The sequence below is a fragment of the Fusarium phalaenopsidis genome (assembly GCF_050370095.1).
Source record: "Fusarium phalaenopsidis strain FUZ10S chromosome Unknown contig_32270, whole genome shotgun sequence".
NCBI lineage: Eukaryota > Fungi > Ascomycota > Sordariomycetes > Hypocreales > Nectriaceae > Fusarium > Fusarium phalaenopsidis.
Window position 1 is genome coordinate 17247 of NW_028145421.1, and position 124548 is coordinate 141794.

At 49.2% G+C, this 124548-nt stretch overlaps 34 protein-coding genes across 34 annotated transcripts; 20 read left to right on the top strand and 14 right to left on the bottom strand.

Moving 5' to 3' along the window:
• Nucleotides 1-5792: 5792 nt before the first annotated feature.
• On the top strand, nucleotides 5793-6164 carry LRP88_00017 (uncharacterized protein; the record flags this gene model as incomplete). The annotated part of the gene is made up of 1 exon (XM_083236737.1): nucleotides 5793-6164. One exon carries the CDS (start codon nucleotides 5793-5795, stop codon nucleotides 6162-6164), a length of 372 nt encoding a protein of 123 aa, XP_083107451.1.
• A 286-nt stretch (nucleotides 6165-6450) lies between these two features.
• On the top strand, nucleotides 6451-7173 carry LRP88_00018 (uncharacterized protein; the record flags this gene model as incomplete). Its single annotated transcript, XM_083236738.1, has 1 exon — nucleotides 6451-7173. The coding sequence occupies one exon, from the start codon at nucleotides 6451-6453 to the stop codon at nucleotides 7171-7173; it is 723 nt and encodes a 240-aa protein (XP_083107452.1).
• Nucleotides 7174-7204: 31 nt separating this feature from the next.
• Nucleotides 7205-7801, top strand: LRP88_00019 (uncharacterized protein; the record flags this gene model as incomplete). Its single annotated transcript, XM_083236739.1, has 1 exon — nucleotides 7205-7801. One exon carries the CDS (start codon nucleotides 7205-7207, stop codon nucleotides 7799-7801), a length of 597 nt encoding a protein of 198 aa, XP_083107453.1.
• Nucleotides 7802-11936: 4135 nt separating this feature from the next.
• On the top strand, nucleotides 11937-12908 carry LRP88_00020 (uncharacterized protein; the record flags this gene model as incomplete). The annotated part of the gene is made up of 1 exon (XM_083236740.1): nucleotides 11937-12908. The coding sequence occupies one exon, from the start codon at nucleotides 11937-11939 to the stop codon at nucleotides 12906-12908; it is 972 nt and encodes a 323-aa protein (XP_083107454.1).
• Nucleotides 12909-13436: 528 nt separating this feature from the next.
• LRP88_00021 (uncharacterized protein) lies at nucleotides 13437-14039 on the bottom strand (the record flags this gene model as incomplete). Its single annotated transcript, XM_083236741.1, has 3 exons — nucleotides 13437-13580; nucleotides 13633-13739; nucleotides 13799-14039. The coding sequence occupies 3 exons, from the start codon at nucleotides 14037-14039 to the stop codon at nucleotides 13437-13439; spliced, it is 492 nt and encodes a 163-aa protein (XP_083107455.1).
• Nucleotides 14040-15984: 1945 nt separating this feature from the next.
• Nucleotides 15985-18020, top strand: LRP88_00022 (uncharacterized protein; the record flags this gene model as incomplete). Its single annotated transcript, XM_083236742.1, has 3 exons — nucleotides 15985-16237; nucleotides 16292-16675; nucleotides 16732-18020. The coding sequence occupies 3 exons, from the start codon at nucleotides 15985-15987 to the stop codon at nucleotides 18018-18020; spliced, it is 1926 nt and encodes a 641-aa protein (XP_083107456.1).
• A 6260-nt stretch (nucleotides 18021-24280) lies between these two features.
• LRP88_00023 (uncharacterized protein) lies at nucleotides 24281-24934 on the top strand (the record flags this gene model as incomplete). Its single annotated transcript, XM_083236743.1, has 1 exon — nucleotides 24281-24934. One exon carries the CDS (start codon nucleotides 24281-24283, stop codon nucleotides 24932-24934), a length of 654 nt encoding a protein of 217 aa, XP_083107457.1.
• A 972-nt stretch (nucleotides 24935-25906) lies between these two features.
• LRP88_00024 (fungal specific transcription factor domain-containing protein) lies at nucleotides 25907-27559 on the top strand (the record flags this gene model as incomplete). The annotated part of the gene is made up of 4 exons (XM_083236744.1): nucleotides 25907-26546; nucleotides 26601-26817; nucleotides 26865-27179; nucleotides 27235-27559. 4 exons carry the CDS (start codon nucleotides 25907-25909, stop codon nucleotides 27557-27559), a joined length of 1497 nt encoding a protein of 498 aa, XP_083107458.1.
• Nucleotides 27560-27790: 231 nt separating this feature from the next.
• LRP88_00025 (uncharacterized protein) lies at nucleotides 27791-29065 on the bottom strand (the record flags this gene model as incomplete). Its single annotated transcript, XM_083236745.1, has 1 exon — nucleotides 27791-29065. The coding sequence occupies one exon, from the start codon at nucleotides 29063-29065 to the stop codon at nucleotides 27791-27793; it is 1275 nt and encodes a 424-aa protein (XP_083107459.1).
• A 982-nt stretch (nucleotides 29066-30047) lies between these two features.
• On the top strand, nucleotides 30048-31925 carry LRP88_00026 (uncharacterized protein; the record flags this gene model as incomplete). Its single annotated transcript, XM_083236746.1, has 5 exons — nucleotides 30048-30418; nucleotides 30478-30628; nucleotides 30677-30920; nucleotides 30976-31629; nucleotides 31684-31925. The coding sequence occupies 5 exons, from the start codon at nucleotides 30048-30050 to the stop codon at nucleotides 31923-31925; spliced, it is 1662 nt and encodes a 553-aa protein (XP_083107460.1).
• A 116-nt stretch (nucleotides 31926-32041) lies between these two features.
• On the bottom strand, nucleotides 32042-33805 carry LRP88_00027 (cytochrome P450; the record flags this gene model as incomplete). Its single annotated transcript, XM_083236747.1, has 5 exons — nucleotides 32042-32210; nucleotides 32265-32431; nucleotides 32489-32599; nucleotides 32671-33518; nucleotides 33571-33805. 5 exons carry the CDS (start codon nucleotides 33803-33805, stop codon nucleotides 32042-32044), a joined length of 1530 nt encoding a protein of 509 aa, XP_083107461.1.
• A 1210-nt stretch (nucleotides 33806-35015) lies between these two features.
• Nucleotides 35016-36287, top strand: LRP88_00028 (isoprenoid synthase domain-containing protein; the record flags this gene model as incomplete). Its single annotated transcript, XM_083236748.1, has 4 exons — nucleotides 35016-35298; nucleotides 35350-35375; nucleotides 35436-35683; nucleotides 35750-36287. The coding sequence occupies 4 exons, from the start codon at nucleotides 35016-35018 to the stop codon at nucleotides 36285-36287; spliced, it is 1095 nt and encodes a 364-aa protein (XP_083107462.1).
• Nucleotides 36288-36692: 405 nt separating this feature from the next.
• On the top strand, nucleotides 36693-38252 carry LRP88_00029 (cytochrome P450; the record flags this gene model as incomplete). The annotated part of the gene is made up of 5 exons (XM_083236749.1): nucleotides 36693-36945; nucleotides 36999-37027; nucleotides 37080-37289; nucleotides 37351-38147; nucleotides 38201-38252. 5 exons carry the CDS (start codon nucleotides 36693-36695, stop codon nucleotides 38250-38252), a joined length of 1341 nt encoding a protein of 446 aa, XP_083107463.1.
• Nucleotides 38253-38682: 430 nt separating this feature from the next.
• Nucleotides 38683-39327, bottom strand: LRP88_00030 (class I SAM-dependent DNA methyltransferase; the record flags this gene model as incomplete). The annotated part of the gene is made up of 1 exon (XM_083236750.1): nucleotides 38683-39327. One exon carries the CDS (start codon nucleotides 39325-39327, stop codon nucleotides 38683-38685), a length of 645 nt encoding a protein of 214 aa, XP_083107464.1.
• Nucleotides 39328-40124: 797 nt separating this feature from the next.
• Nucleotides 40125-41333, bottom strand: LRP88_00031 (uncharacterized protein; the record flags this gene model as incomplete). The annotated part of the gene is made up of 1 exon (XM_083236751.1): nucleotides 40125-41333. One exon carries the CDS (start codon nucleotides 41331-41333, stop codon nucleotides 40125-40127), a length of 1209 nt encoding a protein of 402 aa, XP_083107465.1.
• Nucleotides 41334-42423: 1090 nt separating this feature from the next.
• LRP88_00032 (uncharacterized protein) lies at nucleotides 42424-43794 on the top strand (the record flags this gene model as incomplete). The annotated part of the gene is made up of 5 exons (XM_083236752.1): nucleotides 42424-42806; nucleotides 42857-43057; nucleotides 43111-43415; nucleotides 43479-43702; nucleotides 43756-43794. The coding sequence occupies 5 exons, from the start codon at nucleotides 42424-42426 to the stop codon at nucleotides 43792-43794; spliced, it is 1152 nt and encodes a 383-aa protein (XP_083107466.1).
• A 1463-nt stretch (nucleotides 43795-45257) lies between these two features.
• On the top strand, nucleotides 45258-47687 carry LRP88_00033 (uncharacterized protein; the record flags this gene model as incomplete). The annotated part of the gene is made up of 1 exon (XM_083236753.1): nucleotides 45258-47687. One exon carries the CDS (start codon nucleotides 45258-45260, stop codon nucleotides 47685-47687), a length of 2430 nt encoding a protein of 809 aa, XP_083107467.1.
• A 1474-nt stretch (nucleotides 47688-49161) lies between these two features.
• On the top strand, nucleotides 49162-52990 carry LRP88_00034 (uncharacterized protein; the record flags this gene model as incomplete). Its single annotated transcript, XM_083236754.1, has 4 exons — nucleotides 49162-51006; nucleotides 51056-51710; nucleotides 51901-52100; nucleotides 52391-52990. 4 exons carry the CDS (start codon nucleotides 49162-49164, stop codon nucleotides 52988-52990), a joined length of 3300 nt encoding a protein of 1099 aa, XP_083107468.1.
• Nucleotides 52991-61192: 8202 nt separating this feature from the next.
• LRP88_00035 (SMP-30/gluconolactonase/LRE family protein) lies at nucleotides 61193-61894 on the bottom strand (the record flags this gene model as incomplete). The annotated part of the gene is made up of 1 exon (XM_083236755.1): nucleotides 61193-61894. The coding sequence occupies one exon, from the start codon at nucleotides 61892-61894 to the stop codon at nucleotides 61193-61195; it is 702 nt and encodes a 233-aa protein (XP_083107469.1).
• An 829-nt stretch (nucleotides 61895-62723) lies between these two features.
• On the bottom strand, nucleotides 62724-63896 carry LRP88_00036 (general substrate transporter; the record flags this gene model as incomplete). The annotated part of the gene is made up of 5 exons (XM_083236756.1): nucleotides 62724-62963; nucleotides 63037-63112; nucleotides 63173-63348; nucleotides 63403-63545; nucleotides 63605-63896. The coding sequence occupies 5 exons, from the start codon at nucleotides 63894-63896 to the stop codon at nucleotides 62724-62726; spliced, it is 927 nt and encodes a 308-aa protein (XP_083107470.1).
• A 2129-nt stretch (nucleotides 63897-66025) lies between these two features.
• Nucleotides 66026-67264, top strand: LRP88_00037 (SDR family NAD(P)-dependent oxidoreductase; the record flags this gene model as incomplete). Its single annotated transcript, XM_083236757.1, has 7 exons — nucleotides 66026-66096; nucleotides 66160-66238; nucleotides 66310-66704; nucleotides 66804-66861; nucleotides 66919-66971; nucleotides 67023-67145; nucleotides 67204-67264. 7 exons carry the CDS (start codon nucleotides 66026-66028, stop codon nucleotides 67262-67264), a joined length of 840 nt encoding a protein of 279 aa, XP_083107471.1.
• Nucleotides 67265-74514: 7250 nt separating this feature from the next.
• Nucleotides 74515-76211, bottom strand: LRP88_00038 (Cupredoxin; the record flags this gene model as incomplete). The annotated part of the gene is made up of 2 exons (XM_083236758.1): nucleotides 74515-75897; nucleotides 75954-76211. The coding sequence occupies 2 exons, from the start codon at nucleotides 76209-76211 to the stop codon at nucleotides 74515-74517; spliced, it is 1641 nt and encodes a 546-aa protein (XP_083107472.1).
• Nucleotides 76212-77644: 1433 nt separating this feature from the next.
• LRP88_00039 (FAD-binding oxidoreductase) lies at nucleotides 77645-79172 on the top strand (the record flags this gene model as incomplete). Its single annotated transcript, XM_083236759.1, has 2 exons — nucleotides 77645-77957; nucleotides 78007-79172. 2 exons carry the CDS (start codon nucleotides 77645-77647, stop codon nucleotides 79170-79172), a joined length of 1479 nt encoding a protein of 492 aa, XP_083107473.1.
• Nucleotides 79173-79553: 381 nt separating this feature from the next.
• LRP88_00040 (NPP1 family protein) lies at nucleotides 79554-80334 on the bottom strand (the record flags this gene model as incomplete). Its single annotated transcript, XM_083236760.1, has 2 exons — nucleotides 79554-80101; nucleotides 80175-80334. 2 exons carry the CDS (start codon nucleotides 80332-80334, stop codon nucleotides 79554-79556), a joined length of 708 nt encoding a protein of 235 aa, XP_083107474.1.
• A 1227-nt stretch (nucleotides 80335-81561) lies between these two features.
• On the bottom strand, nucleotides 81562-83359 carry LRP88_00041 (uncharacterized protein; the record flags this gene model as incomplete). Its single annotated transcript, XM_083236761.1, has 4 exons — nucleotides 81562-81586; nucleotides 81634-82691; nucleotides 82743-82938; nucleotides 83043-83359. 4 exons carry the CDS (start codon nucleotides 83357-83359, stop codon nucleotides 81562-81564), a joined length of 1596 nt encoding a protein of 531 aa, XP_083107475.1.
• A 3737-nt stretch (nucleotides 83360-87096) lies between these two features.
• LRP88_00042 (GNAT family N-acetyltransferase) lies at nucleotides 87097-87732 on the top strand (the record flags this gene model as incomplete). Its single annotated transcript, XM_083236762.1, has 1 exon — nucleotides 87097-87732. The coding sequence occupies one exon, from the start codon at nucleotides 87097-87099 to the stop codon at nucleotides 87730-87732; it is 636 nt and encodes a 211-aa protein (XP_083107476.1).
• Nucleotides 87733-91896: 4164 nt separating this feature from the next.
• Nucleotides 91897-92805, top strand: LRP88_00043 (arabinan endo-1,5-alpha-L-arabinosidase; the record flags this gene model as incomplete). The annotated part of the gene is made up of 1 exon (XM_083236763.1): nucleotides 91897-92805. The coding sequence occupies one exon, from the start codon at nucleotides 91897-91899 to the stop codon at nucleotides 92803-92805; it is 909 nt and encodes a 302-aa protein (XP_083107477.1).
• Nucleotides 92806-95131: 2326 nt separating this feature from the next.
• On the bottom strand, nucleotides 95132-97977 carry LRP88_00044 (OPT oligopeptide transporter protein-domain-containing protein; the record flags this gene model as incomplete). Its single annotated transcript, XM_083236764.1, has 9 exons — nucleotides 95132-95149; nucleotides 95324-95908; nucleotides 95971-96153; nucleotides 96206-96541; nucleotides 96623-96879; nucleotides 96936-97126; nucleotides 97190-97461; nucleotides 97541-97833; nucleotides 97896-97977. The coding sequence occupies 9 exons, from the start codon at nucleotides 97975-97977 to the stop codon at nucleotides 95132-95134; spliced, it is 2217 nt and encodes a 738-aa protein (XP_083107478.1).
• Nucleotides 97978-99999: 2022 nt separating this feature from the next.
• On the bottom strand, nucleotides 100000-101394 carry LRP88_00045 (major facilitator superfamily domain-containing protein; the record flags this gene model as incomplete). Its single annotated transcript, XM_083236765.1, has 1 exon — nucleotides 100000-101394. One exon carries the CDS (start codon nucleotides 101392-101394, stop codon nucleotides 100000-100002), a length of 1395 nt encoding a protein of 464 aa, XP_083107479.1.
• Nucleotides 101395-105701: 4307 nt separating this feature from the next.
• On the bottom strand, nucleotides 105702-106365 carry LRP88_00046 (uncharacterized protein; the record flags this gene model as incomplete). The annotated part of the gene is made up of 3 exons (XM_083236766.1): nucleotides 105702-106051; nucleotides 106117-106176; nucleotides 106224-106365. 3 exons carry the CDS (start codon nucleotides 106363-106365, stop codon nucleotides 105702-105704), a joined length of 552 nt encoding a protein of 183 aa, XP_083107480.1.
• Nucleotides 106366-107541: 1176 nt separating this feature from the next.
• LRP88_00047 (uncharacterized protein) lies at nucleotides 107542-109312 on the top strand (the record flags this gene model as incomplete). Its single annotated transcript, XM_083236767.1, has 2 exons — nucleotides 107542-108448; nucleotides 108510-109312. The coding sequence occupies 2 exons, from the start codon at nucleotides 107542-107544 to the stop codon at nucleotides 109310-109312; spliced, it is 1710 nt and encodes a 569-aa protein (XP_083107481.1).
• A 3785-nt stretch (nucleotides 109313-113097) lies between these two features.
• On the top strand, nucleotides 113098-113409 carry LRP88_00048 (uncharacterized protein; the record flags this gene model as incomplete). Its single annotated transcript, XM_083236768.1, has 1 exon — nucleotides 113098-113409. The coding sequence occupies one exon, from the start codon at nucleotides 113098-113100 to the stop codon at nucleotides 113407-113409; it is 312 nt and encodes a 103-aa protein (XP_083107482.1).
• A 3550-nt stretch (nucleotides 113410-116959) lies between these two features.
• Nucleotides 116960-118120, top strand: LRP88_00049 (uncharacterized protein; the record flags this gene model as incomplete). Its single annotated transcript, XM_083236769.1, has 5 exons — nucleotides 116960-117035; nucleotides 117114-117319; nucleotides 117379-117445; nucleotides 117499-117881; nucleotides 117956-118120. 5 exons carry the CDS (start codon nucleotides 116960-116962, stop codon nucleotides 118118-118120), a joined length of 897 nt encoding a protein of 298 aa, XP_083107483.1.
• Nucleotides 118121-120765: 2645 nt separating this feature from the next.
• LRP88_00050 (permease family-domain-containing protein) lies at nucleotides 120766-122685 on the bottom strand (the record flags this gene model as incomplete). Its single annotated transcript, XM_083236770.1, has 5 exons — nucleotides 120766-120825; nucleotides 120883-122124; nucleotides 122176-122227; nucleotides 122286-122554; nucleotides 122605-122685. The coding sequence occupies 5 exons, from the start codon at nucleotides 122683-122685 to the stop codon at nucleotides 120766-120768; spliced, it is 1704 nt and encodes a 567-aa protein (XP_083107484.1).
• Nucleotides 122686-124548: the final 1863 nt, after the last annotated feature.

Consider the following 124548-nt stretch of genomic DNA (forward strand, 5'->3'; position numbering starts at 1 on the left):
TAAAGGTATTAATAATTATAAGGAATTCTTTATTATAAATAAGGTAATTAAGCTCTACTCTATATAGTTTATAGGAGTAGAATATAATTAGGTATAAGAGTCTTTTATTATCTTATTATCTAATTTAAGCGCCTAAGGCAAAATCTAAGGCATTTATTTTAAGTTTAATTAATCGAGATAGGTTAAATATCTTAAGTATTAGTTTGCTTAGAATAAGTTTTTTAATCTTATTAAAGATATCCTTAGCCCTATTCCTAAATATAAAAGTTTTATCTTTTTTTATTAATTTTATTAATAGTGCGGCTATCTATCTAAAAGCTTTAAGGAACTTATAGTAGTAATTAGTAAATCTAAGGAAGGCTTATACTTCCTTAATATTAGTTAATTCCTTCTATTCTTTTACCGCTAAGATCTTCTTAGGATCTATTTATATCTTATTATAAGAGATAATATATCTAAGGAATTCCACTTTTAAAGCATAGAATTTACTTTTCTTAAGCTCTATTAGCAACTTAGTATCTTATAATATTTGCAGTACCTTATAGATATATTCTATATATTCTTCTTTTATTTTAGAGAAGATAAGAATATTATCTAAGTAATATATAATAAATATATCTAAGTATTCTCATAGCATATTATTAATTATTTGCTAAAATATAATAGGTATATTAATAAGTCTAAAAGGCATAATAAGGTACTTAAATAGTTTATATTTAATATAAAAAGTGGTTTTCTATTTATATCCTTCCTTAATTTAAATAAGGTTATAGGCTCCTTTAAGGTTAAGTACTATAAAGTACTTTATTCTAAAAAGTCAATCCTTTAGCTCGCTAATAAGAGGCAGCGGTATATAATCTTTAATTATAATAGTATTAAGTATTTTAAAGTTAACGCAAAGCCAGAGCTTTTTATTCTTCTTTAAAATAAATATAATAAGGTATCTAATAAATAACTTACTTTTCCTAATATATCCTTTCTATATTATATCTTTAATATATTCCTTTAATACTAGTAGTTATACTTCGTTAAGCGGATAGAGTTTACTAAAGCCGGGTTACTTCCTATTAATAAACTTAATCTCTAGGTCATAGTATATATATTTAAGTAGACCTATCTTAAGTTCCTTCGCGAAGAGTTTCTTATAGATATAGTATTACTATAATATATTCTTAAGTTATTCTTTATGCTCTTTAGAGTTATTTAATAATTTCTTTTATAATTTAAGGTCTTTCTTAAGTTTATAAAATTATTATATAATTTATATAATTATTCTTTACTATTATTTTTTTTATCCTTTTCTATATTTATATCTTATCCCTATAGGTAGAGAGGTATCTCATATTTACCTCTACCTAACTTCTCTAGTTTCTTTAATAGAAGTTTAAGATCTTATATTATATCCTAAGTTATTATTTATTATAAGGGGTGCCTTATTATTAAAAGAGAGCACTTAGCTAGTCTTCTAGTTAAAATATAAGTTAAATTATTATAACTATAGGTACCTAAGCATAAGATTATATTACTTATTTAGTATAATATTAAATAATATCTCTTAGTTCTTTCCTTTAATAAAAACCTTAAGGTAATTAATCTCATAGTTAATAACTCTATTATTATAATTAAAAGGGGTTTCTTTTAGGTTAATAATTAAATAAGGCATTTATTTATGCCTCTATGGTAGCTTAAGCCTATTTGCTATTATTAGGTTAAAGTAGTTTTACTTAGCTCTGCTATTTACTAAAGCGTTTAATTATTCTCCCTAGACTTATACTTTTATTTCTAGGTATTATCGCCTATATACTCTACTAGTGGAGTATAAAGCCTTCTAGGGTAGTATATTCCCGTATTTATCTACTTATTGCCCTATATCAGATGGGGTATCTAGTTTTTTAATATTATTAGGGCGTAGCTAAGATAATTAAATTTATACTTGCTATCTGCGTAGGCGTCGTAGTCGTGGTTATCCTCTATGCTGTCTTGCTATCGCTGGTAGCCTTTTTCTATAGCTCTATCCTCTGCGTATTAGGCGTCGTTTAGTTCTTTGTGTTCTTCCTTATTATAGGTATATCTTTATTTCTATAATTCGGGGTAGTCTTTATTAAGGTCTCCTCTCTTAATATAGTCTATGTATTCCTATAGGACTTTATCGGTGGGTCTATAGTCCCTCCTAAGATATAGCTAGATTCCTTTGTATTATTCCTTATTGGCTTTATTACCCTAGTGGGTAAGGAAGTTAAATCCTTTTATAGCTATATATTTAATATATTTATACGTAGCTAGGACTTATTATCTATGTCATAGGTATATTTCTTTATAATATAGGGTTACTTCTGCGTTAGGGCAGCTTCCTTCTAGTTCTTCTTATTATTTCGTCATAGTCCTCTATATAGCGATAATAACCTATTATTCTAGGCTAATAGCTCTTTCTTTTATGGGGTAAAAGCATAGCGTAGCGATACCTATTTTATTAAACTATTAATTAACTTTATACTAATAGGTTTTATAGGCTAGGTAGGGTCTATTATTTAATTGCCGTAGTGGGACTAGAAAATAGTTGTTTTGCCGTTTATCTATAATATATATACTATAGCGGTGGTCCTTATATAAGACCTATGAGATCTCTTTATATTAAGGGTATATTAATATAGTGCGGGGGTTATCTTATATATTAATTCGCAATTCTAGTTATTAGGGGTTTATAATAGTTTCTTTGTGATATGCCCTAATATAGATATCTTCCGCGTCGTCTATGTTTTATCATTCTCTAGCGAGGTAGATATATTATGCGTCTAGGTTGGTTTAGTATTATAGGCCCATAGCTTCTTTAACTTAGATTTTATAGTTATCTTCTTAGAGTGATATATATTTATCCCGTCTATGCTATTGAATTTGGCTAAGGTTAAATTCTAGTTATGCTCTTATTCCTAAGGAGTATTAGTCCCGATTAATAGGTTCATAGTGCCTATTGGGTCAGGTTATAGCGATAGTTTTTTAGCCCTTCATAGGGGTCTTTGCCTTGCCGTTAAGTTCTAGCAGTGGGCTCTATGCGTCGGAATTAGTTAAGTTTAATTATTAAGCCTTTAGGATCTTTAGTGGCTCATATAGTTATTCTTTTATTATATTATTAATCACATAGTTGCTTTTTACTTCTTTCTCTATTAGGTAAGCGGCTAAGTGGGGCATTATAACTTCTCCTAGCTAGAGTCTGGTTTTATTATATCCTTTCCGTGCTATTCCTAGGGTTCTAATAACGGTGCGAATAGCCATTTATGGGCTCCTATCTTAGTTAGTTATATTTAGTTACTTCCTACCTTCTAGAAGTCACTAGGGGTTCTTTAGCTTATAGCGTCCTTCCTAGATGTCCTTTTGCTTCTTCTTGCATTTATTAGCCTTATAGCCTTTCTTATAGTAGTAATAGCATTTAATATTCTTCGCGCTTTATTAGGTGGCTCTTAGTTTTATTAGTCCTAGATTAATACTATATAAAGTTCTTCCTCGCGGTTATCGCTAGTTCCCGCGGAGGTTTCCTTATTGATGATATTAGTTAGGAAAATAGGGGTTAAAATTAGCCCCTCTTAGTTTATTTCTTTCTATCGTCTTTTTCTTACGTCTTTTATATTATTATTCGTTGATCTTAATAGCTATTATAATATACTCATTGAGGTTATCAGGTCGGTCCGCCTTATATAGCTCGTCCTTGACTTCTGACTTTAATCCTCTATAAAACACTTCTATGAGGGATTTATTATTAAACTCCGTTTTCGAGGCTAGTTATCTAAATAAAGCTATGTATGTGGCGTATAACTTAGTCTAGGTGAGGGTAAATAGTTATGCGGCCGCTTATCGCTCTTTATTTATGAGTCTAAACGCATCCTTTAGGGCGGCTTCAAAATTATCCTAATCTACGTAGATATTAATGGTATCTTAGTCTTAGTCGGCTTCTTTATATAAGAGGAAGTCCCTAAGGATAGGTTCTATCCAGGCGGCTGCGGTGCCTTCCATAAGTTATCCCGCGAATAAGGCCCTGGCCTTAGAGCTCGCAAGCTTGGTTAGGAATAGTTTAAAGTATCCCTTACAGCGGGTCAGGAATAGAATAATATCCCTCGCGTCTCCATTAAAGGGTACTAGCTTTAGTGGTTTAATTACTTCTCTAATGTCCCGTGTAGGCATAGGGTTAACCACCGGTGGTGGCGGTGGTAATGGCGTAGCCTATTATTACTGCATCTATCCCCTGAGTTGATTAATCATGGCGCAGAGCTAATAGATCTCAGTGACCATTTCCGCGGTGCTAGGGGGCGTATTATATATAGGTAGCTGGCCTTAGCTATTGCCTAGGGTGCTAGGGGTATTATTATTAGATATATTTGCGATAGTATAGTATTGCTTAGGGTGACGCTAGTAATCCACTAAATAAGAGCTATTAATATATAATAATTATATAAGTCCTAAGGGAATAAACCGGTTATGCTGGTTTATATTAGCAGTAAATTAGGTCGCGTACTCTAAGGGTAAGTATATAAGTTACGTCTAGTAATATACTTAAGGGTATTAAGTATAACTAAGTTATATTAATAGCTGAGGTAGCTAGTATATAAGAAAGTGCAATAAGCGTATTTTATATACTTAGGTCGTTCCCTATGTGATTACTATATCTAATACTAAAGTCATAGTAATCGCGAGAGTGATCACTGGTGACTACGGGGTGATTACTATGATCGCTTATGGTATTGTAAGTGATTATATTCTGATTAGTGGTTCCCTAGTGGGGTCCCTCTTGTTTACGTAATGAATGTTTTGTCAGGTCATGATAGAAATTAAAAAGGCTATTAAAATTTAAGATATAATTTAAAATAAATAAAATTTTAATATTAAGTTTATTATATAAGCTATTATTTTATATATTTTTTAAAAAAAATCTTATAAGACTTCTTATAAGGTAGTATATAAAAAAGCATATTTATATTATATATTTAGCTATTTCTCTACAAAAGGCTTTTTTTAAAAAAATAAAAAAATTATATTAAGATTCTTTAAGAAATTAGGTTTATATAAATGCTCTTTTTAAGTATACAGCTATTTTATAAAAAAAGTTAATCTATCTAGGGTAAGTGGAATTTTAGTAATACAGTATGCTGTCACGCATGCTTGTTTGTCACGCAAGCTATATATATATGTTACTTATTAAATAAAGTGCAAATACTAAGAAATTTCAAAGTGGCTAACTTGCTTGACTGGCCAACTTGCTATGCATATACGTTAGTTATTTCTTTTATACTATAAAGCTAGGGGGGAAATCCTCGTGAATCTAGATTAAGAATAAAGTAAATAAGGATCTCTTTCTCTAGATCTGATAGCTTGCGTGAATTCGTGGTGGTATCACGTCGAGATTAAATGCCATTTCATCGCCGACGTAGCCTTAGCTCAGAGACCTAGTAGGTCTTTATAGCCTTTCGGACGCTTAGATTTGGATTATTTTAAAGGGCCTAAAGGGCAAGAAGGGTTCTAGCCTCAATATTCGACTGTGATGTATTTTATGGTTGGGAATCAATTGATCAAATGAAAAGTTAGATATAAGAGGGAAAAGTGCGTCGCTCGCTTGACTGCGTCGCTCGCTTATCATATACGTTAGTAGTAATAAGAATTTATGATAAATTAGTATAATACTGGTAATAAGTGATGAAGAATCGAATTTTATATAACACTCGGCAGACCCCGGCCAAGGACATGCTTGTAGGCCAAGTACGGAACATAGCAAGTCCATATTCCTCGATGAAGATGGTGCTATCTCCATGCCTGAAGCATTAGTCCCTTGTGTTTTTGGCTGCCGCCGGCCTGGTGATCTTGATAGCGCGAAGACCCCGACCCGTCTCAAGAAAGTCAAGGCCGTTGACTCCTGGTCCAAAGGAGAGAAGAGCTCTATCTATGAGATGGTCCACCTCGTCTTCCCAAAGCAAGAAGCCACATCGGTTCCCAGACTTGCGACAATTGACCGAGCGTTCAACTTGGTCTCCATTGCCAACACCGCCATCACCAAGGCCGAACCCGCTGTCTTTGGTTCGAGTTTGCCTGGAGCCGAGGTCAAACTCCTTCACCAAGCCTCCGCCTCCATGGCAGAGCCCGCTAGAACTTCCAAGATTGGAGCGAGCCTCACCAAGGAGTAGCTGTTGAAGCTCTAGCAGTCAACGCCAAACGTGCCTTGCAACGAGACGTGTCTCAAGGGCAATCTCTGGCTTCTCTCGCGACGGATGCCTTCACACCCATTCGACGCATCAGCTTCCTTGGCCGACACTGTGAGAGTTTGCAAAGGGCAATCCTCGACCGGGTTCACGACAAAGACAGGGCAGTCTTCATGGATGTTCTCAGCAAGGTTCCCCTTGGCATCCTGCCGATCGTTGTTTTGCTGGTTCCGGTAAAACTGGCTTGATGGCTACAGCGATCCTGCTTGCGATGAGTGTAGGGCCTGTCATTGTCTGCACACCGACCCACGCTGCTGTCAGCAATATTGCCGCGCATGTGAACAAGCTTGCTTCCCTCGCCTATGGGAAAGTCAAAGAGCCAATGCCGGTTGTAGTCCGTGGATTCTCGTGGAAGGTCGATGAGCTACATGGCAAGGCCTACACCCTCGAGGGAGGACCGGTTGATGCAGCTCATGACAACTGGGAACATCCACTGTCTATGGTAGACCGGATGCAGAGAGTCTTGCGCCCGGAGAATCTCAAGTCGGGCATTGTCAAGCCGGCGTTGTACAAGCTGGCCAAGGACGTGGAGAAGGATACCAAGATCATGAATCTCAAGGACACCCCCCACAACCGAAAGGGGTGGAATGTTGCCCACAGCCAGGCCTTCAGAGACCTTGCGACCCTGATTTTGGAGGTTGCCGGTGTCGTGTGTTGCACTACGCACGCATCTGCCAAGGACATTCTTGAAGACTGGGCACGGGACAAGGCACAGCCCACGTTCCTTGATGAAGCCGGTGCCATCTCGATGCCTGAAGCGTTGGTCCCTTGGTTCGACAGGATACCTCTTGTTCTTGCTAGGGATGTTCGACAACTGCCGCCTTGCGTGATGACCCTTGAACAGAAGAGCTGGACAATCGGCCCCCTCAACTTCTTCGACAAACATCAAGAGATCTCGGTTCTGGAGCGCATAATGCGCATGCAATGGCCGTGATAGAGCTCGCAGCGCCAGAACCGCATCGTCAATGGGGGGGTTCGATCTGGCAAGGGAGATCTTCTACCTGGAGCTTGGCGACAAGTTTGAATACGGCGACCAATGCGCCGCTAGCAAACGACCTGGTGCTTCTCAACTCGAAAGCTGGGTACGTCGGCGGTTCCATGAGACCAAGCCCTCTCCAACGGGAAATATCTGGTCCGTCTTCATCAACTGCCTTCACACGGCAGCGAAGGCCATCGACACTTCGCGTGTCAACTGCGGGCAGGCCGAGATAGCGTTGACGCTGATGGAAACGCTGATCAAAGCCCATGGGACCAAGTTTGTGGTGGTTTCGCCCTACAGGGCTACCAAGGCCTACCTCGAGGGGCTTATCCGGCAGCGACTGGATAAGAGCACCAAGGACTCTGCCCTCTATAAGGGCCTTTCCGATGTCCAGGGTAGCACCGCCGACTCCTTCCAGGGCAAGGAAGGAGGTGTGGCAATCTTCTTGACTACGGTCACCCAGGAGTCCGGCCCGGGATTCGCCAAAGATGCTCAGCGATTCAATGTTGGTGTAACCCGCCATGTTGACTTTCTGTCTGTGGTTGGTGATATCACTACGATGGGCCCCGTCGAAGAGAACTAGGAAGAGCTCATGGTGTCTGAGCAGGGAGGACGGGTGCTGGAAAGTTGCAAGAAGATGAAAGGTTAAGATATGCACTGCTGATAATTACACTTCTTCATCGTAAGTATAGAAAGGGAGTGATACTGATGTTGAGACGAGAGACGCCAACGGTCAGACGCCTCTGTGGTGGGTCACGACAAAAGGTACAGTAATGAGGAGATTGCCGGCTTGTTGGTTGAGAGTACGAACTCTAAACGGACATCGCCAACAACCAGGGACCCACGCATGTGGAACACATTAGGAGGACGAATTGCCTTTTCGAGATGCGAGACGCGGCTTTTCAGGATGCCTTGCACTCTTGCAATGGGCCGAAAGGAACAGGTTCCTGATCTCATGTCGATACATGCCGACAACCAAGTCTAGACTCTCTGGCTGACCAATTGGTTATTCGGCGACTTTTTTCCCTTCACGTCATGTTCGCCAAGGATGCTGTTCTGAGTGTCCCCAGTTTCAGCCGGCGCATGGACCGCTTCCTCGAGAGCTACCAAACGCTATTCAAAGACCCTTGGTGTCAAGATGTCCCGGAGACGATGCTTCAGGCATGGGGACAGCTAGACGCGTCGGGAGTTTCACCCGATTTGATCCAAGCCCACCAGTTACGTCTGAGTTCCCAATAAAGATCCCTGAGTCTCGGGGTCCAAGCACAGGTTGACTTTATCCTGTTTGTGGCTTCTCTAAGCGAGAGACTTGCCTACCACGATCATGAACTTGAAAAGTTGGTCGCGCCAAAGGGGCGCTAGCAAAGCCACACAGTCAAAGCAGAGCAGGGGTGAGCGAGTCAGGCAAGAAGGGACCCTGGGGACCTCTGGCTGTGGGCACTCAGTGGTGGGGAATTACTCGACGTTTACGGGGTAAACCCCGCATCAACAAAAGCTGAACTGACGAACCCTGGCGGAGGAGCCAATATCGGACTCGGACCCCTTCTATACTAGCTAGTTCCAGTGCTTGAGACTGGCAAGGCCGAGACTGCCGGCAATTCAGGATGAACTCCGGATTATGTGTCACCTCCCACTCAGGGGCACCCTTATGTGCATATGGTCTGGCTTGATGGCGCCATGTCCACGTGGATGCAGCTGAAGTGACAGACGCCAACGGTTCTTCAATCGGCAACAGGATCCGCACTGACTCTCTCCCCTGACAGATGGCGTTTTCTGTGACAAACCATCCTCCGGAACCGCAACCCTAGCCTAAGCGACCCTGACCTAACGGGCTTTACCAAACCGTCTTTGGGTCGGCCGAGGTGGTTAGGAACGGTTTATCAGCAGCCAATTTCCAGGTGACATGTTCAGGCCACGTGTGGGAGGGGGATATAATTGCAGCACAAGCCTTCTCTGTTGGCCTGGGTGGTGACACCCGTATCTTGAACCACCACCTCACGATGGCGTTGACGTCCGATCTCGCCTTTGATATCACCGTTACAACGATCTGCGGATCGCTGATCCTACTCCGATGCGCATACCGAGCTTTTCGTCGATGCAAAGTCCACCAAACTTGCCACAGGACATGGCACGAAGATGATGTCTGGATGGCCTTCTCGCTTCTCCCCCTCATTGCCAGAACGACCTGTATCTGCGTATCCTTTACCCTCAACCCGACTCACAGTCGGGACTTTCCGACTAAGGCCGAGGCTGCTTCGCAAGGAACGAGTGTCGAGGACATGCAAAATGCTCGGGCCACGTCGCTTCAGTTACTAATTCCCTCGCGTCTCTGCTACGCCCTCTTGTATGGTCTCGTTGGAACATGGTCCTTTGGTTGATGCTAACAGTCGTAGTTTGTGGTGCCTGAAGCTTAGTCTCCTCTCCTTCTACTCCCGATTCGTCAGCAGCAAGGCTGTGATCAGAGCTTTCTGGTGGTGCATCGTCCTTAGCTACATTGCAGTGCTTATCACCACCCTACTCGAGTGTCGGCCCATGTCTTTGTAGGATACATGACGGATGCTCATTGAGTACACTGCTAATATTGCTAGGATGTGGGAGCTTGGCCCCAAGAGTTCACGTATGTCCCATGCCAGCACCCTTCATCTACCGCTCTTGCGACGTGGCAAAGTTAACAATATGCAGAACCTGCTTGCTCTAGAGCCTTTGCTAACTTGATCACGATGGGCGTCTTCAACATCGTCTCTGATATCGCACTTATCATCCTGCCTTTTCCAACGTTGCGAACTGTGCAACTGGATCTGAAAACGTTATTTCGCTCCAAAGTCTCACGCTTCCTCTGCTAACGACATCTTAGTAAACTCCAACTTGGATTCCTGTTCAGTCTTGGTGGCGTAGTAATTGTGATCACGACACTGCGTCTGCCTCTCATCTTGAACCAATCGTTATCGCAGAAGTCTCGATCAATTGTGCGACAACCTCCCCGTCTCCTGAAAGGCTTGGCTGTTAATTTGACTACAGTGGGCTGCTGTTGAAATTCTTTGCGCTTGCATAGTTGCCAACACATCCTTTTTCTACGCCCTTCTTCGAGATCTCCAGCGGCGACACGATACTCAAACTTCGGCAACAAGAAGTCAAATAGGCCACTTCTACCTCCAGAGCCTAGATTCAAGCAAGAGACCCTATGAGAACACCGCATCCAAGGCTACTGGCAGTGATGGCGAGCTGATAGAGGGTCGGCAGGGGATGGCATGTTGATGATGAAGCGAGACTGCTGACCAGAAAGAGTAAAAGCTCTATAGGGTGTCTACTCTGTCGATAATACACTAAATAATAATTCGTGGTTAATGATAACTTATTCAAGCCGAACAGGACTTATTATATCGGTAATGCTGTTTAAACTTAGCACTTCTATGTAACAACTTTGCTCGCTGCAAGCTCTTCTACACTGTAGCTAGTTGTCGCTGTGCTTCTGTTTCCACCCAGACACCATCCAACGGCCTTAGCATAGTCAAACCCAACCTTCACCAGGATCTAACCCTGCCAGTATTGCGCATGAGATCAAAAACATCAGACTCCTTCGCATCAATGCGCTGGGGTCATTCCCTTCGGCACGGCTGCTCCTCCAACACCTCATACCTTCTAGTTCAAACTGACGTGGAACTGTGTTGAATAGCAGCTCGATCTAATTGGTCAGAGTAACCCCACTTTAGGGGCGACGCGCTTTTCAACTGACGCGTTTGGTGATGCCCTCCTTCATAACATCCAGGCTCTTTCAACTACGGGCTTTCATGGTTCAAGGCTACATAAGGCGCCCTGCATAGTATCAAAACTATCTGTTACTCATTTTCTCCCCCCTCAATTCTTAACAGACCAGAGAAAAAGCCATGGACTCTAATCAAGTCTCGTTCTTACATCTTCCACAAGAGCTCGCTGAACACATTCTTGACCATTTACCACTCGAGTCCATTCAAAGCCTCAGGCTAGTAAACAGGAATGTGCGTGCATTGGCCTCTGGACCACGATTCCATGGCTTCTTCACGCGTCAGACGACAAATCTTACGCCCTCGAGCCTATCTTCTATCGAAGCTCTCTGCAGGCATAAGTTACTAGGCCGTCATGTCCGCCATGTGCGAGTCATGGTCGAGACGCTTGCGATTGCCTCAAACGAGCACGCGCAGGCTACTGGGTTATATTACCCACCTGAGTCTACCCTTAGGAACCGACATGGTGATTGCGTGGTCACGCAGTTGGATGGTCCAATGCAGTGCACTGAGCTGCAGCTAAAGAAACTAGAATGCAACCTTGAGTGGATGAAATCTCACGGCAACTCATATGACATTCCAGTGTCAGCGGAGGACGAGATTGTCAATCGACTTGCGTCGGTCTTCAAATGGCAGCAAGACTCCTCACTGGAGACCATAGAGCTGGATGCCCGCTTCGTGGACGGGCCGGGTCTATTCTCGGGACCTGCTGCCCGCCACATTGAACACTCAGACCGGCTGCGGCTTTGGGCTTGGGCCTCGCGGGTTTACCGCTTGACAATGGCAGCCTTGTGCCAAAGCGGCGTCAAAACTCGCAATTTGCACATATTCAGCAACACGACAGGTTGCAGTGTTCCGTCTTACGATATAACGGTCGGACTACCAGAGCTGCTCAGTGTCGGTCTTGCTGGATCACTAGGTTTGCTCAAATGCGTATCTTTGAGTTTCTCCACCCGGATGGACCACGGCTGGGAGCAGTTAGAAAAGGTCTATGGCCAGAAGGCTGGCAGTCGAGAGAGACGCCGGCAGCGACTGCAATGGCAACAGATCTGGGACGAGCTTGAATGGCAGGAGATGCACGGTGTTGCAACAGACGATGAAGAAGACACTGATGACAGTGATTGGGGCTCAGATCCGGAGTACGATTCTGGTATTCCTGTCGAGAAAGGGTCGGAGATACGAGGCCGCTATGGGGACACTATGCCTCAAGTCCTCTGCCGAGACAACTTTCCCGGAATCGCCCTTATTCTACGACACATGCCCAACATTGAAACCTTGGACCTGCACATGTACCAGACTCTCGAGTATGAGTCCTACGATGGAGGTTGCAGACTGAACAAATACAGCGCAGTCTTCAAGCACATCGCCGAACTAGGTTTCCATTTCCCTCTACTGAAGACTCTGGTCCTTCGTGGTCTTTGCATCGATCCCAGTAACTTGCTCGTTTTCATGGAGCGTCACCCCAAACTCGAGAACCTCGAATTGCGCAGTGTTACACTTAGCGCCTCAACAAGGCAGACATCATGGATGACATGGAATAGTGTCTTGAGCAGCCTATGCTGCGACGCGGTCCGTCAGGGTAGTGCGCTTTCCAGGGTCTTCTGCTCGAACCTCTACGCTACACCGTTCTGGCTAAGGGATCCTTTGCACTATCAGGTGAACTTGCTGCGGCGAAATGAGATGCCAAAAGAAGAATGGATTGAGAGATGGTGGGTAAGGAGACGAAAGCTGGCACAGGGAAGACGATTTGGATCACTCATGCTCTCCACTAGAGAGGTCCTCAGGGATGAGTTTGAGCTTGACAACGTGTTCGGGGAGGTTGCAGAGGTGCCAGAAAGCGATGCCCAGAAGAACGTCAATACTGGCAACTTCCCCTCCAAGCAGATGACAGCGTGGCAGGAAAACTACTATGGAAAAACGTATGGTTAATAGTGGGTGGTTTGGCTGAGGAGTCACTGTTCCTAAGTCGTCCAAAGAACAGCGAAAGCTCAAGTAGACTTGGTAGCTTTGACTGACCCTCCAGACATAGGAACAACACAGTTGTTGATTGCAGAGGTGCAATTGGCAATGCCAGATCTCGCCACAAGAAGACTACGTGACCACATGCCTACTCGTTGGTTGAGATAATTACGTGTTGTCATGAGCTATGAAGGCGGAAAAACTCTATCCAAGCAACCAAGCTTCCCCCCTCCAATGGATCGTGAGTTGCCTTGGAATTGTATACATATCAAATTTTGCTTGCGCCACTACTGGATTATACAATCACATCACTGCCTATCGAGACTTTACTGCAACATCTTCGTGGCTACGATTGTTATAAGAGAAACTGTCCAAGTACTGGCACACTACTTGAGTTAACTAGAGTGCCGAGTGGGCAAGCAGCGAAACGAAATTGCTCCTTGACATAACCTTCACCAGCAAGAGAACTGTCTCACACAGCTCAATGGGACACGGAATTTAGAAAGTGTGAAGGTAGTCGCCGATGAAGTTATTGCCCAGCTTGCTGACGGCATCCGCAATCTCTCCAGCACCGAACTGCCTCGCAAGGATCTTAGCCCACTCGGCAGCTTGACCCTGGATAGTTGTAATCATGAAGCGGTGCTATCAGTGTTAGTAAGGTTTCCGGGTTATGATGCACAGAAGAGCTGCTTACCTGGTATGGTTTGTTATCCTTGTCATGGAGGGCTACCCAGCGGCCGTCGCCATTCTTGTTCTTCTGACCGTACTGGAAACGGTCACTGATGCTGACAATCCAGGAGTCTGGGTAGTGCATCAGCCAACGTGCCTTCACCAAGGGATTTACCAAGCTGTGCACTTACTGCCCTCCCTCCTAGCGATCTTGCCAATGTAGTCATTGCTACCTTCTTCCTTGTAGAAACGGTCCTGGACGAAAAGAAGGACGTCGGCGTTGCCCTTGGACTGGTTCTGGGCTCGGACGACATAGTAGCGGGCAGTGCGGGTGCGGAAAGACTGAGACCACTGAATGTCCAGGGTCGCGAGCTCAGATTCTGCACTATAGGCAGGGATGATGAGAACATCGCCTTTAGTGGGGTAAGACATTGTGAAGACTTGGATGATGAGAGAAGTGTTGAAGTAAGATGAGCTTGACAGTGGGTTAAGGACTAGATGGGTTTGTTGTTGGGAAAGATTTATGCTGAAGATGGGGAGGTTTATATACACTGATTTTCCAAGTGCTTCACTTTTACTGAGCAATAAAAACGCATATCTTTCAATCAGCTCTGCAGTTGATGAACGCAAACACGCATGCTACCAATACTGGAAGTCCTTTGGCTGAACAACTCCACCACCACATTGCGCAAGATCATGATGAGCCCCTCATGCTTGGAATGGGATTGCCCAGCTCGCCACCTCTATACGAGGTATCCACCGATCATGGTCTAGACTTCACAAGTTTCAAGCCCTCTCATCTGCCGAGAAACGGCCTGTGATGTGGCTTGGCGCCTCGAAATGCCATGCCCGCCGTGTGGCTAGCTGGCGTGCTGGCCCGTCACAGCACGGGTGTCTCTGGAATGCAGGCGCTTACCCCACGCACGACTCAAGCTTGTTTTGGGTTGGGCACCTGGTAACGGGTAACCGCTGTGGCTGGCTGATGATTTTCATGGCGGGCTCCCTCAAACTAAATCTGGTTAGAAGGGATAGTTCCATGTGGATGAATTGGATGTCTTGACTAGCATTAAAATAGACAAATAGACCAGGACTCCTTCTGAGGCGGCAGCCTGGTCGTCATTGTTGCAAGCCGTCGATATGTGACTATGCATGATATCGGACATTGGCAGGGTTCATTGCGAGTCTAACTATTGACATCTCAACGCCATGCATCAAGTATACACAACTTGAAGGGCACGCGTTGATATGGCGTGCTGAACATCCCTGATGACATGTTCTGACTCAATTAAACATCTGACTACCACATACTTTACTAGACTGCTTCTATTCGTTTATTTGGATCATGGTCATGGAACATGTCCCTTCACGAGTATGCTGATAACAAGCCATGAATGGAGGTCCCTATTCTGTTTGTGAGAAAGTGGCCACACTATCGAAGGAGAGGTCGGTGTGCCGTTCTTGCTAGTCGCCTCGAGAGGAGACCATGATACCTGAGAATAACAATGGTGTGTTTGAGAGGCCGAGCCCATGGCATGAATATCCAATGCGGTAGCTAAATCTAATAGAGTTGCATGTCTCCCATCTCGCAGGTGACATGGCTGAGAGCGCACAGATCTCTTCGTGCCGCCGCTATCCTCTTTTACTACGGCTGAGGTCTATTTCGAGAGACAGAAGCTTCATAGTATCCTATAGGAGAGACTTTGGAACAGAGAGTAGTGTGTGGCTTGCTGATCTAGACCACAAACCGTCCCGCCCGCCCCATTTAGCCATCGCGTATATTGGTGTAGGCCACCCTTGCAGATGATGGTTTCGATCGGTTGAAACACTCTGTAGGATTTGATGAATCTCGTACGATCATCGAAAATCATTCACATACCAGTCTACCATGTAGCGGGCACAGATCAGAGCGCAGACCAAAGGACGGATGGGCATGTAAAGGCTACGCTGCTAAGCCCAGAACCCGTCTCCAAGCCCAGAACTTCATGAGAAAATCTTCGATAATTGCGACAAGACAGGTCAAAGTTACTTTTATTGGCATCAACCTGACGTCTCGGGGATGATTGAGGCGGCTCGAGCCCGGAGGAGATCACCCGAGAAGGAAACATCGCAGAGCTCCCCCTTCTCAAAGCATGGCGAACCAACCTACGAGGCGTCTAGAGGCAAATAGTGGCTACCTGACTCTATCTGGACAGTTAGGGGGTAATCAATTGATCGGTTGGGACGAGATAGAGAGAGGGTCGTTTTCCAAGTATAAGAGATCTGGCGTTTGCTGGTTTGGCTGATCATCCCAACCCGACAACATCATCTCTCATCTTCTTCACTACAGCTTAAAAAATAGAATATTTACAATCTTTGAAACATCTTAAAGCCTGGAGATATGGCTTCTGCAACGTTTGCAAACGTCTCCAGCCGACCAGCTGCCTGGACCCTTGGCCAGCCGAGCTCGGCTCTGCCAGTCGAGGCTGTCGTTGATTCGACTACATTCACCTCAACTGAGTCCAACTCTACTGGATTTACCTCGAGTGGATTCACCTCAGCTGGGTTCCAGAAACTGTCCAGCTCTTTCACCGACAAAGATGGACTCTCCAGCGTCGACTCAACTCTTCTCCAAGACGCTGGCATGATTCGCTGTAAGTGGCAGCTACATAGAGGCAAAGGACCTGGACTGATGTAATGTTTCTTAGCTATCGTCAAGATCGAATCGCGCTTCGAAAATACACAGACCGGTCACTCCATCTGGAAGATCGGCACAGGCTGGCTCATCCGTCCCGACCTCATCGTCACCGGCGGTGATGTTGTGTACGATGCCGAGTACCAGCTGGGCGCCGCCACGCAGGTCAAGTGTTTCATCGGCTACCATGCCAGTAGCTCCTCGGAGATCCAGCCACGCTATGGCCAACGCGTCGTGACCTCCTCCGAGTGGATTGATGGCTCGGAGAAGCGATCGCGAGACATTGCCTTTATCCAAGTCGCCGAGCCCTTTGCGATCAAGGGCTGCAATTGCAAGGCGCTTGAACAAGTCAGACTTCCAGAGCCTGAGGTTGTCCCAAAGGCTCCTTCTATTCAAGGTTTGTGATGTCAGAGCCTGAAAAGCCAATTGATTCTGACGATATCTTTCTACCAGAAGAGCCTGTCGTATCCGAGTCCAAAGAGAATGCTACCACAACCACGGAATACTACTCGGGCTCCAGTGGTGCTTGCGGCGAGACTGATGTCCCTGTCCCCCAAGTCGAGCAGCCCAAGCCACAGCCCGAGGTCACCCAACCTGAGGTCACCCAACCCGAGGTCATCCAACCCCAGGAACCAGAGCTCAAGATCCCGTCTGTGTCGGTCCATGGGAAGACAGATGTCGATGGATTCGTCAACGTGCCCTCCCCGGCCGCTGACACCACCTCGGATCCATTCTACGAGGTTCTCAAGACGGTAGCTCAGATCGATGCGAAGACTCTTGATATTGAGTCTCCTATTGTCGACGAAATTGGCCAGTTCCTCAGCGTCAGTGCCGGATCTTTGCTCCGCTACGTGGTGGGTGCCGAGCCAATCTCTACCGGCGAGAAAACAAGGCTTCCCGGTGTCTCAGAGAGGGCCCTGCTTGCCGAGGCGTCTCTGCAGGCTGTCCTGGCAATCGAGCAGTCCTCGGAGTTGAATGAGATTGTCGATCACATGCGACAGACCTGGTCTGCCAATGCGCCTGAGGTTGACCAAGCTGCCACCCTCATCGTGCCATATCTCAAGGAGCGTGCCCAGCACATTACCGAATACCACTTGGAGGATGCCAATGAGCAAGCTGTGGGGTCCAAGAAACTCAAGCGTCGGCCCTTGGCCATTAGGCTCTCGGCAGGAAGCGAGGGGTCCAAGGACTTTGCGAAGGGTCTCTTTTCGCCAACCATCCCCCTTGCTGGCCGAGAGCAAGTCTTTTCCTCCCTGGGCCCGGTTCTGAGAGATGCGATCCTCGCTGTTGAAACACTGGTCTCTGAGACCGGCAAGGCCGCCATCAACGAACGTGTTCCGAAGCTGTTGGAGAAGTCGCGTGCCGTCAACTCAACTCAATCCGATCTGGAGGCCACCCGTATTCTGATTCAACGCGCCATCATGGCCGATGCCGCCTACCAAGCCATTGCAAGCCTTTCCGAGCAGAAGCTGCAGGCTCTCCAGCTGCTTCCACTCGGTTCTACTGCTATTGAACACGAGTCCATCTTTGACTTTATCAAGAGAGTCATCCAGAAGACTGGACCCGTGGCCTTGCATCCCACCAAGCAGGCTGTCAAGAAATTCATCCCACTGCTTATCGACGCCCCATCCAAGCAGCCGGAGCCTGCTTCCAGCGTTACTACCAAGACTACTGTGCATCGGCTTGCCCTTCGAGATGTCCTCCGCGAGGATAAAGCTTCTTCCAATGTGGGAGTCTCTTAAAGAAACGTCGTACTTCTTCGGTTTGGGGACACAATTGATGACAGGCTTACTCTTGTTGAGGGACGTGCTTGCTATGACGGCTTGATTGAACGATGCAGTGCTTATTGTCGGGTGAAGAAAACAGATAACAGAAAAAAAGTGTAAAAAGAAATCTCACAAAAAGTTGGAAGTGGGTAATTGGGAGGCAAATAGGGGGCCCTTGACGATCGATCAACTTTGGTTCCGGCCACATCCGGAAATTTTCCTTTGTAAATGAAGAATCTCGTGTCTTTTGTTTATGTAATGCTAGGTTGAGTTCTGCCATTTATCAATAATAAAAAAACCAGAGTTGCAACTGAACCATTGTCGGATTTTGGACATGAGGCTTGGCTTCCTATCACAAGTGCACTATACTGCCGTTAGGTGCTTAAATTGCCCATGACTATTCAAGAAAAATGTACACCATTTACATTGCCTATATATGCCTGAATATGCGAATCTCAAGTAGACGAAAGTCGGGCACTAAGTATGTCTTCCTTCATCCCATTCTCTAGTTCATTGATCAGCTCGGATGCTACCTTTGCCTCCGGGCCCGTTCTTCCAGTGTCAACCTCCTCAGCGAAACTGACTCTCCCCTTCCACCATTCAAGCCAGCTCTCAGCTCTCGCTCCATCTGGAGCTTGAAAGAGCCCGACACTGATGTCAACGACATCATCGGCAGACTTCTCATGCCAGAAAATGGTGGCGCCGCATGTTCCACAAAACTCGCGCCTCACGTTCGGTGATGACGAATAGCCCGTCAGGATGCCAGAGGGCAGAGTCGCAAAATCCAACGGGACGATGGATTCTGCCCCGTCCATGTCGGGAACATGAAAAAAGATATTAATCCTGGGAACAAAGGCCCATGTTTGAATCTCAAACCCAGAGATGAGGCGACATGATCGACAGGCACACGTTCCGGCGAGATATTTGCTGCCGTTATCTTGAATCCACCACTTCTCATCATTAGGGTTCTGCTTTACTTGTTCATCCGTAGTTTTGTACGGGAACATGAGGTCGGTAAAGTCGCGGCGTGGCACACGGCTGTCACCGTCGGGACGAGTGATGTAAAACCTGACGTTGCCACAAGAGCACGAAGCTTCGAGGGAGTCGCTATCAGGCTTGATCGGCTGAGGATTGGGTATTTTGGCCTCTATCCCCTCGAAATGACCATCTAAACTCTTCATCCAAACGGAAAGTCCGCCATCCTTGGTGTCGGACACATATTGGTGTGATGTAAATCGCCCTAGACTTGAACTTTGCCCCGAAAGACAAGTGACGGCGCCTGTCACGGCTCCCCAATCAAGGCCCTCTTCCTCGATTTGGACAGCTCGAAAAAGATGGCAGCCGCATGTCGCGCAAAAGTAGCGTGTAGATGTTCCAGTGGGATGATAGGCCTTCAAGGAAGGAGAAAGATCAGGGGCGAAGATGGGATAGTACGAGGTGCATAACACCCCCGAAGTGTGTCGGCATGTATCGCAATGGCAAAGAGATAGTGGAATGTCCAAGCCATCTTCAGCCTTTAGATCGACTTGTTGCGAAACAGCACCGCAAAGGCAGCTCACTTGTAAGATTGTGGCATGCATCGAATCATAAAGTGCAGCCTGCAGGCTCTTACAAGTACGTATGCGATGGGGATTTGCAGAGTATGCTGGGATCTGTAAGAAACGTAGGATAGCCACATAAGAGAACTTGGTAGACTTAAATCGGGTTTAAAATGCTTAATATCGGCATTCATTAACCCGTAGCGATTTTGAGATTCGTTTCTCCTCCCACAGGCGATACCTCGGGTAACGTCACCCTTGGAATTTCGGGGAATATCGCTTGAGTCGTTTCGTACCCTTGTTGTGGCAGGCGATGATTGGAAGGGCTCCGAAATGCCCCGAAGCTTCACACCTCCAGGCAACGTTCGATCCCCAATGATCAACTTCCGGACTTAGCAGTTACCTAACTCCGGACCACTTTTATGATTGGGTGATAGAGAAGCTCAGGTAGTGACAGAGAAGCCTCTCAGTGGACGACACACCCATCGTAGTTAGCTCTGTAGAAATTGATCCTTGTCTGGTGGTTAAGTGACATTCTCCGACAAGCGTGTTCATCCTCAGTCCGTCCAATCCTATCTTCAAACCAGCTTGGCATCATAACCATATGACCGAATATCCTCCCACACAATGGAGGTATTATTGGGCTTTGATGCTGTCATATATTGATAGTTGTATCTTTGCTGTTACGGCTGGCGGTGTCTTGTAGACTCGTCATTGGAGACAACAAAATAATGGGGTTACCATACGTGATATCAAAAGCTCTGCCACTCATATTCTCACTCCCAGCTGCCAACATGTCACCAATGCGAGCTTCAACGTCCCAGATGCAAGCCCCGGGTTGGCCTGATCTCGAAAAAGGAACCCTCCTTTTACTCTTAGGGCCGATAATACACCAGTCATCAGACTTAATGTATGTGTCCGAAATTGGTTGACGGGTGACAGACACGACCTCATTCGTCACACTAGTTGTCAGGCCAGTGGTGCGCCCATACTTGGCAACTATGATCGCCGGCTCGCCCAGTGATTTAGACTCGTATTCAGGAGGGAGTTTCTTCATCTCGGTTTCTGAAATGGTACCTCTGAGCTGCAGATTGTTTCTGGTTGAGTGAACCCAGAGCTTCACGCGAGACTCGAATCTGTCCGCCTTCGCAGCAGCTGTTATTGCCTCGACATCTCCTGGGGGACGGCGACACGATTTTCAAGCGTATGTAGTGGAACATGGTACTTATTGGCATGGAGCTCAATTAGTGCCCAGCCACGCAGTCGCTCGACACCTACTGCATAGGTGCCATTGACTTCATTGCTCAGCTTGGGAGAGAAAAGGACATGACAAAAGATGCGACTAGTGTGATCTTCAACGGACGCCAAGGTCTGCTTGGCTTGGTCAAGGGGGGCAACCTTGCCATCTAAGACGCTCATCTCCTTTCTTTTCTCGTCATCGGGGATGGCCATGTTTACCAGGAGCGTTTTTGAGCACTCTAGATTGCTCTTCTGGCTGGTGATCAATGCCATCATATTCCTATGGGTACCATCGCCATGTTGAATCATTGTTAATCGAGAGGCAGGGTCCGATTCGTCATAGAGGTAGTCCTCGTTTGGTTGATGCTTATCCAATGCCACTTGCCAACAGGTCAAAGCCAAAATCTTGCCGGTGCCTCTCTCACAAAGGTAAAGGCACTTGGTGCCTTCGTGGCTGGGCTGATCTGGGCGCGCGATAGGGACCTCAAGACCAGTAGAGAAAAGGTGATTGATCTCGACCGGGTAAATGACGCCTCCCGAGTGTAGCCGCTGGGCGCGCAGGGAGGCAGCTGGTGGAGAGGCCAGGCGAACAAGAGCTGCTTCCTTCATCTCAACTGGGACATCTCTAATCCCGTGCCGCTGTAGGATCCGGTGGCATCGTGCCACTCCAGCATAGGCCCGGTCCCAGGACGTGGAATCTTCTCTCACCGAAGTAAGGAGCGTGGCAGGATGATCGAAGTGCTGTCCGGTTCTCTGGTTGCTCCTTTCGTAACCGACGCGCAAGATATCGATAACAGTCCAGTCAGTACTGCTGAGAGCTCCCATGATGTCCCTCCATCCACTTTGCTGTGATTATATGACAACTCACGGGATCCAAGGTCTTGCCAATTGGCCACCCATTAAACTGAATCTTCCATAGATCCAAACTCGATCGAGTAGGTAGTTTGCTGACGCGTAGTCTAAGCCCTCTCAAATATGGTGACTTTAAATGACTTAAATATGTAAAAAAATAATGCTGAGATTATATAACAGCATATCATAAAGATGTAAAACATTCTACAGATCTTTTATAACTAAGTAAATAATTTAATTTAATTTTATGACTATTCTTACCTAGCAAAGGACGTGTGTCTGTTTTTGTTTTTGCCTTTGGTAAGGTCAGCTTCCTCTAGCCACTCTACCGCCGAGGTTATTTCAAATAGGACCTGAAGGTAAGCCACTTTATAGTGTTTTTCGGCATTGGGCTTTGATGCCCTTCTGAATTGATAACTGTGTCTTAAGCTGTTGTGGCTGGTGGACTCTTGCCATCATTGCAGATAATAACAATAAAGAGAGGCCAATAGATCTCACGAAGGCGTGTCGTTCAGCCATTGGCATTTCCTGTTCATTAGCCACCAGAGACGAGGCATTGTGTTTCCCAATCACCGTTAAAGGCGTAAGAGGTTAGCGGTATGTGCGTGGCCAAAACTGACAAGCTTAGTGTGTCATAGTGAGTGTGGTCTGGTAGGTAGGTAATTCAAAGTATCATGGCAAGCAAGTGACATGGTAGGGATTAGAGATGGAGAAGCTTACTGCGCCGCGCCCCACACGGCCGATGGCCCGGAAGCATCGGCAGACTGACGGTATGGTGATTACTGTATTAGGTTGTGGTTGACGGAGATGATATTCTTCACGACTAATCGACCGGCATCTTGACGCTGGGGATAGAGACGGGTGAGATCACCGTGCTGACCAGCAAAGGAATCATGGATGAGGGATTGTTCCGGTTGCCTGAAGATTGACTTGAGCTATGGAGGCGGGTTGGTTCGCTACCTACGGAGGCTTCTTGAAAACACATACAAGACAAGAACATATGCTGTCGAGACGTGGCAAGCGAGAGCTAGATCATCACGAAGCCATCCAACATAATTCGGTTACCAATCGAGAAGAATTGCAAATGTACTTGCGCGCCACCCTAGACGACAATATTCCTAATCAGCGTAGATCCAGTCGAACCTGCCTGGACATAAAACAGAGAGGATGGGGGTGGGAGCAATCTGGGAATTTGATGTCCGACGATTGTCATGGTACGTCATTTACCACTCACGACGTCGTTACATGTTCAAGGCCAAAATCATTGTAGCCCGCCTTCTTGGCGAAGCGGGCACCGTTAAATATTGAATTCGCTATCTAGCCAATAGTTGCCTTTGATTCAAGGAGGAAACAAAGCAGTTGACTTTACTGTCGGATCTAGGGTAGGCAAGGCCAGGAGGCCTTAACGTGTGAGAACAAGGAGAGTGTTACCAAGAGAGATTTTCCCCAACATTTACAAGAGGCAATATTGGGGCAACTCATTTTGGTGCTTTTGCTGGCTGGGTAGCGAGATATTGTGGGAATCAGTCATTTCACCGCGAAGAGGAGTTGCCAGTGCGGCGTAGCACAGGTAGCCCTGGTCACATTTCTATTACTAGATAGATGGAGTGGTACTTTTGGCCAGTGAGAGCCCCATTGTCTCCATCACCTGATAGGTGCGGAGAAAATACTACGATTGAATCCTTCCACGTGAATACAAAGCGAACTTTGTTGGGTCCTGCAGGACGAACGATACAGGGCTGCTGTTGACGGGTAGACGGGTCCAGCCGAGGGCGAAAACGGACACGGAAGCTCGGAAGGCAGGCCATTGACCAACCAGACACAGCTTCATCCTTGCATGATCCTTTGCCAAGCCCCAGCCATGCGGCTAAATGCTCTCACACAGACCTGGTCTGCATTTCCTGCCTTAAATGTTACATTTCCGTGCCGCCGACTTACATGGAAAACATGATTCAGTCCGGAAGGAGGAGGTCAACCATATGTGCCTTGTCTATACGATATCTATGCGGCTTAGCGCTAATCCTCCTTCGTTAATGAGCTTCCAAATGTTGGAGGCTAAGTTCAAGAGAGTGGAGGCGATGCATTTAGGGGGGGCTGCCCACTTAGGAGTGGCCTGTTTGGCTGGGGCCTACTCTGTAGGTGACTGAGAAATAGAGCAATTGATGTCACACGTTATCGTCGCACAGTTGATGAATGGAGCATGAACTCTCACACCGCATCTAAGCGCCTTTGCTCTTCAGTCACTGTGGGCCAGCTAGAAATCACAAAGCCCCTGTATTGGATAGCGAGAGCGTGCTTAAAAGTTCGCCTACAAGTTCGCCAACAGCCTCCGTAATCACGCCGGGTAGGTAGCATCGAAACCCTACTGCTAGGATACTGTTGACTATCGTCCGCGAGAAGAACTCTTTTGTGCGACGTGGAAGACTTATTCCACATGTCGATTGTCTGTGCCTGCTAGAGATATAAAACCTCTTGCCACCTGCCTCTATTTTTTCATATTCCAAGGCCAACAAGAGTCATCAGCCCTCAAGTTCAACTGATCGGCCTTGCCTTGTACATCTCTCATACTTCATTATTGCCCACTCCTCTGCTCGTCAAGCCTTTACCATGGTTTCCATCAAGAATACTGTTCTCCTGGCCATGGCTGCCTCCGTTCAGGCCTCTCCCCTCGCTGCCACCTCCTCTACCTCTACCGCCGCCGTTCCTACGGTGACTTACATTCCCGATGAAGCCGATATTTGGACCCCTCCTACCCTCCCTGAAGGTGCTATCGACATCAGCAACAACAGGACTTGGGTCAACGAGATCAAGAAACAACATGGATTGGACACAGGCGATGACAGAATCTCTACTCCCGACGAAGCGACCATCATGTCCGGCCCCTGTAATCAGGGCACATGCCCCGACTACGACAAGGCTTTCGACATGATGTATACCTGGAGCCAGCAGGAGACGGTGTCCCCTGGAGGCGCTCCTCCCAACGTCATTGTCTGGCAGGACTTTCAAATCCGCGTTAACGACTGCGGCCAGTGCTACATACACAGAACTGGTGGTACTGGTGGCGGATGTTATGACTTCACTGCCTGTAATCGCGCACAATCCATCTGTGTTGACCCTGGCAGGCACCGGGCCCACCGTATCTGGAAGGATAACGGACATAAGACGTGCTACCAAATGGACCAGGTTTCTTTGGGAGACTGCGGTATCATTAAGGAGCGGTCAATTCATCGCCCTGTCTATGAGGTCGCATGTAACTGGTGAGATAGAAGACAGGATAGCAGTTGGCTTGGAGAGTGAGAGAAATAGGCCCTGAGCGGTGCAGGGGGACTTTTTTTTTGTACATAGAGAACAGCTAGAGGCTTGAGAGAGTCTCAAAGCTACCATCACCTTCATTGGACCTCAGCGAAGGAAAGTAGACTCCTTGGAGCTGCTTCTTTGCGATGGTCCCCTTATTGAGAATGATTGGTTGCCCTGATTATTTTCGGTTGTTGCCTAGTGAGTGAGAACTACTGAACCCGTTTAACAACCCCCCAGAGTCATTTATAAGACGACGCACTCTCGAATCCAAGCTCTATGTGTGCGAGCGTGTTTGATTATTAAAGAAGGGGGGGGGGGAGACTTCTGTAAGTAGGTAGCTGTAACGCCAAGGTTTTCTGCTTTAAACGGTTGCCATATTCTATTCTCATGAAAAGAAAAATAAGCGTTATATTTCAAGACTCGCTCCCCTTATTACACCAAAGATCTATAACAACCGTATTTTCATTTCTCTTTTATATGCACTGTCGCTGATAAGAAAGCCTCTTCGAGCTTAGTCCTGCACGTGCTTCTCACACGTGACTAAAGTGATCCCGATTACTTTTCTTCAGTGGTTCTAAACTCCTACACCAATTTCCCCTCAACCAAAGAACACTATCATTCGTGCCAAGTGATGGAGTTCGGACAAGGCAAACGTATATCGTAAGATTACCTCATCTTGACACGACGCCCAAGCTAAGTGATACCAAGCTGCAAGAGATGCCAGTTCCGCAAGGCAAGATCATCAACTTGCAACCTCAAGTTCTCAAGAGACTGACCAGCTTCTAGCTTCGCTGCTCACGCACGGAACCGTGTGATAAATGCCTGCAGGCACATCAAGTATGCGAATATCGCGATGATGATCGCAAACGCAAACCAGCTTCCCGCCAGTATGTCAGCAGCTTGGAAAACCGCATTGCCTCCCTCGAGAGCCTGCTGATGCGTATAAAGCAAGCCTCGGCAGATGAGAGGGAGAGACTGCTTGAGAATGTGTCATTTGACCAATGGCTCGATGCGCATTCTACTGAGGCCCAAAGACCCGAGGCCTCAAGCGCGACCCTGGCGAAATCAGTTCAACCATTTGGACTTCAGGCCGGCCCTCAGGGCCTCCTCATTTACCATGGTCCCACCAGTATCTATCGCATCCGCACTGGAGGCCCTGCCTTGTCGCCTAGTGACATGACTTCACCTGACGGCCAGTTCGACCATGTCGCTCAGCACTTTGGCATTGGCCTCGAAGATGAAGTCATCATGGCTGCCCTTCACCAATTCTTCCGCTGGCAATATCCACACTTCATGTTCATATACCGTGAAGCCTTTCTAAGAGATCATTTTGGGCAGCGAACCAAGTCAAAGTATTGGTCTCTCCCACTATTGATGGCTATTTGTGCTTTGGGGGCTGTAATGTTGCCAGACCGTACACAATCACAGATGAGCGAGCAGTTTTATGCAGCAGCCGAGAGCATCATCATTGTCTCAGGCCTGACGCACCCTTCCATCACCGCTGTTCAAGTCTTCCTATGCCTTGCCTTCTACCAGATTGGGAAAGGCGAACTTTCCAAGGGCTGGGAGCTTTCAGGTACATCGCTATCGAACATATCTAATACTTTAGCTAGTGTTGACCTCTTACCAGGAATCGCGTTCCGCATGGCACAAGACCTTGGCTTTCAGAAAGACCCTCAGCAATGGATTGCCAGCGACGCCTCTCTGGCCACCTCTGAAGATGTCGAGATTCGCCGCAGGATATACTGGGGATGCTACACATCCGACAAGATAATCAGTCTCATTTTGGGCCGACCGGTGCAGCTATACGATGAGGCTGGCGAAGTCGAACACACTGAGAGCTTGCCGTAAGTCTGATATTATTCAAAGTCTTGTAGGATACTTACGGTAGCAGGGACTTCCCAGACATGGCGCCGTGGCTACCTGCTGGTGTTGATATCTCCCGGATGCTCGAGCCAGGCTCTTTTGGTAGCCGTGAGCGATTGATCACAAGCTTCAGTGAGCACATCTTGCTTTCCAAATCAATCGAAAAGATACTCTGTACCCTGTTTTCTCGAAAGTCTGCCGGCAATGGCATAGCCGGTCTCACTCTTACCGACGACCTGGATTTGGAACTTTGCCGTTGGCAGGAGTCGCTGCCGGACTGCATCAAGTGGAACAGATGGGAGCCCCCAACAACTTCGCTTTTGCCAAGTGTTGCAGCTTTATAGTACGTTCATTACATGGTATCCTCGGCCCGAATGCCAAAGCTGATTGGAACACAGCATCCTGTTCAACAGCACAAGAATCGTGCTCCACCTCGACCGAGCCAGTACCAATGCATCTGCCCAGTCCCAGAGTGTCTCGCGCACAGTCTGCACCTCTGCCGCGCAGGATGTAGTATGCCTCGTCAGGCAGTATCGAGCACAGCATGGCCTCGAGCATGCTCCACTCATCTTCATATACGGTATTGTTCAAGCTCACCGCGCAATGAGGGCACTTGACATGACGCCACATGAGGCAACCTATCTTGTGCAGTCGTTAGATGAGTGCTGTGTGGCATGGGGTCTCGCGGTACAGGCTCGGGCACATTTGTACGAGTTGTTCTGAGCTCTTGGACCTGATGGTCGGCATATTGTCACCAGCTACGGCGAGGTTAGGTAGAGATGGCTTGTGTTATCCAGCATCGGAGTTCATGTCGGTTTGTGTTTAAACTATTTTCTTTGCTACTGTATTTGGCACGACCTCCATATCTATTAGAAATGAAGGGGAAGACCAATAACAAATTAAGACTGAAGGGTCTCTTGGATTCCCCACTTCAGATACAGATGCATCTTCTGTCTACATTTTTCCAATGGGAAGCCCCAACTCCAAACCTGTTTTGAGCGCGGCAGCAAGCTTTTTAATGTCTTCAACATTGTTGTAGAAACCAAAGGATACTCTTATGCCTAGCCTGTAAGGCGTGACGAGAATTTGGTTTGTGCGAAGGTGCTCTGCCCAGCGAGGGTCATGCACATCTAGGATGTATAGATGAGGAGCATGATCCTTTCGTGAAGTTGGTCCAACAATGCTAATGCCTAGGTCTCGGCATTCCCTTCTCAGGGCGTCTCCGAGGCTGAATAGGTGTTCCTCAACACTTCCTGGGCCCATCTCATCGAGATAAAACTTGAGGAACGCCTTGGCAGCCGTGGTGGCAACGAGACTGACATTGAGATGTTCATAGCGACGAGCGTTGGGATGATAGATGATATCATCCGACGGCACAAGAAGATCTGCCCGCGTGTTATGGACAGCCCCGTAGCCGACAATTGGAGGATGAGGATTTGTCTCCGCAATGGCCTCTGGGTCGACGTACAATGCTGCAAGGCCAGTCGGGCAGTTCAAGCCCTTGTGAAGACCAAAGGCAGCGGCAGATAGACCCAAGGCCTGGACATCAACAGCCGCGAAGCCGACTTGCTGGGTCATGTCTACAAGCACATGGATGCCCTTAGGTCGGTACCTAGCAGAGATGCCAGCGATGTCGTTCCGTTGGCCGCTATGAAACATGACCGAGCTGATACCAATGGCACGAGTACGGCCATCGACATAAGGGGCAAACGTGTCTGCGTTTGCGGCAGAGACGATGCCTGTCTTTTCAGCAATGGGAATCGTGGGAACTTGGCGGACCTCCAGGCCAGAAGCTCTCATGGCCATCCAGCCATAGGCATGGTTTGGATGCTCCGAATCCAGGATGACGACGTTGTCACCCGGGGTAAACTTCATGCCCCGAATGAAACAGTTGAGACCCTCAGTTGTGTCACGAGTCAATGCCACAGACTCGGGAGAAGGGGCGTTGATGTACGTTGCAATCAACTGTCGCGTCTCGATTGCCGTCTTCTGCCATTCTGGCTTGGGAGCTGGAGAATGGAGAGCATCGTTGGCGTAACGAGTGAGGGCATCGTGAACGATGAGATTTGACGGAGGGGAAAAAGAGGCGTTGAGATAAGTGTAGCCGTCTGCATCCACCAGCGGGACAAGACGGCGATAAGCAGACCATTTGGCATCGGGCTGTTTATCTTTAGGAAAGGTGATAGCCGTTGAAGAGTCAACGACAGCGTCAACTCGAGACGGTGCCATGGTGACTGGGATGGATCAAACGAATAAGAAGAGGATGTATAATGAGTGTCTGATGATGAGAGCCTAGAGTGAGTTGTCCCCTGCATCTCGAGCAACTACCAGGCCTTTATAGATTCACAACTTCGATGCTGTTCCTTTCATGTCAACACTGGATCTGCAAGTCCCATAGATTCCCCGAGCGGATGTGCAACTCTGCAGCGTGTTTGAGCACATCAACTCCTCAGGTGCTGCCATGATTACCACAAACGTTGGCAATGGCTTCATCGATTGGCTGGTTTGGATGGAGTTCCACGTCCGTGAGTGGGTATCTTCCCAAGATAAAAAGAGGTCTCCATAACTTCGACTTTCCATCCGATGCCAGGCAGAAAGATCATGACTCCGACTTGATTTATCGTATTATGCCCCTGACTGGAATTTGCCGACGATAACAATGCCATGCATGCCCCCCGCATTGGAGGCTCGTCTCCGTTGAATCACGAGTCAGTACTTGAGCGAGATTGGCAAGAACCGCTTGCCCGTCCTAGCGCGTGGAGTTTACCCTCCATCAGTGGATACTCGCCCCCTGTCGGCCATACCCTCATCTACGGACTCGCCAACTTCGGCGATAGCATGCCTTGTCTTTCAGCATGGCTGAAAGGATCTCGCAGGAGCTCCCAGGCTGTTCCGGACCTTGTTTGACGGCAGAAACGCTCTTCCTAGGTAGATAAGATGGTGGGTACGTGACTCGAGAATCCGGGGTTGAAGGCTGGGGAACCCCATGATTGATTACGTCGGTTCCAAATCTTTCCCCTTAGATACACGAACTGGTGGTCCACTTGGCTGATAAGGGACTTGTTTGGCTGATATGGTTCTTTTGATCTACTGCGTGGTAGGAGATATAAAGTCGAGCCGGACTCTTCACGCTTGACTCTTCATCATCGCCGTCCATCTACACCACCTCCGGTCTTTACAAGTCATTTATCCCACAATCAGTTTTGCCAGCATGGCGAGTATTCAAGACTCGTCCAACCCCGAGCATGACTGCAAGAAGGCAGATCTCGAGGGCCCCGAGATGGACAACACCTGCACCGCCGAAGGCCAGACGGTCGAGTACAATCACACCCATCTGCGTCGCGACTTTAAAGAGCGCCACGTGTCCATGATTGCCATTGGCGGTGCCCTGGGTACTGGCCTTGTCATTGGGACTGGAGTTGCCCTTGTTCGCGGTGGACCAGGCAGTCTTCTCATAGCGTACATGATTATAGGGGCCTGCATCTTCTTTGTCATGACGGCGGTTGCTGAGATGTCGACAATGTTCCCCATGGATAAAGGCTTCTCCGGATATGCTACTCGGTTTGTCGATCCTGCACTTGGGTCCGTTAGCAGAGAGAACGCCTACTTTTGCCTTGTTAATTCTAGTAACTCAACTACAGGTTCGCTACTGGCTGGAATTATTTCCTTAAATATGCCATCGTCCTTCCGAACAACCTCACAGCAGCCGGAATTATCATCCAATATTGGCGGCCAGATCTGAACGTTGGCATCTTTGTCGCCTCCTTCACCGTTGCTATTGTCCTCGTCAACGTCAGTCTTGCCCCCATGCTTTCGATTCGCAACTAACGTGAGCCCTAGCTTCTTCATGTATCCTTCTTCGGAGAGGCCGAATTCTGGATGTCTCTTATCAAATTGCTCATCATGATCATGCTTATCCTAGTCTGTCTCATCATATCACTTGGAGGACAATCATCTGGCGAACGCATTGGCTTCAAGTTCTGGTCTGACCCCGGCGCATTTGGTACCTATCTCGTTGACGGCCCCACTGGAAAGTTGCTTGGTTTCTGGGCGTGTATGGTCCAGGCTTGCTTCGCTTACACAGGTTCGTCTGTTGTCGCTCATGGATTTCCAGAGCCGTTACGTTAACACAGGGACAGGTACTGAAGTCGTCGGAATCGCCTTTGGAGAGGCCCCCAACCCTCGAAAGACGATTCGCAAGGCAGTCAGACAAACCATGTGGCGCATCATCTTCTTCTACATCCTGGGAGCCCTTGCCCTGGGTATAGCTGTCCCTTATACCAACGACAGGCTAATCGGTGGTACGAAGCAGAGGGCCGGTGCGGGAGCTAGTCCCTTTGTGATTGCCAGCCAGCTTGCCAACATTCCTGTTCTTCCAGACGTTGCCAACGGGGGCCTTCTCATGTTTGTGATTAGTGCTGCCAACGCTGACATCTATATCGGATCAAGGACTCTGTTTGGTCTTGCGCACGATAACCAGGCTCCTGCCATCTTCAAAAAAACTACTGGAAAGGGTGTGCCTCTGGCAGGTGTTCTTCTTGTGGCTATCTTTACCAGTCTGGCGTACATGAACGTCTCGCAGAACTCGGCAACCGTCTTTAGCTACCTGGTGAGTCTGGTGACCGTGTTTGGCACGCTCAACTGGGTCAGCATTCTTGTGAGCTACGTCTTCTTTTCGCAAGGAATGAAGTCACAGGGAATCCCAAGAAGTGTGATGCCTTACCGTGGGTTTCTGCAGCCCTACGGCTCATACGTTAGCCTTGTGGTCGTTGTCATTGTCATCTTCTTCAACGGTAAGCAGAATCTATCGATACAAACTACGTCCGATGCTAATGGAATTCACAAAGGATACGCTGCTTTCATTCCAAAATTTGATGTTTCCAAGTTTATGACCTCATACATCGGCATCATCCTTTACATACTCAACATTTGTTGGTGGAAGCTGTGGAACGGTATTGGAAGGGTCGGACTCAAGGAGATGGATCTTTCCACAGGGAGGCTTGAGTTTGATGGACAGGAATATCCTTCAGCTCTTACCAAGGTATTCCGCTGGACTCTCGGTCGTCTCACAAAGTCTAGAAAGTATTGAAGCGGAAGTTAGACTTGCCCATCCGATACAGCTTTCAATAATATTGTATCAAGGCCGTTTGTACTAGGTTTATAGTTGCTTTACCATTGTACAATTCATCACAAGACCCGATCCCTTTAGGCCTTTGACGTAACAGTTGCCTTGATCTCACCCGTGCCTCTCTTCGGGTACCCTGTTAGACGAATATGATGGACTTGGACGTCTTCGAGGCTCGTGTTGTAGAGTTCCATTTCGAATGACGTCGCGACTTTTGCGATGGCTATGTACAGCTCGGCGTAGGCTAGGCTATGTAGGGTTGGTTAACAATCTCGAATGCAAGAGCTGTGGTGGTTAGCTTACTTGATGCCAAGACACTGCCTCGTCCCCTTGGTGAAGCTGCATATGTATTTGCTGAGGTGTACACCCTCTCTAGCGGCTCTCACCCAGCGGTCAGGGTTAAATGTATTGGGGCTCGGGAAGATCGAGGGATCAAGGTGGACGAGAAGAGTAGACTCGCTAACTGGAGTCTGATGCTCCCATGTTAGCGCTGGGTACTGTAACTGAATCTTGACACGCCTACTCACACCGGCCGGGATAAGCCAATCGCCATATTGTAGGGCTTCATTTGGAGAGACTCTTGGAAGCCTGACGACAGGTCCATGGGCAAGTCGCAAACCTTCTTGAACACACCCAGTCTGAGATGAATTACACCAACCGTCAGCGTCACCATCTGATAACAGTCGCGTTCCATGAGGTGGGGCCTTACAAGGTACGGTAGAGTCTCGAGCTGGTTGTACGCCCACTGCCCATCGGGCCCCTTATCCACAGTGCTCAACTCATCCCGAAGCTTCTGCAAAAGAGACTTGTTACGTAGCAAGTGGAACATGGCTACGCTGATAGACCTAGCGGTTGTCTCTGTGCCTGCAAAGATCACAGTCACTCCCTCATCGACCAAGCGGTCTAACGTTTTTTCTTCAGCCGGGATGTCGGGGTCCCCCAGGGCTCCAACGATGACTGACTTTGACTTGACATTGTCTTTTTCATTTAGTGACTGTTGGATCTCGGCCTTGATTTCTTGTTGCGACTCCAGGAGAGCCGCAGCTCCGGGTTGAATCATGCGGACAACGGGGATTGGCAGGCTGTTGATGAAGTTGGCCACCGCGGGAACAAAGCGAGAGAAATGGTAGAATCCGATGAGACCAAGAATTGCATCTCTGACAACAAACTTGAAGTCCTTTCCACCGAGGTAGTCAAAGTCTTTGCCATAAAAGTAGATGCTCACAATATCAGCCGTCAAGGCTGCCATGGCTGCGTCCAGGTCTACTGCTGTCCCCTGACCGATCCACTCCTCAAGACGACGGCAAAGCCGATCAACCTTATCATTGATGAGGGGCTCAAGCATTGTTACGGCACGCTTGGAGAAGTAGGGGTTGAGGATACTGCGTCGCAGGCGGTGAACATCGTGGTCGATCGTGGCCAAGGTTGCCCTGGGTACTGTGAAGGCGGCGACCGCGGGGCCATACTTGTTGACTCGCTTGGACCCTGCGTAGATCTTTGAGTAGAAGTCTGGATCATGGATATGTAGCTCGTCGGCATTGATTCGGACAACTGGTCCTTGAATAACACGTTAGATGCACCAAAATGCTGGGTAGAGGATGCCCATTACCGTATTTGCGATGCATCTCTTCGATCCTCCACAGGTATGTGCCATCCCTGATTACATCGTGATAGAACTCGTAGTATGTCCCAATGGCAGCAATCTTGGGACCAGGGAACTTGCTCAGTGGATGGAAGAAAAGGTTATAGATGACTTTGCACACAAGGTAAGAAACCCAGAACAACCCAGCCGCCCCAGCAGCGGCAACAACAGGCTTCTCTGTCCAGAATACGTTCTCAGTCATGGTTGGTCTTGAGTTGATGACGATGAAATGGAATAGAGTGAAGCCTTAGATAGCAGCAAGGTCAAGAGTGACAAAAAAAAGCTGTTCGTCAAACTAGCTTCGCAAATAAGGAGACACGGAGTCAAGTTGTTGGGAGCCGACGCCCGCATGATCTCTTTGCGTCTGATCAGTTTGACTCGGAGCGCGTGTACGATAAGAAAGAGAAACATCCGGGTGGCAATATGCCGATGCGCTTGAACACTTCTCCTCCCTGCATGGAAAGTGAGACCTCACACAGCTTCTGATGGTTGGTCAATAAACGGGTTGGTACGCGCGTCGTTTTCAGTGCACATCGACGCACAAGCAGGAACCCTTGCGTTTACTCCTCATACGAAGGTCTCTACGATAACCTCAGTCCACGTTTTCGTGGGCAACACGGTGGCTGCATCGGGTGGCTGTATGTTGTAACATGCTCCACCACTCACCTGCTCAGAGCATATGTCTGAGATAAGAGCTTTCACCCGCCGTTGTACCAAGGTACTTCATATCTGCACCCAGTGCCGTTTGTCTCGGATCGAACCTGAGCCACACAGCCCTTGCTTCCCCACCCGGCTTTGACGCTGCCGTTGCCTTTTGGTGATCTCAACGAAGGATTCCGAGACAAAGCCAAGCTTTAAGCATAATTCACTCCGCGGATCTTCGATGTCTTGTAAAGTACTCCACATCACTCTTATCGGACCACACTCTGATCTTCCTAATTTCAACGAGACGCCAGGGCGCTCAACTATGTGACACGGAAGTTACAAGACAAACAAGAAACTGGACGTAAGACACGAAGTCCTCGTGTCCTTAGGAAGGGTACCTGCGGGCCAATCGGAAAGGGCCTAGTCAGTATTACTATCGGATTGGGATGAGGCGCAGCTGGCCCTATGGCGTTCCCTACCGAGGATAGACAGTTCGCCCAGCAGCAAGTTGTTCCATAGCCACAGCAGTCTATTGAGCGATAAATTCAGTGAAGGCAGTCAGGAATGGAGCTCGCACCTGTGAAACGAGACCTATCGCTTGTCGTGAAACCATAGACTAAACGTAGAGTGTCCAACCACTTCCTTTGAACTGCGAGCGAGAGGTATAGATACAAGGCCCTCGACACCGCAAACAAGTTGGTCCTAGGCGACCCTGCATCACATCTACCATTCCCCACATCTTGCTCTGTCACCCAGTTCGTGTCACAATGAATTCCCAAAGCACTTCTGTCATTCTTGACCGCAAGTACTGGGAGGGTAACCCTAAATACTTTTTCAGAACAATTTCTCCCCGAGTTAGTACACATGCCCAGCGTGCCGATGACGCTTGCATTCAGACCCAAATCGATGTTTTCGGTAGGGACAATGTGGGCATCATCCAGGGTAGCTTGGCCAGCGCTGCCAACTTTGCGGCCACTATCTATGCCGAGAGCCTACCAGATAGATTGCCCATTCTTGCGTACCTCAACGAGGTTCTCAGCTTCTACGAAGGTGGGTACTATGATCGGTAACAATGAATCTGCAGTAGCTAACATCGTTCAGCGTTTGAAGAGGAAATGGCCGAGATGGTAAGTCTTCTCTTTTGTCGTTGGGAATCTTGGATCTCTAACAGACAACGGTACCTTTAGATGGGGGCAACCATCGACTTCCCGGTTCCCAAAGACCCCAAGTTCGATAATCCAGAGTGGCAGGCAAACTTCAAACATGTGCTTCCCAAGATCGCAAAGACGATTAGCATGGCGGATCAGAATCTCGGGCCCAAGACCATCCAGGCCATGAAAGAACTCACTGAGACACCAAATCTTTCGCCTCGCATGCCGCACTACAAGACAATGGATGACTACCTGGCGGAGCGCATAGATGATATTGCATGGCCGTTAGTTATCTCCCGTTTTTAGACAAGGAGTACACTGGCTAACAAGGATTCTTTGTTGATGTCCAGATCGGTTTTCGCTTGTGCAGAGTTCGGGGCCAACCTCAACCTGACGGCCGAGCAAAAGGAATCGGTTGATGCTGTATTCCGGCCCTTATGGATCCATTCTTGCTGCGTCTACGACTACTATACTTGGGAGAAGGAGTCGGGTATTGCTGCGAGTCATGGCGAGGGCCGTAACATCATCAACGGGATCGCGCTCCTTGGTCGCCTGGGAGGGTTATCGGTCAATGACGCAAAGGAGTGGCTGAGCCGAAAGTGCTTCGAGTGCGAGGAAGAGTACCTCACTCTCAAGAAGGGTTACTTCGCTAAGAACCCATCCGAAAGCCTCCCCGAGGACATGCGCAAGTGGTTCGACTGCCAGGAGGCCATCGCGACAGGGTTCGCAATCTGGTGTGCCACCACGTACCGTCATCACCCACCGCACCAAAAGGGTTACTTGGACTACTACGAGAAGAGACTTGGAGAAGGTGCAATGTGGTTCGATACTGCTGAGGATTCAGAAGATCTTATGCCCGGTGGCTTCGAAGCAGGGAATGCACGCTAGACAATACTAGGAGCCACAAGCCTGGATTATCCGATGTGTCTTTTTTCATTGTTAGGTAGTCAAGTTCAGTGGAACTAGAAGGAATGGCCATGTCTCAGTCCTCAAGCACGTTCCCGTGAAACGTAATCCTGGGTGCTTACGCCCACGTACCCTGGTTGCCCCCGTGTAACCGATAACAAATGACGGTACAGGGTTCCCACCTCTACTTGAGTGGTTCTAGAAACCGGCCTGTGTCCCTATTCTTGGCTATTAAAGGGTTGTGTGAGGTGCACTTGTCCGACACAGGAAAGCAGTCGAACCACAGGACCCTCAAGCCCAGAGTCTCCCAGAAGAAAAAGGCAGGCCCCTTCCAGAGTAGTAATCTGGGCCATCTTTACCGATTTCTTTTCATTCACGCTAGATAAAATGGGCTTTCACCACGTCCTAAGCGTTGTCGCAGCAGGAGCATGTGCGCATTACAAATCTCTGGCAGTGAGTGTTGCGAGCATCTTGGTAGTATACTGCCTAGGCACATTTCTTTTCAACCTTTTCTTGCATCCCTTGGCCAAGTTTCCGGGGCCTAAACTGGCAGCATGGTCACAGTGGTGGCTCTCGTACCAGGAAGCGGTCAAGGGCGAGTCTTTGACAGACATTCTTAGCAGTCTTCATGCGACTTATGGTGAGTTTGAATATGCCTCCCTAATTCATTTCTCACTTGCTAACCTTGAGAAGGACCCGTTGTGAGATATGGTCCCAATCTCGTAAGTTGAGTGACTAGCAGAGAGTTAGGAAATAACCTAACAGGATACAAAGCTACACTTCTCAACCTTTCAAGCCCACTGTGACATCTACAATCAGAACTCTAGATGGGACAAGGACAAAATGGTGTACGCAGCTGTCATGGAAGAAAACTCTTCTTTTGGTATGACGTCACATAGAGCTGCAAAGCAGAGACGAGAGGTTGTTCAGCCGTTCTACTCGCGCAGAAACATTCTGAAGATGCAAGATGCAATAGACAGACAAGTATGGAGCCTCCCAAGTTCACCTGTTTCGCGAACGAGAACGCTGACCGGTAGCAACGCAGATGAAAGTTCTTGTGGCCAGACTGGCTGAAGATGGGAAAGGAGACCGTCTCTCTGATCTGTCATTGGCATTTCGGTGTTTGGCACAAGACGTCATGACGGAGATTTGCTTGGGCATATCTTCCAAGACACTGGACGCTCCTGGCTACAAGTCGCCACTGATCCTTGCCATGGATGAGAACCTGCGGTTCTTTGTCCCGATGAAGACTTTTCCGACCTTCCGACGTTTCATGTACTCACTTCCCCCGAGCCTAACGCCTGGAGAAGAGGTCTTGACCGAATACGAAACCATGGTTGAGAAGCACGTCAACACAGCCATCGAGGACCCTTGCAGCTTTGATGGTATTTCGCCCGTCACTATGTTACCGTACCTTGTCAGTCGCTCTGATAAGAACAAATTGGACACCGAAAGCCTGATTGGCGAGCTGCAGGCGTTTATCGTGGGTGGAGGTGAGACAGTGGCCAGCGCCATGGTCCTCGGAATCCATGGTATCCTCCGCCACCCGGACCTGTATCCCCGCCTCCAAGCCGAGCTCACCAAGGCTTGGCCAAGCGTGTCCGATTCGGCCCCCGGTCTGGAGGCACTAGAGAAGCTGCCACTGCTTACTGCGACTATCAAGGAGTCACTTCGACTTACGCACGGAGTTGTCAGCCCTCTGCCCCGCATCGTGCCTGAAGAGGGGGCTCAAGTGGATGGTCACTTCGTCCCAGGCGGGGCAAGCGTGGGAGTGTCTCACATCTTTGTCCACCTATCGTCCAGCCTCTTCCAGGACCCCCACAAGTTTGAGCCGCAGCGCTGGTTGGATACCTTATCGGAAAAAGGCAGCTCGAGTCTCGACAAGTACCTGGTAGCTTTTTCCAGGGGGCAAAGGAGTTGCACCGGGATCAACTTGGCCTGGTGTGAGCTATACATTTCGTTCGCCACCTTGTTGCGTCAGTTAGACATGGAGTACTTGGAAGAGGAAAACGATTCAGTGTTGATGTGGAGGGATTGTTTTCAGGCACTGTACTACGGAAGACATCTTCGGGTTCGCTGCGTGCGACGTACAAGCTGATGCAAGGGAGCAGATCTAGATGGGTCGTCGGGAAGATTTGTCCGAGACACCCACGACAGGAGGAATCAGATTAGGAGGCACACGAATGTGTTACTGCGGTATGACGAGATATGGATATGTACCACACCCAATTGTTGGACAACTTAATACTGCAGTACAGGTATACACCGTTTCTTGGCACAACCTCCACCAGGACCCCCTGCATACGTGAGATGCGGTATGCCGAGTTTGGAACACATTTTGTTCTGCCAAGAACGCCAAGTGAGCACGATGCAGAAGCTAGTCTCCCGCCTTTTCCAGCCGAACCATCGTGTCGCTGATATCACAGCCCGTCTCATGGTTATCGTGATACTGCAGTCCATATTCGTCATAGACGACTCTCCAACTAGCTGGCAGCTTGGATCCCTTCCACGCCTTCCAAGCCTTGGTGTGGTTATAGCATGGCAGGATCGTGTTGTCTTCTGCCATCTTTTTTCGGTACTCCTCCGACACGTCCTCCATGTCAAACGTGATGGATCTCTGTGCCACATCCAGCGCCCGCTCCAAGAAGGTCAAAAATTCGTTGTCGTTCAGGTAAGTCAGGGTCCCGAAACAAGCAACGTGGTTGACTTTAAGTGGCTGGGTAATGGTATCTTGAATTGTCCCAATGGTAATGGGTGTTTCGTAGTACTTGCTGATGGACGGGCTTGCAGTCATGGCGGGCGAGAGATCGACTCCCATGATGGTGAACGGCTCGCCTTTCTCGTAGAGCAGCTTCCCGAGGAGGCCGGTCCCACAACCAAGGTCCAGCACGGAGCCGGCCCAATTAAAGGTGAAGACGAGATTCTTCAGCGTCTGGTAATACGGGAACTGGGTGACCTCCTCATCATACGTGGGGGCACATTCAGCGTAAGTGACGACAATTCGCTGGATGAGAGTATCCATCTTGTGGAGGATCAATACCGCTTGTGTTCTGTTGGGGTTTGAGTGGTGGAATGATGCTGATCTTGGAGAGAAGCGTGGGAAGTGGAATCCGGGCCAGGTCTTTGGTAGTAAGTATAGATCTGGGCTTGAAACCTAAAGAGTCCCACCAGAGGTGCATCTGAAGCTGCAGGTATTTATAGATACTTATCCTCCAAATGCGAGCTTATCGCGTCCAAGAAAGGCAAGGACTCCAGCTCTGCAAGGGCAGCGTGTCTTGAAATATCAGTTGCCGATGATCATCCCGCATTGTCACACTAAGTGGAGAGATATGCTTCCCGATCGTGTATCTCAAGTTGAACAGTCCGGCTCACGCCATCTCACTGATTTGCCGCCCTAGGTTCTCAGCCAAGGAATGTAGAGATGGCCCTGCTGCTAGGCACTGGGATTTAGCCCTCTCCAAAATGAGATGATCTCAGGAGACTTGGCTAATCGCCTAAGATAAATCTTTTCGATAACAGGGGCCACAAGATCAAATGCGGAACTCTTCTTAGCTCAACCATGCTGCCATAGATCGGAAGTACAAGCTACGCTAGAAACACCTCATTGCGGAGGAAGTGACCAGGGTCTCAAGCTTATACGAGCTCATTAATTTTACGAGCATCCCTATGATACACATATTATCTAATCCATGAATAAATCTCTCCCACCATTCCTCTGTACGTCAGTATTTTACGGGTGCTTATAATGAAACTTGGTCAAATTCAGGGTCGGCAGGTCGGCAGCCGACAAGATGCATGTGGAAAGTCCAGCCTATCTGTTTACTTAGCCACCATGGGCGTGGCATACAGGTTCAGAAGTTCTCCATTGCCTAGCCCGTGCGAAATACCGTTCTTCAAACCTTCCACCTCCCCATCATGAATACCATTAGTAACTTCATCAGGGATTCCATTCATCTCCGCCATCTTCTCAGCACCGTTGACAGGGGGCCAGACAGCCCATTCCTTGAAGTCAATGGTTCCAATAGCCATGGCTTTCTCGTAGTACTTGCGGAACTTGAGCTCCTCGGGGCTGTCACCGCATCGCTCATACGCTTCCTTGAAACGGAATCTTTCATCGCAGAAGTGCCAGGTGACGTAGCCATGGATGAAGGCATGAATAGTCTCGGAAATCTTGGGATCCTTATCATTAAGACCGTTCAACACGTCCATTACGCGCTTGGAGCCGCGACAGGTTTCGTTGGTGAGTCTTTCGAAGGATTCGGAGATGGAGAGCCCCTCAGTGGTGCACCAGTTCGAGACCAGGTTCACCTCATCTCTTGGGTTGCCGTATTCCTTGTAGAAAGACATCAGGTCATTGATGAAGGCGACAGGAATCTCCAGTTCGGCGATAGCAGTTGCAATTTGGGGGAATAGGGCATCCTCGTCAAAGTCGTCGCGAGGGAACAGGCTTCCACCACAGATGCCCCCAAGCCCATTTAGGCGACGCAAGAAGCCCGGGAAGTACTCAGAACCAGGATAGCCGTGAAAGTTGTGCTGCTCCACCCAGCACCCCTGAAAGTAATCAAAGGTGCTCCTGAGGATGGCGAGGGAGCAAAATCCCCCATAGTAGCTGAGAAACTTGCTCAGGTGAGCGTTCATCAGGGACCAAAATGGGTGCTTCTGCGGCTCGCCCTTGATGAGATCGTTGCCAAATGTCAACATCAAGGGGCTTGGGTTGTTGGTGCTGTCGTCGAGGAGGACAATGTGAACAAAGTAGACGCTGACAGCAACCATGACGTCCAGCGAGCACTTGGGCCAGCAGTACACCACGACCTGAGAGCTGGTGCGCATGATAGCCTTGAATCTTGCAGGCTGGGCTTCGATCGCCGCCTTCTGCTCAGGCTGATCAAAGTACTTAGCAGTCTCTGCGTAGACATGGCGAAGGGTTGCTACACGCGTCTCATGATCATAGATGTCGTCGTTGTACTGAATGGTATCGAAGTATCTGTTCAGGGCACTGACGAATACGAGGAAGGTCGAGTCATCCATGTTGATAAATAGTGTGGTAAGACTGCTGAAGCAGAAAGAAGCTTGTATGAAAGGCGAGTTGCTTGGGTGAGCTCAAAGGGCTTATTGCTCCGTTGCTCTTCGAGGCCGGGGGCTTAAAGTACTCAAGTTGTTCCTACGCTTCATGAAAACTTTACCTTTGAATAAACAGGGTAGATCCACTGTGATTTGCATTCTCTTTACCAAAAGGAGTCGCATTCCCGTGCGAGCTTTATTCCATCGACCACGTATGATACCAACCTCGCCTACTCGTCAAAGGTATACTCTGGATAGTGGAGGAGGTATCATGGGTGGCAAGCAACGCTTTGCCAAGACTTCCGGTTGTCCCAGTTCAGTCAAGATAGCGAGGGCCAAACTCGCAAGGGGCGAACCGAGTAAGGTTGATCCCGTGCCGGAGCAACAGCCACGTCTTGATAACGATGTCTCGGGGAGTTCGGGACCCGTCACTTAAGTTCCTCTTCTTCATTTTCGTCAAGTCCGCTTCCCCAGGTCCACATCTGAACCGGCAACTATCGGTAAGCAGCAGCAAGCTGCAGGGACCACGCAAGTTGTGCGATATTGGGGCATGCAGCTTATCTCTTACAATTCCAACCTCGTCAACATACGATCTGCGACAATTTTGTGTGGCTCAAACACGTTGGCGGGGAGGGAGGGAGAGACAAAAAGACAGATAAGAAAAGAAATGCTGTGAGACAATGTTGCAAAGCCATTTGAGACATCCTCACCACTTACTCCCCTTGTTTCGTCATATTAGAATCGCTAATACGTATGGTTTTCAATCTGCCAATTACGTCATTTGTAGGGATATTGCGAATACGTTACGTGTCCTATTGTTGCGTTGATAACGTACCCATGTCTCAGGCAAATTCGGCCTGCAGTGCTCCTTCGCAGCTCCGACGATCATAGCCGTGGCTCCGTTAACCTCATGCACCGTCTTACGAGTCTAGAACAACTGTAATCTAGCAGCTTCGTTCAACGCCATATCTATTCTTTCGCTTGTTATGACTCTCATCCCCTTCATCGTCTCCCAGTTTTCCCAATCACAGTCATTCCAAATACCTATCTGACTACAATGACGGTCGCTTCTTCACAGCAAGAGCAAGCTGAGTCTTTCAGTGATGCTGAGAAGAAGTATGAAATTTTCCTCGAGTGGGCACGACATAATGGCGCATACTTTCACCCTTCTCTGAGATTCGTCGTCACACCGAACCGGGGTGCCGAAGTGCTGGTCACCGGCCAGCCTATCCAACCTTTCGAAACACTTTTCAAGGTCCCCTATGGCATCAGTCTATCCTATTTCAATGCTGTTTCTGCCGGCATTCCCGGGTCACCCTACCTCCCTCACTCAGAGCCGTTGCCAGAAGAGTATTTGCAGAGTACGTCTGATCACGACACCATCAACGCTATCTTCTTGGTCCAACAGTACTTGTTGGGTGAGCAGAGTTTCTGGTACCCGTGAGTAAGTTCTTCCCAGGATGGCTGTGTAGACTGACAAATAACTTCAGGTATATCCAAATCCTTCCTCAGCCCGACGATGCTAAGGACAGTGCCATCCCTCTACTATGGCCAGAAAAGGACCTTTTGTGGCTCCGAGGCACGCATCTAGAGGAGGCTGTAGCCAAGCAGAAAGCAGACCACGTCAAGCGGTGGGCTGACGCTATGGTGACTCTCCAGAAATACGGCTGGGATGCGTCCCAATTCACCTTGTGAGTGGAGGTTTTCGAGTCATAGAAACTTAGGCAGCTGATATGTAGTGCAGGGAACTTGGCCTCTGGGCATACTACTGCTTCTACTCCCGATATTTCTGGTCCATCATTCTCGAACCGGACGTTGCCAACATCAAGCCCGAGTTCCAACATCTGGTCAAAGCTGGTGTGAACTTGGATGACACAGCGAAGATTCTACTTCCCATTCTTGAAACCTTGAACCATGCCCAAGAGACAAACACCGAGTATGACTTGGATGACAAAGGCTTGTCTGTAAGCAAGAACATAGAACTGAAACCAGGCGATCCGTTTTACATTGCATATGACAAGCAGACACAGAGATTCAATAACACGGTTTGTCAGTACATGCCCTCGTATCTGTCCCATCGCTCATGATCCGCGATACTAACCAAAAATCCAGTGCTGAAAGACTTTGGCTTTGTTCTTCCAGACAATGAGGCCGCGGAACTCGTGCTGTTCTCTCCTTTCGATATCACCAGACCAATGCACCAGGACCATTGTGTGTTCAGCTCCGCTGCCACAGTTGACGACCCGTACTGGACATCCGAGGATAAATACCTCTCACTTCTCACTGTGAGGTCTCCATCGCTTGACCGTCGCGGCCCTATTAACCCAGACCACCCTGTGAGGTGGTTGAGGCATTTTGACCCAACCTTCGTGTCGATGGTGTCTCTTAGAGAAGCCAACCTAACCGAAAGAGCCACCATGAGACTTAAGCCACAGAGGATTCCTTCAGCCAGAAATGTGCGAGCCACGGTCCAGTTCATATCCCGGTGTTTGCGTGCTATGATAAAGGAGATTGATCGCTACGGAAGAACGCTGGGAGAACCCCAAAATGAAAGGCAACAGCGAGCTTATGCGTATAGACTGGAGCAAAGAGCGATCCTTGAGGAGGTTCTTCAGGACCTTTAAGGTGGCGGACCGGAGCAAGACAAAAGTAGATCAAACGGGCGTACTAGATCCACGAATAATATCATAGTTTCGCGATCAGAGTCAATGAAATACCACTGTGTTGGCATTGGGATATGATGCTATGATGTGTTGACAGTGTGTTCTTTATTAGAGTTGAAGCCCGGCCCTTGATGGGTTAACTGAGCCAGATGATCCTCAATAGCATACATAGTCTATTAGTTGATCAATTGCCCTTACTATTTTCTATTATGTTGGTATTACCGAGAAGTGTGCGGAATCCATCTTGCGAAAGTCACAGAAGGAAGGCTGGCTTGGGAGTGGAACAGGAAACAGAATAGCTGCCATACCCCTGGGTTGGGCCCGGGATTGGTTGGTTCGCCAGTGCCACATCGTGGTGATTTCAAGCCTTGATGACCTAGAAGAGGCCTGGCTCTTAGCTAAAGGCAACTTCTCTAGCCATAAGGTTATAGGGCTTTATAAGGGGGTAAAAGAAAAGACCTTGGCGCTTTTTATCTCGATCCTAGATCATCAGACTAAGGATAGTGAATTTAATAGCGTCATAGTCTCCTTTCTTACTGTGCTTAGTATATCCCCTGATGGCTCTTGGCTAGGCTTTGAGACCTTTACCCCTTTTCTCTCTGCCTTAGTATCTATTTCTAGGCTGCTTATCCTGCGGGAAGTAGCTAGAAAAAGAGATAAGGCTATCCAGCAGCATGCCGAGCTTGGAAGCTCTCTTCTAGAAGCTCGAGAGGCAAGCCCTGGTTATTTTGAGCTGGTGCAACAGCTTGTAACTAGGTGCATGCTAAATAGCCCGGCTGGGGCTGATACGACCCCTATGCAGTTTATCCTTCGGCTGCGTAGCTATGGAATAGCTGCCAAGGCCAATACGGCCCAGCCCGGCTATATCAGCTGGGAAGGGGAGACTATCCTCTATAGAGGCAACCGGCTTAGCCTTCCTAGCCTGCAGCATATACTGCAAGCTGCCCTAGACGAAGCCCGGCTTCTTCTCTTCCAGGGGCTTCTTATGCAAGAGAGCTATACCTTGGAGGATAGCCAGCCAGCCCTAGTGCCTTCTATCCCCTGGGATTCTATCCAGGATAACCCTACTGATAATTCAGTAGGTTATTCCTTTTTAGATAGCCTCTATGAGGTAGCTAGGGGAGGCACTAAGAGCTGGCTTTTTTCTTTTCTCTGGGAAGACCCTATTCTCAAGGCCCGCTGGTTTGGAAGCTCTAGTAGCTCTTCTATAACCCCAGAAGCTAGGGCTATGTCTTCTTATAGCCAAAGCATTGAGAAGCTGCTTGAGCTACTAGCCTTCTTGATCCACTTGAGCAGCGGTCTTCCGGCTAGGTCAAATGAGCTCTTGACTCTTCGGCACCGCAATACCGCCGCAGGGGGCATCCGCAATATCTTCCTAGACCAAGGGCTAGTTATGCTAGTTACTGGTATTCACAAGGGCTTTTCTAGGTCAGAGAGACTCAAGGTTATTCACCGCTTTCTTCCTCAGGAGGTTAGCACCCTTTTAGTCTATTATCTCTGGCTTATCTTGCCCTTCTGGGAAGCTATGCAGGCCAACTTTGACCGTAGCTCTCAGGGCTCCTTTTCCCCCTTTCTCTGGAAGACCTCTGGCCTAGATGGCGATGAGGGTTCTAGCAAGAAGGTAGAGGCCCTAGGGGATAACCCCCAGCTGCAGCAGCTGCAGGCCGAGCTAGGGTTCTATAGCCCTAGAAACTCTCCCTTTGGGGCCCTGAGAGGCAGCCAGGCTGATAGCCCTAGGCTGCATATAGGGCTTGCAGCAGGCTCTTGGAATTCGGCTAGGCTTAGCCGGGTCCTTAAGCGCTGGGGCAAGCTAGCCGGCATCGAGTCTCTTACTATCAGTAGCTGGCGGCATATAGCTATCGCCCTAGGCCGCCGCTATATCCGCGATGCAGCTATTACTAGCCAGGGGCTATATAGCGAAGTCGACCACGGAGATAGCGAAAGCAGCTCTGATGAAGAGGGCCCTGGAGAAAGAGATACTATTCTCCATAGGCAGACCGGCCATGGCAGCATGACTTCCAACCTAGTCTACGGCCGGCAGCTTACAGAAGCCCACTTTGAGACCTATCAGCGCAGGCAAAGCTTCCGGCTTCTTAGTGAAGAGTGGCACTTCTTGCTTGGTTTCCCCTCTGCCCCTGGCTTCTCAAGGGCAACTATCCCCTCGGGCTCAAAGAGAGGCCTAGCCGCCGTTGACCTTGAGCATTTCCAGCAGCTTCAAGCAGCCCGCTGGAAGCAGCTGCGCAAGGTTGACCTTGACCTCGAGCTGCAGAGGCTGCTCGGCCCCAACGCGACCTTCCGGCAGGGCCAGAAGCCGATTCTAGAGGCCATTATGGGTAATAGGAATCCAATCCTAGCCATCATGCCCACTAGCGGCGGCAAGAGCCTTTTATTTCAGTTGCCGGCTGCTAGCTGCCCAGATGGCATAACTATGGTAGTTGTGCCGCTGGTCTCGCTGCTAGGCAACCTCCTAGACCGCTGCCAAGCTATGGATATCCCCGCTGCTCAGTGGCAGGCTGATAGGGCACCGAGGGGGGCTTCTATTATCTTTGTGACGCCCGAGTCAGCTATGACAAAGCGGTTCCAGGCCTATCTAGATGGCCTTCAAGCCCTAGCCCGCCTTGACCGCATAGTTATAGATGAGTGTCACACGATTCTAGAAGGCAGCCCCCGGTTCAGGCCTAAGCTAAGGCAGCTAGGCCTATTGGCCTTGCGAGGCGTGCAGATAGTATACCTGACTGCAACGTTGCCTATAGCTGAAGAGCGTGAATTCCTAGGCCTGGTTTATACCAAGGCCAAGGATGCCACTATCTTCCGGGCTCCCACAACCCGGCCTAACATCAGCTACAGGGTAGTTGAGTTCCCTCTGCTTCCCAAAGCGGGCTATTTGCAGTCTGCTGAGAATGCCCTGAGGCAGCTGCTTGATAGCAAGCTTGCCTTTTACCCTCGCCCAGCCAAAGCTATAGTCTATTGCAAGACTATAGCTATAACCGAAGCCCTAGCCCAGGCCCTGGGGTGTGATGCCTACTATAACGAGGTTGATACTCGCGATGGCAAGGCAGAACGCCTGCAGGCCTGGATGGAAGGCTCCCGGGAGACCCTCTATGGCAACGGCAGGGTTATAGTTGCAACTAATGCTCTTGGCCTCGGTATTGATATCCCTAATATCAGGGTTATTATACACCTTGAGATGCCAAAGAGGCTTGCAGACTATGGGCAGCAGAGCGGCCGTGCCGGTCGAGATGGGCTTCCTAGCGAGGCTATCACCCTCAGGCCCTTGCAAAGCTCGACCCAAGAAGCCCATTCTTCTAGGCTCCTCAGCATAGGCAGCAGAGAATTCCTCTCTACTAGCCAATGCCGCAGGATAGCCTTAGACAGGGCTCTAGATGGCCGAGCTAGCCGGCAAGCGTGCGAGGCAGGGGAGGAAAAGTGTGACTTTTGCCTGGAGAACCTACCTCTAACCGCGGAAGAAGGCTATGCCTTGGAGAGCTCTGAAGAGAGGGATCTTAGGCTTAGAGCTATGCAAGTACAGCAGATGCGTACCGCAGCAGCTACCCGGGCCGAGAGGGAAAGGGCAGACTTTGAGACTTATACTGAGGTGTTAGGGTTGGGTTTGTCTATTAGATATGATGAGACTGAGTCCCCACTATCGCATATGTGATCGAGGCCCTACTTTCATATTATATAATCTATCTAAACTCATTAGCGATATAGACCCTAGTCCCTATTATATATATAATTAAGTCTTACTCTTACTTAATAATTAAAATAATATTCTATCTTAAACTCTTATATATTAATATAGGCCTTAGGGTTAGGGAACTGACGGCTATGTTCGGGGTATACTTTTCTCAAAATACAACACCAGTTCAGGCTCAGCATTTAAAGTGAATTATTTAATGACGATGAGATGTTTCCCGGGTTAGCTAGCTATTTTATAGAATTAGTTATGGAATTTTAAAGAAAATAGAGAGGAAAATAGGTTAGATAGGAGGATAGCCCATATTCAAGTCTTAGCTTATATTTAATTTAAAGCGGTTTAGCGCGGGATATACCGAAAGTCTTAGCTTATATTTAATTTAATCAGGTATAGCGCGATAGCTACCCTAGAGCGAAGGCAGCGTATAAGAAAAATAATAAGTCTATATATAGCTAATCGCTTAATAAAAGATCACTTTTATTAATTATTTTCTTTATATCTTCGCTTTAAGTCTTACTTACTATCTTATATCTTTATCGCTAATAGGCGAGCGAGGGGGGTAATAGTATAAGATATAGATAGGTTTAGCTTAAGTATAGACGAAAAGTTTTAATATATGTGATATAACTATATAATCTTAGGTATTATATCCTTAAAAGAAAAGAAAATTAAAATTAAAGCTAAAAAACTATATATAATAGATAAGAGAGCTTTAATATATAAGGATATTACTATTATTATATATATTATAGCGCAATAATAATGCTTTATCTAGTTAATATAAGGTGCTCTATTAAGTCGTAATCTTATTAATCGTGGCTATTAAAAAAGCAATGTTTTTTTAAAGGTTATATAAGCTATAACTTAGTCCTCTAATGCGTAGTAAGGGAAATATAGGTATCTCGCGTAGCTAACTGTCACGGCCATGACATGGGCCAGGCGGGGAAGCATGGCAGAAAACACCCCCAACAAAGAGGGAGGAGGAACCCGCCCCCCCCCCCCCGCCGGCCCCGGACAGAACGAAAAGCGGCCGCCCCCCACAACACAACACCCACAAAAAGACGGCCGGAGGAGAAGATACCACAAAAAAAAAACACCCCCCCCTCTATTTTCTTTTTCCACCCCCCCCAACCAAAAAAAAAAAATCTCCACCCAAAAACAACAAAAAAAACACACAACCACACCCAACCTAACCTATTGCTCAGACTACGCCCAGCACTCTCTGCCAACATAAACCCTGCACGACCGGTTTATCCCTTGGGAAACACACGATCGTCACACGTTGATAGCTCTTGTTCAGTAGTGTACTGCATACTCTGAGCAATACTGTTACCATGGCACCCAACACTGGATCTCCTTCTACCCCTCGCAGCAAGCTGCCTGTCACCCCCAACAGGGACAGCCCGCGACCAAACCAGAGGAACCTAACATCCCGATGGACACTGATGACGATGGCGAAGAACACATCGTCCCGGCCTCACACGAAGATGAAGTCCGCAAACTCAGAAATAAGTACAACCACCTGAGCATCCAGCATAACAACCTCCTGGACGGCGCACGCAACAACGCCAGGATCACTCAGGAACGATTGGCCAGCATGGAGGCATCCATGAACGACATGCAGGAACGCTTCCGCCAAGCCATGGAACAGCAACAGCAGCAATACCAGCAAACAATCAACGAACAACAGAACCGGATCGACCGACTCACCACGCTCCAAGCCCAGCAAAATGACCTGGCACAACAGCAGGTTCACGATCTCGGCAACCTGACGTTCGAGCACACCGCCGCTGGTACTACCCACAAAGACATCGGCGAGATCATCAAACCCAAGGACCCAGAACCATTCAACGGACAGGCCACCCACGTCAGGACGTTTCTTACGTCCCTCAGAGCATACCAACGGTACTTTCCCACCAGGATGGCCAGTGCCGAAAGCAAGGTCCTACACGCCAGCAGATGCCTCACGGGTAACGCACTCACTTGGTTTGAACCCAAGCTGCGCGACTTTCTCGGGAATGAACCCACCGAGGAAACACAACTCCTTTTCGCCGAATACGAAAACTTTGAAGAAGCGATCAGACGCAACTTCGGAACCATCGATGAAGAACAACAGGCCACGCAGAAACTCAAGAACCTGCGACAGACAAAGGCCGCCTCGACCTACGCAGCCGAGTTCACACAAATCACCTCATTTCTCAATTGGGGAACAAGTGCCCTTCAGATTGCTTTCTACGAAGGACTCAAGGATGAGGTGAAGGACGAACTCTGCAAAACGGAAAAACCCGACAATCTCCAGGACTACATCGACATGACTATCAAGATCGACAACCGACAGTTTGAACGACGCATGGAAAAATCCAACAAAGGACGAATTTGGGGCAATAAGAACAACGCCAACCAATCTCGAAGGCGAGAACAGACCAGGGGCAACACCTCCTACGGGACCCACGCAGGACCTATGGAACTTGGAGCAGCCCAGAAGGACAGCAAGGACATTGAATGTTACTACTGCCACAAGAAGGGACACAAGGCAAATGAATGCCGAAAGAAGCAGCGGGATACGGAGGAGGGACGCTATCAACCAAGGCCACGACAACCCCTCCCAGAAGGTAAGAAACAGGTAAGATCCACCTGGGCAGATACCGAACCCCAGACGGCCATCCGCACCGTTAGAACACTCGGAATGGCTCGACAAGGATACGACAAAACCGGCATCCAACCAGATGAGCTGGACATGCCACACAGCCAAGTATACCTCTCAGAAAAACAGGCGGAAGGCAACTATATGATCAACAACATTACGAAGGAACGACTCCACGAACCAGTCAAACCTCAAAAGAACAACCGCTCGCACATTACAGAACACGTGGGATGGAAACCACTCCCAGAGCCCAACAAGGGAAGACAGCAACCAGGCAACTTGATGTCACAACGTACCATCGCCGTGACCAGACGCGCCGAACCCAAAATCGAAGAACCCACGACACCCCCTTCAGCACAACAACCATCGAACGAACAAGCCGACTTCCAAGAAGCCGCCGCAGAAGGATTTGACCACAAGAAATGGATTGTGGGATACGAAGAGAAGGAACAACTTTTGGTGCCCGCCACAGTCCACCGAAGGGACTGCCGACAAGATGACCCCACACGGTGCAACCATACCCTATGCCCTCGACACCAGATTGAGGCATCACGGGAATACGATGAAATCTGCGAACGACAAAAACAGACCAACACAGCAGACTGCCACGCAATGATTGGATTGCCAAGACAAGCAGTAGCAACATCAATCGAACAAGTTCGAGCACAAGGCTCGACAACTACAGAGAGAACTACGCCAGGAGCGCTCTAGGAAGCCCCGGAAAAGCGACAAAGAACTATGGGAGGAGGAAGACTACCCCCAACTGTACGACGAAAACAATAACAGGTACTGGAACAGCCTAAGGGAAAGGTACATCCAGACCGCACGAGAACATGTGGAAACGTCAGATGAGCAAGAAATTTGCATTCGAGCCTACCATCGGGAATTGGCCGAAAACCCTCGACATCCGGAAGCACCTTTCAATCCACGAGACGACGTAAGGACATACCCGACACACCAGGAGCATGCTAGCATCTCTTGGATGTCGTGCCAACACCATTGGTGCGAAACCCACCGAGAGGAGAAGCAAGAGCAAGATTGCTTCCCCGTCCCACTACCACATCAACCAAACCATAAACCCTACCTATGGTACGAAACGGAAGGGTACAAAGTGGTACACTGGTATGAATCCATCGGCGTCGCGAACGCGCGATATTCTTCAAAACTCTACCACGCCACTCAGGAGAAGAAACGGATCACTCACAAGATCGAGGACTGGCAAAAGACGATCAGCCAGGAAAACGAAGAAGACCCCGGAGCCGAACAAGAACGGCAGTACCAGGACTGGCTGCACAAAAAGGACGACACGCACGACTACGACGCCTGCGCAAACAGCGAGTGTGAATTTGATCACACAAACTACGCTCTGGCAATGTCAAAAACTAGACACCCCATCCGACACAGGGCGACGGGTGGATGAACAAGGGAATACATTACCCCAGAAGGCCCTCTACTCCACCACCGGAGTACACAGGCGACGATGCCTAGAACTGAAAGTACGAGTCAGAGGAGAATGGTTGAACGCTTTAGTGGACAGCGGAGCTGAGCAGAACTACTTCGACCCGACAACGGCGAATAGGCTCAGGCTACCATGGAGGTACAAACAGACGCCTTACTCGGTTGTCAACCTAGAAGGAACCCCTTTCGACTACAACAACGGTATCATCGACAGCGAGATTGATCACCTCAAAGTTTTCGTTGAAGGAAAGAACCAGGGCATTTCATTCGACGTTGTACCGAACAAGCAACATGATCTTGTACTCGGGTACCCATGGTTACAACGATTCAACCCACATTTTGACTGGAAGACTGGCCAAGTGCTCTCTTTCAACGATGAGACACCTTCCACAGCAAATGACGACTCAGAATACGACACGAGATCTCAAACTTCTACCGAAGGAACTGGAGAAGCCAGGCAGAGGCCAACACGAGACACCTCTCCACCCACAGGACAAGACACAAACATCAAAAAGGACGAAAACGACAGCGACAAAGGATGATCGCACGAGTCATGCAACAGTTTCATGAACTCGAAAAGGACCTAGCTCCACAAAAGAAACCACAGGATAACCCGGAAGAAGAAGAGCGACTCAAGAACATTCCATGGCAGTATCGCATCTACAAGAAACTCTTCGCGGAAGAACTCGAAACAGGCCTACCTGAGCATACACACTACGACCTAGAAATTGAGTTCATCGATGGGAAGCAACCCGGCTTCAGCAAACTCTACCCACTCAACGAAGCACAACTACCAGTGTTGAAGGAATACATCGAAGACATGATACGGAAAGGATATATCAGGGAAAGCAAGTCATCTGTCGGATACCCCGTCATGTTCGTTCCGAAGAAAAACGGAAAGCTCCGGCTTTGTGTCGACTTCCAGGATGCTCAACGCCATTACGGTCAAGGATCGCACACCGCTACCTCTCATCAGCGAATTGAAGGATCGGCTTTTGGCATGAAGTATTTCACAGCACTCGACCTCAAAGGAGCCTACAACCTTATTCGGATCAAAGAAGGACACGAATGGAAAACCGCTTTTCGTACTAAGTACGGACTATTCGAGTACCTCGTTATGCCCTTTGACTCACCAATGCACCTGCTGCATTCCAACGAATGATCAACAACGTGCTACGAGAACATCTGGACATATTCGTTGTATGTTACCTGGATGACATCCTCATCTTCTCCAAAACGGAGGAAGAACACACGGAACACGTCCACAAGGTACTGCAAACACTACAAGACGCCAAGTTGTTAGTGGAACCCGAGAAAAGCAAATTCCACGCCCCGGAAGTGGAATTCCTCGGACACATCATCTCTCACAACGAGATACGAATGGACCCCAAGAAGGTCTCAGCGGTCAAGGAATGGGAAGAACCAACGAACGTCAAGGAAGTACAAGCCTTCCTTGATTCGCCAATTACTACCGCAAGTTCCTCAAAGCCTTCGGACGGATAGCTGCACCATTGACGGAACTTACGAAGAAGGACAAGACCTTCGTATTTGGGAACAAAGCCAAGGACGCCTTCGACAAAATCAAGGAACTCATCCTGAGCGAACCAGTGCTCAAGATGTTCGACCCATCTCAACCAATCGAACTCGAAACCGACGCCTCGGACTTCGCCCTAGGCGCACAGATTGGACAACGAGACGACAAAGGACTCCTACACCCAATCGCATTCTACTCCCACAAGCTACATGGAGCGGAACTAAACTACCCCATCTACGACAAAGAATTCCTCGCAATCGTCAACGCCTTCAAAGAATTCAGGCACTATCTCCTAGGAAGCCAACACCAGATCAAGGTATATACGGACCACAAGAACATCACCCACTTCGCGAAAACACAAGAACTCAGCGGACGCCAACCCGGTACGCCGAATACCTCTCAGAATTCGACTACGTCATCATCCACGTCAAAGGAACGGAGAACGGCAGAGCCGATGCCATCAGCCGACGCCCTGACCTAGACACGGGAAGAACCAAGACAAAGGAACAACTCTTGCAGTTCACGCAGGAAGGACACCTCACACAACGAATCATTGCAACAACCTACACAGTGGAACAGGGCAATCCACTACTCACGAGAATCCTAGAATACAACCAACACCTCCCAGACAATGAGAAAACAGACAAACAACAAGTACCACAGGAACTACAACACGACCTCGTACGCGAAATACACAAACACCTGCTACACGGACACCAAGGAATCAATAAAACCCTAGAACGAGTCAAAACGACGTTTACTTTTCCTAATATGAAGAAAATTGTTTCAACCATCGCCAACCAATGCGACCTCTGCGCGAAAACCAAGGCACGACGCCACAAACCATACGGAAAACTACAACCACTCCCAGTTGCACAACAACCATGGGACTCAATCACTATGGATTTCATCACCAAACTACCCCTATCAGAAGAACCAGCCACTGGAAACTTCTACGATAGCATTCTCGTCATCGTGGACAGACTCACGAAATTCTCCTATTTCATACCTTATAGAGAAGCAACAACGGCCGAAGAATTCGCCTATCTCTTCTATTTCCACATTGCCAAAACACATGGACTACCACTCGAGATCATCACAGATCGAGGACCACCATTTGCATCAAAATTCTGGCAGAGCCTCACAGGATACTTGGGAATCAATCACAAACTCTCCACTGCATACCACAAGGAGACAGACGGACAAACGGAACGCATGAATCAAACACTGGAACAATACCTCCGATGCTATATCAACTACGAGCAAAACAACTGGGTTGAAAAGCTACCAGCTGCCCAGCTAGCCTACAACACAGCAACCAACGAAAGCACCAAGGTCACACCAGCATACGCCAATTTCGGGTTCACACCAGACATTTACCGACAATCCCGAGACGCCATCATCAACCCCAAGGCGATCCTCACCAGCGACCAATTACGAAACCTACATGAAGAAATGAAAACAGAACTCGAATTCGTCAGAAACAAAATGACGGCATACGCCAATAAGAAAAGAATCGAGGGACCGATCCTCTCGGAGGGAGACATGGTCTACCTCGCAACAAAAACATCGAAACAAAACGACAAAACAAAAACTCGACTACAAATACATCGGACCATACAAGATTAAGCAGAAAATTTCGAAACATAACTACGAACTGGACTTACCACCCAAGGTCAAGCTCCATCCAATCTTTCACATTTCATTACTCGAGCCAGCACAAGACACCATCCAGGTGAAAACAAATAAAGAACCAGACACAGAAATCGACGGACCAGAAGAATACATCGTAGAAGCCATCCTCGACATGAACAAAATCAATGGCAAAACAATGTATTTCATCAAATGGAAGGACTACCCTGACTCAGAAAACACATGGGAACCCCCAGAACACCTCACTGGTGCACAACGCCTTCTGAAGGACTTCCACCAACAACGCCAAGCACAGGCTCGTCAAGACCAACAGCGTTCCAATCAATCAAGTCAATGGCCCCAAAAGAATGCGCCTCCACAACAGCGGACGACTCCTCACGGAGCTCGCCCGATTCCTCCAAGGCACGTAAGCCGCGCTCAAAAGCCTCGTCACCACGCGCTTTGAGCAACCTCTTCTGCTTCCGAATGCGGGCAAGCTTAGCCATCGCCTCCTCCAAAGCAGCCTCTGCTTCAGCCTCCTCACCTTCCAGGCGTTTGCGCTCCCGGATATTTTTCGCAACTACAAGAAATCAGCCAAACCGCCGTGAAAAAGCACTGACACCCACTCACGGAAGGAAGCCACGCCGGCCCCATCGCACACAACCTTCGCATCAACACAATTGGAGCAACGGTTGGAACGATCGGAAACCACCTTACAGGACAGACCCTGGCGGAAACAACGAGTACAAGGCATGATTTCGGAACCAAAAGCCTCAATATAAGCAGAAAGACCCTGCGCTTCGGAAAGCTTTCGCAAAGAAGTACGCTTGAAACCCGGCCTGACATCACGTCAGCAAAAGGAAATTTTTACAAGTCAGAGTTACCCACCGACAACACTTGGCTGCTGAAACTGGTCTTGAGGACAAGACCAACGGGGAGGGAACCTCGTGTCACGGCCATGACATGGGCCAGGCGGGGAAGCATGGCAGAAAACACTCTGACTAAGCAGGACCGAGGAAACCGAACGTCGCTCCCATGGGTCCCAGGACCGAACGTTGAAAACGTCGGCCCTACCAATGGACCGAACCCAGAGAACGTCGGTCCAAGGATTGATCCCAAGTATATAGAACACGCTCATTGTACTTTCTTATGTACTAGCTACCTCAGCTATCAATACAACTTGGTTACACTCAATACCATTGAGCATATTACCAGACGTGACTTACAACCTATTGCTCAGACTACGCCCAGCACTCTCTGCCAACATAAACCCTGCACGACCGGTTTATCCCTTGGGAAACACACGATCGTCACACTCGTAATATCTCTTAAATTTAATAGAGTAGTAACTTTTATAGCTATTAAGGATTAAAAGATGATAGCGACTATTTAATCGCTTAGCTATGCACCGATTAAAGTGCTTTAGCCACTCGAGCCCGGTCTCGTTATTAGTCTAGCCATTTTAGGTCGTCGCAATAGTCCAATCGCCCGGGAGGTTGCTTTCTTGGTACTAGTTAGCGAGGTGATATTAGCCTGCACCGATGATAAACGGCGGGATCGCTTGGCCATCCGCATTAATCGCCTAAATAACTATAATTCATTCTCGGTTTCTAGGCTACACCGATTTTAGCTTTCTATGCTTATCTATGCCTATGATAACTATTCCACTGTTACATGCCCCAGTCACATAGGTCCCCCACGTGACGAATCTAGCTCTATAATGGCCAGATCCAGCAGCCATTAGATAGAGAATCAACTCAGATTAGATTACCTCTTATGTGCCTTCTTTGCATTGTGACTTATGTTTATTTTGACCTTATAGCTGCCAGAGTCAGCTATTCCCCCTTTGTTTTCAGCGATACAAAGGTCTCTTGCCAGAGCCAAGGGACCTATAACACGTGTATTTCCTAAGTGATAAACCGGCCGTACTGGGTTTATATTGGCAGAGAGTGCTAGGCGTAGTCTGAGCAAGGGGGTGTAGTCACGTCTAGTCATTTGCTTAAGGTATTGAGTGTAACCAAGTTGTATTGATAGCTAGGGTAGCCGGTATATGGGAAAGTGTAATGAGGGTGTTCTATATACTTGTGGTGCCTCGTCGCAGCGTGAGGTTCTTGGAGCGCGTCGCTCGAGGACCGTCGCCGCTCTAGGAGCGCTCTGCTCCCTTTTATGCGTCGCTCCTGTTGAACCGAAGCGGTCCTATTCATACGAGAATGTGCAGGGGATCCCGCAATGGGTTTTGACCAGACGAGCCTCGGAACCAGTTGAAGCAAAGTCACGTGACAAGACACATCTCAAATAGGAATAGCGCATAGCATCAGCCCAAAAGAGGGGCAAGAGTCAGTCAGAGACAATCAATCAAGCAATTCACTCAAGATCGGGTTCAACAGCTCCTAGCCCTGAGTGGTCTGAATAGTGTGGGTCCCTTATGGTCCTTTTTGGGGTTCTGCCTCATGATACCGCTTTTGTTAAACATGGGTCGTGACAGTGATAGAGCTGGCTTAAGCCGATAGCCGATAGGCATTTGCCGAATGCGCTTCGTAGTCTATTTTGTCGGCAATTGGGAGGATGGCCCAGAATGTTGCTGGCGCCGCGACCGGTAGCCGACGACGAATATCTGGAGTATTCAAAGTAGAGATCTCCCTGTTGCTAACAGACGGTATGTCGCCTGCTAGGGTCATCTTACGCGGCTGAGAACAACAGTAGCACTAGCAATCTTGCGACACCCACGACTGTTTCACACCACTATGGCCAAGCGGACTTGGGCTGATACGAAATTGGGAGACGCTGGGACAGGAGCAAGTGGCGGAGCGGTGATGCTACCAACGCCTGCAGTACGAAACCCCCTTTTGCAAGTGAATGAAGGGAACGTAAGGAGAGCTGAGAATTGATTGTAGCCCCTGACTCCTTCGAAGTCTGAGGACCAGAGCGAAGCATCGAATCACCAGAACCCCAACGACCTGAGTAGCTTTCGAAACGATGGCGCCCCATTTCCGTCGATATCAAGGAAGATCAAGGCCTGCGCCACATGCCGAAAACTCAAGGTATGCTGGGATTAATGACACAGGTTCATTATAGTTGACATTGAGGCTAGATTAGATGTCTGATGGATAGGAATGGCCCGCCCTGTCGCAGATGTGCAGCGCGCAACTTGGCCTGCGTCTTAAATAAGAGCTTGCAAACTATTATCGATGAGAAGTCACAGTACGTGTTACCGCAACTTTTCATCTCACCACTGCTTCTCCAAATGCTCACATTTTAGATAGGTTCTCTAAAGCCATAGTGCAGGACCTAGAGCAAGTCCACGGCGCTCTCAAAAGGGTACTGCAAGGGCTCGGCCTCAGAGAACTTCCTTCATTGCAATGTTTAGCAGCAGCCCGCAAGACAGAAGGCTCACTTCCGAGGGATAACCCGAGCAATGCCAGTAGCCACCAACCGCCGTCTCTCCCAGAAGACCATTATGGTCCGTCATGCGATAATTCTCCGATGACGACACCTGAGGATGAGGGCCTTCCCTATGTCCCTATCCACTCACTATACACTTTGACCAAGCTGAGCGCGCTGCGGTCGCCTGAAGACAACGAGGCTGGGCAGCGAGCTCGAACCATAGATGACTTCATCACTCGTGGGTCAATCGCTCTGGTGGATGCAGAAAGTCTCTTCACTCTGTACCGAGATCGTCTGGACCGCTATATATATAGCATTGGCTGTCGCTATCAGACACTTGAGGAGTTGAGGCGGAAGTCTCCTATTCTATCTGCGGCCATTCTTACGGTTGCAGCGCTTCATGATCCGAAGGCTGATCGCGCATATGGGGTATGCAGCTCTGAGTTTCGTCGCCTCATGGAGAAGTCTATGTTCGAGCGGTCAATTAATCGAGACTATCTTCGAGCCATGTGCGTAGCTTCGTACTGGCTAAGCGATATCTCTTGGATGCTCTCAGGATATGCTATTCGTCGAGCTGCTGAGTTACGCAATAGCTATCGCCAGGCTATCATGGCCTGCCGCCAGGAAGCAGCTGACTATGCGAGGCTCTGGTATGTCCTCTATATCTGCGACCAGCATCTCGCCACTCTATACGGACGGCCATCAATTATCCAGGAGGACTCATCAGATCAAGGATGGGGTTATTTTCTCGGGCCAGGTGTTGCGACTGATGAAGATAAGCGACTAATAGGTCAGGTGGCGCTAATGGGTATCTTAAGGAGCATCCAAGAGCTATTTGGTCATAATAAGGACGAGACGATTCCTCAGGAACATATTAACTATATTTCACATTTTCGCCGACAGCTTGATCAATGGTATGATCAATGGACCAAGGAATTGCCAGGTTTGTTTCGCCTTGATATACTAGCAAAGTCGATCTCTAACTGCCACCTTTACTAACCCTTAATAGAACACTGGCCGCAGTTAGGGTCATTTCCTCTCAAAGGAACAATACTACACTACAACTTTGCGCAGATTTACCTTTACTCTCATATCTTCCGTGGCCTATCCGGCGACGACCCTATCCCGGCGTACTTCTTCGACTTCGCGTTAAAAGCTGTCGCCGCAGCTGCAGCTGTCGTCGAGCTTACCATCGCAGACCCAGACATTGCGAAGGGTATCGCGGGCATGCCGTCGTATATGCATTCTATGACGGCATTCGCCAGTATGCTTCTTATCAAAGCGGCCATCAAACATGGAGGCAAACTTGTTGAGACGGAGCGAGTCTGTGACTTAATCACGAGTCTTATACGGCAGTTCCGATCTCAACCGGTTGGGAGATGGCACCTAGCGAACCTAATGGCTGGTGGTCTAGAACGAATGTTAGAGATGCTAAACACAGCGGACCCAAGGCAGGGCCACCCCTTGCCAAATGGACTTGTCGTTGGGGCGGGTACCAGTGATGAGATCAATGTGCGGGGGCAGATACTGGGTGCAGATGGCCTGTTCCCTGATTTACATGGAGGCCTTTTCTTCGACTATGACATGAGCGTTGGGTTGTCACACGTGTTCCAGCTCGATCCCGGGATGCTAAACATTGAGGGATCTGCTCTGCCGCTCTAAAGGTATGTGAATCTAGATTTTAGGACATGACAGCCTCCTTGAAAATAACGGTTTAGAGGTGTATAGAATGGCATCATTTATAAGGACATGAAGGCATTAATGGTAGCAGTCTTGTAGTATCAGGGGAGAGGAAACAGCAAACAATACTTGATTGTTGTACTGGACACCTTCTTGTCTAGAATTTCAGGCTCATCGATATCAGTATTGTCAACGGGCTCACAGCTTCGTTAACTCCGCACTGTAGACGCTAATCTATCTCGTGCCAGATGTTTGTTACTAGGCTAACTTAACTGAAAGAAATAGACATTTAACAAGCAAACGCTTAAGATTCCTAACAGCACTAACCGACTAATTCTGATCAAAGTTTGTAAATAATGCTATAGGAATAGGGGACAGACTGACAAATGTAGGGAGTTACAGGTAACAGATATCTTTAGGTTACACATTTAAAAAATGTATTCTCATATAGAGGTACAATCTATGCGAGCATATCTAGAGCAAAATCAGATAGTGGAAATTGCTTTTAAGTAGTGTTATAGCTATGATAAATAAGGGGAGCTTGAAGAAATCGGGTTATGTGTGGCGAGTTAATAATATGCGAGCTATATGAATTATATTAATAAGAGGTCGAGCTCCTAGTATCTACCTTATTACACGCATGCTACTTTCATAATAAGCTTATCCATTCTTCATCTTTAAAACTATGTTGTGCAGTGACAGCCCTGCTACTTTATAGTATAACTGTCAGACACGCAAATAATACGACAGTCAGGCACATGACAATTCAGGCCTAGATTCGGACCAGCGCTCCCTTCGTTTCAGTCGCCAGTTGAGCCCGCCACAGTTTGTTCTCGTTGAGTAAATAGAGGTCGCCAGGCCGCCCAAAACAAAAATTTGCGATCCCTCCTTCAACTAGTATTTTACCGAGCAAAACGCCACCTGGCGACCAGATGTTGATACCATCTCCGCAGCCGCTATACACGTTGCCTGAAGTATCACATTTAATCCCGTCAGGGATGCCCGAATCGGCCATGGCGAAAAGCCGTCGGTTGATGAGAAACGGCTGATTCGAGTAGTATGCTACATCAAAGGCGTATCTGTCGTGGTGTTAACACATGTTCAGGCATATGAACTTTACCGCATGGATTGAACTCACATATGCGACACTCGACAATCGTCTGTGGTCCCGTCACCATGAATCCAGTCGGTATCCGTGATGTAAACAATTTTCTCGTCTGGGCTGAAGCAAATTCCATTTGGCCGACCAAATCCATCTGCGACAGCACGCAGAGATCCACGCTCGGGATCATATCGGTAGGCTTGATTAGGAAGCTTCGGCTTGGGCCGAATCCCTTGTTCAAAGCCATATATAGGATCCGTGAACCAGATTGATCCGTCAGAGTGAACGACCACGTCGTTGACAGAGTTGAACTCGCGGCCGTGGAACCCGCTGATCAATTTTCGACAGCGATAAGGAGGTTTTGGTTCCATAAAAACGATGCCGCCCGGTGTGTCCAATGTTCCTTGGGCACAGAATAGAAGGCCGTTTTCGTAGTTCACGCCGCCATTTGCCATCGGTATATCCGGACAGTCAATCTCCTCGCACTGCGTGGTACCCCCCGCTGAAGGTAAGGAAACCTTGGAGACTTGTATCTTGCGGCCGCCCTCGCAATCATTGTATTGATTGCTGGTGATGAACAGTGTATTGTCCTCCGGGATGAAGACACCAGCTTCATGTGCGAACGGGTACTGATAGTTCTCGTAAAGGAGCTCAAGCTTCGGCCCGTCCCCGAATATAGTCTTTGCTGAGTCGTCGTACACCTTGAACGTGGGTGCATAGTTGATGTCGGACATGGCTTATGTGGTCGAATCGCTCAACGGCAACTTAGCGACTCCAGAAAAAGGGCTGTGCAGATTGTAAGTCTTGGGTGCCGCAATCAATTGCCAACAACCTGGTAATGACTGTTTCAAGTTTGCGGTTCTCATAGGTCGTGAGAGCTGACTGCATGGCCAGTATTAAGCCCTTATCAATAGAAACCGGTAATGAAATCAATTGCCGCGTAAACCATGAGTCAGCATGATGCGGGGCCGAGTCTCATGTACCGCAAAATCTCTTGATCACAGTTGCCGATGGGTGAAAGAAGAACCGCTCTGTGGGGCAACCGGCAATGCCCATTTGCCGTCTTTTGAATGAAATAGATTAATAAGTTACCGGCGGATTATGTCGGCTATTGTCACCGATTGGCAACTTCCAAAGAGGTAGGTTTATGGGTGGATGAGGAAGCGGGTTAGTTGGAAACTCCGTTAAGGCCCGTTTTAATTAGCCAAAGCTCAGACGGCAATGCCTCGGTCCGCTGTTTGTTGTTCACCATTGACAGCATTAGGGAGCTATCATGCTCAAGCAACTTTGAGTCAGTTTGCGGTAGAGCCAAATCTACAGTTCGAATAGGACCACCGGGAAGCCGGATTTCATTCTCTCTACGTTGAGATGCAAGGCAAGTTGTATGTACAGGAAATGGACCTGTATCTCCTCCATCAGCAACCCCACGTTACCACAGTCACTCGCTAGCTCATATTCGCCTCCGTACACAAAACCCAAGGACCCAGACGATAGATTTAATTTAAGCGGCTCATGTCATAGTCCCAGTCTGGACGCGAGGGTCCCGTGCATCACGCCAATCTATCACTCCTTCAGTTTAGAATCACAGTTCTCGACCATGGTAACGACGCTCGGCTTGTCATCCAGAATATCGCGTGCGTGCTCCACCGCAAAGAGACGATCGACGTCTTCCAGTTCGAGACCCTTAGTTTCGGGGAAAAAGAGATAGATGAGGGGTACCCAGAGAGTGTTGAGAACGGCAAAAATGATATATGTCCTCCAGCCAATGTTGTCAATCGAGATAGGTGTAATTTGTACAATCATCTGATTTCAATAGTCAGTACTGCCCCATCACCTTGGCTTATACTCCCTTTGAAACAGTCTGGAGCCCGCTTACATAGTTGAATATCCAGTTGGCTGCCGTAGAGATAGATGAACCGCGCTGGCGCAAACGAAGTGGTAACACTTCAGACCTGTGAAACTGTTGGCAATGGCCTCATTCCAAGCCTGGGGAGGTTGCTTCTTGAACATACGGATACACCCAGACAGTGGCCTGGAAACCGATGGTGAAGGCGCCTTGAAATACGAAAAGCATGGCGGCCGCGCCGATACCTGCACCTTGTGCAGTAGCCCCATCATTTTCAACCTGATAAATTAAAGCAGCCTGAACTGCCATAGCGGCAGCCATGAGACTGATCATGGAGAGCGGCTGGAAGGCTGTAAGCAACACATATAGCATTGGCAAGGATGTAGAAATTCCTACCAACGGCCTTCTTCCGACGCGATCAATCAGGAACCAGGGAATAAATGAAGCAACAAAGAACCAAGTCTGCAGAAACCCAGACATGAGTGCCGACATACGAGTAGAGAAACCAATACTCCGCTCAAAAAGGGTGCTCGCGTAGTCTATGATACAGTCAACACACTGGACGATTTGCGTGAAAGGCTGATCTCATAAGACTCACAGATAACAGCGTTGATGCCTCCTAATTGCTGGAAACTCTGGATAGCGCAGGCTAAGATGAGGCGCCTCTGGGACTTGATGCTATCGTTTTTAAGGAGGTCCTTCCAAGACCCAGAGCCAATTGAAGCTTCGTAGGCGACTGTGTGGGTAATATTAGCGTGCAGGCGGCGAACTTCGGGGTCGTCGATCGAAACAGCGTTGATACGCGCCAGAGTTGCAAGGCAGTCATCAGGCCGATCATGAGCAGCAAGCCATCTCGGAGTCTCCGGAATGATAGTCAAGATAGCCATCATAATGAAAATTGGTACGCATTGCAGGATAACCGGGACCCTCCAGGCATAGCTCCCATGGTGAGAGGAGAAAGCATAGTCGATCCAGTAGACAAGGCAGATACCTAGATTGAGGGTCGACAGCTGGGCGCACACGACTGTGACTCTTGTGAGTGAAACTGATCGTTTAAAGCCCTGGCAACGAACTCGGACTTACAAATGCCTCGGCTTGCTTTGGGGCTGAATTCTGCTTGAAGCACGGGGACCGTAGAGTTGACTACACCTAGGCCGAGGCCAGACACGATTCGCCCAGCGATGAGTTGGGCACGTCCATAAGAGGCTGATTGGAGTACCGCGCCGGCAGTCATCACGATGCAACCAAGGAAGATGGTCCGACGCCGACCGAGTCTCTCGCCCCAGACAGCTGCGCAAATGGCCCCGAAAAAGCAACCAACTACGAGTTGGGAACGCGAAGTGAGCAAGATACTTGGCAACATACTGGCATTAAAGGTATTCACCTACTTTCAAAGATTGCAACAATCACTCCAACCATGTCTGGGCTTGGACTATCAAAACTATTGTTGAAAGAGGGCGTGTTGACTGGATGCAGAGTCAGCGGAATTGGCTTGCGGTCTCAAGGACCGGGGGGTATTCCCACCAAGACCTCCCATCAATCCATTGTCGTAACCAATCAACATGAAGCCCAACGATGTCAGAACACTGACAGTCAGGATCAAGGCCCGGCCCTGCAACTCGATGGGAGCCATGGTTTAGAGGATCAACGGAATCTTTAGTGAAGAATGATGATGAGGAGCTTGGGTAAGCCGCAAGCGCGCGGTACTATTTGATGATGACTAGACAGCGGAATGAAGATTGGACAGGTGGGTTACGGGAAAGAAGAAAGGGATGGAAAAAGGATTGTGAGTTAAATGGTTGCGTGCGGCTATGATAATATAGAAGAGCACGGAATGTTTGGAGAATGGAAACTACCGGTATCACTCCCCTGAAGAAGCGGGGTCCCCATGGGGGTGGAAATGTGCCATTCAAGGAGCGCCAGGCCTTACTCAAGGATTCAATTGCCGCCTATCGCCGGCGGCAATGACTAACCATTGCCCGTCGGCGAACTCGCGATTGTGAATGCCGCCAACAAGTTGAAGACCCGGGCAACGGTTACGAGTATTTGATGTTGCGGCGGCAGGTCAAGATCAATACCAGCGCAAGATGTCAGGATAACTTGACCCTGCTGCTTTCAAAATCCTCTACGGTCGCTCACACCCTAGTTACTTCTGTTGAGATGACGAAAGCTACGCGAGCACACGTCGTGGGGATATGGGGGCCCTAGCAGCCTCGCTAGCAGTAGACCTGGGCTTCGACTATGTTGAAGGAGACGATGTATGTGCAATCCAATGCTACTTACCCAAGGTTCTGTGCGCTGCATCAAAAGCAAGTCAGCGGCTGATCCTCGCCCTTCGTTCAAGTACCATCTCGAAGATTCTGTCGAAAAGTTGAGCGACGATACCCCTCATACAGACACCAACAGCTGGGACTAGCTTATCCGCCTGCGCCAGCAAGCTTGGTCCCTCGTGGACGGTGGATCCTGCGGCGTGGTGCTTTCGTGCAGCGCCCTGAAACCAAAGTACCGGGATATACTCCGCCCACTAAAGCCCAAACGCCAAGACATCATCGTAAGATTCTTTATTACCCGAGGGTCGACTATGATGTACTATTATCCAGGGCGAGGGCCAGGAAATGACACTATGAGAGATACCATGGTTGTTAGCCAATTGCCCGCTTTGGAAAAACCCAGCTCCTCGGAGACGGATGTGACGGCATTCAATGCCAATGACAAGTTGTCTGCGGTGTATGGATAATGTGGGGGTGGGGCACCGCCAGAGTGATCCTCCCCACCACATGAAAGCGGCAATAGACATTCGGCTAATGACAGCAATGGAACTGGATTTTCGGAGACAAGGTTGGGACGGCGATCGAATAACTCATTAGCCGAGTCGGCGAAGTATGCAAGCGAGGGTGATGAGGGAAGTCGAAAGGCAGGGTATCTCTCGAGTCTTCACATGCGCATGGGGTATAGGTTGTGGCTGCGCTCTTCAACGTATCTGTTGTTTCTTCGTCTTTGTCTGGCCACTTTATTGACAATGACAACTCTTCACCTCCAACCCGCTGACAACCGTATCCAGGGTCGCTTGGCTCTCGTAACTGGTGCAAGGTACCCAATCACCAGCGCATGTGACAATTTTTTGCTGACATCCTGTCTTTCCGTTTCGTTCAGTGGCGGCATTGGTTCAGCTTCTGCTAGTGCCTTGGCTGCCGAGGGGTGTGATGTCGCTCTGCATTACTCTTCTAACAAGGTATAGAACTTCAGCTCGCCTGAGTCACGATGAGGGTCCTGAAGCGAGAAAGTAGGCTAACGCTATAGCAGGACAAGGTTGAGACACTCGCCCAGGAGCTTCGAAGGAAATATCCATCACAGCTCTTTGTGACAGTGGCAGCTGACCTGAAATCACGTGACTCAACGCGTAACCTCGTCTACAATGCCTTAAAAAATGAAGAAGTTACTTCCAAGCACAAGGCAATTTCAATTTTGGTTGTCAACGCCGGACTGGGGCGCCGCATCCGAGATGTCAAGGACATTCAGGAGGGCGACTGGGATGAGATGATGGAAGTTAACACTCGCAGCCCCTTCGTCATCACCAAGTCGTGCATTCCTGGAATGAGGGCCCAGTCGTGGGGCCGTGTTATCTTAATTGGAAGTATAGCAAGTCGTGGTGGCGGCCTCAATGGCTGCCATTATGCCGCTTCGAAGGGTGCACTTTGGTGAGTCGATCTCTGCACTGCCAACCGTAATGACGTCCCAAACCCTTATCGTTTGAGGAAGCTACGAAATGGAAGCAAGCTTCACTAACATTTTTCAAGTTCTATGGGCTTAAATCTTGCCAGCCTTCTAGCTCCTGAAGGTATCACGGTTAATACGGTAAGAGGAGCTGAGAAGGCTTCATTGTTCGGCACATGGGCTCATCCTAGTTTTTAGATCTTACCCGCCATGATTGGATCAACTGGAATGATTCCTCCACCAAAGTCTGAGTGCGTACCCAGAATCTAATCGCATGAGATGTCGTAGCTCACAGAGCCTAGGAGCTGGGCCAAGGGCTGCGATCTAGAGGCGCTCAAGGCGATTGACCCCGGCCTGGCGATCGCGGCAGGCATCCCGGTTCATCGTTTAGGAACTCCAGGAGAAGTAGCTGGCATTGTCACTATGTTAGTTGTACATTTTACCTAGTGCAAGTCTTGACAAGATAGCTGATGCTGCATATAGGATGTCTAATACTGGATATCTAACCGGCCAGGAGGTTATTCTGAGCGGAGGACTGAAATAGAGGAGCCGTGGTAAAATCTTGAGACCGGTATAGCGCAAACAATAATTTGTCGCAAAACACACAGCAATGTTGATCGGCTGGTTGCTGATGGCTGTCTTGTCGTACGCATATTCCTGAAAGTCTCGGAATGTTCATAACATAGCCACAAAACCTCCCCTTTGTTGCATAGCACATTCGTTCTTATTTTAACACATGTTTCTTCTATTGTTTTGGTACTAGATGCCCCGTAAGCCTCGGTCAATGGAGTGATGTGTGATTGTCCACAGATATTGACTTGGCCTAAAACTTTTGGCTCAATTTGCTACAGTAAATTCTTAGGCATTGGAGAAGTTCTGATCCTTTCTTCTTGTCTTCTTAAAACATATTCTGCTACCTTGTCCTACCGTTTCAAGGCAAGGAAATGTTGTTGAGTTGACCATTGCCCCTGATCGATGCACATTGACTGCAGGTGTTAAGGCTCAGATTCCATTTTAACTAAGACTTTGAGTGGCATTTTCTCATCGTCACCCTTCTTCCTACAGGCCATAATGAATGCATCTTGTACATCCTGTCGTTGAAGGTTTGTGAAATTAGGCTGGGGAAGTAATGAAAGCCTGGTCCCTTAATAGCCGAGACTTGGATGGCCCTTGAGTGCTCGTTAGCGCAACGGAATTGAGACCTGCAGTGGATATGGGCAGATATTGAATCAGAGAGCCCATACCACCCATCATAACCTTACCACCTGGTCTAGCTGGCTAGACATCGTAAGCCCCGTGATGCGAAAGCCTCACATAGATAGAAGCTTCCAGACAAGAGCCACCAGGTCATTCAAAACCGACATCGAAAAGGCCAGGCCGGTCATCGACGGCCTGGAGTGACTCCGGTACTTGATAGCACTCTCTTGTGCAGTTTTAAAGTTTACTTTAATATCCGGATTGATGGTTGTAGACCTTGCAATTCCATGATCGTCTAAATTACGGACCAAAGCAAAATCAACTCCCGCTCCGTCCATATCTGATACTGTTACCCTGCACGCGTCACTGATTTACACATTGCCGCAGCCAAAATTCGGGCTGCAGCAGCGCCGACGGCCAGCATGGTGGCCCCAGATTGAAATCCTGCTCGATTTATGGAGTAGATGGCCAAGCTGAGTCGCTCAACCAGTGCTAAGATCAGGGAAAGATCCGACTTCAAGGGGTGGCACCCCATTGCAGGGTGATTGATGGGCTCTTGAAAGGCGCCTTGAGCTTGAAGAAATACCTTGGCCGAGCCGTGAAACCGCATATTGCTGCAAATATGGTATCTTGCCTCAGAGGAGCGCGAGCACGACTCGCACGGCAATCCAACTAAAAGACCAGACGAATTGATAGCATTGGACCAAGTACACTCTACTATACTTTGGAGCAAGGCTAACAGATTTCGCAGGCGCAAGAGTTATAATAACGCTGCCATGCCCGAGGAGAAGTAGATCGAAGGCATCGGTTGTCGGTGCTCGGCCTTCGAGGCAGACCTGTCAAGAGAAGAGTCTGTTCAGAAGCTATTCCTGCTGTCCTCAGTCAAGGGCACCAGACAGACATTCACGTTGACTGTGCTGGAATCCAGCGACGGCACCCGGCGCATCAGTTCCCCAACTCAGACTGGTCCGAAGTTGTACAAGTCAATCTCAATGCCGTCTTCACTATTTGCCGCCATGTCGGCGCCCATATGCTACAGCAACAACCAGATGCCGCCGGCCGCCGCAGCTCCACCATCATCCTGGCAAGCCTGTTGACCTTCCAGGGTGGCTTTACCGTATCGGCTTGCGCGGCCAGCAAAGGTGGCATTTCCCAATTGACCAAGACGCTGAGCAACGAATGAGCCGCCAATGGTTATTACGGTCAACGTCGTTGCGCCGGGCTACATTGCGACCGAGATGAATGCTGCGTTGATGGGGGACGAGAACCGAGCGGAAAGCATCCTAGCACGCATTTCCGCGGGGAGATGGAGCCGACCAGACGACTTCAAAGGCCCCGGTCGTGTTTCCGGGATGCCAGGCAAGTGGGTATGTCAGTAATGAAGTGCTCACAGTTTGGCGGGGTCTGGATGGTTGATAGCCAACTGCAGAGAGTACGAAATGAATCAAATTCTTGGACGTAAATTAGTACGGTTTGCCAAGTCCATCGGTCTGTGGCCGAACCAAGCCACATGCCGAGGGGTGGTTTGCATGTGACCTCCAAGAGCCTACCGTCATCGGCAGCAGCAAGGGTTCTAGATTTAGCTTCCTACTATGGAGTAGTACGCCACTAGCCACCATCAACGCCTGCCCTGTGCTCCAGCCCCGTGCGATATAAGAGCGGGGTAAGTAGCTGGAGGTACCTCAGGTCAGCACTTAGCGAAGGGTTTAACACATCCATACATGACTCTGAGCTTTAGCCACCAACAGTAAATGTGGGGGCTGTCTCGGGCCTTCCGGGCCACAGCTAGGGCTGATCTCCGGGGTAGAGCGATTTAATAGAAGAGGGACTTGAATTCCCGACGGCGTTTGAACAGGCGACAGTCGCCACAGCACAATTCCCTAGACCCAGACGTATGCCAAGGAATCGCTCATGGCGTCTCCACGGCCGACACTGCCAGACAACGGCATGAGCTTGGGTAAAGATAGACGCATCTCCCGCGCGTGTATCTTTTGCCGCTCGAGAAAGACCAAATGCGATCTGTGGGTCATAAGCGTTCCCTGAGCTTTTTGTGTTTTTTCGGCTATTGCTGCAATTACTAACATGGAGAAAAAGGGAGTCTCGTGGGGTACCAGGACAGCCGCCATGTCGTAGATGTATTGAGCTGAACCAAGAGTGTGTACTCGCAACTTCTAGGCGCGGCGGCCGTCGTGTCCGAGGATTAAGGACCTCTCAACTTCCTGTCAACGATCAACAACCAGCTGACCCGGGGTCAAGTTCCCGGCAGGGCAACACTAATCGCATGGGCGACCAGACGCCCGAACGCGGCGAGAGGGAGCAGCCACGTTCCGACGACGAAGCAAACGGTGAAATTGACGCTTGGCCACCTCCACAAGCACCATCAGAATGGCACCGGCAAGGCCCTCACGCTGGCGAGGTGCAGGCAGAGTCGAGACAGACAACCGATGGATTGGAGAGACGCATTACATCCTCGGATCTACTGAACCCTTCAGATGCCTTGGACCTACTGGCCCAAGTAGCAGATGACGAACCTGATGGACAACGTGGCTCCTCGTCGTGGCCGGCAGAAAGCGGCGTCGTTGCCCCAGCAGCTGAAGCAGATACAAGGCAATGTTATCCTCCCCTATCGAACAGCATATTGGCGTTGTCAGACGCTGCATACCTGCTTCAACTGTGAGTATATATTTTTGCCATAATATCGAAGGTTCATGCTAATTTGTCATATATAGGTACCATGAGCGCTACCACCCCTTCTTCCCGATTGCCCACGCCGCCATTTTCGACGACACTAACATCTTGGAATGGATTGAGAAAGAAGAGCACCTCCTAACGGCCATTTTGACGGTTGCCTCTAAAGATGACCAAGCCTGGTCCCGCACATACGAGGCCTGCTCTCGACACATGGAGAGCCTAATCTCCAAGCTCATTTATTCCGGTTCGACCACAGTAGGTGCCGTTGAGGCATTACTGATTCTCGCCGAATGGGCTCCTCAGCCACCACAGCATGACCATATCATTGGATGTGGTAAAGAAGACCACGGGGCTTGGATGTTGGTAGGCATGGCAATCCGACTCGGTTACCTGCAGAGACTAGAACAGACTGGCCTACGTCAAGCTCAAGGGACGTTGTCGGGACACGCGTGTAGGCAGCGTATTGCCTGGGCAGGTATGAAGTCCACAAATATTCCCCATATCAGGGCATGGGGGTCTGACGACTTGTGCTCGTTGCGCAGCGTGTTATATGAGCGACCGACAGGTATCTATTCGTCTGGGCAAAGGGTTCTGGTCTCGCGGACCAAGCCCCTCGACCCATTTACGAGCGGCGGACTTCCCCTCTCTACAAGCGCAAGTCCTTGGCGGTGACAATCTTGCGCTATTCTTCCAAGCCCACCTTGAGCTCACTCAACAATTTAGCAATGCCCATGATATCCTCTACTCTTCGACGAGCCATAGGGAACAACTCTACTTGGGCGGAGAATACGTGCGATACATCGTTAGTAGCTCACGTGAAACTGCTGAGCTACTACTAAGCTTGTTAGGATGATTTTGCCGCCGTTCTTCGAACATGGAAACTCTCATGGGGCAGCCTGACATGTAAGGTTACATGCCCACAATATACGGGGAAAGCCAGAACTTGCTGACTTCATCATACAGTCACTCCCCTCGTCAAAACTTCTTTGATCTTATCCTATGATTTTCTTCGCCTGTATATCAATGCGTTTGCGTTTCAAGCGAATTTAAACCGAGCTGTTCGGCGGGCGTTCCGAGAGCCGACAAACTCCCAATCGAACGGGGCCCTGTTTTCCGACATTGCTGGAGAGCCGGATGCCAGATTCATCTACGAATCTATAGATGCAGCTAATTCACTTCTCGGAATGCTAAATGGTTTCATCGACCCCGAGGCTGGGTTGAGATATATGCCCCTCAAATACTACCTCTACGCTATCTATGCGGCGGTATTCCTATTCAAGGTACGAAACGCGATTCTATGCTCGTAGCCACCCCTACGCCGTCACTCAGTATTGTATACAAGCTGATCAAGCTTTGATCCACTCCTAGGCGATGCTCGCGGGGGCGATCAAGTCCGCAGATGCCGGCGGGGTACGCCGCACAGTCCATGGAACCATTCTTAGGCTGCAAAAGACATCTACTAACCCCCATAGTCTGGGGCACCGTTATGCCCGATCACTTCGTCTTTTATGGCGTAAATCCTTTGGCAGCAAGCAAAAGAAAGCGACTTATGCTGACAACTTGACGCTGCGAGACCCACTCGCACAAGCCCAGGATTCAGGCACCAATTCAGCGCCAGGGGGAGAGGGAGTTGCAAAACCAATGTTCTGGGACCCTTTGAACGGGTTTTCTTGGAAAGACCTGGATTCTATAGGCCATTTCATTACAAATGATGCTTCCGCAAGCGTGACGGACGGAGTCTTGACAACTCCCGAGCTCGTGTCAGAACAGGGCGCCGCCGGGACGACAGACTTGGCTGCAGATTTTTGGGATAACGTATGGGATGAGAACGACCTTATATTTTGAAAGTAAATTGCCGTAACAAGTGGAGTCAAATTCCGAACGCAGTAATAGCATTGTTTTGGCTCGATCCTCAGGAGGCGATAAGGTTAGCTACTGTTACAGATTTAATCGTACCCTGAGCAATTCAATCCCCGTTCCACCACGCTAGGCTAATAGCAGCCGAGTCAATACCTTGTTAACTATCTTGCACTGCCACTTCCGTTACAGGTGTAGGATGAGTGCTGGCGGAGCTTTCCGCCGAGCAGTCGGTTCCTTTTGACACTGACAAGGCCAATCGTTCGGCCTGGTGGACAAGCTCCGTCCTCGAGCCCACAGACATGTAGAGAACTGATCATGCCATGGATACAGTACATGGTAATAAGCCAGAAAGACGGGATTGCCATAAACTAAGCGGCAGGCTATAACTTCTTAGCCCCACATGCCCTTCACGGGGCCCCAGACACCTCGACCTTATTTCCCCGGAGCCCCAGTTGTGGTTGTCGAAGGTGGGGCCAGGGGATGCCGAATTATCCAGATCTCCATGTCTCTTGCGTGACAAACGAGGCCGAGTCTTCGTCGACTAAACACTAGTGTGGGAAACAATAAGCAATTGCCGAATCAGTTGCCGAATCAGTTACCGAATCAGCCCGAGTCCACAGGCTCTCCGTTGTTCCAAGGCGCACTCCGTCACCAGCGAATGAGCACTATGGCTTTGACATAATAGGTACAAATTGCAGGGGACTATTATATGATACAGTGGGATGCATTTGGTTTGAGACTTTTTCCACGTATCGGCCCGGCTCAGCCTGGCCTAAATAAATCTCTTGCTATAATGCTCCTTTAAGTCATCTAGATCAACCGAGTAAATTCTGTTCTAAACGCGACGTGCTGCATATTAGGTATAGAATCACGCTCCTTGAATGGAGGTGCATTAGCTATGGATGTTAACTTGATGTATTGTAATTAGTCTCCTTTATAATAACGTGAACTCTCCCTAGGCTAGGCTAGTATGAAACGAGTTCGGTTTAATAATAAAGCAAGCCATAGCCAGGCCGTGTCTTATAACTGTATACCTAGCTCTTTCGCCCTTTTCTTGAACGGCAGCATAGTACATGCCACAAGCCCACATTAAAGAGGCACTTCTGAATCTTGAGCTATGCCATTCATATATTGTGGGAAGGAAAATTATATGATCTACAAGGATATGAGAAAATAAGGGTTGAATGAAAATGGGACGGAAGGAGAATACTTTAGCTGTCCACTAGGAGTCTAGACAGTGTGTAAGTCTTGAAACGTTTGGCGTATTGCGAAGGGTTCTAATAGTGTAAATTATAGCTCGAGTCCTCATGCGTTTTACATATGAGCAGTGGAAAGAAGAAAGAAAGGAAGGGAAAACGACAGAAAATCCTTTAACAAGATGGACTAAGCCGCCACCAAAGAAACAGGGCCCGGACCAGCAAGAGGACAAGGCAGTGCCTTGTTCAGCAGGGCCTCAAAAAAAAAAAAAAGAATTGAGCGTCTGAGGAAGTTAGAAGGAGGCATCCAGAAAGCAACATCAACAAAAAATCTCACAAGAAACTGATAGCCATGACTGGGTTCAATCGACCAAACGAATTATTGAAAGACTGCCAGCAGAAATGGCCACAATTGTGATTGAATTAAAAGAAGCTCTCCTTGGCTGCCCTGGGTGTTGGGACGTAGGGTTTCATACGACTGGACCGCTCTCTCGAAGTCACACCAGCCAATCAGAGGCCAGAACTAACTGAGCCTTCGAATGCACAGATCCCTTTCATCCCCAATATACTACCTAGCTTCTGGTTGTGATTCTTGTGTAAATGAAGGTTCTAACCGCCCTTGAAGCCCTCTATGGCTTGCGGGTCTTGCATGTCTTTGAATTGCCAAACTGATGACTGCAGGTTGGATGATGAGTGACATTACCGTAGGCGTCACCTCCATAAACTAGATACCCTTTGCTTTGATAGAGAGGAAGTTTCTGAATTTCCGCCGCAGTACCAACAACCAAGGCTGTTTGCATACCTGTCAGAAAAAAAGTTAGTGTTTCTGCCTATCTGTCGGAAGGAAGGCTCACGCACCCATGACCATGTGCTGCAATGTATGGCAATGGATCAACCACACCCCCGGCTGGTTCACCCGGATCCGCCAAGCCCGCCAGCCGGCTGGAGCTCCTGGGTTTGTGACCGCCGAATACCGGTATAACATTGTCGTATCTCTTCTCACAGCCTTGTAGCCCATGCGGACGAGCTTCTCTTCATTTGCTTCGGCATCGTAAGAACCATCCCCACTACCAATATCGTAGAAGTGCTGCCCATGGGCATGAAAGGGATGCACATCCACAGCACCGCCGCTATTCACCAGCGAGCCGGTATTCTGCAACACAATCTCAAGCACCTCCCCCACCTTGGCCGGAAACGCTCTTGTCTTGGGATCCCACCCATGGTTAATAAGCGCAGCATCGTAGTCCGGCATGGCAGCCTCACCATGCTCGTAAATATCGACCAACAAGGGCGTCTGTACTGTGGTTTCTGTCCAGGATAAATTTGCTAGCCGCCATATCAAGTGATTGGTCGTGGGGTCGATCATCTGGACTGAGTCGATAGTCACGCGGCGAGTGACCTCCGCAAGAGTGGGATGGCCCATAGCCTCTGGATACAGGGGCTGTAGTTGGTACTCAAGCCAGTCATATGTGGCGTTTGGAAGACTGAGTGGCGCCTTGGCCGGATATTTGGGTAACGGGGCCGATTTGGAGTAGCGGAGCACCGCGTAACCGCGATAGATGGTCGGTCGGTCTCGAGTCTCAAACTGGACGAGATATGCAGTCCTCTTTTCGGCTTCCAGCTCTCGTTTTGTTTTGGCTACGAATAGCGCATCGAACCGCTGGCCTGACCCGAGCTGCATGCGACTAACCGAGACGGGTTTCGTCCACTCCCCGCCGTCGACCTGGATAATTGTGAGATTATCATGCCCCTCAAACGCCATGCTAACCAGAGATAATCCCGTCGATCCTATGAAGCGAAAACGGTACGTATTTCCGGGAGCAACGTCGATAACGGGCAGTGTACAGGAGCCGCAATCCCCAGAGGGGTTTTGCTCTATACCGATACCCTTCCCATTGAGCAAAACGGCACGTGTCTCACCTCCCCAGACAAATGGCACTCCTTCCAAGCCAGATTGAAGCACCTCATCTGTCTGTGGGAAGAAGTCACTCCACATTAGAATGCGCTCCTCGTCATACCGATAAGGCGGCTTTCCGCAGTCCTCGACGATTAGTGGCCCAGCAGCAGTGAGCGCCTGCATGCCGACATGGGAGTGGTAGAAATAAGTACCCGAGTCGCTCGGCTGTGTCCGCAGCTCGTAGTCGAAGAAGTGGCCGGGTGGAATTGGCCATTGAGACCCCTGCGGGCTACCGTCCGAGAACTCTGCCATACGCTGGGATAGACCATGCCAGTGCTGTCTCTTATTAGCACCTCCTTCAGGTTGACTCTTTTTTTTTTTTTTTCTCTTACCATGGTCAAATTTTGGCTTTCCAGGTCATTGTAGACTCTAATCCATGTTGTCTCGCCGGGCTTGATTCGCAGCTCTGGTCCAGGAGACGTCCCGTTTACGACCGCCGATACTCTCGTCTCGCAAGCTACTGAAATGTTGCGGGTAGTGACTCGCAGAACGTAATCTGGGGCGAAACGGCTGTCATGTATTACAAGTTTTGGCGTCACCGGGAGAATAAGCCATTGGAATAGAAGTGCGTAGAAAATGAGGGTAGCCATTTTGACAACCGTTATTAACGTCTACTTTCAGCCACGTTCGGCGATCAAGGCATCACCAACCTTTTAATCTCTTGCAGACATGTGAAGCCTGCAGGTGGTCCAGGTCAGTGGGTCTCCGCTGCCCGCCCGGGAGGTTAGAGTATGGGAATCAAGCGGAAGGTCTGGGGTAGAGCCGGCAAGAAAGCCGATGGCAAATGACTCCAATTGCCGAATTCCCAGGCCACATCGGTTGAGTAGTGGCATTCAACCTGCCAAGGAAGGTTTGGTGAATTCACGGTTGGCCTGAGCGACGCGCCAAGGGAGAGAAAAAAAAATGGACGGCAGTGTCTGAGCGATAACAATAGTCCGTTTCATGCCCAATGTCATGTACTCAAGATGCGACAGAGAAACCAAGTCACTACGGTCAAAGCGAGACCACTGCCGAAAAAAGCTGAGAGTTCGGCCAGCATTTCCGAGCACCTAAGAGCAGCAATTATCTGCCTCTTCGCAGACTTGAATGTGTTGATTTTGATCCTTACTCATTCACTTCCGTCTTATCGAGACTTGCATATTCCACGCTCTAGCCGGTCCCCAGCGTTATACTGAACGGTGCATAGCAAACACCTAGAGTGCCGAGGAGCTCAGTACAGTCCTATATCGCACTGCAGGTCTATCCCGGCTATTGCGCTCGGCAATAGAACATCTGCACCTGAAAGGCTGCACCCTGGATATCGGAACTTGGCTTCTTTTGGACCTATGGCCACTTACGCCGGGAGCCGAACGGTGGCGCTAATCCCCACGGAACGGGGGAGATGGGCAAGATGGAAGAACTCCTTTATCAAGGTCACTGGGAAGGTGGCCTCCAGCCTCTTCCACACAGACGTCGCCCTCTTTATGCCTGGCTCCTTGATGTCGATTCCCCGTACTAAATGAGCATGTAATGGGAAGCAGGGCCACTATCCCCTCGAGCCCTTGCAAGATGACAAAGCCTCCCTATTCTAACCCATTTTCATCCACCCAAGCCCCTGCATTCTACGAAGTCGTCAAATTAAGCTCGGCCTTTCGGACTTTCGGACTTTGAGTAACCTCATTCAGGGAAACAAGGCTAAGCTACGCCTCGTGGCATGCCTAAAATCCCCATGGCATGCCTGAAACCCGCCAAGCTAAGTAGAGAGCTGCATGTCGCGGATCCCGTTTCTAGCAAATCGCATCCGGCAAAACCCTATTGGGAGCTGCCGGCGCATGATAGTATTCGGGGTCCGAAGACCGCGTTCAGCGGAACTTGGGCAGCTCGATGAAGGCCGTGTCGCCGTGATACATCAACAAAGGCTCAAATGGTGGGTATATAATGGGTTTCACTCCGATGAACAGTAAATTCTCACCAAGACAACATCCTCACTTCTTCACCTGGACCCTTGAGAAACCTCTTCCAATTGCACAATCTCGAACTCGAAATGGTACGCTCTCATCGCTCTTTAGCAACTTGCTTGGCATGGTGTCTTGCCGCAGCAAACGTGTTCGCAGCACCAAGCCTCAAGAGTTGTCTCTTGGCATCCGTCAATGGACAGATTGAGAGGGCCAGATTTTCCGGTGATACCGGGTTTCAATCAGACCATGTCCGTCCTTACAACCTCAATTTCCCATACGAACCATTTGCTATTATCTATCCCATCGATGCTTCAGAGGTCTCGAGCATTGTCGTGTGCGTTTCCAAGTACAATCGCAGGATTCAAGCAAGAAGTGGCGGGCATGACTACACGAACAAAGGTAAGTCCCTGTTACCCAGTTTCAACCAAATTATTTACCAACTCTGCAGGCATTGGTGGAAACGATGGTGCCGTCGTGGTGGACCTCAAACATATGAACCATGTCCAAGTCGACTCAAGCGGTGTAGCCAAGGTTGGGGCTGGCAATCGACTCAAAGATGTCTGCGAGAAGCTCCATTCTGCTGGCAAGAGATATATGCCTCATGGATCTTCGCCCACTGTGGGAATTGGCGGTCACGCAACTGTTGGTGGTCTCGGACTTCACAGCCGACTTCTTGGTACCTCGCTCGACGTCATGACGAGTGCAGAGATTGTCCTTGCCGACGGCACCGTCGTAACCGCCTCCAAGATGCAACATCCAGATATCTTCTGGGCCCTGCGGGGAGCCGGCGCAAGCTTTGGTATCGTCACGAGTTTCTCCTTCCAGACCTATCCTGAACCTGAAGAGGTGGTCAACTTCGCATTTACTGTGTCATCTGAGGACCCAGCACAGCTCTCCAACGCCTTCAAAGCCTATCATGAAATCACCACTGATAAATCGCTTGATCCGCGGTTCTCCTCTGTGGCTATCATCGGCAAGGGCTCTGTCCTAATCAGTGGGGTTTTCTTTGGCGCAGAAGCAGACTACAAAGCCCTCGACTTCGAGAGCCGCATTCCTGGTATAACCAAGCGCAACATTGTTGCTGGACTAAGTTGGATGGAACATATGAACCGCACTTTCGACAGCATATCCAACATCTTCCCAGAACAGTCATACTTTTACGCCAAGGACACGGCCATTGGCTACTCAAGCTTGCCCAGCAATGACAGTATTGACTCCGTGTTCGAACACCTACAGAACTCAGACTCCGGATCCAAGAGCTGGTTTGTTTTGATCGATCTCTATGGAGGCGCTGTGAACGATGTGCCCAGCGGCGCCACGGCATTCCCTCACCGCGACCCTGCCTACTTTTTCGCGCTGTATGCTCAAACCGAGTCGGAGACGTCACAGACTGCGCACGAATTTGCCGACAAGGCCGTTCTTATCTACCAAGGCGGCCAGCCTGAGAAGTATCTGTCGTATGCCGGCTACACCAACTTGCGGATCAAGGGGAGCGCACAGAGGAATTACTGGGGCAAGAACCTTGCGAGACTGGAGAAGATAAAGACTACAGTCGATCCGAAGGATGTTTTCTCTTCGCCTCAGGGTGTGAAGCCACGTGGAGGTAAATTCTAGAAAGACTGGGTTTTCTACTGGCCTTCTTGTAAAGAATAGTTCTGCTATTAAACAATAACGCCAGGCAATACTGTAGAATTTCTTTCTTTCCATTGATGAAGTCTCTAAAAGAGACCATTGGTCACAACATTAAAAGACACATTCACCAGTATTTGACAGCAATAAACCCCATACCGTAAAACACCGTATTGTCCAAAAGATTTGTAGAAGGAATATCTAAGATATAAAACTAAGGGCATGTAACCCGTTTCTTAAAATACAACTCCCTAAGAGCCCACCCTCTAAAGCGCAGGCGAGTATCATAGTAATAGAGAATCAAACCGGGGCCTTTATGTTTACAGCCACTCCCCAGAGAAGCCACAGCGTTGCTACAGGTGAGACTTAAATAAAAGCCTTATCCAGGTTGTTGAAAAAGTTGCCATCCTTGAAGGGAACATTGGCCTTGCCGAAGTTGGCGTTCTGAAGGGTATTCCTGGATCGGGCATCCATAGACTCCCACTGGAGAAGCCAGTGGGTGTCTCCCCTGGTGTTGCTCATCTGCAGGGCATGGTTTAGGCCAAGCTGAGTGAAATATTCAACCTTGACCTTGTCGCCCTCCCGGATGGGGTTGGTGGTGCGGGAGTAGTCGCCATGACCGGACACGGCAAAGCCAGCAATGCGGGGATTGGCATTGTCAGGGTTGTCGATCCAGACTACAACGTTTTCCCAGTCGTGGCGGTTACCACCAACGACGTTGCCAGCATTAGGCTGGTCCTTGGGGAAATACCAAGCGTACATAAGGCCGAACTTGCCCTTGTGCCATGCCCCACGAACATAGGTCTGGCCCTTGTTCCGATCGCGACAACCAGCGCTTGGGTTGCCGGAGTCCTGAAGACCGCCGCTACCGACACTGTTAGACACAAAGCAGGGGAAGGCTATGGCCACCTTGCCTGATGTCGCCCTGCTCGTTTGAGGCGGTGTAGGGCTGGCATCCATGCGCAATAAGCAAGAAAGGCTGGAAACGCTCCATGGCATTGCCAATTTTTCCACCCTGAGTCTTGGGAAGGGCGGGTCCAATCGAGTCGTGTGGAACGATAGCCCAGGCCTGAAGCTTGCCATCCACCGGAGTGGTGCTGGCGATGCCGAAAAAGGCCAAAACGGACAGGAGGCCGCCAGAACGCATGATGAAGGCTGTGGGCGAGGATAGGCTGAGACGAGGGTTAATAGAGTAAGCAGAATGAAGCAAAAGTGCTTAAAGGGTGACACCTGAAATGTTGCTGGAAGGAAGTGGTATCACGCTTATATAGTCATCTTTGACAATTTGACCTTTCCCAGTTCAGGTGCGAGAACGAGAAATGGAAGCATACGGAAAGTTAAATAGTAACTATTACTTGCCATAAAGGACTTTTAAGGTAAGCCAGGTGGCCTCAAACTCTTGAGCCCATAGACCCCTGGCAGAATCCCTGGCAAAATGCCAGCATCCAGACAGGGGAAGAGGATGAAAGCGTAGACAGACTGAGCGTGTACCCTACCCAAGAAGAGTGGTTGGTTGCAAGCCCGAGCCCATATCGAGCTCAGTTCGGGGACAGAATGATGAATTATAGTCTTGCTTAGGGTTTATCAAGTCAGACCACAACAACAAACTGTCGCAGTTAACCCCCCTAGTAATTCTGCGCCTGCTCTGTCGATATGGTAGATGTAGTGCTTAGGATAACCGAAGGCACAATGCGGCCGAGGATGTCTAACCTATCTTGACGAGTATGGATATTCCAAGGGATGCTCGGGCTGGCCGAATATGAGTAGAACGCAAAGGACAGGAAAGCCAGTTGGCCACGACCTGCACAGTAAACTGGTCAAGTGCGGACGGGATAGTGTAATGCACCTTCCTATTTGGGCTATGCTTATTCTCTGGCATCAATAAAGAGGCGAGCTCCAAGCCCCTGTGAGTATTCCATGAACTGCCCATAATAGCATGGTCCGGGGCTGGCCCACTTGTCGGTTCCAGATAGTTATTCCAACCCCGTCCTAATCTGAACCATCTCAGGTCCGAGCAACAATGTTATTACACGTTACCTCCAATTCATGCGCTATTCCCGAACACTCAATCAACCTAACCCGGTAGATGGGTAACTGTACTCCCCGTTGGCTGGGTGGAGCGCCCAACCAGCTATAAGGCGGTTAGTTGGTTACGCGGCCTACCCAGCCAACAGTGCCGGGATTCACTACCGAGGCGTTGATTTCATCACAAGTATTTACTATTACTAATGGGGTAAAAAGCATTTGCAGATAGTACCAAACTTTACCTCTTGGTATTTTCCTGCGCCTTCCTCCTCGGGACTATCCACATCCAGACTCTCATCCCCTTACAGCTTGGCCCGACAACATGGCCATTTCATCGGGCCTCCTTTAGCTAAGGAGAAAGATACGCCCCCAGACTTTTACCTCGTCAGCAATTATTCTACAGGGGGAGGGCATGACTTACCCAAATATCACGTAACAAGCACACATCAACGCCCCCTTCAAGCCGCTCGTCCTCAGGCTCGAGCTCCCTTCAGTAAGGATGAGCAAGTTCACCAATAGAACCGACCCAACAAGCGTCACAATTTCGAAGACATCAAACGTCAAGCCCAGGTTCCGCTGCAGCGCCCATCCCGCCATAATAGTCAGGGGGGTGACGCACATGGAGATCTGAATGGCCGAGCCAACAGAAACAGCAATGGCAAGGTCAAGCTTTCCCCTGGCCACCACGGTCACAACGGTGACGTATTCGGCGATGTTGCCGACAATGGGCAGGATGATGAGACCGATGAGCGGCTCTGACAGGCCGCCTCCGTGCGTGACGTCGTCGATGGCGCCGACGAGGAACTCGGCGCACATCGACATGAGCACCGAAGTAACTATCAGCATGACCACGGCAGCCATCCTATCGCCATGCTGCTGCGGCTGGTCGTGCACAAAGTGGTCCATATTCGCGCGGTTATCCCTCAGGAGTTGAAAGGCAGTGAGATGCCGCCCCTCGCCGCTCACAGAGGAGTCTTGGCTGCGGTATCCTCGGTTGGAGCTGAGGGAGAGTGACCGGGAGTGTCTGCACGAACCACCTACGAGTTGGTAAGGGCTCGGTCGAGTGGTGCCGTTCCAGGTGCCTCCGCTGCTGCGTCCGCGGTGCGCGGCAAAGTTGATGTCGGACTCTGATTCTACCATTTCCATCTCTGTCGCGTTGTTTGCCTTGTGAGTGGTGCTTGCGGCGTCGTCTTCATCTGCGAAACTGATTGTGCGAGGAGGCAGAATTTGCGAGCCTGAAGTGCTCTGTCGATGAAGAGGAGGTCGACGGAAGGGAGGCTCACCAGTCATGCCTTGGCCGCTCTCGATATCCAGGGCATACGGCGTAGTGATGGTTACTTCATCGGCTGAGCGCGATTTAATCTCGTGCACGGAGTATAATATGTAAATTAGCAATACAATCATCGCCGAAATCCTGCTCATTCGCAGGGCCGTGCCATTATCGTCCTTTCGGCTGTCGAGGGTATACATGAAAGCTGTCTGTTGATTTTTAGTTATTATGTAGCGTAGAGGATTCACCATGAGACTCACAGGCATCAGGATGACAAAGACAGACACAAAGAGCAGACAAGCAAGTAGCTGTGCCTCTACAGTGTTGTAGACGGGATTGATGTTAACGCTGCTACCTGCCAGAAGGGCGGAGCCAAGGATCAAGAGCAGATTGACAAGGATGGACCCGAGGATGGAAGCCTGGACTACATAGATTTGATTGTTGGCCAAGGCGATACTTGCTTGTAGTTAGCACTGCTGGGTTCCTATGACTCCATCACTCACACACTCCAGAATGTCAGCCTATCAACACCAGAGTAGTTTAAAATCTCCCTGACTTACAATAGTATTAGCTCGACCAGATTACCGAAGCTTATGTTCAAAAGCGCCCCGACAGTATCACCCGCCACTGCAGCTATCCGCTCCGTCGCATCAGTCAATAGGGCAGACAAGGGCACGATCGCGATCGCATTGCACGTGAAGACCAACAGCGGGTTCATCCCGGCCAGATATGTTACAGCACCGACTAGGACGAACACGAGGAGGGTGTTCATCCAGGAGGACACGAGCATCGCTCCAACCTGTCCCGCAAAAGTCGCTCTCGCCTCCCCGCTATCGTTTAGGGACTCCAGGCGTTCTTCCAGAGGCTGGGCTACCATGATGGATGCGCGCAATCTCGTTCGTCGTCGGTGGAAGGCGTCTTTGAGGGAGTTCCAAATATGCAGTGCTCGCTGCATTGCATCTGGCAACCGACGGTCCATTCATTAGCAGTTGTTTTTTCTCCTCTTTTATTGGCGGACAATTCCTCACCTCTCAGACGCCAGCTCACGTTCCGAAAAGCTCGCCTGCCCTGTAATCCGCTCGCCTCAGAAGTATCGACACTTTCGTACAAGGCAGGCGAGTGCCTTTCGTCAGGAAGGTCGTCTTCATCGTCGCTGGTTGAAGAAACCGATGAGCCGTCATCTGGGTTGGTGCCATGGGAGCTGGCAGGCACGGGATCCATCTTGGGACGAGGGGGATGGCCAGGAAACTCAGATGCCCAAGGAGCAAGAGTACCTGGTCGTCATGTCAAAGGAGCTGGATACATATCATGCATAAAAATAACGATGTCGGCAAAAGGGGGGGAGGCGGGGCGACATGATTAACCCTTAAGCCATCTCATTTTAGTAACTTGCATGGAGCCGTAGGGTGAGGGATCTTTGCCGCCCGCGAGAACCCCCTGCCGCCAAGCTCAGTTGATTTTGTCTCTTGCTAACTGAATTCCAGCTTTGAGATAAGCAGGTTTGGTTTCCCGGGAAGATGCATTCTCCCCGCCCAATAAGTGGATTCCAGCGACTCACGTCTGGGCCCCAAATGCTTGACACAGCCCCCAACCATCATTTGGGCATTGGCGGCCTCTTGATGTCACACCGGATTCTCCAGATGGGGGAACCCGTTTATCACCCGGAAAATGGCTCAAGGGCAAACGCGCTTGTAACTCTGTACTAACTCCCGCGTTGGCCTCGGAGTATTCTATTTATAAATAATAAAAAATGACCTTTTAAGAAATAAGCAACCGAAAGTATATATTTCCGTCATGCTCGCGCCGTCTCTTACCTCAATGACTTTGCGAAGATAGAGCTTCTGAGGAGGGAGAGGGTCCCAGGAGAACTCTGCCGACGAGCTCACGTTGGACCAGGTGGTGGGGTGCGAATATAGAAAGCATCCACTGACAGGCTCAATAGCGCTAGGACCGTCTTGGCGAGAAAGCTTGGCACTCCAAGCGCGAACTTGGCGATGCTTGTTTCATTGTCTGGCAACGCACTAACCTTTGGTCCCGATCTCTCCTTGCGCTGACGTTTGGTGCCTCAGGGTCCGGTCCGGCTGACGCGCTGACCTGAGGGATATTCTTGGCCGGTACCCGGATCAAATTATGATTCATTGCAGGATTATTTCCCTCATCAACGTTTGAAGAAGTCACCTAGGTAACGGCATATCAACCACAGCGAGCATCTAATCTGTTCTGGCTACCTTTGACCTTACTTGAAAAGTGGCGTCAAGTCCATTATTGACTACGGGACGTTTCTCGAGCAGGTTCTTTGTTTCTTTGTTCTTTTTCCCCCTTCCTAGCTAATTCCCTCTTTCCAATCATATAGGTGCGGCCAGACCCAGGCCGCGTCAACGAGTTGAGCTGTCACAAGCCAGTGCACCCAGCCGTCCAGAGCGCCCGCAGCGCAAGTAAAATTGGTTTTTCCAAGAGGTGTGGACCTCACCATCAAAGGCGAATGCTAGCTTTTAGCTTGCGAGTCAAGTCCATCTGATTCTCTTCCGCCGGCTTGAGCTTGAGGCTCTCGGACGAATTGAGCGCAAGACGAGGGCAAGGAGGCCATTGGTTCAGAAAAACCCCTCAGTATTAGCTCCATCCCTTCATTCACCGACGTGGGCTACAGTGGTCTGCTCATACGGAGTACATATGTACTGCTCACAGCCACTCCGGATTGGGGCACGAGGGCAAAAGGTCCCGACGTCACGCTCGGTTGCGCCAAAACTGCCCGAGAACGATCTCTTCTGCACACACCCCTCCCCCTGACCGGCGGCCTCCAACAGGGCATCTCTTGAGTGGGGACCAAGTGTTCACGCAACAAGAAATCTTTGTTCTTTGCTCCAGGTGAGATAGAAAGATACAAGGCCTGGCAATCAACAACGTAAAAGAAACCCAACGGCCTGTCTCTCACGATTGTAAATCCCTCGCATACCCGGGTAGCTCGGCAGCTTGATGAACTATCGCGCAGTCTCGGCGCAGTCTTTCTACCTACATAATTGCTACCAGCTGGGAACTGAAACGCAGTGAGGTTACAGGCCGTTGATCACCAGGAAATATACATCATTGATTGTAGCGAATACTTCTACCAGCTTGGAGCTCGAGGCGATGTAGAGGCAAGAGAAAATCCCTCATCTCATGGATCTTTTGTCGAACAGCCAAAACAAGTCTCCCTTTTACAAAAACAAAACCAGGGCTGTGATGACATGTGAGAGGGTTGGGCCAACAATCTCCAAGTTTGTATTATGACCGGCGCAGGCAGCAGAAGGTTAAAAAAGGCCACTGTGTTAGCATTGGGATATGATGCTATGATATGTTAATAATGTGTTCTTTAGTATAGTAGAAGCCCAGCCCTTGATGGATTAACTGAGTCAAAAGATCGTATTATGACCGGCAACTTGCAGAAGCAGACAATTCGCAAATTCGGCTCCTGTGACAACAGCACAACGATGTCGCAGTGACTTGTCGGCTTCTGGCCATTACATGCGTTGAAGGCTTCTGAATTTCGAATCAATCCTGTCTGGTACCACTGCTACTCAAGGCAACCCGTAGTGTATAAGGCACAAGCGTTGGCGGTAAGGGGATAAGATTTACTAGGGGTACCTCATACCAACAATCATGCGAGCAGATCCGTGCATGGAGGACTATACCATCTTGCAGCTGAGGCAGTGGGAAAGGCTAATCGGGCCCCAAAACAGGGACGCGGTCCCAGATCTGGTCCCGGCAGGGGACTCTTACTACAGGGGCATGCAATCCCAAAAATGGGCCTGCTCAGGCACCTCAGCCCAAGCTCAGCCCGCCTCAGCCTGAACTCCGGGTCCCTCTGCCCGACCTCAGCACCAACTCAGCTTAGACAAGCAGGAGCTCGGTTCAAGAAACGGAAATGGACTTTGGCGTGCTTGAGTTTCGTCTTTGATATAATGCTATGATGTGTTAATAATGTGTTCTTTAGTATAGTTGAAGCCAGGCCCTTGATGGGTTAACTGAGCCAGAAGATCGAGTTTCATCTCCGAGTTATTCGGTATTCACCAGCGAGTCACCGGCATCCCGATTGGCTTTAATGCTGCCTTGGATCTTTTTTGAAGCGAATATCGAGGCTAGTCGAAGGATATTCTGATCCGGCGCCCATCCAAGGATAGCTTGCCTAGTGCTTTGCTTTGCTCCGACGAGAGATTGCAATCGCCATTCTTTTGTGTCATCAACTGAAATGCATCAATTTGAACTATTATATAAGAGAAATAAATATGCGATATTTCTGTGCGATTGGTGATCACACTCCTTAGTCAAGGGAGCAGGTGCGGCTGCCAACAGGTAGCTCGACAAACCCAACTTCATCAAACCTATGCAGCGCACCAGTTCGATATCATGCTGACTGCCAAATCGGCTATCTCATCCCTAAATCGCTTCTGATTGGCCTCGGACAAAATTCATGCCTTGTGGCAAAGCAAGCGCGGATATGACGATCACCCAGGGTCGTTTGAGTCATCCCAGGCTTGAGTCACAAAATGATGCAATACCACAGTTCCTCCATATAAGCTTGTTACAGAGACGGCAGAGATATGCTCGTCAGATCTTACTACCGAACATAATCTCACCATGGCATACACCGTTTTGCGGATCGACAGATCCGACACTGACTTCCCGTCTCTCGTCAACAAGTACAAGGCCCTGCGATTGTCGGCTCTGCAACAGACTCCAAGCGCATTCTCGTCAACTTACGAGGCCGAGTCCAAGTTATCCGACCATGACTGGATGGCTAGATTAAGAAATCCATCCAAAGCCACCTTCGTCGTAGTCGACTCTGATGGCGAGTGGGTGGCACAGGTGACCGTATACGGCCCCGTCTCTGCAGAAGCCTACACACTCCCCTCCGAAGCCGGCCAACCTCCCGTAGCGCCTGATGAGGACGAGGAGAAGTGGCAGATGCTCAGCCTCTACGTCCTCCCATCCCACAGAGGCAAGGGCGTAGCAAAGCTGCTCTGCCGGGAGGCAATCGACCATCTCCGATCCCTCCGCCATACAGCCCCGAGGATCCGCGTCCGCACCATGATTGCCCCGGACAACCTGGCTGCATGCGAGTTCTTTGGATCTCTTGGGTTCTCCGACGCTGGGCTGTGCACTCTTGCAGAAGGGTTGAGGAGCAATGGGGAGGCGGTGCCCGAGGGAGTCTTGTCTGCGGAATATACCACTAGGGCTGGAATCATTATGGCAATCACGCAGAATCGCTTTTAAGCATCGCTTCAAGGGGAGCTTAGATTAATTTTTTTACTTCTTCTTCTTTGTTGGCATATATTCGGTGCTTTCAAAGCGAGCGGGTGCCGTTACGTTTCTCAGCTCCCTTCCTTCGATCCCTGCGCGTATGTATCTTAACATACATATAGAGATGCAGAGCTACGCATTCAACACAGCAGTCAAGTTTGTTAGTTCTATGATGCGGAGGCAATACAAGTCTTGTGATTGAGGTTGAAAATATTGATTCACTCGTGGACAAGCGGAACTATCCTTAGACACTTGTCATGGAGATCTACTGTGACTACTCCCAGGGTGAATAGCAGTTTACTATTGAATTGGTTTATAAAAAAAGGAAACTTCTCCCTTTTCCCTATACGATTAGTTAAACAAGAGCGTAGCATAACTAGCCTTGACTTGCTTTTCTATAAGAGGGGGTGCCTTTTTCGCCACCCTACTAAAGTACCTCTTCACCCATCTAAGCCGAAATGACCTTCTTTCTAGTTGATGTGTGTGTTCTCGGAGCGAAGACCCCTTAACCGTGACCAAACCAACCAGCTCCCAGTAATCACTGCCTTCCTTTCGCTTCACGATAAGCAGATATGCCCTATCATGCGAGTTCTTGTAATTTGTAGTCCCCGGGATAATCCTCATCCACAGCTCTTGGAGCCATCGGTGGCAGTCGCCAATTCCGAATCCCCTCCTGCACTGAAAGGGAACGCTGGACGGCTTGGAGACGCGGTACAATTGCCTTCACCGACAAGCATAATACGGCCTTGATATCTGCATTAGCGGTAACGGGCTAGCATTCAAAGGAGAGACAACGTCACCAACCATGCCTAGACACGATTCCACCACGTCGAATGAGAGACTCTCTTTCAAGCCCCCTATAACATCAACTGCACGCCGGATTGGACTTGGTCTGGAGGTTCCTGCACGGCGTGTGATTCGAATAAAGGCGCCCGCTGACCCGTAGTTATCAGGCTCCTCCATTTTTTCAATCATCAAAATAAAAGCCGATCAAGAAATCTGTCTACCCACCATCACCCGCTCTACCCAGTCTCCGCCTCTATCGACACCTAGAAAATGACCTTTTAAAGTCTCTGAAGAGAAATCCGAGGTGACCTTGGATACGTACTTTGCTTGAAATACAGGTCACGCGCTGCCTTCTTCCGTCCCCACAAGCATAACAAACATCTAAACAGATGGTTTACTGTGGCATACGGGGAGAGAAAGAAAATGTGCTACTGCGATCTAGTCAAGTTCAGCTGCAACCATCGAGAATGGAGCGATGTACGACAGCCGTGTGACGATGCTCAGTGCCAGGAACGGCGTATTCGGAGGGTTGTCCACATCGGCACGAACGATGTCTGCTCGAAATGCCGGAGAGATCCATTCGGAATCGATCCCCTCCGGGTTACGCTTTATGGCAACGCGGAGTCGTCCCTTCCTGCCTCCAATATGATCCTGGGCGTTAAAAAACCCCATACTCGACACAATGCCGTGCAAGCTCATTTCGCACGACCGGTATAATATCTCGTTTCCCCGGGGGACACACCAGCTTCGGATTGAAAGCCCGGCCCTCAAATCTGCTCCCTTCGCCGTAAGCACCGACACTATCCTGAAGCTTAGCGCTATGGCACAACGATTTGCAGAGAAACGTGAGAGGCTCGTTAGAAGAGTCCTGGAGGCCATGAGACACCCCGAAGGCCCCGGTCGGGAGTGGGGACTTCCAGTCAGCAGCACTTCAAGGCCATCCAAGGCGAGAGCGCAAACTACGAGAGACTCGGGGTCACCTTGTTCACGACTCAACCTCAAAGCCCGACAGATCCGGCTGCGCAAGTTAAATCCCAATAGGAATCCCCAGGATCTATCATTCTCTTTTCGATGTATGGAGCTGTCCCACTGTCCTCGGTATACTGCACTCTCCTACACTTGGGGAGATGAAGAAGCTACCCGGAATATCACCGTTGGTGGAGGCGGGACAATCAACATACGTGAGAACCTCTGGTCCTTTCTCCGGCTACAGAGCTCTATCATATCCAAGCCTAAATTCTTCTGGATCGACGCAATCTACATCAATCAATCCAACGTCCACGAACGCGACCATCAAGTCAACATGATGAAACAAATCTATGTCAATGCGTTTGAGGTATATATCTGGCTAGGGCTTAAAGCGGATAACAGCGATCCCGCAATGGACTTTATCGCTACGAAAGGTACACGAGGACTCAGGCGCCGGGGTCCTGGGTTCCACGCTATTTGGCCGAGACATGTTGGTAAGGCTCTGTACGACTTGTGCGAGCGTGCCTACTGGAGAAGGATGTGGATCATTCAGGAGATTGTGCACGCCGACAACATCACTGTCTGGTGCGGAGCCAAGTCTTTCAGATGGCACGTTCTTGAGAGTCTCTATCTTACTCTCAAAACTCTGGAAGAAACATCGTGGTTTGCGCACCATCCACATGCAATCAAGGTATTACAAAGCTCGGCCTGTACCATGGTCTGGCAGCGTGCACACTGGCGACACCCTGACACTCCTTCTCCACGGCTTCAGGTCCTCATCGACACCTTCCGCGACTGGCAATGCACAGATATCAGGGATAAAGTCTATGCCCTAGTGAGTATGGCGAGCCATGAAACAGCCATCGTTCCCGATTACTCCAAATCAACTCTGGATGTATATCGCGCAGTTCAAGACAAGCACGATAGCGAGAAACACGAGTTCTACAACATGCTATCCCAAATCCTAGCGATACCACAACGTGACTTGAATTTCAAGAGAGATCTGTAAGTGCTGATTTAGACGGCGGTAGGGCCGAAGCTAACATCTGGTAGGATCGAATACAAACGGCACCCCCCAGAGCAGCTAGTGCTGAGAGGCCTATTAGACGACTATTTCGGCAAAGATTTTGAGTGGTATGCGGTTTCCTAATTCCTTGTCTGGTTTTATCGTAGCCATGATAGCTAGTTGTATGCCAAATAGCATCTAAGAGATAGAAGAAAAGATTTAGGCGATTAAAATGAACCTCAGGCGTCTTTATACGCCACTGGCCGGTCAGCTTCATATGTCAAACCCAGGAGCGACGTCACCTTGGACAGTTCGGCTCACCCACTTAGCTCCCTCTAATTACGAGAGTGCCGGACAATAACCAGCACGCTATCTCAACCTACATGATGCCACTGGACTAGGTAGTTGCCTTCCTTGGTATAAGCAGGACGCGCACGCTTTGTTTGTGCATTTCTCCGCCAGGTCCACTCAGATATGGAAATCCGCCAATCGCAAACAAAGCCTCAACAGTTTGGGTTTGTCTCTTATATCCTAGATACTATTTTGGCTGCATTAAGGTCGTCAATGATAGGTCTGCTAGGTTTTATAGTTGCGGTGAGGATCAACAAACGAATAGTTCACCTCTCACAATACCCGCCCCAATGGCGATGCTAGCCTATGCGCCAAACTCCCAGTTACATACAACGGCGCACACTACGTCAGAAATTTTCGACTTTCACTGGAAGGATGGGCTGGGAAGATTGCATCAATGAGTTAGTGTCGAATTGGGGAGGTTGAATTCCATCGTGCAGCTCATACTTTGATCAAGGCATTTTGGACGGCCCTGTTTCTCTGAGAGAACGGTGCGGTGGGGTTGAATTTCGCCGTGCAAGGCAACGTTCGACGAATAATGCCTATCCAATGATTTAAGCTAGATCGAATGCAGCCCCGACCTCCGGCAGCTTGTTACCATCCCTGGTGGATGAAGATCCGAGCGTCTGGACACGGGATTGCCTGCTGACCGTTTCACACCCTCGCAGTCCAATCAGAAGTCCCTCTAGGCCAAAGTCGTCCGTGGCGGTGACCCTCCAATCTGCTATTTGTAGTAAGCGGTGACGGAGGGCCAGCGTCCGAACCCATGATGCCGAGTTTGGAAATGGGCGGAGAATTTCCGTAACTTTGGTGATAATTATTCCGTGGCGCGCTTCCAAATGCAACCCTTAGCAACAATGTTTCAGCTTAAGTGCCGATGGAGGATATAAGGGATCGCGGCGCTCCTTAGAGTCTCGAACTAAGGAAGCCAATCCCACCGAGCTTTCACAGAAAACCACGGATTCAAGCTCAAGATGGTGCCCATGTGGAAGCAACTCGTCAGCGGCGTGCTTGCCGTCACCTCCATGGTGGCTGGTGCCAACGCCGCGTATCCCAACCCTGGCGCTGTCACCGGCAACACCGGCGTTCACGATCCTACCGTGGTCAAGACTCCTGGTGGTTCGTACATCATGGCTCACACCGGAGCCAACGTGGCACTCAAGACCTCTTCCGACCGAACTGCCTGGCGCGATGCCGGCGCGGTATTCCCCAACGGTGCGCCATGGACAACAACCTACACCAAGGGCGACACCAACCTGTGGGCTCCGGATATTTCTTACCACAACGGCAAGTACTACTTGTACTACTCCGCCTCGAGCTTCGGATCTCGCAACTCGGCCATTTTCCTGGCTACCAGCACCACTGGTGCATCCGGCTCGTGGACCAACCAGGGCGTCGTGATCTCGTCCTCCGACTCCAACGACTACAACGCCATCGACCCCAACCTGATCATCGATGCCTCGGGCAAGTGGTGGCTCTCATTCGGCTCTTTTTGGACCGGCATCAAGATGATCTCCATCGACCCCAGCAGTGGAAAGCGCACCGGCTCCAACCTTGTCTCTCTCGCCAAACGCGACGCCAATGTTGACGGTGCCGTTGAGGCCCCTTTCATCACTCGACGGGGCAAGTACTACTACCTCTGGGTGTCTTTTGACAAGTGCTGCAACGGTGCTTCCAGCACTTACCGCATCATGGTCGGTCGATCCACCAGCATCACTGGTCCCTTTGTCGACCGCAATGGAAAGAGCATGATGCAGGGAGGTGGCACTGAGATTCTGGCTAGCCATGGCTCCATCCACGGCCCTGGCCACAACGCTGTTTTCACTGACAATGATGCCGACGTGTTGGTATACCATTATTACACCAACGCTGGTGACTCACGTCTGGGTATCAACCTTCTTCGCTACGACTCGGACTGGCCCGTGGCTTATTAAATTAGTTGTGCGGGCTCTGTATATACACGGTCAAACGTAATTGCCCGCACTACGTTGGCCAATTTTGTTAGTCGATCCGAGATTCTTTCAATGGACGACATTGGACACATGTATATGATGAATTAAGAGAAGCTACTAGCTATTGGCAGATCCTCTCACAGGCGCCCGTACCTCTCCAGGATGCTGTGATGCAATGTGTCTGGCGACGTTTCTCTCCCGTGGCTTACCCGCCCCTCTACCAAGTGAATCCTTGCAGCCTTCGACAGGGCACCAGAAGAGAGCCAGGTTCGGAACAGAGTCCCGGTGCTTGGACTCTTTGTGATGAGTGAGGTCTTTCCTGTACCGGAATCTTTTGTTGCAGCCTTGTTCTTGGCAGTGGAACGGACGAGTGTGCTTTTTCATGTGGGTACTTTTAAGGTCAGCATTGATCACGATGAATAACTCTAGCAATAGGTCTTACTTGAGCTGATGTGGTAATGTGAAAGTCTCGCCGCATTTATCACAGATGAGAGGTCTGTTCGTTGTTGAGGCTGGCGGCGCTTGTGGAGAATCATCGGCAGCCTCTGCTTGAGTAAGAGCGGCCTGAGCCGCGACATCTGATGGTAAAGACTGGACGAAGGCATCGTTGCCCTCAAAGAAGATCTGATCACTCGCATCCCCTGTCGGCTCACCTCTGTCCTGACCAGCAGGCTCAGTCTCGTCATCTGGGAGTGGCCCAGCATTTCCACGGATCAACCAGGCAGGATCAACAGGGTCAAAAAGATAGTGTTCGTGATAATTCGATCCGCTGGTCCCTGACTGGTTGGAACTGGAAATAAAAAGAACGCTCTAGAAAACTGAGGCTGGGGGACCTGCCCGGAACAGAATCAGAGATGAGAGTAGTGTGGGGGAAGAAGTGATGTGATCAAACGAAGAAAGGAAGGACGGAAGATAGTTCCCACAGGGGGTTGGAAAAGGAGTGCCGTTCCAACGCCTGGGTTGGCCGTGGAGAGAAGAGAAAAAAAGGAATGCCCTTCGCGGCGGAAGGCCAGCCATTTATGCTCCTGGGAGTCTCTCCTAAACCTTGGCTTAACTGTAGGTGGGCCGAAGCCAATGAATACGCCCAGAGCCGAGCCGAAGCCCAAATCCTGTAAGCGGTCGTGTCGAGGACGATGTGGCTGCTGACGCTGACCAATGGTTGGATGATAAGAATGGTAGGGCTCAAAATATGTAAGGCTTCACAGTGTGGCTTGCCTCTTGCGATAGGTGGTTGGTTCAACGTCATGGTAGGGCTCAAAAACGCCCGAGGCCGGATGCAGGAGGCCCGCCAAGAGGTGCCAGCAAGATACAGATCATCATCATGGAGAGATCAGGATTGAGAACACGGAGTAATTATTACTGAGACATTTGATCACTAGAGAGCCCCGAAAGCGAAGACAAAGTTTACCCATGGGTCACATGCCAAGATCGAGTGAATTTCCAGCGCTGGGCGTTGGCTATAAGAACCCTACAAGCGTCTCAAGAAGACAATGGGGGCACATCAATCTTCTCGGGATCAATTCAAGAGTCAAATCATTATTACAAAGTTTCATTCTATTCACAATGTCTTCTTGCTTCTGTTGTGACGCCATCCGGCCCTACCGCCCCCAGCACCTTGACCACGAAGCCAAGTTCACGAGCTTCATGGCCTGGGTACACAAAGAGGAATCCAGCTCTGCGCCCGTACCTGAGGCCGCGTCAACCGATCTCAACGATATTCGTCCTGCTTTTGCAGTCCAACTCGTGCGCCAAGTGAACTTCGGGCCCTCGAAAGCAGGAGGTACTTCATCCCCCTCACAGATGCATTCAAGGAAGTCACCGAGAGCGACCTGATCAGAGCCAACTTCCAAAAGCTCAATGCGTGAGTACCACTATGAGGTTGGTTTTCTCATGGCTGAAACGTTGGTATAGCTACAAGAACTTTCGGTGCGATGCGCACAATCGGTTCTTTGAGGTGAACCTTTACCAGCGCGATCCCATCAACAAGCACCACTGGCGAGACAACCTGGCCCGCCCAGCCACGGATATTGACCTGTGAAGGTATTCGACTACCTACCTGAGTGCGTTAACAGGGATCGTACTTTGGTCGTGTAGCCCTACTTTGGACTCGGAGGCGAACTGGTTATGTTACTTCATGGATCTTGTTGTATGGGTAGATTGAACAAGTAGCTGATGAAGTCAACATTTTCCTTGTTAAAACTTGCATAGTCTCTCCAAACTTATGAAACGAATTCGAAACGATGATGCTCTCCTTCTTATCCAGCCTAATACACGGGATGGGCTCGTAAGATCAAGATGGACGAGCCTCCTACATCATGCAAATGGCCTGACCATGATCCAAGCATCATCTATGTCTAGTGCACACAATCCCACAGCTCAAGAGCCGAAAGTTTTTCCTGCTTCCACAGACTTATAAGGACAGCCATCCCAGTCGCAAGTATTCTATTGCCTTGGTAAGCCAACTCCGTGAGCGATGGCAGACACTTCTTCTAATGCATACCTTGTAGACGTTGGTTCCCCACCAAGAGAGGTGCTTAGATGCACCAGTGTAGAATACGGCAAAGAATATGAGAATACCAGCGATAGCCACCGAGCAGTCCAGCGCCGAGCTTAGAACAAAGTTGAAGCGGCGCCACCAGCTCTCCTTCCTGCTCTTGACGAGGACGCTGAAGAGGAGACCGAACAAGGCCCAGCTCCCATAGTTGGTCCCCGATGCGGGAGGGATGTAGTTTAGTCCACCAAGGAAGAGGGGTACGTGGATCTTGGACAGCCACTTGACCTGCGGGAAGACCCTCTTCCTCAAGAGGTGGACGACAATTGGGAGAACAGCGCCAACGAGGAAGAACCAGAGCAGCGGCCGATATAGAGCGCCCTTCTCGAAGAACCGACGGGGGCCAAGGGCGCCCCAGACCATGCTAGTGTTGAAGTGAGTGCGCGAAAAGGGGCAGGTGAATCCGTTGGGTGCGGTCTTTGGGTTGCAGACGTTGGGGATATGGTCCAGGGCCCAGTTGAGGACGGAAACCTGTCCAAGAGTACCGACGACGAGGCCAACGACTTGAACCACGAAGAGGCTTCTTGGAGGGATCTGGAAATATGGTGTCAGCTAAGAGCTCCGGGAAACTATAGGAGAACAAGTCGAGCACAAACATTGCAGTATATGCCGAGTTTCAGGTCTTGTGCAAAAGCCAGTCCCTTGATGCCTGAAATGTATCCAACGTTAAAGAACCAGATATTGGCCAGAACCTTTCCTTCCCACACATAGCCGGCGATGATGCGACAGAAGATGTCGATTTGAATCTTCATGTTGCTGGTGGCATACACCCAGGCAAGCTGTGTATATAGTCAGCAAGAGAGAGGGCCAATGTGTAAGAGGGAAACTCACTGGGATGAAGAAGATGGCGGATACCGCCATTGCAAATATGACTCCGTACCATCGCAGTTGGACTGGATAATATTCATGCGCAAACAGCCCGACACCCAGGGCAACGAGAGCTGCCGTTGCGTACCACCAGGCCGGGACGTCTTTGTACTGGGGCTGGAGTTTCTGACGAGATGGACCACCTTTGGCTGATAGGCCGTGCCAGTCCTTATGAAACATTATTCTAAAGGCAAGTGCAATCTCCTGGCGCTTTTCGAGGAAGAGCCAGACAAAGAGCGAAGAAATGGTGGCGAACGCAAGACCAAATGTGTTGAGGGCATAAGTGACAGGAAGATAGATCTGCGGTTTCTCGGTGTGAGGTCTTTATCCCAGCATGGGGGGGGGAACGTTGATATCGGTGGACCCGGGGTAAGAACTTACAGGAGAGTACTCTTGGTATTTTTCGAGGTCGAAAGCAAAACCATCATGCTTGTTAATGACCTTAGACACGTTAAAGACCTGGCCCATATTGTCGTAGATTGAGTTGCTCTGCATAGGCAGGTAGGCAGACCACCACGTGTTCGTGTAGTAGAGGGCTGGAGTAACGATGTAGATCCAGAGCACGAGTGAACCCAGAACGTTGAGGATGGCCCAGGTTGGCACAACTAGAGGTGATCCGATGTAGGCGATCTGGCTCCCTAGCACAGTGTCAGCAATCATATCGCATTTATTCGAGTAAGAAGCTGGTACGTACAGTCAAAGGTGAAAGGTAAAACCCCGATGCCACTCTTCATGCCAAAGATCTGGTTGACCACGGGATTTTTCGGGGCTATCCAGCAAACCCACGTGAAGTAGCCCAAGGCTGGGAAAAGAAAGTCTGGAAGCCAGTACCAGCAGAAGGAGGCCATGAATGCCATGAGGAAAAACCGGTATCGGGAAACCGTGCTATTTTTTTGGCCAGTAAGCATACGCAAGGCTCTTGGGTATCTAATCATGGGGGAAACCTACCCTTCTACTTCCTCCTTGCGGGATGAGTGCAGCGCCGCGTTGAGAGCCGTGTTGCCCAAAACACCCGGCCATACAAGGTCTTTCGGCTCCACCACAAGCGAACGGCCCAGTCCTGCCAGGGCAAAGCCATAGAGGATGGTGGTCAGCGTAGCGAGGAGCTCAAACCCCCAGCCGGCATGCAGGCCGTAAAAGACGCGCTGCTCGGTCAGGACATCAGCACTAAGACGGGTGAGGAAGCTAAGGTTTGCCAGTATGTAGATGAGCATGTTTTCCTTTAAAATGTATGTCAGATTAAGTCCCCTGGGAAGTTCTCCCTCGTTCTTCTTCCTTCCATTGCTAGCTTCTACTCACCTTGTAGTTGAATGGACCTGGGTTCAAGCTGTGGCGCTGGCCGAATACCGTGACGCCCCAGTCTGGGACGACGTACTGCCACGCCTTGCCGATAGGGTAGGCTAGGAATTGGATAGCCGATTGGGACAAGCTAACGGATGGGAAGCGCAGGGTGTAGAGAGTGTTGACGCCACTGCCCACGAGACAGAATGCGATGCCGATAGTCCACATGCGGATGGTGAGGCATGGTAGACTTGGGTCATCGGGACGGAAGTCAACGCCTGCCGCGCTCAGGACCTCTTCGACAGATTTCCCTGTCAAGTAAAATCAGTGTCAGAGCCATTCTAGGTTTGTACAGCTCAAACTCCCATCTTACCTGAAGATGTCTCTGTCCGAGCAAACTCTGGCTGCTCGCTACTCAAATCTGGTTCGGGGGAGGATTTGTCAACCGCAGTCATCTTGAATGATAATGCAAGGGAATGTGCACTCTCTAGGTGGCACAGATGCTGATTGATTAAGATCAGATAAGATGGCGGCCGAGGCCAAGATATCTATTCCCAAGATCCGCCAAGTCGGTACCACGGAAGAAGGGCCCCATCCACGAGGCTCGAGAATGGGATACGCCACACTCTGTGGGGGTCCAGTTTGGGGGCTTTTGTGTGCCGAATGGCCCGATGTTGAAGCATCAAGAGATTTGGTCATGTTCATGTAAGAGGGTGGAAGTCTTGTTGGATTTCTTGGCTCATGGAAGTGGACCAAGAAGGGTTCTAGGTGTACCAACGCCGTTACGAGACAGCGTCCGCCATTGGAGGGGACAGGAGGGGTGGGTGATATTGCCCAAGTACAACTACGATTCTCGCTCGCCCTCTACCTTACAAGGCAAGAAAACACTCTGATTAAGGTCCCAAAACCCAAGCTTCCTTCGACAGTCGGCCGATCGTTCGGAATGAAGCTGCCGTCTGCTCGGCACTGCCGTCAATTTCGAAGTGGAGCGGCATCCAAAAGTGGGTAATTCCTTTCCTCATCTTGACTAGAATTGAAGGAGGCCAAGACCCGAACAAGTGCCGTTGTTTCCGTCGCGTGCTATACGAACTAAAGCTGACCTTGCAACGAGGCGCAGCAATAAATAAATCCACACATCGAGCTGATTACAGACTAGATTGGATGGGTTAAGCGATCCGAGTGGGATAAGATTAGATGGTTGTACCAAGTGAACTTCGACAGTCTTGAGCGCATTTTCCAACTCGTCTTTTCGTTTATCAATCTTACTATCCTAACCATTCTAGACGGCTAGCACGCCATTCGCTTCCTGTTTGTCAATGTCACAGCATAAACACCTTTGCGTGAAGAGTCATTGCATGTTCACTCGAGCCCCGAGGCTCGTCATCTTGACAGATGAACGAACAGTTGCCTTACCCTTGCTATGTTTCGCTTTTGACGGTTCGACATTACCGGTTGACGAATCAATTCAAGCTAGCAAAGAGAGAGTGTATGGCTTCCAAGGCTGACAAGGTTCTCGGTCTCCATTGCAGACATAGCAACGTGTCTACTGCTTTGTGAAAAAAAAAAAAAAAAAAAAAATTACTGGCACTTGGAGGCAATCCTGCTTGCGTAGTCGGGCTTCTGTTTTCACACGAGCCGCGGGAATAAAGAAGTGAAATGAGCAACGTTGAAGCTGCGAAACCTTTCGAGTCTTGAGTTCAACCACAGATTTTAGCGAGGTACCGCGCATGTCGCTGGATGGACGCTTATGCACGGTAGAAAGGGGAGAAGACCCACTAAGGAACTCGTAGAGTACTTGGCGCTGTTTAGCACTCATGATTGGCTTAAAAGAATAGTCCGCCCCCGTATCTAGCCCCGCTGTAGGGTACCTCGGTCACTTTTGCCGATGGAAGAGAGTGCTATTAGAGAGCAACTTCAAGAGCAGAATACAGAATAAATATGGAAGTTAATAAGTCGTCTCACTCATGGCCTCCTCTCCTGGCGTTGGGATGAATTGGATGACGACTTGACATGGTTGAATGGTCGAGATGCTCTGAAGAGCAACGTGTAATCAAGAGGTGAACACCATGCAGAGGCGCAGGCAAAGATCTCAACGGAGTATTAGTCCCGCCACAACAGGATAAGATAAGATAAGGTTATTAAGGCCCCACAGGCACGTGATATGTGATAGAGTGACTAACCTTCTACCTTTTTTTCTCTCGCACCTAAAAGTGATCTCGCGATAGCCTCACTTCCTCCTCAAGGTAAACACAGGTCATACCGCAACAAAGAATCTCAACATAGCCAAGATGTCGGCCAATATATGTCTTTTGGGAACTATTGCACTATGACGAGACAGTGATGGTCACGCTAGTATTGCATGAATTTTGACGCGATACTTAGGGGATTTCTAATTAATGAGCTGTGTGAGAAGCAATAAGGGGCTGCGAGGATACCGCAACCAAATGTATAGCTATATATGTATATATTAACCCTGATTAAACTATAGACTCCCTAGCTGACCTCTTATCTGTCCTCTCTGTCCAGACCACAATAATAACAAAGCCAACTGCTAAAGAACACATCAAAGCCAAGATAGACATCCACCATCCAAAACCAATATTTGATATGGCAACAGGCGACACGACGGTGCCAATAGCGGCCAGGATGTTGCGGATCAAGTTCAAATCAGCTACGACAGAAGCACCAACTTCCGGCTTGATATCGACAAGGAAGGGCATGATAGTGGTGGTGACGAGCATGAGTCCCAGTCCGAACATGAAAGCACCAACCAGAGGGGCGACCCAGAATACCTTGTGCTCAACCAGCCACCCGTAGATGAGCAGTCCAGCCGGGACAAAGCCGACCCCGTACCACACCGTCTTGATTCTCTCAACAGGACGAAGCTCGCCATCGTGGGTGAGCTGGTACTGGCGTAGCTTAGCGTCGCTCAACTTGCCGCCAAGGATGCTCCCGATTGCGTATCCCAGACAGTTGCTGATATAGCAAAGGCCAATCTCAATGGCGGAGAAGTTGTAGGGCGGCGCCGAGTAAGCGTAGGGGAGCGTTGTGTTAAAGCAGTAGAGACTGGCGAAGCAGATGCTCACATAGGCGATGGTCAAGGCGATAGATGGCACCAGCAGGAGCCGCAACTTGGGCAGCGGAGCCAGTGCATCGCGCTTGACTGTCTTGTACCACAGCATCTCCTGCTCTTGCTGACCCTCGGCGGTTTTGACCATTGTCTCGGGCAGGCACAGCATAGTGAGCATGGCAGCACTGAAGGTAAATATAGCCATGAAATACAAGTTTGAACGCCAGCCAAGCCATACTTGCAAGGCACCTCCAATGATCGGAGCAATCAGAGGCCCGATCAGAGTCCCCAGGTAGAACCACCCTAGGGCCGATCCACGCTCGGTCGAGATATAGATATCGCTAATAACACCAGCGCCAACGCTCTGCGCGGATGAGCAACCCAGCGCCTCAACAAGTCGAAATATAATGATCAGGGACAGCGAGTTGGAAACGGCACAGACGATGACAGCCGCCGTCGAGATGAGAAAGCTTGCCACCAGCACAGGCCGGCGGCCGTACTCCTGACTCAAGGTACTCCACCACAACGGAGCAATCGCTAGGCCTAGGAGGAAGACGGTCGTAGTCAGGGCGACCTTGGTCTCCGTGGTGTGGAAGTAGTCCACCAAGGTTGCAAAGGATGGGAAGAGGATGCATGAGGCAAAGGGTGCTGTGAAAGCCGACAGAGTAATGATGGCGACGATAGCACGCTTCTGCCATATGGAGTGACTCTTTGGGTCCTCAAGTCTTCGTACGAAGCAGAGGCTATCAAACCATGGTTGCGCTGGCCGCGTGCACTTCTCGGTGGATGTGGTTTCTGACATTGTTTGCGATTTGTTCTGATTCTTCTCTGAGGGAAACTTGAATGTTATCAAGAAGTGAGGTGAAAGCTTGCTTGTTGTGAGATTGTTGTGAATAATAAAGAAATAACCCATACGCATAACGTACATGTATAGCGAGCCGGACAGCAAGCGAACCAGACACTTTTTTTAACCTTTAAGATAGAAATTACTATAAAAACATAATAAACTATTTAATTAATTAAAATTACTCGCTATACTCTTCCCTAGATGTCTTAATCACTACCTAATATATTCTTGCATTATAACCGGGCTTGCCGTAGATACTATAATGCCGAACCCCCGGTCGCGCTGACCTCCCTTGATTACTACTTCTCGACGATTCTGCCACTACCTGCGTATCCATATCCATCTAATTAATTGCTTGCCTTCCTTCCTCTATTATTATTACCTCTCTTTTCTATAGTCAGGTCCTTTTTGCCCTCCGGCGCCGGCTTAGTATCTCATTTGCCTATTTAAGTTCTTTAACCCTAGCCTTAAGTAAGGCAACCTTATGCATAACTATCTTTATTCCCTTAGAAGAAGACCATATAGCTTCTAAAATTGACTCTGGGGAGCTACTTTTATGCCTTATAACTTATCTCTCGAGGTAATCTAACTAAGATTAAGCCTTAAGCATAGTCTTTGGGGTCTTTAAAACCTAAGGGGTCAATGGTTTAATTACCTCCTTAGCTAGTATTAGAGTCTATAGCTATATATTAAGCTTCGAGATAATACTTTCTAGGTTAAGAGGAATAAGCCTAGCCTCTCTAAAGGCTAACTTAATATTTTTTTTTATTATAGTAGCTTAAAATGCGATATAAAAGGCTAAAAAGAACTTAGTCTTTAAAATATAAGTTATAAAGTATTTAATTAAATGCTTTATTTCTTAGCTATAAGTATTCTTAAGTATATTAAAGCACTTAATATTAAGGGGCTAAAATATATAAAATAAATAAGGTAGTATATAAAGCCTAATAATCTTCTTCTCCTTATAATATCTCTTAAATTTAATTAAATAATAATTTTCATAGCCATCAAGGATTAAAAGATAATAGCGACTATTTAATCGCTTAGCTATATACTAGTTAAAGTGCTTAAGCCACTCAAGACCGGTCTCGTTATCGGTCTAGCCATTTTGGGTCGTTGCAATAGCCCAATCGCCCGGGAGGTTACTATCCCGGTACCAGTTGGCGAGGTGATATTGGCCGGCACCGATGATGAACGGCGCGATCGCTTGGCCATCCGCATTGATCGCCTGAATGACCGTAATCTATTCCTGGTTTCCGGGCTGCACTGATTTTAGCTTTCTACGCCTATCTATGCCTATAATAACCATTCCGCTCTGAATTATACCTATCATAAAGCTAGTCTCATTAATATTATAGAAATTATTTAATCAGATGCCATACTTCGCGATTATATTCGCTATAAGTATAAACTAATTACAGATAATAGCTAGATCTTTATACTTAGCTCTCTAGTAGTTATACTTCTGAAAAAAACGCGTCTTAAGGTCTAGGTGTCGCCTAACGAAGTTTGAAGCCCAATGCGCGCCAACTAGTGGCGCGTCGCGGTCGGCAAGTAATTAATTAGCTATTTCCTTCATACCATGAAGCCGGGGGGGAAATCCTCGCGAATCTAGGTCGAGAATAAAGTAAATAAGGATCTATTCCTCTAGATCAGATAGTCGGCGTGAATTAGGAATAGTATTAACTCGGGCTTGGATGCCATTATATCGGTCAAACAGTATTAAATGCTTGACTTGGTAGAGCTTTGCGGCACCTCTAAGACTTAGTTTTGGTGTATTTTGATGGGCTTGAAGTGCAAGAAGGATTCTAGCCTCTTTATTAGACTATGACATGCTGGGTGGTTAAGAATCAATTGATCAAATAGAGATAATGTAGGTTGAGGGATTTTTTGTCCGGTTCGCTTGCTGTCCGGCTCGCTATACATGTACGTTATGCCTATATATATATGCAGCCATGGTGAAAGATGATCTCATTGCAAGATAAACCCGGGGATTCGGGTTTTCAGGTCTCGGGAATTTCATTCGAAATGTTCGATCCAGCCACGTCTGACTCGTCAAGCCACTGTGCCCGGACCAAGGACCTATAACCAATACCGTTCAGAAGAGCGGGTAAATCGGCGGCAGGATAAGCAGTGTGAACCCTGACACTGAGGGCGATAAGGATAACCAAAACCTGGAACTGGAAGCACCCTCTCGGCTTGTCCGTGTTATATCCACTGAGTACGAGACTTTTTGACCAATTTCACCTAGAGACTGTGTTACTAATAAGCCACATGTGCTGACGCATGCGGGATTTTTGTTCGGGAATATATCTACGTATTAGCCTCTAGTTATATTCCCGACCACCCTTGACCTATAATCCCGATACCACCGACTCTCGCCAATCCACTCGACGCTGAAAATGAACAAAAGCTGCGTCAGCTGTGCCAGCTCAAAGATCCGATGCGATCTTGGCACAAAAGGTTCGCCCTGCTCACGATGCAAGTACAAAGATTTGCCGTGCGTCAGGGCTGGACGTAAGAAGCGAACAAGAAAAACGACGGCGACCCCGGCCACGACCATCATCAGCCCCGTTCCATCACCACAGACGGGCAGCCAGAATACCAATCCAGGGCCATCACATGGGGAAAATGCCGACCTCCCGTTCCTCGACACACCGTCAGTGGGTGACATCGACTTATCTCAGCTTGTAGACATTGAAAGCATGTTTGACATGAGCTCTTGGACATGGAGCCCGGAGGATATGGCATCTATACTCGGCGAGACCGGCATACCCCAAAGCCATGGTTCATGGCCGGTATCCCCGGGAATTCCAGTCACAAGAGAAGGATTCCTGTGCCCAGATACGTTCCGCCTCCCAGCCAACTATACTCTGGACCTTGACAGCCCAGAGACCATCCCAGTGCATCGGCTTGAGACGTTGGCGAGACTCTTCTTTTCTCATTTCCATTATTTCATACCTCTATTACATATCCCGACATTCTGTCTTGCCTCGTCCGCTCCGGTCCTCGTTCGAACGATATGTTTCATTGGCGCTGGTTTTGACAGTGACCCATCATCCACATCGGACGCCAGGTTGTTGTATGGATCCCTTCCATCATTGCTTGCTAAATGCTGTATCTTCTCCAATGGGAAGTCGCCAACCTTTGAAGAGCTGCAGGCTTTGGTGCTACTGCAGTTTGCTACAGTGGCAAATGGTGGAAGTGCCGAGAGGGCTGCAGCGCGGCTTTTGCACCCTCTACTCGTCGCGGCAATACGGCACGAAGGGCTCCTTAAGGTCCACGGAGAGTGCACGCGCGCGGCGCGGAACGCGCAGTTCTGGAAGCCATGGATCCAAAAGGAGTCGAACAAGAGGGTTCTCTGGGGCGTCTACGCCGTCGACTGCTACCAGTCGATACTCTGCGGCAGCAAACCCCTCCTCTCTCCGACAGACACGAGGGCGTCTTTTCCGTGCGACGATGAGAGCTGGACCGCTTGCTCAGCCTCTTTGTGGGCTGCACTTCCGGCGCAGGATCCGTCGAGCTGTTTCCTATCCTCGGTCAAGGATTTGATGATGGGCCAAGCCCCTGCCGAGTCAAACATGACCATGTTTGGCATGAATCTGCTTATTCTGGCCGTGAACGCGTTGCTGCTGGAAGCCCAGACTTCAGTATTGCCAGTTGACACTTCTGCCCTGGACCAAGCGTTGCAGACATGGTTTGCATCTTGGGAACAGTTCCGAGGACAGCCTCACATTCGCTCTGCTAGAACAGCAAGCTCCAATCTCATCTCAAACAGTTTGTCATTGTATTACTTGGCAGCTCACTTTTTGAGAAATGGACGTCCTATCCTTGATAATCAAGCTTATCTAGAAACGTCTGCGGATTCTAGGAACCCTCTCATAATTAGAGAACAGGCGTACCAAGAGGAAATGACGCGGTGCGTTAAGAGGATTCTTGGCGACTTCCAGGAGGCGTAAGAGCGGGATATTAATTGCATCATAAGTAGAGACCAAAAGAGAGAATAGAGAAGATTACATGACTGACTCATGCCTGGTCGGGTGCCAGACCGACGTCACACTCCTTCGTTCTCATGAAGCTATCTATTCGTTCAGTTATCCCATCAAGGGCCGGCTTAGACTATAACAAAGAACACAATATTAAATAAGACTTCCTAGCTAAGAAGCGGAATCGGGGTCTATTTCTCATTGATATTGCCAGGTAAGTATGTATTGATCCTAACCTACCTTACCAAAGGCACTGCCAACTTACTCCTCGAATAGTTAAGCGGACAATGGCTTTGTTGCCTTGAGGGTAAATATAATAGCGCTGTTTGCTTCCTCCGTGTCATTCCATTTTAACGAGTAGACCCCTTTGACGTCCGAGGGTATCCCCTGCCATAGAGAAACCAACCCTCCATTCATGGACGCAAAAGCGATCGTCCCGTAGAAGGAGAATCCACCGGTGACGAGGTTAGAAGTTCCGTTGCTTGTAGAATTGACGAGTTGAACGTCGTGCGATGGCGCGGCGGTGCTGGGAATGGCGAAGGTGAGGTTGGACCAGGTTGGCTGAGCATCATCGGCCAGGGCAGTGGTGTTCGGAGAGCAAGACCATTGGCCGTCATGAGACACAACTGTTGAATTTGTTAGACTTGATGCGTTCTACCAAGTATTATGTAGGTTTTGGTGTATGACTTACGGATGATAGGAGCAGCCTGGACATCGTCTAGTAGTGAAGGCTCGCCGGCGTAGACGTGTTCTACGATATGGATTAGCGAGGGAATCGGACTGAACAGGTATACCTACCTCCATCGGAGAACAGAACTAGACCACCCACATCCTCGCCATATGCGTAGAGCTGGAATGGCCCGTCTGGCGTTGCTGCATTGGCACAGGCAACGGGCGAGGCGGCAGCCAAGCACAAAAGAAGGAACTCCGTGACACGCATTATTGTTTGCTTGCAGAACGGAAGAAGTCCAAAGGGGGAATATGACAACAAGGAATATCAGACAGTATGTAGGTTCCGGATGAGAGCGCTGAGGCGGCACAAGAATAGTTAAAATACGTTCTGCTCGCAAGTCCTCGCATCTATCGTGACCTAGCCCAAGCCCCTAATTCAGACCCAGATCCCGTCATCTCTCAGCCCCACACACATACTACGTTACAGCGACCGCGGGACTGAGTAGGCGAAGTCCAAGTCGCTTGGCAACTATAGCATAGTGGTTATAATCTGGAATAGGTTACTAAGAGGAATAACCGCGGGCTTGCCGCTGAAGACGCAATAGACGCGTAAGCATTCGGTAGTTGGCCCAACTTTCTAACACGGACGTACCCCTTCACGATGTCACCTAGGCGGGTTACATACTAGGGTCTGTCCGATAGGGTATGGGTCCTTTTACACCCGGAAATTTTTCCCACGGTATATGTTTCACTGTATCCTGGATATCTTGTGAGGCTGCTGGGATATATGTTGATTGAGTTTGAGGCCTCACCAGCAAAGTGCCAATGCGGGAAGTAACCAGCTCCACCCCCACAAGCATTGCCTCGTCATCACATTACGTAGCTGGACCCTGTCTCTGCCTTCAACGCGACTCAGGTCAACCTTGTTACCGCGATAAACGTCGTAGTAATGGTATGATTGTAACTGGGCGGTTTGCCTTGCATACCCACCAGCGTCATGATGTTGCGGTCCGTGGTGGCCAGGTATTCCATATAGGCAAGTCCGCCGAGGATAACTCAAGTGTAGTATCACCGGCTTCAGCGTAAACCTACCACGTACGTAGTATTCAGCTCAGTTTCAGTAATTTGATAGCTATGTTGCACTCAGTAAACGCGGATACTCCGTGGGAAGAACCTGGCCAAGGCTGGAGCAGGCTCACAACTCTAAGACAACCCAAGTACAAATGGCATACCTTCCGCCCAATAAGTCCTAGAGACAGACACTATCTACACCTCAATCACGGTCAAGAACTGTAACAAGATTCTACACTGCCTCCGCGACAGTGTTCCTGCGGTGCTGTGTCAACCCAAGATCTCTGCTTTCCTGGGTTTCCGTTTGCAGCATCCTCTCACACATTCTGATTTGTCAACTCCCTCATTCTTTTCTCAGATTTCCTAACTCATCATGCATTATCTTTCGTACATTGTTTTGGCCGCGGCAAAGCTGGCTTCAGCCCTTCCCAGTTCCAACTCCGTTCAACCTGCCAGCATACAGCGTCGTGCGGCCTGTGAGGGCAACACTGCCACCACCCGCACTCAATGGTGTGACCTGGACATTTCAACAGACTATTGGACCGAACCTGTCGACACTGGTGTCACTAGGGAATATTGGCTCGATATAAGCGACACGACAGTCTCCCCGGATGGCCGATCGCGATCTGCTATGGCCATCAATGGCAGCATCCCTGGTCCTACGTTATTTGCCGATTGGGGAGACAATATGGTTATCCACGTTACCAACTCGCTAACGACATCGCTTAATGGCACTTCTCTCCACTGGCATGGCATTCGACAGAATTATACAAATCAGCACGATGGCGTTCCCGCAATTACCCAATGTCCCGTTGCTGTGGGTGACACTATTACCTATTCATGGAAGGCAACACAGTACGGCACCAGCTGGTACCATTCTCACTTTGGCCTACAAGCCTATCAGGGGGTCTTTGGCGGTCTGATTATTAATGGTCCCGCCACAGCGAACTACGACGAGGACTTGGGCGTACTATTCTTGAATGACTGGGACCTCCAGACAGTTGATGAGCTCTACCCGTCCGCTGAACTGAATGGTCCTCCGGCACTTGAGAATGGGCTCATCAACGGCACTAACATCTACACCGATGAGGATGGCAATGAAATCGGCAGCCGATTCAACGTGACTTTTGAGTCGGGAAAGACATACCGCCTGAGGCTTGTCAACGCGGCCGTCGATACGCACTACAAGTTTTCCATCGATAATCACACCCTTACTGTCATCTCTGGTGATCTTGTGCCCGTTGAGCCTTATAAGGCTACTCACGTGGACGTGGCGATGGGTAAGCCAAACTCACATAGCTCATACCTCTCGACCCCATTGCTCACGCAGTTCTCTTCTAGGTCAACGCATCGATGTGGTTGTCACAGCTGATCAGGCTGCCACTTCTGGTAGCTTCTGGTTGCGGGCTATCCCCCAGTCTGCGTGCTCTGACATTACCAACGGCGACAATGTCCGCGGTATTGTATACTATGGAGACAGCACCGCGATCCCAGAGACAACGGGCCATATTTACACAGATAGCTGTGGTGATGAAACGCCCAACATGGTGCCCGCTGTCCCAAAGAATGTCGAGGGGGCAAACTGGAGCGACTTTGAGGATGCGGCCGTTGGGCGTAACAGCGCAGGGCTCTTCAAGTGGACGCTCAACACCACCTCGTTCTTGGTCGATTGGGCAGAGCCAACCCTCGAGTCCATCATAGGTGGCGTTACTGAGTACACGACCCAAAACGCCGTCATAGAGTTCTCAAGCTTTCAGTGGGTGTACCTGGTTGTCCAGACGGCCATCCCAGTCCCGCATCCGATTCACTTGCACGGCCACGACTTCTTCATCTTGGCTCAAGGTTCCGGCACGTACGACTCTTCGACTGTGAAACTGAACACGGACAACCCCCCTCGCCGGGATACGGCCATGCTGCCGGCATCGGGATACCTCGTCATGGCATGGGAGACGGATAACCCTGGTGCGTGGCTCATGCATTGCCACATCGGGTGGCACGTGTCTGAGGGCTTTGCATTGCAGTTTATCGAGCGGGTGGATGAGATTCCCGTAATAGTCCAAGAGGATCTCTTATCGGATGTGTGCACCGAGTGGGTTGCGCATAGGGATGGTTATGCAATTGTCCAGCATGACTCGGGTGTGTAGGCGCAGAACCAACCACAACACCAAAGAATGCAGGCTGTAGACATCACTAGCATCTCGACAAACACATGCATCAAGGGACCATGAGTTACTAAAAAAAAGAGTAAAGATAAGAGACACCTTTAATAGCCTCTATTGCGATGGCTTTTACTTCTAAAATGAGTTTCTTTTTGTCCTGCGAGTAATACATAAGTTATCTGATCTTCTTTACACGACTATTAATAAACATTTGAGAACTTACAGAATTTGGCTACAAATAACCTTGTCTCTGTTCTGCATTCTGAATCTGTCCAACCCAGCTGAGTCTGTACTTAACATTCAGCTCTGCAACAGGCGTTGATTCCAAAGGCGTTGTGTCGTCCAACGTCCCGCCTTGAATAAATACTTGATCATCCGGAGCCGGTGAGCTTCCCGTGAGGCCTGCGAAAATGGGGCTGCCACATGTGGGACAAAAATGAAGCCAAACTTCAAAGCCTTCATCGAAGTGTGTGGCTTGGTAAACTTTTAATTCCCCGCTTTTTAGAGTGAAGGCTGAATATAGAATTGTCACATTGTGAGAGGTTGTTCCGCCCGTGATTTTGCGACAGACACGACAGTGGCATAACAAAGGCTGCCATCAACCGGTCAGCATCGACATGTAACACCCGAAGTGGAATGACAGGACAGATGTTGCTCGTGTTGACGCAAGGCATAGGAATTGACGGTATTGGTTAGAACTGGAATTATCGTCATCTCACCTTGGCCGCTTGTTCGTCGGAGATGTCTATCGCGTAACGTACTGCACCACATAGACAACTGCCGTGTAACATTATGGTGGAAGCCTGTTTGTCTGATAACATTTTTCTTTGAAGAAGAGCGATGAAAGTTGAAACTGCAGGGGGGGAGCGGTTGTCTGTTGACTTGAAAGAGGGCGAGGTGCGTGCAAACTAGGCGTCTGAGACATATCTTTATAGCTAGCAGAATCTGGGGGCTTTCGACCAGTAATCGGAACTGGTTGGGATTTGTAAGCCAACGGGGCTGGCGGAGATAATTGAATTGGAGCTAACGTGTTTTTGGACATCTATCAAGGCTACTTTCTGCTTCATCAAGCTGCCCCTTCAAGGATAACTAACCTGTGCTCATAGATGTAGCGGCTACAACCCTTGCCCCCCCCCCCCCCCCCAACGAACCGTCAAACCTCGTCGCGGCAGTTCCTGGTTCCATTGACACGTCACTCTCTGGCCAAGGTGGAGTCACTTGCATGGACGAACCAAGGTCTCGCCGAGATGCGACATGGTGGATCAAGAATTCAAGATGTGCCTCTCATGGCCCGTGGACAGACACGGAGATCGGAAGGCCGAAGCTCCGATATTTTGAGGTTCCGTCCGGAGACATGACCGCGAGTGGAGCGAGAGGTCCGTGGTCCCACTTTAGACAGATGAGACCGGGTTCTTGTAGTATACAAGGGTGATCCAATTTAGCCCAGTAGAGAACGAAATACCGCCCGATCCCCCTCTCCTGTTCACTTTGTCATTTCCTAGGATGCTATCCTAGATCGACTATTGGCATGACCATGGGGAAGTACTTAAGAGTTGTCCCTGTACTTTCTGATAGTAGATAACTCTTCCTCTCTCTCACTTCCATTCTGTGTTGCTCCCAACACCATGTGGCTTTCTCAGTTCTTGGTCGTTTCTGCCGCTATGGCCATTGCTTGCGCAATGCCAGTTCTTCAACGGCAGATATCCAATTCTCGACTGCTTTTTGACTCTACGCGAGGAGGCTTTTTTGAAAATGTCTTTACGCGTTCAAATGGACATTTACTCCTTACTACATTCGACCAGGGGCGTATATACTCTTTGGATCCGTCCTCTCCAAACCCAGAGCCCCAGCTTGTCGCTCAGATCCCTGGTAGCAACAGCTCTTTCGGGATTAGTGAGATATCGCCAGAAGTGTTTGCCATCAGCAGCGGAAACTATATCATATCGGACTTCCGCTTCATAAGAGGCTCCGCGAAAATCACGACTCTTGATCTCACCAGAGGATTCCGTGAGGGACGGAAGCCTGTCATGAGGACCGTCGCGCAGGTTGCCAACACGACCAGCTGGTTCAAATTACGGCAGATGGTAACCAGACCATTCTTCTCGATGACAACACAGATTTGATACCCAGGTTTCCGACGGTAGTTGCGCTCAGCAAGGACGAGCAGACGGTATATCTGGTCACTGGACGTTCGTCCACAGACCCTTCTAAAGGTGGCCAGATTATCGAGGTCAAAGTTTAGGGTTACTACTTCTCTTTGGGGCTGGCGAGGGGGAGGGCTATTGGCGCTGTATGGCCGCGGCTTAGCTCAGGTATCAGGCTGTAAAAGTAGGATCGTTCGCGTTTCGTGACTGCAAGCACGGGTTGCCAGTATTTTGATGAGGGGAAGGAACCATGGACCTTCCAACTGAAGCAGTACGAACAAATAATGGACCTTGACTTATTCACCCCAGACTTGTGGCGGCTCCCATGTGTAGTAGAAGACAAGCTCAGGACTGTTTGATCGTGGAGTTGACAAACAACACCCACCTGATAACTCGGGAGGAGCAACATGACCCCTTATTGTCCTTTCGACACCGCCCAGCCACTACGAGCTGAATCACTTTGCGCTGGGGCATTAGTGCGTTGGTGCCAAGCCCATCGCTTCTCATCAAATTTTTTTGTCACTGAAGCTCGAACTTGGGTAGCAATAAATAAAAGGGTAGAATAGAGGTTTAGGCCTTACAAGGGGTCATGCTAACACTTAAGCTTCCACGTGTCCACCGCTTTCATCAGTCTCACGGGTGCTTAGTCGGTCCCGAACCTGCAAAAGTCCCCGGGAACTTACTCGCCCTTCCTGCACAGAGGGCGCAGACGACAGACATTCTAGATCAGGAGGCAAGTGAAGTAGAGCCCGCCTCACTCGCTTGGGAGGCCATCTTTTAAGGTTTTAATTAGCCAATGTAAAACCACCGATTGAGTTTAGACTTCTCACTGTATCCTGGGAGTCAAAGTTCCAATTGGCTCGGCTATATCTTCCTTGCACTAACCCGGAAATCCGGAGCCCTGGTCCCTGGCGATTGTCAAACCACATCCAGGATTCGGCCTAACTTGAGCATGCCGCGCCGCTTACATCACAGAGGCCTTTTCTGTGTTCTTTACTCCGATTCGCATGATGTACCACGATTTCCAGGGTTATTTATATCCTTCATTATGGATGCTACGCAAGCGGCACCGGGTTTGGTATGGGCAGTTGTATGCCCACGCCAAGCTCACGGCGCCGCCTCTTCACGGAGCGCCAGCTGTCGTATGCGTGCCGCGACGGGGGCACTGCCTCCGATCGTGTCCACGCAGGTGCTTACCCTAGCCCTAAAGGCGCCATTAATAACGTGACATATGTCTGAAATCATGCATAGTGACACATGCGCTTTTAATCGTGCTTTTAGTTGAATCATCGTCTTATGTTGCATTCCTTCGTCGTTGCTATAGAAATGGGTGTAATATAATGCGCGTGGGATTAAGGCTCCGGTAATAAGCATGAATCCTTGGAAACACGGGCCGGATAGCTGGGAAATACTGTGAAGTTGTAGAATACTTGTTTGTAGTTAAACGTTTATCCAAATAGTAGTTAAGAACTAGTGTTACTAAACCTTGCTATATAAGAGTGGTTTAATTCCTGTATGGAGAGATATCACTACCATCCTTACCTTGATCCTCACCCTCATCCTTTTCAAGCCCAAGTATCGCCAAGTCATATTCAAGCAACTATCACCACCACCAAGACCGCAGCCATGCGTCCCGCTACTATTCTCAGTGCTCTTGCCCCTGCCCCCTTCCCGACTGCGGCTATAATTAATAACCAGGGCAGCAATGCTACAGTTGCCCGTGGTCATGAGGTTGAGGCCCGCGACGCCACCCCGGCCTATACCAAGCACCTCGAGAAAGGGCATCTCGTTTCTTGCTGGGAAGACGGCAGCGAGATCCTCACTTGGCCTGTTGATAAGGTCGGACACGGCAAAACCTACTACCAGCTCATCGTCGCCAGCCTAGGCAACAAGTACCATGTCCAGTTCTGGAACAGCCAGCCAATCAACGGCTATTGAAAAGTGATTTAACCTCAGAGCATATCCAAAAGTAGATCAAGGCAACCCAGTCAGAGAGATATAGTTTTACACCCAGTCAAGCCAATCATGCCCAATGCCTCTCAACGCAAGAGCCACTATAAAATAAGCTCTGCAGATGCCTCCACGCTCAACACTCTGTCTTAAAATCAACAGCTATACTCTTAAGTTTACCATTACCGCGCCTGGCCTCTCCGTTTTCAAGACTCTCACGAGCGGTACCAACACTTCCTTCCAGGTTACCAAGTCTGGCGATGGCTTCCAGGTCAAGGTTGAGTAGGCTTGATATCAGCGCGCGCCCCGTGTCTTTTTGAAGGATTAGATATGATGTTCAGTTAAACTCGATTTCGCCTCCGAGGTGCTGGATCTGGAAGTCAGGAGACGGGAGATGAGGGTGTCTTGTCTCGTACATACAGCCTCAGTGCCTCTGTATCAGCGGGATTACCTATATTATTGAAAACTCAACTGCCTCGATCATGCGCTGCACAGCATCTCTTTCATTAAGGCTAGGTGAGTATCGTAGCCCATGGGCCCCTCGCACCGCCGATGGAGCTCAATGCCACCTAGCAACCTACCTCTTCCTGAGAACCTGACATTTCATCTTTGTGTGCCTCCTGCTCACGACGACTGGATCAGGCAGCCACTGAAGAGCTCGACCGCCCTGGAGCCTGGTGTCGGTTCAAGCTTTCAGAGTTCGCTCAATCTATGGACAGTCGAGCTGCGTAGAGGCAAGGATGATGCAGGCTGCAATCGATGGAGCCCCCGAGCAAGAAGAGAACATCCTGGGAGTTAAGTTATGTATGTTCTGGCGAAGTTCTCCCATCAAGGGCCGGGTATTAACTATATCAGTTCATATGCCATTTGAATCCCGACGCTCTCTGTTTCCTTTCTCGCCCACGATCCTGAGTAGTCGCTGCTTTAACCTGAGCAGTTCCTGGGTCGCTCCTGAGCTTGGTGTGAGCCGGCAAAGAATAGTGGGTCCATTGCTACCATATCGTCCGCCACGATTGGCCAGAACGGAGCAGTCCGGAGGACGATATTTTTCGAATGTGATAGATCAGGTGGCGTGTGTTCTCAGCTATCAAGGTGTTGAGGTGGCTTCGAGAGTAACTGTTTTAGATGTGACTCCCAACAATTGCTTAAAGTCTAGACATGATCTAGGCTGTGCAGCTTGCAGGATCAGGAGGGTAGGGTAGATGTAAGAGAACTACAACACACTGGAGTCTTGAACCCAACATGTTCAAGGTAGTGGCATGCACAGGGGCTGATGGAGTTTACCTTGTTTACATTGCGTCGGTGTCAGACACAAACACATAACGCATTCCTAAGTACTCTGATTAGTCTGAACGATCCAAGAATGAATGTCCTCCTTCGTACCCTAGCGGTTACATAGATCTAGATGGGGATGGGGATGGGTGATGCAATTCAATACACTCGTGGCGTTATCGATTCGGGAGTGGCAATAGCCAGAGGATCATGGTGACCGAGACCGACCGGATGTGAGCTGGCAGAACCAGTCATGATTTTGGGTACAATACGTCCAGAGAAGTGAAACAATGGTTCAATATTACAATCATAGACTATCTTTACGATGCCACGGCGCAGAAAGCGTTCGCGACGGAGGAAAGCCCAATACAGAGGTCATAGTCGCAATTTTTGTGGCGTATTGAATCAGCCAGCCTCAAGAAACTCAACCAGCCCTTGGCAATACAGCGCCGTGAGTGGCTAACGTGTTGTCACATTCTTTAGGTCTGCATATCACATTAACCAAAACACTAGTCTCTGGCCGCACTACATGCGTACATGAGACCATTCAACCGTTGATTGGACTGTTAGGGCTCAGGAGTGAATAACATATGTAGTCTAAACTGTCTAGAACACACGGCCATGTAATGTCGTAATGCCTTATGTAAAGCTGGCATGGTACAAGTTCTGCAGCCTCAATTCCTATCTCACCTAGCCCTACTCTTTTAATATCTAGCTCCGGCTAGACGAACGCTGAGCTGAGACATGTGGTGTCAAAACGTTACTGGCTATTTTACGATTATAAGTATGACTGCTGTGGCATAACACTACACAGTGCAGTCACGTCATAGACTCCTACCTCATCGGCAGAAGTCAGACAGGGTATTAACCAATTGATACCCGCGAGGATACTCGACAACTCTTGGGGGCGCAGAGTGGCCAGTTTTGCTCTGCCAATTCCGCATGGCAGCAGGTATTGAAAGTGATCAGATACTTGAGAAGCAACCCAGATATGAACCTATAAGGTCTTACTTGTGATTGATAGCCTCTTTACCTTACTGATACCTTAAAATCAGGGATTACTAGACTAAGAGGTCTGTAGAGGTCATGTAACGGGGTCATCCCCTATTAATTGGGAGACTAAGGGTGACCAATTTAGGCGTACCGCAACGGGCCGCTCTTGATAAGACGTCCCGGCCTTCCCTGCATACAGCCACAATAGGCCGACGCTATTCCTGGGCGGGACTCCAGCCAGCCACCTTTATAATACATAAGCTCGATGCAGTAATGCCTAAGCGGTATAAGTGGAGTAAATGAGCTGTAGTTTAAGCCATGAATCTCTACGCTCTCCTCTTCTCATGCAGATGAAGATCGTTGAACATACGACCAGCAACGCACGGACCACCAGCTCTCCTACATGCCTTGTGTTGTCACGCAAGCCTCGCGTGACGAAAGTGACCCGGGCCGTGGTGTGCAGGAGGCCTAACTTCATTTGCAATAAGAGTCCTGAAATGTTCGAGACCCAGCCAACGTTGTACATTACAGGACTTTTCACGAGCATGCGTCTCATGCTCCACCTACTAAGAATCGGGGCCCATGAGCTGGACGGAAGACATATGCAGTGGTTGATAGACCCTGCTGATACATTCCATGCAATTATTGTCCTCTCAATAGCACCATGCCTTGTTTGGTAGCCGCCGCCCCCTCATCACTCGCCAGGAACAGGCAGCCTTTTGTGATATCAAGCCATCTTCCCATTCTGGAAATCAAGCGGCTGGCTGAAGGTCTCCTTGCATAGATGAACCAGTAATAATTGCTCCAACACTGTAAAGATACCGTATATTGAATCCCTAGCCTGCCTCCCTTCCAAGAGCCGAAAAGGATAGTTTCGTATCACAGTTGCAATATCTGTCACGAGAATCTTTTCTTTTCTCTTCTCTTCTCCCCTCCTCCCAAGCCCGGACTATTGCTCATTTCAGCAGATGGCGTTGCACCCCTCAACAGACGGGCAGATGTTTCATGGCGCCACACTGGATTGAGGCGAGCTGAGTGATGGGGCAGCGGCCGACGATCTAGACTCGCCCTTCGTCTCGTTCTTGCCGTGAAGGGCAAAGAATAGGGTAGGGGTCTTGAGGATGCAGCCTGTTTATTAAGCAGCCTCCGAGCCTTGCTCTGAGTAGTCTTTTTTCTTCCTATCATATTCTCCATCTTCTCTCTATGATATTCTCCCTCCTCTCTGTCTTCCTGCCTTCACCCATTTCTTCGTCGGACCCTTGAACCGCTCAAAATGCTGTCCAACCAATTCTTGCAATTGGCCCTTCTCGCTGCAGTAGGGCTACAAAAGCTTGTTCTCGCTGGTGCTGGTACGTTCTCTCTTTTCTGACCTCGGGACTTGTGGGTTGAAAAATGTATCAAGACTAAGCACATATACCTTTGCGTAGATCCATCACCAGTTTACGGCAATATCGGACAGCAAGCACTCTACCAACAGCCAGCGGTTGCTAATACAACCGATGAGATCGAGCAGTTGATGGAGGAGTGTGATGAATCAATCACAGCCTGCGCAGCGACAGCAAAGAACAAAGTCATCAGCACATACACATCCACAATATACACCACAAACATTCATGTCCATGAGGAAGTAACGGTACGTAGCCTCTTAAACTTCCATGCATGAATCGACACTCTGTTCTGACACAACTTAAGACGATTTCCACATCCACTCGGACTTATACCGAGGTCGAAGTTTCAACGGAGACGACAACTATCGAAGGTATATAGTCCTTGAAAGAACTATCGTGTCAGTCGCACTTACAAATAACTCAGGTCAATGTCGTGAAACGGAATTTGTGCAAGCCCCGATCCCTCAAATCGTTACAGTTGACGTCAACACCACCACCACCCGAGAATACGTTCATATCACCTCCACGACCACCAAAGTACTCTCAGTCGTCAAATACAAGCAGACTGCCCAGTGCATCGTCAGGAAGAAGAGCACTGGCCTCGCGCCCTTTCCCCCCTCTGCACCTACCGCGAATCCCCCTGGATACGGCTCCAACCCTTCTCAGCCCCATTCAAACGAGCCGACGTCCCGACAAGTTCCGCCTGCTTCAAGCCCCTCTGGATTTGCCTCAGACTCTTCTCAGCCGGCTCGAAGCGAGCCGCCTTCTCACCCATCCTCGGGTCGAGGTGGTGGAAGGCCGAGGTACGTTCCTGTTGACAAGAACTTCATTCCAATTCTCAAAGAGCCTCGTCGACGTCGGGCTAACAGTGAACCCTCTAGTTCCACACCGACGCCCTCGTCCAGCGTGTCGACGGTCGCCTTCGGAAGCGCTTCAGGTGCTTCCTCATCCACTTTGTCAACGGGCCCCTAAAGCTCTTCTTAGTCCGCGACGGGGAATTTGGGCCTGGCGCCAATGGAAACGTCCGTATGAGTCTTGTCAAGTAGTCATTGGTCTCTTCTCTCTGGATTCGGGAATAATGAACTTGTATATCCTTATGTACTGTACCTGGTCTTTATAGCTGTGGAATGTCTTTCAAATCTTGGCAGGTGCGTAGTTGTGCTCGACCATCGCGACATTCTAACTCCAGGAGGGAATCAGCACTTAGGTTTTCAAGACCACAACCAAGATTTCTTATCCTATATAACTCTTTCTGGAAGCTTAGCCATTAGAAAGTATGAAGTTTTTTTTTTTTTTTTTGAATGATTAGATGTGTACTTCTGTTGTAGCTACTTGTTAAACTCAAGAAACAATGCCGTCACCGTTCGACCGTGACGATTTCCTCTTATGGATTCGTACAATTTTCAGAGAGCGTGACGATTCCTCAATTTGGCTGGCCTCGTGTGAGGCCTGACCTGACTCTCTGTGCTGTTTCCTTCCAACCAGCTTTTGAGGCGGATGGTTGGCAATGCTTGTGTTGCTTTCCCCCGACAAATTACTGATAAATTTCCAGATGGCTTTTCTAAAATCAATAGTTTTAGGTGCCGCACAGACTGTCTCAGCCAACCTCCTTGGTCTATGGTCTCGACCCGCGTTGAGGAAACGAGGCCTTGCCTAATTTAGGATTTGTGTTGACGTGGTGATGGCTCCGCTAGCCATACTAAGTAAGGTTTGGCGAGGGAGAAGTTGTTATCAGATTTCAGCTGGGAAATGGCATGTGATGTTAAAGGTGGCTTGCAGTCCCTTCTACGGTTAAAGCTGACTTGTGTGCTCATGACCGGGAGTCAACCCGCGAAGATCGCAATAGACCAATTAAATATAATAGCTATGAAGGACTGATATTACTAGCAGTCTAGAACTTTGATATGTTGAGATGTGGCTGGCTGAACAGAGCTATGAGTTAGTTTCCCTTGTAACTGTATCCGACATACTTGTTATGAAGCGGTAAATAGACAACATTAGCAAAATTATTATATAAACGCTCTTTTATCCTTAGATCTAGCTCCTGACAAGCATCTACTATTACTCTTTTATCAACCAACTTATCTTCAAGAACATTTATCTGCCATACATTATGTCTTACACAGCTCAACAAAAGACCTTAGCCTCTCCGAGTGTGTTCAACTACTCAGGAGCATCCTCTGTCGCATTCCAAGGGGAACTCTATGTTTTTTATAGCAGCCAAGCCAAGAATGGCGGCTGGTATAATGTTTTCAACACAGATGAGAGTCAGTGGACCTCTTACTCGCTCCAGAAGAGCGGCGCATCGAACATGTGGATCGCTGATTGGACGACCCCATGCGCCGTTGTATGGCACGATACTGTATTCGTTTTTTTCAACGGCGTTGGGAACGATGGAACTTGGTGGACTTCTTCCCCAGATGGTCGGAAATGGACCCAAGTGCAATCGGTATCTCGGTCCATGGGTACTACTTCTGAAACCTTTGCAAAATGGACAAGCCCAGCTGCCGCGGTCTACCAGAACGTTCTGTACCTCGTATGGAACAACAGTCGCAATAACGGCATGTTACGATACACAACTTGGAGCACTCCGGCGGATGCATTTGCAAAGCCAATGGATGTTCCATCTCTGGGACTGTCAATTTGGACTGAAACCAGTGCGGCCATGACTGTCTTTAATGACCAACTTTATCTATTCTTCAACGGATCAGGTAAAGACGGTACATGGATGACCATCTTCAGCAACGGAAAATGGTCCCAAGTCATTCCGGTAACCTTTCCTATCAAGGGCAGCGCTCTGAATTGCACAAGCCCTGCGGTCTATGTTTCCGAAGGTGGAAGTCAATTAACCCTTTTTTGGAATGGAAGCGCCAATGACGGACTCTGGTATACTAATACCACGGATGGAAAAACATGGTTGCCGCAAACCAGCCTTGTCAGCACAATTGGGGGGCAGAGTCTGATGAACAAAAGCAGCCCCTGTGCCACTGTCTATCGTGGAACTCCTTATGTATTTTGGGTTGACCCGGATTCGAAGCTGCGGTACAGTCGAGGATTGACTTTCTTGGTTGATCCAAGAAATTACGACTCAATCTTGCGGGCATTAGCAGATCGATACGATTTCACACTTGTCATCCGCGATGCAGACGCTATTCAATATTTGAAGGCGCGTTTCCCATCAGGCAAAATCACACTCCCGGACCTTGCAGCTTCTTCGCAGCTGGAGCTGCCCAATGGAAGATCTCTCATGATGCAACCTAGCGGCAGTGGCAATAATGGTTACCCGCCTGCTACAACGGTTGCTGCTTTTTTTGCTGGTCTTGCTGCGGTGATTGCAACGTGCATGGGTAACAATGTTTACCTTGCAGCCACTGAAGATCGAGTGACGTTCGTTACAACAAACCCTGCAAATATTACCAATAACCAGCAGTAAATAGCTATTTCAAACTGTCTAATAATGCCTTCTACTATACAAATGTTCATCTAAATCGCGCCGCATTATTTAAGTCTCGTCTGCGCCAACCTAGGCCACCCTGTGCTTGACAATGAAGTTCCATTATACATGCCCCTCTTGTCCCGTGTTGGTATTCCGCGCAAAGTCAAACCAATGAACATGAAATACAAGGCCCGACCCGTAGACTCTTACTGAGAGTCATTGAAAATTGCACAAGCTTCCTCCACACAACCCAGTTCAGTTCTTGCCATCTCCACCGACAACTTGTGTCGTCACATATGGCAAAGGCTCACCGGGCTTGACCCAGTCAGCATGATGCCTAACAGAGCTCAGCTCATGAGAATTGGCACTTACATTAGCGTCGATCGACTCATCCGAATAAGGACGCCAGAAGTCCTTCTTGCCCTGGAAAAGTCGGGTGAGCCACCCTGGGAGAATACCTCCAGGGATGCGCCATGTCCAGGGGTCCTTCTCCTTCTTGTTGGCGGCAGTCAGCTTGCCCATCGAGGCTGTCTCAATAGCCCAGACCAGAACCTGAATGATGATGTAGCTGCAAATGCCGGCGATCAATCCATCGGCAATGGAGTAGGTGAAGGGCATGATAGCGATTGTTAGGAACGCAGGAACAGCGTCGCCCATGTATCGCCAGTTAATATCCACGACGGCTCGCATCATCATTGAACCAATCATGATCAAGACGCAGCCCGTCGCCCAGGGAGGAATTGATGCGAAGATAGGGGCAAAGAAGACGGAAATAAAGAAACAAAAACCGGTGACCATGGCTGTGATACCTGTTCGACCGCCTTCACCGATGCCGGCTCCGCTCTCAATAAAGGCTGTGACAGGGGACGTGCCAAAAACAGCACCGATGGTGATGGAAATGGAGTCCACAAGGTAAGCGGTAGCAGAGCCTTCAAAATCTTGAGTGTGCTCATCAATGAGATTGGCAAACCGGGCCATCGAGTAAAGGGTGCCAGTGCAGTCGAGGATATCGACATAGAGGAATGTAATCAAGGCACGGCCGAATTGGCCGCTGTACTGACTGACATCCCACTTTTGCACGGCAAGGATTCGTGTGATGGGATGGAAGTTGACAACCTTCTTGAAAAAGTTGAACGAGTCATCTCCAACCGGAGTGTAAGGGAATGCCGTGATGGAGGTGCCACGAGGCCAAGAGCAGATCGACACAAGAACGATGCCGATTAGGATAGCTCCCTTGACGCGGAACATGGTGAGAATGACCGTGAGAATACCACCGCAGAAGATGCCCAGCCACATGGTGGGATTTTGCATCTTATGGGAACCAGGACATGTGCCGTCTTCCAGCTTGTCGCCGGGAGAGCAGCCAGCGAGTTCAAGAGGGGTAGAGACAGCGCCAGTGACCAGTCCGATGCCCTCGCTATAGGTGAGGCCGATGAGTGTCAAGAAGAGACCGATACCAGCGCCGGTCGCAAGCTTGATTGACCTTGGGATAGCACGGGCAAGCCATTGTCGAAGACCGAGGATGGTAAGGCCAAAGAAAATGAGACCCTCAACAAAGATGGCCGTCATGGCAACCTCGTAAGGAACCGATCCCGAGCCATGAAAACCGACGACCTAGGTGGCTAGATGTTGGCGAGAGCAGAAAACAAAATGGAAAATACTTACATCATACGCGAGGTACGCGTTCAAGCCCATTCCGCAGCTAATTCCGACAGGCCTGGGTATGCAGTTAGCCATCAATGGTCCGGCGCATCGCATTGCCTATGGGGACTAACATGTTGGCGAGAGCACCGAGGAAGAAGGTCGACAGGGCCGAGATCGCAGCAGTAGCAGTCACCAGATCACGCTTGACCTCATTCTTGCAGAGGAGGTAGTCTGTATTTTCGGCGCAAATGGGGTCCTCGGGTGTCGAGTCGCAGACGCAAGTACCTCCGCTATCGGCCACGATGCTCGAGTTGACAGCCAAGATGTACGCCATCGCGAAGAAAGAAATGATGCCGGCTCGAATCTCGGTGGTAAAACGGGAGCCATGTCGCTCACGGGGCTGCCTCTCAGTCAGTGTCGTTCCTGTGTGAGGTTTCTTGGTCAACTCACATGGCCAGAACCCTCGAGTTGGAACCAGTGGCCAACGCGACTGTTGGCCACGCCATCGTTAATTCGGGTTAGCCAAGTCATGATTTGGATGAGTCGCGGTATTAATTGGCCTCAGAGAAAGAAAACAGAAATAAGGGAGAGAAAAGACAAACAAGAAGAAAGGGACCGCCGTAGTCCAAAATGACAGCACTCCCAATTGCACTGGTTTATAAAAGAGAGCCAAACGACCAAGAAAGATAACAGAGAGGCGAAGGGGGCGATAACGAGTCGCAATCTTCAGCCTGGAAGGTTGCAGAAAGTTTTCTACCTACCTATCCAGGCCACACACAGGTTACCCCGGACCCAACACGCATGAGTTGGATTCGCGGAACGTCTGAGCCTGCGGGCTTTGGGAACCATTGGGGAGTGCTTCGCCGTCTTGGCCTTTCTTGGTAAATTGCCCCGTCGACGGACTGGGCTTACATGGGAAGGCTTGGCTGTCACATAATCGTGTCTGATATGATAGCCTAAGACGAAGAACCATGCATCAGACCAATAACAGTAAGGTCGCTGGCAATAAGGTTTCGGAGCGCTTTGACAAGCTCGGTTCTAGAAGAGGCAAAACAGACGATTAAACTAAAATTTGGGGCCAAAAGTCTGCGAACACGCCACCTCAGCCCCCCCAATTGCATTTTAACCACACAACTTCACTTATACACAACTTTGCGAAATAAAGGTCAATTAAGAAGATAATTATACCAGCTTATAGCCCTGCTTTCACTCTTTAATACTTTGTATACCAACCCTTGGCTCGTCGCACGGCTGCGAGCCGATGAGGGATTGAGTCAATGAGGGTGGTAATTTGCTCTGGAGTTATTGCATCCCACGCCTTCTTCAGGCATTTGATCAATTCTTCCCTGTCAGCCTCATTATCCTTTAATTCTTCTAAGTGAGGGAACATCTTCCTCATATTGGCCTTGAGAGCTTTCCATACGTGCTCAATGGGGTTAAGATCCGGCGAGTGTGCCGGCCAGTCAATAAACTCAATGCCGTGCTCCATCAACCACGCCTGGGTTGATTGAGCTGTATGTATTCGGGCATTATCTTGCTGAAATCGTCGTGTGCCATCATAAACAGGAAGTAAACCCTCTAATAAAGCTTGTTGATAGCTAAGAGCCGAGTATCCTTTCCGCTTTGCCTGTTGATCGCGCTCCATGATAATAAGGTGCGATTTTCCGCCTCTCCAGATCGCTGCCCAAACCATGATCGATATTTTACTCTTCCCATGGACCGTGATATTCACAAATCCCCTCAGAAACTTCTCGTGAGGTTTCCGGAAGAGCCAGCCGCGTTTATAGTTAGGTTGCGACTATACGGTTGATTCATCTGAGAAGATTATCTCGAGGGTGGGTTAGCTTAGTGAACTTTGACCAGACCAAAATAATACTCCATCTTTACATAGCCATACCTCCATCAATTCATCTTCTTCGCCGGCCCAACCTTCTGCCCATTATAGCCGCTATTTTGCTATTTCTTTTGATATAGGTATCCGCTGCATAGCTCTCCATTTGCGACCGTAAAATGTGCGGACAATTCGCTTGATTATCGTACGCGATATATGACCACCTAACACGCCAACTAACGCGTCATATGTAATCTTGCGGTCCTTTTTAAGTAAGATAATAACATACTTAATATCAGATGGCATAAGCTTCTTTGGCCGGCCTTCACGGGGTTTCTTTTTAATCGTGCCGTCTTCTTTCCAGCGCTTTACAATCTTATGCGTAGTCGATAGTGTCGTTTTGAACTCTTGCGCGACATCGCGGTGGGTTCTTCCCTTGCTGATCTCATTGATAATAAGAGCTCTTTGAACCTCATTAAATTCTTGGTTTCGTCGTCGATTTGCGCTTATAATGGTACCAAAAGTAGGCTAAGAAGATATAATTTGAACAAATTGTGTGAGGT